At 56.0% G+C, this 139867-nt stretch overlaps 2 protein-coding genes across 8 annotated transcripts; one reads left to right on the top strand and one right to left on the bottom strand.

Moving 5' to 3' along the window:
• The first annotated feature begins 29417 nt into the window (after positions 1-29417).
• On the top strand, positions 29418-82179 carry Pax8 (paired box 8). Of its 6 annotated transcripts, none has more exons than XM_047522618.1 (12): positions 29418-29550; positions 29902-30010; positions 58059-58224; positions 59898-60095; positions 61252-61340; positions 61639-61764; positions 61961-62136; positions 65960-66080; positions 66431-66637; positions 73346-73447; positions 79741-79827; positions 81125-82179. In XM_047522618.1, the coding sequence occupies exons 1-12, from the start codon at positions 29458-29460 to the stop codon at positions 81199-81201; spliced, it is 1551 nt and encodes a 516-aa protein (XP_047378574.1). In that variant the 5' UTR covers positions 29418-29457; the 3' UTR covers positions 81202-82179. The 6 variants fall into 6 exon arrangements, with proteins under 6 accessions (XP_047378574.1, XP_047378573.1, XP_047378577.1 ...); XM_047522617.1 differs by having other exon boundaries at positions 59895-60095; XM_047522621.1 differs by having other exon boundaries at positions 66510-66637; positions 81125-81264.
• Positions 82180-93776: 11597 nt separating this feature from the next.
• Psd4 (pleckstrin and Sec7 domain containing 4) lies at positions 93777-126102 on the bottom strand. 2 transcript variants are annotated; one of them, XM_047522615.1, is made up of 17 exons: positions 125949-126102; positions 106804-107756; positions 105895-106020; positions 105551-105629; positions 104859-105210; positions 102223-102510; positions 101738-101818; positions 101521-101633; positions 101359-101417; positions 101096-101185; positions 100048-100091; positions 99565-99722; positions 98522-98592; positions 98254-98417; positions 97457-97601; positions 97107-97250; positions 93777-95793 (listed from the first exon to the last, which is right to left on the bottom strand). In XM_047522615.1, exons 2-17 carry the CDS (start codon positions 107641-107643, stop codon positions 95536-95538), a joined length of 3012 nt encoding a protein of 1003 aa, XP_047378571.1. In that variant the 5' UTR covers positions 107644-107756; positions 125949-126102; the 3' UTR covers positions 93777-95535. The 2 variants fall into 2 exon arrangements, with proteins under 2 accessions (XP_047378571.1, XP_047378572.1); XM_047522616.1 differs by lacking the exon at positions 125949-126102 and adding an exon at positions 114066-114188.
• Between the last annotated feature and the right edge of the window lie 13765 nt (positions 126103-139867).

Below are 139867 nucleotides of genomic sequence, written 5' to 3'. Positions count from 1 at the left end.
GAGGCCAGTACCTGGAGCCTCTGGGGCTTCACAGAGAGGCTGCCGACGCTCCCAGGGGAACCTCAGACCAAATCACAGGCCACCCTGCAGCCGCAGAGGACACTTGATGAGAAGGAGCTTGGGTGTCAGGGACCCAAACTACAGACCCAGTTTTCTCAAGCCTTAGCTCTGCTTTGCTAAGCCACCTTCCTCTCTGTTCTGGTTTCCTCCTGGTTGATGAGCAGGTTGGATGGAGGTGCCTGGGCGCCCCTTCCATCTCAGGCACCTGGTGAAAGTGCTCTTCCCACCCTGCCCCACGCGGCTCTCCAGCCTGCCCTGCACCCCAGGTAGGAGGACAGGGTGACCGGGAAGGAAAGGAGGAGACTGCCAGGGAACCGGGCTGCCCGGAGTCCCTGGTGCCCTTGAACAACAATAACCCTGTGCTGGCAGCTCCTTCCGGAGGCTGTCCAAATGCAGCTTGTCTGAGTGCCAAGCCCCCAGCCCAGCGGGCCTGAGGGTGCGCCATGCAGCCTGGAAGCACAATGTGCCGGGACAGAGTTGAGTGTACACACACCAAAGCCAGGCAGTCTGCAGTAAGTTCAGAAAGTCCGTTTACAAAGTTAATGACCAACACATTCTGCCCTGGAGAAGCTCCGCCTCGGTCCCTGCACTTTGGCACCTGGGGCAACAGGGGGAGGCAGCTGTCACCCTGACTCCCGCAGCCCCCTGGGAGGTTGGGTGCTCCCTTATTGCAAAAGGCCCCAGCACTTCTCAGAAAAATGTCCTCGGTTTGCAGCTCAGGATGTTTCCACAGCAAAACCTCATCACCCACACGCTGCGGTTCAGAGATCGCTTGGTGGAGAAAGGTTATCTAATGTGACAGGAAGGATTTGGGGACGGAGGCAGAGTGCTGGTAGTGCCGGGAACCAGAAGAGCTGGCATTTCATGCAGTCCACCTTGATTCTTCAGAAGGTGCTAAGTACACGCCACAGCCGTTCACTTGACCGCCAACCCAAAGGGTGGGCATATCCACGCGATTCAAAGTGCCCTTCCGGGAAGTGAAGGAGAAGGGTGTCCATGAGGGACGTTGTCGTCCATTCCGAATGGCCATGTGGGTCTACTATGGGGCAGACCTCCTGCCAACAGGAACAGCAGACGATTCGTGTCGTCCCTGCTGCTCCAGCCCAGCAGCAGAGGGGAGATTGACACATGATTCTGCGCAGTTGCCAGAGGAAACAGGTCATGTACCTAAACCCAAAGTCACTTGCTGGTCAAGGTGCCAGCTCATGTGGCAGTGCTCTGTTGAGACATGTCCCAAGGCCAAAGTGGATCAGTGGGGAAGGGGACCTGGGATCCTGGCTTCTCCATTTTGAAAGATGCATCCCAGCATTCCTCTGGTCTGTGGGTCAGAAGGGCTCCTAGGAATGTACCAGGCAGAGGCTTGGGCTCTTTTTTCCCAGGGAAAGATTTGAAGAGAGGAGAAAAGCCATAGACTGAAGCAAGGTGCCCCAGGGCTGGGACCAGACGTCTCTGCCTCCCTCTTTTCACCAGAGCCAGCCAAGGGAGGGAGCCCTTCCCTCCCCGCAGAGAGCGTATGGTCCCCGTGGGGGAGGTGAGGCAGTGCGGGCCTGGGAGTGGTCCAGGGGCCAAGGCTGGGAGTGGACAAGCCCTTGGCCCCTTGTTCCTGGGACTGGGAAATCCTGTCTCCACATCCAGGCAGGGAGCTAACGGCAGAAGTCGCAGCTCCTTGAGAGTTAACTCTGGGGACAGCTGCGCTCCTCAGCTCCTCAGCCCCTGTCTGTGTAATTAACTAGCAGTTGTTCCTGCTTTGTGGAACATGGACCTGGCAGCCCCTGCAAGGTCCTGTGGGGACGCTGTCCGTCTGACTGGCAGACAGTTGGCAGGCAGGTGCAGCTTCTGTAATGGCTTGCCGAGGGACTCAGGACAACCCTGAGTCACGGTCCCCACTCACCATCCACCTCTACCCACTCCCTCAGGGCCCTCGCAGTGCCACCATGGGTAGCCCTGCTGGCCACTGACCCTACCATTTCCCCGATGTCCAATGCTGTGTGGGAATTTGGATTCGATGCCTAAACCCTTGTCGTTTGAATTCCAGAATAACTGCACTGGAAGACACTATAACTTAAGGACAATCTCATCATCTTGCAGAAGAGAAATTACCCTTGGTACCCAAGGACGCACAACTGGCCAGGACAGGGCTGAGGCCACTCCCAGGGCTGCTCATGGCCAATTTCCACTGGCACTTGATCCTTCCCCAAACCTCACAGGGTGTCCATCCCACAACGATCTGGAGTGGGACGATCTCCCTGCCTCAGTCCTGCTTCGTTGTCTGAACCCCCATTTCTCTCCTTCTATATTAACCTCTTATTTAAATTCCAGGGTTTTTTTTTTTTGTTTTTTTTTTTCCCCGGTACTGAAAGATCCAGCTGCCTGGTAGTGAGGGATGGCCATGGCCATGGTCCATCCGTGGACCCCAGTAAATTCCCAAATCCACAGAGACCTCATCTTCCTGTCTTCTCACTCTGGAGGTTTCCCAAGGACAGCTTGTGCATCCAACAAATCCTGAGTAAGCGCTGTGGACTGGGCACTTCTCTACGCACCTGGGGACACAGCAGAGGGCAAGAGTGACAATTTATCAAGGCCAGGCACTAAGTCACAACGGGGCAGAGGTTGGCATGGTATGTGGAGCCTGGCCTGAGGGGCCAGTGGCCAAGACCCTGTGTCCTCAGCCTGTGCCCTTCCTCAGGAGGTCGAGGCTGGGGATTCAAGGACTTGGGGTCCTCATCCCACTTTTATAGCCTGGTGGAATTCTGTTACCTCCCTCTTTCCTAAACCATACAAGCTGCATACTTGCCTGTATCCTTTAAATCTTGGATGTGGGTCTAATGTGGGCGGCAAATGGAAGCTGTGTCCCAGCCAGATGGCCACAGGGAAAATTGCTGTGGGGGCCACAGCTCAGACATGAAATGAACACAAGGCCACCAAGATGGCTCCCCACGCCCACTCCATGGACTCTCAGCAGGAGGACATGGGAGCTTAGAGGCTTGATAGACTTTGTCCTCACCCAGCCTGGGCTGTCCACTTTCAGGACTGAAATCCCTCCCTCCTGAGGTGGGCTGACCCATTTCCAAGAAAGAGAGGGTGCAGGAGCCTCATTCCTTCTTCTAAGGGTGAAGTCAACCTGCCTCTGCGATCCTCGGTGCTCAGGAAGCCGTCATGTGATTGCCTGTCCCGTGTGTAGACCCGACACCCAGACCCCCAGGCCCCAGACCAGACAGCTCCTCCTCTGTAGCCCAAGCACCTCCAGGTCCCAGTGTGCAAACAGCGAATGCCCAGACCACCCCAGCACTGCCTGCTGACGCCTGCTCGGAGTGGCCCTTGAGAGAGGAAAGCAGAGCGGTCACCTCCGTATTCCACCAGGAACGTCCATCCGGAGCCCACTACCATGCAGCTGTTAAGTCGCCAGGTCCCCAGGATTGCTCCTAATCCTGCAAGGAAATGAGGCCTCAGCAGTGTCTCCTTCCTGCCCAGCCAGGACTCCTGTTCTGCCTACCCGCAGCAGGTCCCTCTCTTGGTGCAGAGGGTCGCTCCTCACCCATGGGGGGAGAGGACTGCTCCTCCTGAACATTATCTATCAGCGAGGGAAATGCACTGGGTGATCAGATACCCCTGACGACGCTGCCCTCGCAGTTGACTTCCGGTGTCTTCCTCTTTCCCGGGGACTCCCTCAGGACAGGCTTGTGCTGCTGCTTCATAAACCCTTGCTCATATGAATGCTGAGGGACGGGCTGGGCCAGGACAAGCAGGTGTCCAAGGGAACAGGCAGACCACTGAGAAACAGGCAGAGGAACACACGCTACCCCAAAAGGGACTGGGGCCAGGGCAGGCCAGGAAAGGAAAGAGGAGTGAGACACTGTGGTTTAGCCTCTTGGTGGGATTCAGGCTTAGGGTGGAGAAAGACTGAAAGGCAAAGGCTCATGATTTTCCAGGCATTTCAACCCAGGTCGTGCGGGTCACTCGCATCCACACCCTGAGCCTCATCTCCTCGTCTGGAAAAGGAGAGAGATGGCCAGAGTGTCAAAGCGTGGTCAGGGCAAAGTCCCGGCCCCACCCTGGGACGGAGGGTGCATTTAGCCACGCTTAAGTGTGAGGAGTGCTGTCCTGGGCAAGCTCTCGGAATCTCCCAAGCTGAGACCAGCGGAGCAGGAGCTCAGCCTGCCGAAGGTGAGTCTCCCAGGACCTTTAAATCCTATGCCCTGGGGGAGTTTTCCGGGCAGAAGATCTATATTCTGTCTCTGTACTGGGGAGGTGGCCTTATGCGTGTGATAACTAAGACTCATGGACTGAGCCCTTCCGGTGGGGGCACCGGAGTAGATGCTGATGGTACCTCAGGCAAGTGGAGCTCAAAAGGAAAGTTTCCTCAACATGAATCGCTGGCTTACAGTAACCCTGTAATAAAGGATACTGTGTTCAAAACATCAAGGTCGCCCTGCAGTGGAGCCCATCTCTCCCTGGAGAGGCTGGTCAGTCATAAATATGACTTGGCATGTTTGCTAAGGATACGAATTGGCATTTCTTTACCCGCATGTTAAAATATCCCCACGTGTCTCCCACGCAGACACAGTCCCAGGGCCACTCTCCATAGCAATCAGGCGCAGTCCTGGGTATTTCTGAAACCTCTGCAGGTAATCCTCCAGACCCCTTCTTACTGGGGTGGCAGTCGATCCGTGGTTTCTCTGGGACTCCCCTGAGAGCTGCTACAGACCAGGCAGAGGACGGCATGAGAGGGCATGGCAACCTGTTGGAGGTCACAGATGCTCAGCTCCAAGGTTGCTTTTGAGGCCTCTCCTCCTGGCTCCCAACCCACTCTTGCTTTCATGGATAAATAAGTAGATAGAGAGGTCAAGTGGCTTCCCCAAGGTCGCACAGCTAGGAAGGTAGGAGGGGGACCTTGAGCCCACATCCCTTGGCTCCAGAGCAGGAACCCTTTTCAAATGCCACATGTGTCCCCTCAGGCAGTGGCTGAGATCTCCCCTCCCTTATCGATTGGCCAGAACCAATTGATTGTCATCCTAGGTACACTCGGGTCACTCAAGCTCCCAGGACGGGAGAGCAGAATCGGGAGCCACAACCACGATGGTGTGTGTTGGTGTGGGGAGTGGGTGGGGGAGGCTCTCGGCGTGACATTCACCCAGCTCAGTCTCAGGGAAACACAGCCGTGGGCCATCAGAGGGCACAGGTGCAGGAGCCGCCTCAGAAAGAAGAGCCCAGTGCGGGGAACGGTCAGCTCCAGGAGGCCATGGCACGCAGCCCCCTTGCGCCTCCTCCTTCGCCAGGGCAACCTGGGATGTCAGACAACACTGTGGCCACCTCATTATTGGGCTGCTTGGCCATTGTCCCCAGGACAATGGTTTCCGGCCCTGGCTTTGTGTGGGGCTGCCAGCCGAAGTTATTAACCCCGGGAGCTGCCTTTGAGGGACATCCAAGGGAGGGGTGAAAGGTCACCGGGAGCAGCGAGGGGAGCGGAAGTGGGAGGGAGAGGCAGCACAAAAGAAAGGGATGAGCCCCTGTCCCCCTCCCCCTCCCCCGGGAGGAACCCCAAACAGAGCTGCGCCCAGAGGGAGGTGGGGGGAGTTGGAGGAAGTTCCTGCTGCTGCTGCTGCTGCTTCTGCAGAACAGAGAGGACCTGGCAAGGGCTGGCCACCCCTCCTGCAGAGGTGTGAGAGGAACTCAGGCCGGGGACTCAGGCTGTGGGGAGAGAGGGCTGAATCTTGGGACAGGAGACAGAAGGAGGTGGCAGAAGTCCAGCTCCCGGCTCTTCAACTTACTCCTAAAACAGGTGTCTGCGGCCTGAGTCCTCCATCAGCCATGCCGCCTGCCTAGGCCCTGGCCTTGGGGAGCAAACTAGAGGGACCAGCACATGCCCATCTGGGAGTGAGGGCCACTGCCCTTTCCCAGTGCTGCCCAGGTGAGCCCACAGGTCTGGGTGCACCTGGTGGAGACCTGCCTGGGCAATTGGCCGTGGGCATGCAGCCTCAGGTAGAGCCCCAGAGGTTGCGTCCATCACCCAGTGACTCTGCCTTTCATAGATGGAGAGACAGGCGCAGGACAGGGAGATGAGACAGGGCAGGAGCCAAGTGAGGGGCAGAACGAGAACTTAGAACATCTCTCTTTCCTGCCCTTGCAAGGAAACAATGGGGCCTCTAGCATTCGTCGGAGCCGCCATCCTGTCCCAGCCTCGCCAGGTACCACGAGTCCCAAGGTGGCTCCAGCCTTGGATAATGCCCCCTCCCTCCCGCGGGGCCAAGGCCTCAGGAAGACAGCTGCCTCTCAAGCAAGACAGGAGCAGGGCGCCTGCTCCCAGGCCCACCACCCTGTGCCCAGCTCTTCTGCCCCGATGCTCTAGCAGAAGACCCCCAAGCCAGAATGTGCCCCAACGGCTGCAAGCCCTGCGGCGGCGGGCTCTGACGCCCGGGAAGGCCCGTGGCTCATTCAAGGCCAGGGGCCCAGGGCTCCCCAGCAGGGCGGCTCCTCCAGCAGCGTAGAAGACCGGCGTGGGGTGGCCGTCAGTGGGACATCAGATGATAGAGGCCTTCATGACTTCCCTGTAAGTCTGGGCATGTGGGGGTTGGGACAAAAATGTGGATGATCCCACCTAATCCTACGTTTAAGGCCATGCGTCTTTATCTCCAGCCTTCCTCCTCCCCAGCACCAGTCCCCACACACCTCGGCCTCAGTCCACACTCCTCCCCGGTGACACTCTCCCTGCACTCAGGGTCCCCTAGGCCTCCAAGGCCGGCAAACAGGGGCCTCACTGCCTCCCCTGCCAGCCCACCCCAGGAAGCCAGCACAGACTGTGCGTGCCAGCCCTCCCCGCTCCCCGCTGCCAAATGCATGTCCCAACGCCTGCCTGAGTGTGGCAGGCCTCTGCCTCCTGTCCCACTGCTGGGGCTTCTGCCTGGCGTGTCTCAGAACCACACCTGGGCAACTGGCACAACCCAGTCCGGGGGCAAAGAGCTGCTGGCAGGGGCTTCGCATGAACGAACTCACAGTGAGCGGATCAAACCAGGGCCAGGAGTCTCTCCTCCTTTCTCTCTCTTCCTCTCTCTCTCCCCCCCTTTCTCTCTCTTCCTCTCTCTCTCTCTCTCTCTCTCTCTCTCTCTCTCTCTCTCTCTCTCTTCTCTCTCTCTCACACACACACACACACACACACACACACAGCTACACCCAACACTAAAATCGTCCACATTACTTTGGTCCTTTGACCATCCTCCTTGTCCGTCCCAAGCTAGGGACACCAAACTCCTGCCGTCTGTGACCTCAACTCTGACCTGAAGCATGCACTTACCCCAAACTGCCCAAGGGGGTCCCAGGGACTTTGCTTTACCCTCAGCCCTCCAAGGCCATGGGTGCTGGGGTCCCATCGGGTGAGCTGCCCCTGGGGACCAGGCTCAGCTTGGGGAGCTGGTCCCACCAGTGCCCCAGGTCCCCTCCAGCCTGCTCCTCACAACACACAAGAGATTCAGACTTTCCAGAGTTTGGCAACAAATTAAAATCCCAAACCAACAAGAACAGGAGAGTGGGTGAGGGAGAGGGGAGCAAATGAAATGGTAGAAAAAAAAAAACAAAAAAACAACTCCAGCAATACGTCCTTGCATTCTCATTAGCAGGAACATGTGAGACGAAGCACATTATGTTATTAGGCATTCTCTCGATTCAGTAAACACAAGCTGAATAAATTTATAAATATCAGCATTAAGTGAGATTTAACGGGGAGCTGTTTATCTTCTGCCTGTCAGGCAGGAGGCGACGCTCTCCATGTGTCACCCGCCAGCCGTGCAGTCTGCACCGACCTGCCCAGGTGAGCCGGGCCGGGGCCTGCTGTGCCCGAGCCCCCAGCCTGACTCCACTGGGGAGCACACTCTGTGCAGTAAGGATCCAGGGGACGCCGAGCTAACACACCTGGACGTGGCTTGAATGTCCCCAACAAAACTCATGTTGAAATTTAATCTGCATTTTCAGGTGTCAAGAGGTGACACCAGGTAGGACCTATAAGAGTTCTTAGGTCCTGAGGGCTTCAGGGCTCGGGAACGGACTAAGCCCCTCAAGGATTATTGGGCTATCTTGAGAGTGGGTCTGTTATAAAAGCCAATTGGACTCTGTCTCTGATATGTCCCCTGGGCCATCTTGGGACTCTTCAGAGAGTCCCCACGAGCAAGAAGGCTGTCATGAGATAAGGCCCTCTAAGGTTCTGGAGCCATGAACTAAATGAACCTTTGTTCTTTGCAAATTACCCAGTCTATGGCAGTCGGTTATAGCCACCGAAAACAGACTGAGCACCTCGACCTAGATGGGAGCAGCCCAAGTACCCAGAAAGGGGGAGAACAAGGCAGCCACAGGGGAGACACGGACTCGAGAAGCCTGAGTGTGCACCGGGCTCTTCGAGGACAGGTGTGTGGCATTTTCTGAAGTAACGCTGACTCTCCGAGTCTCCATTTCTCCTGTCATAGCCGTGAAGTTCCTCTGACCCAGGGCCCATGTCCATGTGCAGGAAGGACCAAGTGTTGGAGAACAAGACCACCAAGGACTGAGGTCTGTTCCAGGTGGGGCCTGGTGTTGGACGTGATACCCCGGGCCAGCAGGTACCTGACCCTGATCCTGACCCTAACGCTCCCCGTTGCTGGACCCCACTCGTGGCTGGATCACACGTGGGCTGGGTAAACCCACAGCTGGGCTCCACGGGCCTTCACAGTCCTCTCAGCAGGTCCCAGAGTGTCGGCTCCCCAGGTCTGGCCTGGACCAAAGGCACGCCTGGCACCCGCTCCCTCCCCACTCCCGCACACACATCACAAGTAAAATCCAGACACGCTCAGAGCTGCACTGCTAGTTTGCTGTGTGTTGACTGCTACGCAAGATAAGGCACAGTGATAGGCCCGATGAAGCGCTGCTGGATACAGGACTAGTGCCGATTTTCAGCCTCTGGGAAGGCGTGGACCCTTGCGAGTTCCCCGCAGAGTCCTTGAGAACAGAACGTGCACTGAGTGGCAAAGAGCACCAAAGACACCCCAAGGCTCCTGTTCCCTCTTCATCTCCCTTCCCCAAGCTGAGACCTATGGACCCCAAGAATTCACCAGGACCGCCTCCCCAAGGGGTTTCTGAGATGCTGTGCACAGGGCAGCATTTCCACGGAACTGTGGGTGGATGCTGCAGGAAAAAAAAATGTGCAACAGGTCTGTAGCACCCCCACCCCAACACACTCCAGGCGGGGGCCCATCCCAGGAACAGCCATCTGCTTCCTGTCCACACCCACAGTACTGGGGATGGAGCCTGGGCCTTGTGCAGGTTAGGCAAGGTCTCTATCACTGAGCTAAATCCTCAGTTCTTTTTGTTTATTTTTATTTTCTCGCTAAGTTATTGAGGCTGGTCTTGAACTTTCAATCCTCCTGTCTCAGCCTCTCAAGCAGATGGAATTACAGGCGTGTGCCATGACTCCTGGTTCAATACTATCCTTTCCAAACAGAAAATGTGTTATTCAGCTTTCTGTCCCTGTGACAAAGAAAGACACCTTAAAGGAATAAAGATGTGTTGGGATCACATTTTCAAAGATTTCAGTCCATAATCACATGACCCCATGGCCTTGGTCTTTTGGTAAACATCATGGTTGGGAGCCAGAAAGCAGAGAGACCTTTGAGGGACATTCCAGATCCAAACTATCATAGAAAGTAAATAAAACAGGTACCATGGGGCATGTTGGGGGATGTCCCTAATGTCTCAGGACACCTGCCCCTCGTGGATGAAATGAAGGGTTGAAGCAGGGGGTCCCTGCAGCCCACTCCAGCCCTGAACCCCACACTGCCCCATTATTATGCTGTCTGACTGTGCAAGGAATGAAGGTTCTGGAAGCTGAGCTGCACAGAAGTAGCATGGCTGCTTATTTACAGGTCCTCGAGGGCAAGCATCTTGGATTTTGTGATTGACATAAGCACCCAGGCAAATTGCATTGTCTACTACAGGCTCCAAAATAAAGAAATAAATAGTGTAAAATCGTCCACTTCAAAGCAAGCCCAGGTGAGAGAAAGAATGTCTGAGGCACTACTGGGCCTCTCTGGTGTGAAGTTTGGCTTAGCGTCATCTTATTGTCTAAGTCCCTTCAAGCTGCTATGACAAAAACCCTACCAACTGGGAAGCTTCAACACCAACATTTATTTCAAGCTCTTCTGAAGACCAGAAGTTCAAATCAGAGTGCCGGCATGGGTGAGAGCTTAGGGGGAACCTCTTTCTGGCTGAATGAGAGAGGTGGCAAAGGGGTGGGGGAGAGAGAGAAGAGGAAGCCCTCTCCTGGGTTTTCTTGCAAAGGCACTGACCCAATCACCACCCAAAGGCCGCGCTCCACACGCCACCCCACCAGGGGCCAGAGCTTCACCCCACACGTTTGGGGTCCACAGACCTGTGGTCCACAGCACTAGTACCTCTACGTCTGCCACATGAGCTTTTGCTAAGGGGTACTTTGAAAATCTCAGCTTGGGGAGTCAAGTACAGATCAGACAGTCCTAGGCCTCTAGAGGCTGCCTGTAAAGACCGAGGGTCACAGTGATGACCATAAGCCACTGTATTAACCTCACCCACTTTCTAGGGAGGCTGTCCACACCCAAAGTGCCATGGGTATCTATGGAAGACTCAGAACAGTTTCACAAATGCTGACATCAGTAGGATAATACAGAATGGGCGAGGGACTGAGATGGAGCTCAAAGGTAGAGCACTTGTCTGGTGTGAGCCAGGTCCTGGGTTCCATCCTCTGCACAAAAAGAGAGAGAGAGTATGGTGGGCATGTGTGTCCACGTGTGTGCACACACTCACGTGGGTGAAGAGGATGTGTGTGCTGGGGGTGGTTTACCTTTGAGGCTCTTTGGTGACTTCCCTGAGCTTGGATGTATCTGCTTCCTACCTGGCAGAGGTGCTGAAGCTGAAGGTTGGGAAGAGGCCAGAGGACAGAGTACTGAAAAAGGACCAAGACCAAGGCCCCGACATCAAAATGCACCTTGAATTGGAGATAGGGAGGGAAGGAAAAGTCCAGAAACAAGAAACATGGGGGGCAGTCTGGAGGGACAAGGGGAGCCCCAGGTGTGCACAGTGACCTGGACACCAGGTTAGCAGAGGTCGCCCTGGACCCTGGGTGGCCAGGAAGGAGGGGAGAGACAGCCATGCCAAACACTGTGGGGCAGCCACAAAGGAAAGGACTTTGAAGAAGCCAGTGAATCTGCAATTGATGGCCTTCTGGGGAACCTGGAGGGGCAGGACATGGAAGGACACCTGCTACAAGAAGCCACAGAACAAGGTCATAAGAACACTTAGGAAATCTCATGGGTTGAATGGAGTCCCCAAAAGACTAATTCCAGTACCTGGGAAGGTGACCCAATTTGGAAATAGGGTCTGTGCAGATGTAATCAAGTGAACATGGGGTCATTTGCATGGGTCCTGAATCCATTACGACTATGTCCTTGTAAGAGAGAGGACCTATGTGAGGACACAGATGTGGAGGGAAGACAGATGTGTGCAGACATGATCAACTGCAGCCCTGCTGTCCAGCTACAGGGACTCCTGCAGCCTCAAGAAGCTGGGGAGACAGGAGGCTTCCTCCCCAGAGCTGTCAGAGGACAAGGCGCTGCCCACACCTGGATTCCTGGCCCCAGAACTGCAAGAGGAAGCAGTTCTGTTGTCCAAAGTCACCTGATGGGTGGTGCATGGTCATGGCAGCCCTTGGTACATGCAGTGACTTTGACTTTATAAGGAGTTTGCTCATAAAGAAATGGAATTAAACACTTTCAGTAAAGGGACTATTTGCTTTTGATGGAAACACTTGTGCATGTTCATAGACTAAGAGAAGGAAATCCACAGAAAAGGGAAGTTCAAGGTTTAAAACAATGGAATGGTTAATGAAGCATGCAGGAGGCAAGTGACTGACATGAGAACCCAAATGATGTAACTGGCATTAGGACAGGGGAACACTTTGTCACCTGAAGTCAGGAGTCTTAGCCTAGATTCTTCAGAAAGCAGAGCCTGAGGCAAGTATTGAAGTGCCGGTACCTCACGTGGGGAAAGAGTGCACGCCCCAGATGGTAGGGTGAGGAGTAAATGGAAGCAAGGCGAGGGAAGAGGCAAGAGTTCCTGTGAGGAAATGTGGTGTATCTAGGAGCACTGTCACAACAAGCTTGGAAGGTGCTCTATTAGAGTTCTCTGGAGAAACAGAACCAGTGCAATAAAGAGACACAGATATATGTCACTCAGAGGTAGGTAGGTGATGGATGGTGGATGGATGGATGGACGGATGGATGGACAGATGGATGGATGGGTGGATGGATGAATGATAGATGGATACATGCATGGATGCATGGGTGGATGGATGGATGGATGGATGCATGGCTGGATGGATAGAGACGGATGATAGATGATAGATAGATAGATAGATAGATAGATAGATAGATAGATAGATAGATAGGTAGATAGAAAAACAGGAAGAGATGTATCATAAATAATTGGTTCAAATGATGTAGAGACTGAGGATCCCCACATTCTGCCATTCGCAAACTGGAGAGCCAGGAAAGCTGGTGGTGCAGGTATAGTTCAAGTCCAAAGTTCTGAGAACCAGGAGCATCAAATGTACCAGCTGCAATTCAAGGGCAGGAGAAGGATGTCCAAGCTCAAGCAGTCAGGCAGAGAGAACATTCTCTCTCCTTACCCTTTTTGTTCTAGTCAAGAATTCAGTGAATTAGAACTCCCTCATTGTGAGGGCAATCTGCTCTACCCAATCTCCCAATTCACATATGAATCTCATCCAGAAACATCCTCACTGATGTGCCCAGAAATAATGTCTAGCCAGATATCTGGGCACCCCACGGTCTAGTCAAGTTGACACATCAGGGATACATAGCAGATCATGCATGAGTCATGACTGCCTACCATGCTGGGCTTCTCTGTAAGATTTTCAAGGAGAAATCATACTTGAAGTATCTCCTGGAAGGAGGAGATCTCCCCTCCAGTCTTCCATTTCCCAACAATCAAGATTTATCAACCAGTAAGAAAGTGCCCCTGAACTTGTTCATTATATCGTCCAGTCACCAAAACATCCCAAAGCTCATGGTAGGCCCAGTCTGGAAATGGAGCAGACCCAGCATGAACTGAGCACTTGACACAGAAGAGAACCTAGGAAGTTGGGGGAATCCAAGAAAGCACATAAAGTGTGTCCCAAAACTCCAGGGAAAAGGAAAAATGGACACATGAAGATATAGAGATATTTTTAAATAAAGAGAATTTCTGGAAATTGACTTCAAGGGTCAGCAATGTCAAAGAAGACAAAACTCAAGCAAACTGTAGGAAAGGAAGGAATGGGGAGTCTGGGGATGACCCCAAGGACAAAGCTACATGAGTAAAAGAAGTTTGTGATAAATGCTATGCTGAGGAATCCAAGGAATCTAGTGGACATTAGAGGTCACTTTCCTCAATGTTTTCACTTTAAAGATGAGGCAGGAAAGACCTGGAGAGAGTTAGCCTAAAGTCTTGGATACATTTACAATGCGTGGCAGTTCCTGGGCAGATCTTCCTTTTTTCTTTCTTTCTGTTCTTGTGGTCATGGTGGTGATGCTGGGGATGGAACCCAGGGCCTCACACGTCAGGCAAGTGCTCTACCACTGAACTACACCCTATCCATTAGTGTTCGGTATTCCGCGATTGTGTGTGTGTGTGTGTGTGTGTGTGTGTGTTTAGGAACAGTTCTATGTATGAAGGTGAAAAGTGACCTTCTCTTGGATGACTTCTGCCCTTGTAATCCAGAACTTCTCCACCTGGTGGCACCTGCATAAATTACAGGCAGAGTCTCTCCAGTGGAAACCAATTTCCAAGGACAGGTTTTGGAATCTCAGGAGGAAATCTGAAGAGCCAAGACCTCTTTCGCAGACCCAGGAGGGCTGCCTCTGGACTTGCTAGGTCTCAGGGACTCAGCATGCCGGAGGCCCCTCCTTACCTCCCCGGATGCCCCTCTGTGGTTCCATTTTCTGTAAAAGGAAACAGGAACTAGTGGGAAAGTAATAAACAGAATGGGTCGGTTTGGGTCAGTGTTGGGCCTGGTCACCCATTGCTGAGAACTCCCAAGATAACAAACGAAAAGAGCAGTCAGATGGTCAAACACCAATAGGAGAGGCCAGGGCCACAGACCTGATCTCCTCTCTCCTTTCCTCTTACTCAGAGGGGAGTCTCACCAACTTCAACCACTGCGCCCCACTGCCATCGACCTGACCTGTCTCTGGGAAAGACCATGCAGCCTCTCCTCCAGGGTAACCCCTGTCTCAGCTGGAAGTCCAGCCAGAGCAGGATAAAGCGTCGACTGGACCCACAGGGGTGCCTCCAGTGTCTCCCACCTGGCATCTGGAGGAACCCCTGGAACCCCTGGGGGGATTTCTGATACCAACAGTCACACCTAAAATGTCGAGAATGGAGTGATATGTGAATTCACCAAATCAGTCAGTGGTAGGGGCCAGGGTTAAAGCTCAAAAGAAGTCAGTTTAGGACAAAAAATATGTATAAGAAAAACAATCTATTTCTTCTCTAAGCAGGACAATATTTTCTAAGCAGTCTTCTGACAGCATACTCCTATGACCAAGAAAAGAATTTCTCGGAGGATGCAGGAAAATGAGAGTCTAGTATGAATTTTTGATTGATGTAAAACAAATTACCCCAAAGTCATCGGCTTAGAGCAACACGAATTTTGAAACTCAAATGCATTTATTTTTGAGGGTCAGGGCTCCAGGAGCTGCATAGCTGGGTGAATCCTGCCCAGGATTTCTCACGGGATTAGAGTCAAGCTGTCAACCGGCCTGCAGTCATATGAAGGCTTGGCTCGGGCTGAGGATCCACTCCAGGACGGCCCCCTTGCAGTGACTGACTGGGGGCCTTGTGTGCTCGGTGGCTGTCGGCAGAAAGACTCAGGTCCTCACCATGTGGGCTCCTCCATGGAGATGCCTGAGCGTCCTCCAACGTGGTGGCTGGCTTCCCCAGGACAGGTGATCTGAGACAGCAGGACAGAAGCTTCGTCTTTCACAGCAGAGCCTCAGGATTCATATGCCATCACTTCTGCTATACTCCAGGGGTCGTGCAGACCAGTCCTGAGAGCATGTGAGAAAGAAGCACTTGAGGGCAGGAGTGGCAGGAGGCAGGGGTCCTGTGCATCTGGGAACTTTGGGGCCATCTTTGAGCCTGACTACCACAAAGTAGGTGGTAAACTCAATGAAACCCATTGCTCAAATACAAACCAAGCTAAACTAAAATAAATAGAGTTAAAATAAAATTTAGTTAGAACTTGTAAATACTGAAGATCAGTGGTTCTCAGATTTGAGCCAGCATCAGAATCACCTGTTTTAATGTATAGAGGCTAAAATCCACCTCTAGAGTTTCCGATTCAGCAGGTCTTAGGTAGGTTCCACTAATTTGCATTGCAAACAAGTTCCAGATGATACTTGTGCTGCTGGTCTGGGGATCATACTTCTTGTAGATAAATTCATCAGAATTTAGAATTTGAAGAGTTCTTTTCTTTTAAATGAGGCCTTAGTATGTTGCCTAGTCTGGCCTCTGATGCCTGGGTTCAAGTGATCCTCCTGCCTCAGCCTCCTGAGTAGCAAGGCTACAGGCATACACCAAGCTGGCGGATTTCTTAAAAGTCTTCTGAGTCACTGGTTCCCGAATCTAGCTGATCACCAGAATCACCTGGGAGAGATTCTAGAGGTTAGAGGCCCCTTCACAGACTTCAGCAAGTCTTAGATGGAGTTCATGATTTTTTTTAAACCCCCCCTCCCCCCCCCCCCCCCCCCCCCGGTTACTGTCAGATTTGGGATCTCATCCCAAAGGTCTACTATTCCCAGCATCCCCAGCATCTAGCTTTCCCTGAAAGAAGACTCAGCTCTCTCCCAAGGTAAAGCTCATTCCAGGGCCAGCCAGATCAGCTGCCCCAAGATCACCACTCAGATTTAAACAAAACTGGTTTAGGAACCACATGCACACATTGCTTACTAAACACGTGGACTCTCTCTCCAGAGCCCCTGTTCCCTCGGTCTTCTCTTTTTAGGAAAAACATTCTCCGTTCTTTAAACCCATCCTCAGTGGGCCTGGTTTAGAAGGCACTCAGGGTCCTCTGGGCCCTTCAGTTTCTTTCTCAGCTGTCTTCTTTATAGGTAGCATTGAACTCATACCCCAGGTGGCATGTGACTCAGGAGAAGGGGGACAGGAATCACCACCTTACCTTGGGTGTGCTATCACTCTTAATACCACCTACTCGCATAAGGAACTCTCAGCCAGTCCCAGCTCACTGGCTAGATGAATTATGACAAAGGGGTACTTAGAAAAATCCCAAGTCTTCTGAAGAAGCATCTATGATGAGTGTTTTGGGGTACCTAAGCCACCCTAAGAGCCTCCGTGAGAGTCACTGGACCGGGTGTCAAGCATCCTTGGCGGGGTCAGGCAGGTTCTCTCTGCTGATGGTCCCTCTCCTCTCAAGTTCTAACAGGTGATCAGGACTTCACATCACAGCTGTGTCACCCCCACCATGTGCAGAACAGAAAAGAGATGTTTCCTGCAGAGTTACAGAAAGAAAAGCCAGTGCTCAGATAGAAGGGAGAAGAGATGGCAGGAGGCCCAGTGGCTTTTCGGGTACTGGTCTGCTCATTGACCGTGGGTGCCGCCACCCATCCCCACAGCTCTGTACCTCTCCCTCTGTATTTCTGCCCCTTGATCTTAATGGGCTCCATTTTTGGCAACTGAAGAGTTTCACAGAGTGGTTATCCAGGACACCCTGGGCACCCTCATGCTGCTCTCTGCAGGGGTGAGGATGAGCCTCCTCCTGCAGGGCAGGTAGTCCTGGGCCCCTGACCTGCCCAGGTCTCTCCTTTCACTCCAGCCTGCAAGGACATGTTTGCATCCTACCAAGTCGGCAACTTCACCATCAGTAGGACAACGTCCACTGGGCCAAGCCCAGCTGGACAGCCACCATCTAAGTCAAGTGAACCTTCTGGTCCCTTTTAGAATATGTCCCTTTTTTTCTTTTCAAGCCAAGAAATGAGAAAGCTAGGACTCCAGTTCACACCAAGAGGTACACACTCTGCTTCTCTTTCACAAATGCCATCTTAAAAGGGAATTCACCTATTCAAACTCTGCCTCTCAGGCCCTATTTCTGCTCCCATACGCTTTCCCTCAATTATTTCTTCTTTGATCACTGAATTACTACTTACTACGTCTCAACAGATACTGAGAACCTGGATGTGCCAAGAGCCATGCCACGTGGTCCCAGGCTCTGGCCTCCTGCATCCCCACCAAATCATACCTGCCTCAGAGGTCTAAACCCTGAGATCATCCCTCTGCACCCTGGGTGACAGCAAGTTTGTTGAGTGGCTCAGAATCTGCTAATAACGCTGTTGGGTCTCTGGGCTCACATTATCACACTATTCCCAGCAAAATGTTTGTGTTTTGATACATCTCAGAGTCATGGTGACTGAATTAGGGAAGAAGCCTACGGATGGCATTTCAAGCAAGATGTTCACCTGGTCCTCCCAAGTGTCCTCAGTGGATGGTTCCATCTTGCCAGGCAGAGCCAAGGATGCAGTCTTCACTCAACTCTAAGTCCCTTCCAAATGGTCTTCCCCACCCCACCCCCAAGTCTCTGGAAGCAGAGGATCCCGGTCCAAGTAGAGATCCAACGCTCAGTTGCAAAGTGACTTTGGCATGTTATCTAGCACATCAGAGCCTCACTCTGCCCATCTGTGAAGTGGATCAACACCAACCCATCCAATGCTCAGGTGCTCATGAGGATGCTGTGAGATCCTCCTCAGAAAGTGTTCTGGGGAAGGCAGTTGCTTCCCCCACCCCTTGGATATTGGTGTCTAGTCTGCATCAGAGGCTCCAGGTAAACCTATCTCCCAGTCCAAGGAAGAAGGATTTGTAGAAAAGGAGGACCTAAACTAGCTCATGGGAGGTGGGTCTGCTGGCCCAATCTGGGGTCAGGGATTAGCTACAAGCAGAGATAAAGTAGCCCTCTCTGTTCCTCCTTTCCGGGTCTGTAAGAACCAGGCCTTCTGCTTGCTCTCCTCCTCTTGGTCCTGAGACCTTGGGCAGCTGGAGGGGCCAAATACTGGCTAGGGAGGAGGGGGACCGGGTAGTGAGTGGGCTGGGGCAGCTCAGAGAAAATCTCAGGTCTCCGGGGAGCCCAGTCAGGAGGCGAGGCGGGCTCTGCAGTCAGAAGCCAACCCCTTGGCCAGGTCTCCAGGACGGTCAGAGCAGTGCTAGCTGCTGGGAGGCACTGAGTCCCACCTCCCCAGGTGTGCTTCCCTGTGGCAGGCCAGCTGGCCTGGGGCAAGGCCAGCACGCCTGGGTGAAACTGCCCGAGTTCTCTAAGCATCCGAATCTTCGTTTAATAAATACATCAAATATGAAGACTAGGGTGTGGCTCAGTGGTGGAGCACTGCCTAGCCTGTGGGAGGCCCTCTGGTTCCATCCCAGCATTGAAAAAATCAAATAAAATAATGCTCTGCAGTGACCGTTCATGGCCTACTTTCCTTCAAATTCCAGTTCTTCAGATGAAAGGTTTCAACTGCCTTTTTGACCATCTTCCACCAGATAGCATAGTTCTTCGTGTGATCTCCAATACGAATTTCTCCTGATTAGCCTCTGGTTCCTTCTGGGCAGGAGCTACGACTTGCCTTCCCCGAAATACCCACCAGAGCTCAGGCTAGGGTCCAGGCACCGGAATCAGGGGGACCCCTGCCTTTCTCAATCATTCTCACACCTCCAGAATCAGACCTGGCTTTAAGAAACCTCAGTCGTCTGAGAACAAGCTTGCAGCACAGCAGGCGGCTGGGGTCCTGCGGGAGGACCCCTCTCCGCCTCTAGGGCAGGCTGTGCTGCCTGCGGAGTCCCGCGACCCGGGGCTGCGTAGCAAGCAGGGCACGCTCGCTGGGCCAGGTGTCCCTGGACACGGCACGATGCTCTGTTAACCTCCTGGCTCGTCCTGATACTGAAGCTGCATAAAGAGAAGGATCCCATGCAAATGAAGGCCAGTGTAGCGGAAGGCTAAATACTTTTAATTAAAGGAAGGCACCTAGAGACAGCCGTGGGAGGAGGAAACTGGAGCAGATCGCGCTCCTGGGCGGGGAGGGGGAAGGAAGGGGGAGGGGCCGGCCCGCCAGCTGCTGGTCCTCACCACCCTCCCTCCTCCCCATCCTCCCTCCTTCCGTAGGCTGGGGGGACAGGAGGACGTGACCTAACCCAGAGTTAAGGGTGAGGCCTGCAGGAAAGGGGCCTTTCTGTTCTTTGGCCCCAGGCAACAAAATGAGGGGGAAATGGAGTCAGGTCTCTGTAAGCTGCTGGCTGGAAATTCCAGGAAGCCATGAAGTTCAGGATAACAGGAAGTCCAGGATAACAGGTCGTGGGGCCTAGAGTCTCCGCTATCTCTCTACCGTCTATTCTTCTCCTTCTTCTTCACACTAAACTTTCAGAACCCTGTGCATGTGTTCTATGGTGTCGCTGACCCTCACAATCTTGGACCTTTGTGTCCTGATTAGCCCTCCTCACAGGTGAGGCAAGCAAGCCCCCAGAAGGGAGATCACTTGATAAGCCCCAGTAGCAAGTGGCATAAGGAGGCTCCAACACGGTCCCGCCCGAGTTCGAGGTCACAGGACCCTTCAGGGGCAAGGGTACCCAGAATGGTGGCAAGGGTGACACAGCACCTTGGACAGCACCTAAAACCAGCAGAGCTCACAAAGCAGGTGACCCCCGCAAAGCCCTGGCTCCACTCCCTTCAAATGCAGGGCACAGGGGTTCCCTTGGAGGATGACTGGAGAGAAGAGCCTGGGAGGCAGTAATCAGTTCAGGTCCCTAGCAGCCAGGCCATCAGAGGTGTCCCTGTCCTGGTCTCTACACAAGTGTCTTCCATCCAGGGGATGAAAGGGGACAGGCTGTTACGGCCCTTTCCGCTCTCCTTGTGGAAAGCTTTGATAAGGATTGGGGACAAGGCAGACCTGAGACTGTGGAATCCGTGACAAGTATCTGGGACCCAGAGTGGGGCCTGCACTCAGATGTGCCCCTCTTTGCACTCACTTCACACCGAGCACTCAAGAATCTGGTGAGGAGCCAAGCAAAGCGAAATTCCTCACTCATCCTGGTGAGATCAAGCTCCATGTGGCCTTGCCGTGTCACCTCCTGTAGGGTTACCCACAGGAGGGGCTGGACACCTGACGGCTCCCTGCCAGCCCCACAGCTGTGCCCTGCAGGGAAGGCAGGGAACCAGGCGAGCTCACTCCGCTGAGGTGTCCAGGGTTAACCTCCTGGCTCGTCCCAATACTGAGGCAGCATAAAAAGAAAGAATACCCTGAGCTGGGTGGGTTTTCCGTAAGGTCATGAAAGGCCCTGTCCAGCAAAGCCCACCATGAGCTTTGTCCTAGCATGAACAGGGGGCAGAGCCCCTGGGACTCCTCACTCCTAGGACAGTGACAAGTGCATTTTCATTGTGCAAGTTGACATTCTACAGCTCTGGCTCCATTTGAGGTCATCTGCCTCTGTGTGAGTGACATCACCTCCCATGAGGAAGCTCAGGCTCAGAGAGGTTAGGTGACCTGCCCAAGGCCGCCTGACTTTCAAGTGGGAAGCCGGGACATGCTCCCTCCCTGCCCAGTCCCCTCTCCAGAAGTTCCCCCACTGACCCTGGCCAGGGTCACCCAGAGCTCAGTAGCCCCAAATCCTTGCCTGCTGAGGACAGTTGTGTGAAGGCAGGTCCTCCTTCCAGAACGGGCAGTGACTTGCTGGGAATTTATGGACCCAGTCGGGACCAGAGGGAAACCTTTGGACTTCTAAACAAGTCCATTAATACTCAGCAGTCTTTGCCACTGGAGCAAACATCGGAGGACCATGGCCAACAGTCGCTGCCAAAGTGTCACCAAGAATCAAACCGGATGGTCCTGTGTCCATGGCTCCTCATAAGGCCTGAAGCCAGATGGCCTTATTTCTCCCTTCTCCCTCTGCTCCCCCCCACGAGTCCCTGAGAAGACACCTCATCCTCCCCCAGGGCCATGTGGGTACCCCGCCCCAGTTTGGGGACCCTGCGGATCAGGGCCTCAGAGGCCTGGAGCACTGGATGAGGCGTGGCTTGGCACAGAGACCTGCGTGTTTAGCACAACGACCCAACTGTGCAGGCTGTTCTAACCCAGTGGTCACATGTTCCCTGGGCAGCAGGTGCTGTGACCTTTGCCCGGAGATCGGGAGCCTTCTGGGGTGGGATGAGTGCCAGGAGGGAGGAGGGAGGTCTGGCTGTCTCCCGTGGGCCCTGGAACGTGGCAAGGGCCACTCCCTGACCCCACCCTGGCCTGTGCCCAGCTCCCACCCAAGTCTCCTCAGCAAGGAAGAGGCGGGTCACATCCCCAGGTAAAAGCTAAGCCCCACTTGGTCCCACTTCACCCACTGGCTGCCGCGCATGGCTTGCCTTGCTGGCTGCTGCAACCCAGTGCCCAGCACCAGGACATCACAGCGCAGTCCTGCATCGCCCTGGCCACTCACAGCCATCCTGTGGAACACACATGCAGTGTGTCCCTCGAGCACTGTTCTCGGCACCGAGGACAGAAAGGCAGAACTGTCAAGAAGCCCCTGCCCTCACGACACTCACCTACTGGGGGGAGAGGCGGCAAAGAGATGAGCAAGTGGAATATGTGTCGGGCGGTAGAGAGAACTAAAGCAGGCGGCAGGCGTAAGGAGGGGGCGGCCGGTGGCCAGAGCCGGTGGGAGGAGCAGTCACGGAGGGGAAATTGGAATGCGGGCTCCGAGGTCAGGGAGGAGGTCGCGGGGGGTCCCAGAGGGGACAGCAGCACAGGGACCAGCAAGAGAGCAAGTCATGTGGTGAAGCAGAATAAGAGAAGCTGCGCACCGAAGGAAATGGCAGGAGGAAGCCGCACAGGCTGTGCGGAGCTTGGGCTGGTGGAGCCGAGTGAGTTTCGGAGCCACTGGACCTGACTTGGAATAGTCAGGAGCTCTTGCCTGCTGCCCGGTACACTTTATATAATATTCATAAATAAGCATCCGGCATGTGTCACATGGTAGACACACAGCAATGCTTAGTGACACACAGAGGTACTGACTAGTGTCCTAAAGGTGGCCACGGGCGTACGATGCTACCTCTTCACTGTGAAGGGCATGCCTGACAACAGCATTAGCACAACTGTGGGTTTCAAAGTGCTTTCTTTTTATTTATTTTTATTTTTTGTACCAGGGGTTGAACCCAGGTGTGCTTAACCACCGAGCTACATCCCCAGCCCCCCTTTTTTTTTGTATTTTATTTAGAAACAGGATTTCACTGAGTTGATTCAGGCCTCGCTAAGTTGCTGAGGTTGTCCTTGAACTCCAAATCCTCCTGCCTCAGCCTCCCAAGCCAATGGAATGACAGGCGTGCACCACTATGCCTGGCTCAAAGTACTTTCATGCACACTGTATCACAGGAGCCAGCCCAATGGGATTAAAGAGGAAGATGTCCCCAGACACTTTTTATTGAAAAGAGAAAACATTGTGTGGAGTTATTGAATGGCTTTGCTCAAGTTAGATGGAAGAAGTGATTCTCTTTCTCCTTCTGTGCAGACCTGGGGCGACTGAGGCCCACGTAGGCTGAGCAGCCTTCCAAGTTCCCACAGCCTGGCAGCCCAATCCTACCAATCTTGTCCTGTGTTGAACACTGAAACCCTGCACAACTTCAAGCTGCCCGGTCACACTGGTGCCCTCAGCGTCCATGACAGGGCAGGATCTGAAACCCAAGACAGCTCTTCCTTCTGGTCTCTACTTAGAGGTCCCTTCTTCTAAATAGCCAAGACTCCATGAGGCACCCTGTCTCTGCTCCCAGGGGTCCTTCTCTCCACTTCCACCCACCACAGCACATGCTGGGCCCCCCTGCAAGACCTGTCAATTTGCTCCATGAGAACATGATTCTTGTTCTGGCTACCATCGTATTCCCAGGTCCTAGCTAAGTGCCCAGCACTTAGTAGACGCTCAGTTATCATTTGCACAGCTAAATACATGGAAAGGGAGGGACGGTAGGAGAAAAAAGAAAAGGCTTTCTGGTAAGAGGACCCTGCCATTCATCCTCCCTCACTTTTCCCTACCAGCGGTCTCCTGATCCTTTTCACACCGCCCTGCTGGTGAATGTGACTATTATATGCATCCGTTTTTACTAAGTATGACGAACCGGAGAAACAAGAGGGGATGAGTGACTCCCCCAAGGCCACACAGCTCATGGCAGGACTGTATCACACATCCAAGTCTCACAGGTGTTCGAACCTAGGTACCTTCAACTCACAACTTCTCGGGCTCTAGAGTGCAGAGTCCTGACGTCTTCTGGTGGCTGCTTCCACTTTCAGTCATTAGCATTGGTCAAGCACCCGCTCAGCACCTGGTCTGACTTAGTCGTCATGATATCGTCCAAGAAAAGCACCCTCAGTCTCACTCTTCAGACCTCAGCACTTCAACTCAGAAGCTGGGACACGGGCAGGAGTGACACAGCCAGTCCAGGTGCTGTCGGAATTCAGTCCTGACCCCTACACCTTCTATTCAAGATGGAAAAGCAAGTGCCGGGACCCAGTGGGAGAGACCTGTCTCTCCGGAGTCTGGCCTCTCTCCACTGGAGTGAGACGGAAGGAAGTGATTTTAGTTGGAAAACTAAATTCTCACAGCTGATGAGATGGAAATCTATGAAATGACAGAAAATGTGGACCGAGTAAAGGGAACACACCAGGCCCACAGCCCTGCCCTAGGACAGGTGTCTCAACACCACGGGGGGCCCAGAAAGGACAGAGACTCTTTTCTAGTTTACTTTCTGCCTGATCCAGTAGTTTCCTTAGAGCTGTTACAGGTGTCTGCCCTGGGACAGCCCCTGGCATGATGGCCCAGGTATCGGATGGATCTGAGACCAGATCTTGATTCTACCGCTCAACCGCTGAGTTACCAGAGCACGGTGATGCCCGGTTGCCCCCACATCTGGCTTCCCAGGCGTGGAAAACAGACAGGGCTCTATGGCAGGCATTTGGTAATACCTGATAGTGGTGGCTGCTGTTTGGGGAGGGAATACCCTGCTTAGCAATCCCTCAAGAGGGTGGTGCGGAACAGCAAAGGTAGCCACTGGGACATAGAGAGAAAAATGGGGGTCCTGAGCCCTAAGCCCCAAGGCTGCTCCTCCAAAAACGGGGAAGGCAGGGGCTGTAGGGTGCACAGCCTGACACACTTGGTGTAACTGGCAGGAGACCGTGTACAAGGGAGCCTTGGCCCACAGGGGAGGGGACAAGGCACTAAGACGGCTCTGCTCAGAAGGTGCCAGGAGCAGAGAAGGCTGGGGCAAAGGGCAGGCTTAATCTACTGAGTCCTCATCCCTCAGCCTCTTCTCCATTCCCTCTGCCTCCCTCCCCAGCCTCCAGGGTCTCTGGTCCTTTCTCCAGGACCCTGGGCACTGCCGGGAGCTGGGGAGGGCACATCCCGCTGGGTGGAGCAGGAACCTCTGGCATTGCAGGGCCACAGAGAGCAAAGCCAGCCCTGAGTCTGGTGAAAAGCCCTGGACCTGGGTGTTTCTCCTGGGCACTTCCCCCAGTGCCCTGGGCCCAGCAGGAGAGAGTTCTTATCCCTGGCTCCTGCTGCTCTGGGCTGGTCCATGAGACCTGATCGAGGGGCGGACATTCCTGTTCAGTGAGCTCTCTGCCCTCCTGTGGCAGGGAAAGTTTCTGGCCACAGGGGTCTGACCTCACCCAGCCACTCCCTGGGTTCCTAATAGAAGGGGTGTATGTGCAAGGGGGAGGAGCCTGGCTGGGGTGAGCAGAATTTCCAGCACCTAAGGTGAAAGCCAGGGTCAGTAGGGTCACCGGTGCCTATCTGGCCACAAGTCAGCCACCTCCCACGGGGACATCCTGGCCATACGAGCTTCCCTGGGCCTCAGTTGTCTCATCTGCCAAAGAGCATGCAAACAGGTGTACTTCAGTACCCACAGCTGTGTAGGAGGTACCATGGCTAGAACAGAAGATGGACCTGTGGTGTCCCCTCTAGACGTTCCCCCAGCTTCTCTGCTGTCACCTTCCTTTCTGCCTCCCCAGTGGGGCTTTTCCTCCCCTGCCCTGGAAGCGCCAGGTTCTCCTCCAGCAACCCAGGCAGCCACTGCCAAGGGGATAGTGGGTGGGCAAGGAGCCCAAGAGCCACGTGCACAGGCCACATCTGCAGCCCTGCCCGACTGGATGAGGGCCAAGGGTGGCTTTTTCCAAACTGCCTTCTGCAGCCGCTGCCCCTTTCCTGTTACCTGCCAGGATCTGTGCTTCTCTTTCTGTGTTTTGGAAGCCTGAGGGATGGGGGACAGAAGTAATTAATGATTGATTCTCAGGTACGGCCACCTGGAGGCCCCTGGGTAGACTATCGCCATTTCCTGAGAATGGGGACAGGGTGGAAATCCCAGGGGGCCGAGGCGGGCACTTCCACACTCTACAGAACATGGACGTCCAGGGCATGAAGCTCTGCTGGTGCCCCTTGCAGGTCCTTCCCTTCTGCCACCAGCAGCTCCTGACTGGGGCCCAGGGATGTTCACCGCTCACCTGGGACGCCTGCCACTGCAGCCCTGCACCCAGCCCTGCGCCCACACGCACCCCCAGCCCCTCCTCTCCAAGGGTTCTCGCGCAGAGGCTCAGGGAGTTTGGGGACAACTTGCCATGCTTCAGGGGAAGGATTAAAAGAACCGATTTGTACAGCAAAACGTTCAAGAAGCTTTAACTCTGCCCTTCTTGGAGTTCTGCCCCTGCCTTTGTTGTCTAATAATAATTAACTTTTGTACAGAGCCTCCACGTCCATCGCACTATTCATCTCACAACAAAGCCATGAGGTAGTTCCTGCCCTCCCAGGCCGCACCTGCACCCACAGGTGCAGAAGAGGCCATCGAGGCCCGGAGAGAAGGCATGGGCCTGTTTCACACAGTCAGCACAGAACGCCCGCCTGCTGATTTCACCCTAGAAGATGCACCTTAGTCCCAGGAAGGATTCACATAGGGAAGGTGGCACCGCAGGTGAGCAGGAAGGATCCTTGGAGTGGGTCTCCTCCAAGACTGGCGCTGAGAAAGTCCACACAGGTCACAGGGGAGGAGGTGACCTCAGGATTCCTCCCGAGTTACCTGGAGGTGAGGTGGACATGATGCTGGAGTAGAAGAGGCCCAGTCACCTAAGCCAGCAGGTGGTCCCACCTGCACCCTCACCTAATAGTCAGTTGAAATTCTGACCCAAAGTCCCCCCTCCCCAGTTGTGATCAACTATGATAACTAGCTCAGCCTAGGAGAGCCCCAGTTTCAGCACTGGAAATCTCACATCTAGTGAAGGCCCTTGGTTTCATACAGGGCAAACCAGAGAGTTCATCGCTGTATCAGCAGGGCAGTGAATTTCAGCTGAACCCTGGAAAGATCATTTTTTGGAAGCCCAGCAGATCAACACATAATTTAAAAGCCACAGAATATTATGCAAACTCAAAAATTGGAGTCAGGCAGTTATGTGGGATTCTCAGAAAGGTAAACCTGAAAGAATATTCATCTCCACAAAGAAACAATCAAATCTGTCACCAGATTATTCTGGCCAGCCGGATTAATTCTTTTTCCTCTACTTTTGCATTTTAACATTAACAACAAATTAAATTTTCTCAGAAAAACACTCAGTTAAAAAACAATTGCAACTGGCTTTAAACCACAGGTCACCAACCAACTGATCATTTTGGCAGGAAGTCCTTGTGGGCATGGAGTCTGAGAGGAGGAGGGATTGTTAGTTTCAAAAAGTGAGTTCTCCATTTTCCACTGAATGGATAGTCATGGTGCAAATGTATTTTGAAATGTCCTATCAAGTCTTGAGAAGGGAGACCTGAGATTTTTTAAAAGTTTGAAGACAAACTCTGGTTAAAGACATTTCTAAAAAATGTATTTCAAACCATTTATTTTCATCAGGAGGGGACTGGTGACAGAGAGACAGAGTTGGGGTACCCAGTTGAGACTCAGGGCATCAGGAAGTACCAGGCAGCCCAGACCTGATTTCCAGCGGCACTCAGGATACAAAGCCGTCGTGTCTGACTCTGCAGCAGGGATCGCTGTGTCCCTCCTGCTCACAGGTTCTGGATGCTCTCTGCTGCCTGTCCTCCCAGTCCTCTGCAATGGCACCTGCATTTTGCAGGAGGGGTACTGGCAAGGTGTGTGGGTGGTGTGCTTTTCCTTGAGCAGTAGCTCTGCACAGTTGCAAGTTGAGTTTTCATTAAAGTGATCTTGTAAAATGAGTTCACAAATGGGACAGGAATGTTTTAATAATAACTTTCTGGTTTTGCTCTTTGAGAACTTTTGCCCAAAAGCAAGGGAGGCCGGGGACTTGCTTTGTTGGCCGTGAAAAGAGCACTCCCTGCCAGTATGGAGGATGAGCTTAGACTCAGGGGTGTCTTCCCATCCTTGGCTTGGGTGCAGTCGCCAAGGTTTGCAGAACTGTTTGGATGAGGACGTGAGACTCTCCCTCGGGCACTGCCTCCCTAGTAGGAAGAGAGCTTGGGTGATGGTGACCAGAGTCTCCGCTGTGGCGTCCACCCCCCGGGCTCCCCCACAGTGGCAGAGCAGGGATCCAAGTGGTAATCGGCCAGTGGGGTCCATGGGACCTACATCAAAAGGCATTTCCATTCTTCTCTCTTCAAGGGGTCTGACCAGAGAAGCTGAGAATCCTAACCTTTAAAAGCCACAGAGAATTTTAAAGAACAATTCGGGAGAAACATTTAAAATAATAAAGCACCAATTACTTTCACTGAGAGCCCTTTACAAATGTGAAGGATCCCATTTAGGGACACACAGATTCTTTTCTTTTTCTTTTCACAAAATGAATTTCTCCTAAATCAAGAAATGAGAAGCTGGGTGCAGGGGCCCACACACCTGTAATCCCAGGGGCCCAGGAGGCTGAGGCAGGAGGATGGAGAGTTCAAAGCCAGCCTCCGCAAAAGTGAGGTACTAAGCAACTCAGGGAGATCCTGTCTCTAAATAAAATATAAAATAGGGCTGGAGATGTGGCTCAGTGGTTGAGTGTCCCTGAGATCAATCCCTGGTACCACCCCCCGCCCAAAAAAAAAAAAGAAATGAGAAAGGCTGGGTGGAAGGAAGTAGTAAATCATCTTTTTTTTAATTAAGAAAAGTTGTGAGTGTTCATACACACACATTCTCTCTCTCTCACACACACACACATGCACACACGCACACATACACACACACGCACACACGCACACATGCAGGTACACACCCCTCAGCTACTCTGCCCCTTCACTTCCTTTCAGTTCGCCCCAGCACCTTAGCCTACATACCCCAGAGCAGCCCCTCAAGGCAGCACAGTGGCTCAGACCCACAGGGCTGTTCTGCAGCTGTGTTGTGGCCAGAGATCCTGCTGAAGGCAGGGAGCACCCAGCTTTACCCTGCGGGCCTGAGGGTGCTCCAGGACACCTGTCCAGACATAGAACTTGCCACGTACCCTGACTCCCTGAGAGAGAGGAGAACTACAAAGAAGGAGGGGCAGCTTTTGCCATTACCAAGCACCTCTCTTCCTAGGCAAGGGACCCCTCTTTGTCTACATCCAGACCCCACGTGGCAGAGGCTGTTGAGTCCTGCAAACAAGGACGGAGTTTGGCTCAGCCCTGTCCCTTTCTAAGGCCCTTCCGGGAGGAGGTGAAATCTAGGCCCTCACTGTTCTTTCTCTAAACTCTTTCCTCAGGTTCAAAATCCTCAAGGATCAGGAAAGGGGGCAGGTGGTTGTGCATGTGTCAGGAGAAAGGAGTCCCTTGGCCTGGGCAATGGGACCATTCCTTAAGCTTCTAACACAGGTGTGGCTCCTGCCTCTGCAGCCCAGAGGCCAGGCTTCAGAGCTGGTCAGGAGCCTGCCCTGGAAGAGGTGCACAGCAGGCTGAGAAGGTGGGGCCTTCTTGCCTGTGGCACCGTGAACAGGCTTCTAGGGAGAGAACTGGGCCCCAAAACAAAAGTTCTCTCCAGACAAGGAAAGGAAGGACTGCTTCCCAGTGAGCAGACTGAGGGGAGAGGAGGGCCACAGGTGTCACGTCTGCCTCTCACGCTGGTGGTCAGCGACCCGGGAGGCCCCCGAGGACCTCGCCCTCTGCGCTGAGGCTTCCATCTCCCACTCCTCCAGCATTTCCAGGCCTGCCGACTTAGGGCTCAGCTGCCTCGCTCTCTTCCCTCCGCTGGAAACAGAAGCTCCAGCGAATGTTTCTAACTCCTGAGTCCACTCAGCCATGTCCCCCTTGCAAAATCCTCCCCTTCCCGCACCCCCCTGCACCCAGCCAGCCAATCCGCGGCCTGCGAGCCTCGCCAGACCCATCTCCCAGAGCCTAGGCGGGATAAAACCGGTTGGCGATGCCGGGTGGATGGGAACAAACTTCAGAACGAGGAGAGACACCGGGCCCAGGGCACCCTCGGGGGCGGACCCAGGCAGTGAGGGCCTGTGGTCAGCCGGCCAGGTACGTGGCTCATGGGCGAGGTGAGGGCTGGCTGAGCGAGAGTGGGGATGCAAGAACGGAGAGGGCCCCAGACCGACTGGCAGCTTTTCCCTCTCAAGTTAAGCGGGATAAGGCTGGGCGGCGGAGGGAGAGGGACCTGGGCTGGGATTTGGGGCTTCTTCAGGGCATCTCCAAACCCGCATCTACCGGACAGGCATGTTAGCTAGGCCAGGCTGAGGTTGGCCCCGCTTCACCCCCAAATCCTCCGACTCCTGGCATTCGATGAAAGTCTAAGGGCCACAGCCTGTTGGGGGGGGGGGGTCTAAGGTTAAGGGCATGGAATCTTACGTCCCTTCCCCTGGGTCTGTGCAGGGCAGCGGCGTGGCGGCGGGTGCGGCTGGGACCTGCGTGAAGGAAGCCCCGAGTGTTCGGCAGGCTGCGAGCGACTCCCCGGCCATGCCTCACAACTCCATCAGATCCGGTAAGGACGCGGCGCGGTAGGACCCCCGAGCCCCCGCGCCGCCGTGCGTCCGTGCGTGCGCTCGGGTCGGTGGGGCTCGGCAGCTTACGCTTGGGGCTTGCGGGACCCACCTGCGTGCGGACGCAACTGGGGATGCCTCGGGCCTGGCTCTCCGCTGGGGTCGCCTCACTGTTCTCGGGTCCCCCTGGGCCCCACTGAGCCGCCCTCCTAGGCCTTGGTTTCTGCGGACAACACAGAGCGGTGAGGGGTTCTCATATGGGGTCATGAGTGTTGTCCTTTGCGTCCCACGACCGTCTTGCACGACCCACTAGGGTGGACATCCTGCGTGTTCTGAGGCCTTGAGCCCCGCGACTGCTGGACTTGAAGCTCCTTGCCCCCGACCTCTAAGTCCCTCTCTCCGGGTGCTCGCAGTCCTCGGCCAGAGACCCCCTAGCAGGATCGGGAGCCCCTGGCATCTCAAGCCAAAGGGAGAGGAGCCTGCGATCGGAGGCCCGGAGCCGGCGGCGCACTCCCGTGCTCTGGGATTCTTTCTTGCCCGGCACGTAGCAGGCGGGGACGGCGCGCGGGGCATTCGCTCGTGAAGACTAAGCTGCCCCCGGATCTGAACCCCCCTCCCCACCTGCGCCCGGGACCCAGGGCCTTCAAAAGCGCCCGAGCTCCTAGGCCACCGTGCCAGCTCTCCCCGCTCCGGGCCGGAGCCAGGCGGGGTCTGTATCGTGAAGGAGCCCCAGGGTCGGGGATCTTGGGTGCGGTGGGCATGGCCACCCAGACGCGTAGCCAGTGCAGACAGCGGAGAAGGCGCGGCTAGACCCTCGGTGATGGATGGAGCCGGGCCAGCGGCCGGGAAGGCGATTTATGGGGCCAGGGCGCATCGCTATCGATTTGGGCCGGCGAAGTGAGAGGAAATCAATATTTCAGATGAATTCTCTGAGAATATGAAGTCCCGCTCGGCAAACGGGACATTTGTTATAATAAGGAGGGTCGGAGAGCGCGCGGCGCGCGGCTGAGATCTCTATTTAGCGGCGAGCGCCGCGGGACCCGGCTGTGCCCGGCAGCCTCTGGTCCCAGCGCTGAGGCTCCACTAGGAGGGGAGCCGGCAACCCCTGCGGCGCCGAAAGGTTTTTCACGCGGGTTCGCTCTGAAAAGGCAGCGGAGTCAGCAGGATGTTCCCTCCCTGTCCCCTACTTCCTTCGGAAAGTGGGGCCAGAACATCACGGCCGCCCCCTGCGGGCGCGGGGCAGCTTCTGGAACCTCGGGGTAGAGACCTGGCTGCCCTTCCCGGGCGCCGCAGGTTTGGCGAGGCTGGGAACCAGGCGGAAGTGCCTGGCACCCCTCATCGGTCTGCTCCTGGGAACCAAGCGCTCTCCTAGACCACTTTCTAAGTGCAGGACATGGTTTTAGCCCCTCAGTCTTTAGCCAAACCCCGGTACTGTGCGACGTCGCCGCTACCTTGGGATCTGGACGATCCTGGAAGGCCAAGCGCGCGGTACCGAGTGCTCGATCCCACGCCCGGCTGGTCCTAGCCACTGGCTCGCCTTTGAGGTTCGGTCTTTCCTCCTCGACCTTCGCTTGACCTTTCGGGGCGGTGATAAGAGGAATGAGTACTCTGGACCTCGAATTTACCGGGCTGAGCGGGACCCTTCCCCTGTGACCCTTGCGGAGAAATAACACGATGTCACAAGCCCTCAGATGGCTTATTGCCCCCCGCACCCACTGCTTAATTTCATCTTGTAGGCTCTCATCAGAATAAATGAGAATAAAAGAAGGAAAAATAAAAGGCACCCTTTACTTTTACTTTATTTTTGATCAATAAAGCTATGTCCCCAAAATGAGAAACTGCTTTCTCATAAGCTCAGATGTAAATTGCCCTTGAGTTTCCGGGAGGAGCTAACTGCCCCTGGCCCTGCCAGCTATTTTTCTCTTGGGGAGTCAAAGGGGCTTCTACTCACTTCCCAAAACAAATGAAGAAATAAAAGCTAGGTGGGAGGGAGAACAGAACTTTCTTCATTAGTTCAATGCTAGAAGAAGAAGAAAATCAACCAAAACAGTCAAATGGTTCGAGTCTGTCCCCTTTTTTCCTGAAGCTTCTCTCTGTGCAAACCTGAGCCCAAGACCTTCCATCTTTCTGATCAGTTTACTTGACACTGTCCTCTATATTTAGAGCTAATTCATAAACTGATCCCTCTTGTTTTTATAAGCCCATTCTCTTTTAGGTTCTAGCAGCTTCCCAATGCCCCTCAGCCACCTCCATTTGTGAGTTCGATGTACGTGGAGAGCTTCCATTTAAATTATCCCCAGAGCGTTGGTTTGTTTGGCTTTTCGCGAGAGCGAGGCCCCGGGTACCTTTTCAATAATCCCAGGAAAGTTTCCTGCGCGGCTTCTGCCTCACAGAGCCCCGCGGCTCACTCCGGTTCATCCTTGGCTACTCTTGCTTTGCGGAGATCGTAGAGTCTTCTGTAACTTTCTGCTAAAGGAATCGTTCGTTCGAGGGAATTATTCTAATGTGCGCAGGTCAGCATCCGTTGGGATTTTTGTTGCATCAGGGAACAAAATCTTCTAGAACAAAAACCTTTTTAACACATTTAGAGATGTATGAGAAATAATAAAGACCTCGTAGATATTAAAATGTAAAATAATACCCTATCAATGAGGCGGAGAGTTTAGTAAAAGCAAGCAAACTGTCATTAAAAGTTAGGTTTGAAATAACTTGCCACAGTCCTCTCCCCCGGGGCCCTGGAAATAGATCATTCAAGCAGTAAAGTGAGAAGTAAGATCAGGGGGACTCATGCCTCCAAATTCCCTGACCAAGATCCAAAGCCCTGGTCCTTCCTCTCTGGGCTTTAGAATGGAGAAAAGGAATAGAAATACATTTGGGGAGATTTTTTTCCCCCAGACTTTCTTACCTGGGTTGGAAGGAAGGTCTTAGGAGGAGAAATAGTGTGGAAGAACTTAGAGGTATTGGGGTTCCTCTATTCATCTTTGTTTCAAGATGCTCTGCCCTCCCACCCTCCACAATTCAAGTTAATTAGGAGATAATTTAGCTACCTTGTGAATTAGTTTAAAGATAAGTATCTTTTCAAGCTTTGTCACTTTAATTGCCCCACTGATTGATAAGAGGTAATTATTTCTAATTGACACTTTTTTGATGTCTATTGGAAGCATTTATTTGGGACTTTTTTGGGTGGAAGGGAAGTTAATTAATTTTATCAGTCTTCACCCTAAAGGGCTCTGCCTGATTTGGCTAAAGAGGACAAAGAAAGTGAAGGAAACAACAAAAAATCAGTCTCATGGGATTTTAATCACTAAGAGACATTTTGGTTCAAAGGCGGGCACACAGTACAATTTATCAAAACTTTCTGTTTACGACTTCGCAACTCCAGTTTTAACAGGGTGGACGTTTTATGGGCATGCACGTTCCCTCGGATAGAGTCACAAGCTCTTTCTATGCCAACTTCATTTTGAAGTTCCTCTGCTTTGTAATTAATTTTTTATGAAAAGCAAAATCAATAGAACTTGGTATGCTCGGAATAAATGAAATCATTTTTCGTTGGAGCTAATTGTAGGAAAGATTGACCCACGGTCACCCTCATTCTCTAATTATTGATGGAGTTGGGTATAAAGGTGAAACTTTACTTATGGTGTCATGCTGCCTCATACCTAAATCTTGGTGTAAACAGTTTAATCATTTACATCCTCCAGAACATTTTCCTGTTCCAGAGAAGGGAAAGAATACAGAGAAAAAGACAGTGAAAGGGACGCAATGGGGGAGGGGGGAGGAGAAGTGGCTGGAGAAAAGGAAGCACTTACTTCAGAAACAAGGTAGCCAGGTGCACAGAAGTAGAAGATTAAAATCCTGCTTCCAAAACATATGCTTTTGAACACAAAATCTCTGCCACAGCCCCTACGCCACCCATAACCAAACCCTACTTTTTCTATATATATATTTAAAAAAAGCAGAATCTTTGGAAGTCAGTTGGTCGGGATATTGGGCATCTGGGCATCAAAGTTTTGATTTAAGGTCTATGGAAAGAAAGCAAGAAAAATACACACTATGCTCCGAGGACTGATTAAAGGACTCGAGTGTTATTATTTTTATTTTATTATTAAAGCCTCAGTGATCCTGGTCTCTAGTTACATGTGTGGTCTTTTCATAGTTAGATGTGTGACTTACTGACATCAGAAAACATTCCCGCATTAATCCAAAGAGGAGGCTCCCAGACTCCAGCGCCCTGTTAGGAGAGGAACACAATCACAGAGGAGACGGGCTCCTGTCAGGTTGAATTCAGCTAGTCCCTGTTTCCATCGTTGATGTATAACATCTTTTCTCCTTTTAATGATGTTTCTCCCAGATTATGTGGAGTTGAAAGAATGAGGAAACATCTTAAATGAAAGAAATGTAAGACGTACAAACAGCCGATAATATCGCATACCAACCTCACTATTAGTGAAACTGAAAAAAAAAATCTATAAATAATGCAAAAAAAAAATCAGCAAGGGAGAGTTTAGTAATGGAAAATTCCCCTGCAATTAAATGAAACAGTAATTTAGTGAAGATATGCCTGAATGAATTAGCATTTATTAATTGGTTCTCATAAAAACAATTTGTGTGTGTGTGTGTGTCCAGGAGGGGTGTGGGGGAAGCATATATTTTTCATAGGAAAAGTTTCTCAAATTTTTCTATCAAATGATGTCATTACCACATTCTATTTTGTGAAAAATCCCAATTCTCTCACTGCCAAGTTTCACCTGCTCACAGAGAGCTTGGGGGCAAAGGGAGGAGTCCCCTCCAGAGAAGAAAGAATGAAGCTGGTCCCTCTCTCCTCTTGGTACGTTTCCAAACACAAAACCCAATCCGTGGGGAACATGCCGGCAGCTTGTGTCATGCTTAAGAACATCCAAATAGGATCCTCAAAGACTCTCGGGCACCTAACTCTTTGACTGGGGGGCACAACTAACTGCAGCAGAGAAGGCTGCTTTGTGGTTCTGGTCCCCCCAGAGTGCAGGAGCATCCTCCCGGCTCAGGCAGGAACTACAGTGTGTAATCTCAGTGAGGCGCTTGCTAGGGTTGACTGACGCATGGATGTGTTTACTCTCTCTCGCCACAGTTGGTCTGTCTTCAGTTCTCAGCATTTTAAAGCTGCTCTATTTATCAATCCAAGAGGTGCCGGAGTTCTCAGTTGAGTTGAGAAGCTTTAAGCTCTGTGATTCTGAGTACAGAAGGAACCAAAAGATAAAAGAAACAGTTTCTCTTAAGAAAAAAAAAAACAAAATTTAAAAGTGCAGGAGGGCAGAGGAGGAACCTTGATTTAAGATCGCAGATTATCTGCTTTTGTTTTATGGGGCAAGGCTGAGGCACTGGCCCCCATCGGCTGCCACCCCCTTCGGAGATGAACCCCCAAGTGAAGTTCTTGGAAGGAAGGATTCTGTCTGGGTTCCCACTGGAACTCCTGAGGCCAGGTTGACTTGAGGAGGGCGCTGGGAGACATTCTGCCTAGGGAAGGTGGACAGTCATTACTGCTTCCAGCAGGGGTCTAGGTGGTTCTCTTTGGGGGAAGAGGTATAGAGAACCACAGCCCAGGGGTCTCCTGGGTCCTGCAGGCTCCATTCTCCCAGGTCGATCTGTCGTCAGCCCCCTGGGATGCAGCCCCTGGGTCAGGGCAGGGTAGGCAAAGGCATCCGCCCTCTTTATTCTTCTGCAGTAATAAAAGCAGATCTTTGGGGCTGATGATTATTTTCTCAGGTCCAGAGTTAGGCTGACAGACCCATCTGGGCTGCCAAAAGCCCCTCCAGACTTGTCCCTTGGCCAGATGGGGACATGATGAGCAATTATCTCTTAGACAAGCCACTGGCCAGAAAAACCTTTCTGTTTTAAACCCATAATTCATGTCACTGAGTCTGGGCTTTACTTCAGTGGGGGAGTCCTTCCCCAGGAATGGTCTCAATAGAAACCAGCATCTCTTTTCTGAGGCATGTCCAAGACTGAGGGTCCCCTGGGTACTTGGGTCCTTTTCCTGTGTTTATTCCCCATAGTCCCAAATGTCACAGGAGATGCCACATATTTCTGGGCTCAGCACAGCCAACTTCCCAGCCCCTCCTGATCTGCTGTGGTATTTTTATATCCAAAGAAAGACAACCGGTCCAGGACGGCGGAGCACGCCTGGCGCTTACTGGCTTTGCAGCAGCTAGAGGCTGTGGTTACGGCTTCCGAGGACCAGCCGTGACCTGGTGGGGACAGCAGGCATATTCACGACGTCCTTCCATTCTCACCCCCTGCCAGGCAGGTACAGCTCTTGACAACCGATCGGACTTGATGCTCAGAGGTCAGTCTGACTCCAATTCCCTCTCCACTGGCTTGGCCCCCTCGGAGCCCAGCTGACCAGAACTCTCTGCAGTGGCGGGCAGGGAGTGGGCTGTACTTGCAACCTCCCTGGAACCTCTGCCAGCACCTGTGGTAGGAGGCCCAGTGCCTATGCCGGCAGCGACCTTCAGGACCTTTGGCTTCCTGCTAGTTTTCCTTGTCAGTGTCCCCACCTTTTCAGATGGCTCTCAGTCTTCCCATCTGTGACAAGGGAGAAGCAGTGGCCACCTGTCAGCTGTCCTGGAAGTCTCCCTGAACCAGAAGGGGCTGGCCAGTCCCTGGAAGGGCAGCAGGAGGAGCCTTCTTTTAGCAGATTGCCCCCAAGGCTACCTTGTCCCCACCTGGACCAGAAAGGAGCCACCCCTGGGGTCACCAGTGGAAGTTCTGAGGGAAACCTGATTCCCTCCCTTGGCATTCAAAGCCACACTTAGCCTCCCTGCCTGGTCCATTGCGGGCACTGATGAACTGTTGGGATGGAATCAGTGCCAGAGTTGCCAGCAAGACCTGCCACTGCCAGGAGCCAGCGCTGAGGGTCCAGCCAGGCATGGGGCAGGAGCTGGGCAGCCTGTCTCCAAGTCCAGGTCCACTTCCTGGGCAGCCTCCTCAGCGCCCCTTTTCCTCAAGAGTGGAAGCCAAGGCCTCTGCTCCTGTGCAGCCTCTGCAGAGCTTCACTTTGTGACCCCAGGTTGACAAGGAGTTCATTTCCATGGAGAGCAGCTGCCCAGCTCCTGGGCCCGCACAGTCCTCAGGGGAAAGCCATCCTTTGGTTTAAGCAGAGTGACAGAAAAGGAAGCTTTTCTTCCTTCCCTCCCTCCAGCTCTTTTCTTTCTCCTCCTTGCTTCAGCAACAGTGGTCACTGGTGCTGTCTTTCCCCTTGTGCTCCTGAGTGGCCTTGGCATGACCTGGGTAGTTAGTGCTAATTAGTCCACTGGGATAAATTGTCACCGTCAGGCCAGTGCAGCAGAAAGGTCCCAGAGCTGGCTGGTGACGCATCCGATGGGGAAACGGCATAATTGTCTGTCCTCATGTGGACAGCGTGTTTGCACACACTGGGGCTGTGTGTGTGAGTTCCTGATCCTTCCAGGAGGACAGCAGAGCTGCCCCTCCCAGACAGGCTTGGGGACTGCTGGGAGGGGTCCAAAGGGTGTGGGGCTTGTGGAACGACTCTCAGCCAGCATCCTGGTGGCCCTGCTCTGCAGGCAGCAGGAGGAGACAAAGCCTGGAGGCTTTGTTGCTGACCCTGGCCTTGTTGTTTTCTCCCTGTGTGACTTTACGCAAGTCAATTGTCTCTCTGGGCCTGATTTCTTCATCTGTGTTAAATACGGAGGTGTTGCAGGGTTTCTAGGAAGTAACGTGAATGAAACCAGTGTCCTCATCTGTCACATAGTGACCACCGGAGGAAATTTTCTGACTCCCTGCAGTGGTCACCAGGGAAGCTGGTCACCAGCAAAGGAGGTCCTCAGGGAAGGTGGTCCCCAGGGCATGCGTCCAAAGGCTCCCTTGTCTTGGTATTTCCCGCAAACTCGACAAGGACGACTTGAAACCCAACACCAAAACGTTCCATTTACAATTTTGGAGAGAATTTCAAACATTCTGCATGTTCCAAATCATAGGCCCAGCGGGTTAAATGAGGGGCGCACTGGGGTGGTGCCAGGCCAAGGTGCCTTGGCCGTGGTCAGCTGGAACCACAGCCCCAGACAGAAGGGGCTTCACCAGGAAACCCAGTCACAGGGAGAGCACTAGGCTTTTGATAGAGTGGGCTGACCATGGGCTTCCTGAGTATTTTAGGGGCTTAGAAAAATCTGCCTTAGAGTAAAAACGAGCTCCCAGGGTTCACAGAGATGCCGTGTGCAGGCAGGCAGGGCTGCAGGACACTATGGAGGCACCCACCACCTCTGTCTTGGATGTTCCTACTTTGTGTAGCCATGATCCAGTTTCATATGACAGCAGACCCTGGGTGTCCGTTCAAAAGTCTCTGAGTAGCTAGACACCAGCCCCTGGCTTGGGCTTTGCTCTCTTGCTCGAACACTGAGATTCATTCCTGAGCAGCATCAAAACGGAGATGGAGGGACTGGGGATGTAGCTCAGCTGGTAGAGTGCTTGCCTCGCAAACACAAGGCTCTGGGTTCAATCCCCAGCACAACAAAAAAAGAAACACGGAGATGGTGGCAATGGGGAGACCCTGGCACTTACTGGACCTATTCCGTGATTAGCCATGACTGAAGTGGGAGGAAGGAGAGGAATGAGACTGGATGGAGCACCATGGTGGGAAGTGACCCCTGAGTCCACCCAGGAAGCAGCGGGAACCTGGGGTCAGCGGTTCGACTTGATCTAACAGGCACATAGGGCGCCATGCCTATGATGGAGGCATTTGTGGCCAGGGAGGCAGAGGTCCATAACCGAGCTTCGCCTACCCTTGGGTCAGGGTGCGGGAGTCTTGGGAGGATTTCCAGTCGTGGAACAACCGTGGAACCAGGAGAGGGGGTCGCCGGATGAGTCAACTCAGGGGCCACACAAGGAAGGGACTCCGAAACCTGGTTGGTGGCAGCACAAAGTGTCATCTGTCTTGGGCACGACCCTGCACAACCACATCATGCCCAGTAGCAGATAAGACTCAGCGACCTGGAGTCCCGTAAATCCCTGGAGCACTCTGTTCCAGAAGGGCAGCCTGGCTCCCTGATGATCTACGCTGGGCTCCACCTGGGGGCAGCTGGCCGGCTCCGGGCAAAACATGGCAGAGCTCTCGGTGCCAGTGCTAGGGAGACACTCTGCCCACTTCCGCTCAATCCAAACACCGGCCGGACACCTCCCAGGCTCACCATGCCTTCCCGGGCTTCCAAACGTCGCGGGACCCCTCTCCCTAGCCCCACCCCCACACCGCCCCCGACAGTGCACAGATGTGGTCCGGAGGCTCCCTTCCTCAGGGCTTGGCTGGGCTCTATCAGCTGGGGACATCTGAGGCCCAGGGGCGCATCGTGTCCCCGCCCACGCCACTCTCCATCCCCCCCCCCCGTGGTCACTCTCTGTACCGTGCAGTGTGACACAATTGTGTGTGCGCACACACACACACACACACATACACACACACACCCATTGCTTGCAGACTAGTTTTTCTGTACTCCTCCTGGTGCCCATATAGACGGTGCCCAGAGAGGCTTCCGCGGAGGAGAAAGGGAGAGATTCAGAGGCTGACCTTAGGGGTCACACCCGCCTGGCTCCGAGTCCCCCGTTCTCCCCTTATGCTGGGTGGCCTGGAGCCCTTTGCTCTTGTCTCATTTGCCCTGTTGGGAAATCTGCCACCAGGTGGGCTGGCATCACGCAGGCCGGGCGAGGCTTGGCATGTCCCAGCCCTCCACGGGCACCCAGCTCCACCACCACCACCAGAGCCTCCAGGAGTCCCCCCGAGTCCTCGCACTGGGTCTGCGGGCACGCTGTGCCACCACTTGTCTGCACAGCAGCATCTACCTCCTCGAGTCTCACCTCCTGGACTTGAGCTGTTAAATGAGCACCTGGCAGTCATGTCCCCACACACCCCAGGAGCTCTGCAGGGCTGGGTCACACCCAATAGTCCTCCTAGTCCCAGAGGCGTTCAAAGTCAGCGGGAACTCAGAATGAGACGTCGTCACATTGTACTGGGGAGGAAACTGAGGGCCAGAGACTCCTTCCCTAAACCGGGTCTCTCTGTCACCCTGTGGCACCTCCCAGAGCATGACAAGGGGCACTGAGGGCTGACCCACACCAAGGGAGTCCTGGCTGAGGCCTGTTCAGAGCAAGGGGGACCCAGGAAGAGAAGGGGCCTCCCTCACCTACTGATGGGGCCTGGGAGGACCAACACACACACACAAACACACACACACACACACCTGCTCACAGGCATGCACACAATACACAACTGTCACACCCAAGTACACAGAGACATGCACGTAGATGCCACCAGGCCTGGACTAGAGAGAGAGGTGCCCAGATACCCAAGGTGCAGCATGTAAGCAGGCTGTCCTCTCAGGCTCCTGCAGGGCAGGGCTGGCCCTGAGAGAGAGTGCCTCGCTAAGTTTTGCGCCTGGAGGTCTGGCTGCCTTCATTCCAGTGCTGCATACCTGATACACACACCACATGCGCTCCCAGACACACACGTATGATGCTTGCCTGCACACACGCAGACGTACTTTACGATGTATGTGCGTGCACATCGAACACTGTCCTGGGTCTAGGGGTGATGAAGTAAAGTGAAGGCCTGAGAAGCCCCCCGTTCTGAGAGACCCCGAGAGACTCAGCTCTGAAATGACAGGTGCGATTGATGAGTCCCGGCAGAATCCGCAGTTGCGAGGAGGAAGTGGTGCCAGATGCGTAAGGGAAAGTGGGAGTCCCCGGTGTTGTGGGTCCACGTAGACATGAGGTGACGGACCTGTGGCCTCCCTGGTCTTGCAGCCTATGGTTGGAGGTCTGAATAAAGGAATGCCAGTGTCTAGTCATGCCCACCACGCCCACCCTGCCCATCTAGTCCCTCGTTGCTGTTATAGGACACAGGTGGTCACTGGCCCCGTCGAGAACTTGGGGTTCAGATTCTGGTTTTCAGACGAGGCTCAAGGGCAGTTAATCACTGGCCAGTGTCAGCCCCTACCATTACTCTGGGGTGCATCCTGGCTCTTCCTCCCGGGGGAGACAGTGGCAATAGCAGCAGGGTCCATTCTCTCCAGAATCTGGCCTCTCGAGGCCCTGAGGAGGTGGCTGAGGGCTGTCTTGAACTGGCTCTTCTGCCCGGGACAGGAGAACATCCTCCCTGCCCTTCTGCCTTACCCAGAATTCCCAGCAGCTCTGTCCTGGGGGACCCTCGGCTTTTGCCCCACCACCTCACACACAGCCCTGTTCACTAACACCTGAAGAGGAGACGTGGAAGCAAACGTCAGCACCCTGGACGCACGGCATCAGATTGTTACCTGCATGAACGTGTTCACAGCCGCTGCACCAACATGCTGTCACCCTCTATCTCACACATTCGAGCAGGCAGTGTCTGTGTAACTTCCATGAACCATCGATTGTCAAGCAATATTCTCTTGCAGGGTGAGCAGAGGTACTCACTGATACAATGAAACCTAAAACGGTAGCAGGAAAAAGTGCATTTATGGGCAAAATACCTTCAAGTTTAAGGTGCACATTTTTCTATTTAGGAGCCACTACCCGTCTTTCCCTTAGGACCTGGGATCTGATTTAGCTGCACATTATGATCTTGCCATGTTTAGCTTCCTGTTCTGACCTTCCAGGTGCCGTGTGTCCTGACAGGTGTTGGAATAGCAGGTGTCAGCTTGAGGCTGGGCTTGTCTGATGGCCGCGTAGTGATCATGCCCCTAATTATGTGAAACAGGCAGATGGACATGCCTCTGTCCTTCAGAAGGCATCTCCAGGACCCCTCACTCATCTTTGCTTTTCCTAACCAGAGCCCCCTTCTTTCCAGGCACCTGGTAGAGCAGGTGGTGGTGATCTTTGAAGGAACTCGGGTGCTTTGTAGCAGAGTGAAGATATTTGCAGGAAAGGTGGGCTACTGGAGCAGAGCCCACCTCGGGGGTACCCTGTGCAAATTCTCACCTTGACCCCTACTTTGCTCCTTTCTCTGTTCCTCAGACACACTCTCACCAACCCTGCATCCCCCTCGGCCCTGCGAACCCTGAGTTCTAACTCCGAATTGCTTCCAAGAGCATCCTTATTTGGCTGTTCAGTTCCATAAGTCAATGTCTACTGAGCCCTCAGTGTGGCAGGCGTGGGGTTGGGTTTTGGGGTTACAGAGCTCAAGATCCGTGCTCTCTGCCTTCACGCTGACAGACAAGAGGAAAACAACGGGACTTTTATCCAGAGTTGGAGAGAGCAGAAGGACCTCAGTCTAGACAGACATAAAACGCTGAGCCAGGATAGAGAAGTGCCGGGCGGGGAGCCGTCCCGTGGGGGCCGTAGAGCCATGCCCTGCCAGGGCCGGGGGCCCAGCCGAGATGTTGGGGTCTCAGGAGTGCACGCCCCTGTGAAGGACAGCACTGGGGAGACAGGCAGGGCCCTGGACACGAGAAGCCAGTCTGGGCTGCTGTTATAAAGTCTCAGGCCTTTTACCGACTTGTGTGAGAAACTTCCCTCCGTCCTGGCTTGACCTCAGGCGATGGGGGTTAGCAGTTTTCCTGTTCCTTTTAGCTTTTTGCCAGAGCCACCCACCTCCTGCCTGGGCCCCATGGGCTTGACGGTGTTTTTTGTTAAGCAGAACGGCTGTGGCAGTATCCCTGATAGCTGGATTATTTGCACTCTCAAAACGTTCTGATTTTTGTCCTCTCTGGCCCTGTTCCAGAGACACTTTGCCTGGTGATTTTCCAAAATCATCTTAGATTCCTGCTTGGGCTTCCTTTCAGTCCAATCATTAACAAGTCTTTTGGGGCCGACTCCTGATGTCCCATCTGAGAAGACTGTCCCACCTCCCGGCCCCATTTCCCACTATTTCTGCGTGCAGACTCAGGTTCAAGCCAACTGGTCCTTGTTTCCAAAACACCCTGTGTACGCTCCCGCCGCTGGGCCTTTGCCCGTCTGATGCCGGCCGCCATCCCTACCGGTGCCCCTTCCCCAAATGCTGCTCCAGCTCCTCAACAGACCCGCTCAGACCCCTCAGCCTCAGTGGCCATCCCATCTGACTAGCCGTGCCCTGGCACTCAGCCCTGGCACTCAGTACCCGTAACAAACCAGGCTTGCCACCGGCTTCTTCCAGTGACACCCTGCCTCTAAGCCTAAGTAAAACAACTCGTTCAGACCTCTGCAGCCCCAGCACCTTACACGAGATCCAATATGGAATGAGGCCCGTGAATGTCTGTGTTGTTGATTTCCACCTGATTCTCTAATAACCAGTTATATTGTTTTACTAGTTGACCTAATTCGCACATTTGCGTTTTGCCTCTCGTTTTCTCAATATGAAGCACACCTGATTTGCTGTAATTACTCTTCTATTTTCTTTATCATGAACAAAAAGCAAGGGGCTGAGGAAACGAGGAATGCAGCTCTCTAGAGATGTGGACACGGCCACCAGGGCTGGAGCAGCCCACCGCGTCGCCTCCCTGGTCCTGGGGCATCTCTCTGGCACAAGAGCCAGATCGCACACAAGCCTTCGTGCAGGGTAGCCAGGTTAGGCAGTGGTGGTCATCACAAGCTGCAAACACAGACACACCTGGGCAGCTGGCCCTCTGGGGGACCTGCCTGGTGGACACCCGTGTCAACTTGGCAAGGTAGCTGGTTAGCCTTCGGGAGAGAGGCCTGCGAGGACCGAGGATTGCAAGGTTCCTGTGCTTCTTGTGGAGTGGGGCTAAAACTCCAGACATTTGGTGCACAGTAGAAAAATATTCAGTACTTATAAAATATTTGTTATGTGAAAGAATCTCCCTTCCTCCTCTCTCTCCCTCCCCTCCCTCCTCTTTTTTCTTGGCTATCGAGAAGGACTTGGAAGTTAGCTTCTCCTCTAGCATCCGAAACTCCTGAGACCCTGTTAGTGAAGGTAGGACCCTGGAAGTTTGCATCCTTCGGGAGCTCCCAGGGATTCTTCTGCAGGCTCTGTGACTTGACTATTTCGGATTTGGATAAAAGTTCATGTGATAGAAGGTCCCCAACATAAGGGCATTGAGAGGTGGTAGAACCTGTAAGAGGTGGGGCCCTCCCACCAGGAGAGGGTTAGTCCTCCCACAACCAGATTAGTTCCCTTGAAAGTGGGTTTTTATGAAGTAAGACCCCATGATGGGGTGAGATGATACAGCATGAGGACCTCGGTGGATATGGTAGCCTGACTTGCAGTTTTCAGTCTCCAAAGTCTTGAGCAAGCCTCTCTTCTTATTAGGTGCCCAGTTTTGACTATTTTGTTATAGTGACAAAAAAACAGACTAAGACAATCAGCCTTTGAGAAACTGATCTAGAATCAGCCCAGTGGAGGCCCAGCCGGAGGCTGCTCCTCTGTAGAGACTCTCATGACAGTCCTCTAAGAACATAGCTTTTCTCCTTGGATGGGGTCACCTCCTTCCAGAGGCTTCCATCTGGTCATGAGCAGGTGAGACTCTACTTGGGTGTAATCTGAGATTTGCTTTTAACTGGCTGTGTACAATCTAATCAACCCTCCTAGATGATCCCTTGTCTGTAAAATGGGGCTCATGGTGCCAGCCCCACCTGCCTCGTAGGGTTGTTGTGAATCCCACCCCTGCTGCAACCAAGGCCCAGTGAGTGTTTGCTAAATTGAATCAAACTGAGGAATCGCTTACCTGACAGCATATCCACAGGGCCTGTGGATGTGAGGCCAGTGCATAGCCACCCTGTAGACTGGACCCAGCGTGGGGAAGTTCTTGAAAGAGGAGAAGCTGGAAGTCCTGGTAGACTAGCAGAACCCAGCCCAGCAGGCCATGGGTAATGGGTGCCTGCCTGGGGGCTTTGTTACGCTGCCTCGTTGACATTCTTCCACTAGAGAAAACACTGGCCACAGGATGGAAGGGTCAGGAATGGAGACCGAGAGGTGACTCTGTAGGGAAGTTAGTGATGTCAAGAGGGTCTGGTGCTAGAAAGCCTTCGTCCTTTCCCTCTGACTGAACCTGACTGTTGGACAGCCACTTGGAGGGAAGCAGCAGGAAGCCAAACATCCCAGGAAAGAAGTCCAGCGAGGCTTCCCGTGCTCGCTGGGGCCAGAGCCAGGTTAGGACCTGTCCGTCGCTACCTTGGTTTGCCAGGGCTGCCATGACCAAGTACCACCAACTGGGGAGTTTAAGCAGTAGAAATTCATTGTCCCATAGTCCTGGGGGCCAGAAGTGTCCAATCCAGGTGTCAGCATGAGGCGTTGGTTCTGAGATCTGTGGGGGAATGTTTCCTCAGCCCTCTCCCAGCTTCCAGTGGTGATCCTTGGTGTCTACTGGCTCCCAAGAACATGACTCCAGTCTTCTCCCTGTCTCTCTATCTCTGGGTCTAGTTCCTCCTTTGGTCATGCTGGACTAGGACCCAGACTAATGGCCTCATCTAACTCAATCATCTGCTAAGACCCTGTTTCCAAACAGGGCCACACTCCGAGGTTGGGACTTCAACCTAAGAGTGGGAAGGGACACAATTCAATGATACCAGTCTGAGTGTGGCATGTCACTGGCATAGCCCAGCAACCCCTAGTCCTAACCTGACCCTCAGCTGCTCTGGATCCTGGTTTGGGACTGGCAGAGAGAGGAGGGGAAGCCAGTACCTGTCCTCCAGAATCTTCCCCGTGGCCCCCACAGAGAAGAGTATTCTACCTCACAAACCCAGAACCCCAAACGAGAGCCCCAAGTCTGGATTCTACACTTAAGAAGATAAAAAAGACAAGCCAACGCACTAACAAGAGAACCCAGGGTGGACCTTGGTTCAGAACACAGCCCACTCCATCTTGCCATCCCTCCCTTCCCTGCCGAGGTGGCCCCAGCCAAGATGGTGCCAAGGGCCTCCTGGGTGGTAGAATGGACAAGGGCTCAGGCCAGAAGATGGAAGTTCTGTCCTAGCTCTGCCAGAAAGTGACTCTGAAGCACCAAACAGGCAAGTCAACTTCTCTTCCCTGCTGGGGACTTTCTCAGAAGTGTCCTGTGTAGACACTGGGCAAGTCCTGGATACTCTGCTGGCCACAGCAGCCCAGGAGGTCCACCGTGTGTGGCCGTCCCTCCTCTGCTTGCTGCAAGCCTCGGGCCACTCCTGGTAGACTGCTGCTTGGGGCGTCTGCACGGCACGTCCCCACAGAGCTCCCCGCACCCCTTCTGGGGGAGTGGCCTCCGTTCCCAGCCTGAGGGCAGTCCTGGGTTGTAGGTATCAGGACAGGTGGGACTGTCTGCTCCCCAGAGCCGAGGTGCAGACCCGCATGGTCACAGGGGGCAGAGTGGGTAGACCCCAGGCCTCCCAATTCTCGGCACCCTGGGCTCCTCCCCGGAAACCACAGCCTCCGGTGCGTCTGTCCCTGCCCGTTCCCTCTGAGCAGTGAGTGTGGCTTTGGAGTGGACAACTCTCTTTGCTATGGGGCCAGGTTCTGGGGCAGAGACTGTCAGCAGGCACGGAAACCACAGATGTGCAGCTGGGTCACAGATCTTACTCAGCTTATTGCCCTCAAAAAAGCTGATCTTAAACCTTCAACCTGCTCTGCTCCCCAGGACAGGTGGGCTGAGCTCCCCAGAGCATCTGACCTGAACCGAGTGGTGCACGGGAACAGGTCTCTTACACACGTGCACACGCGCAGCTGGTCACGCACACGCCCTCGCTGTCTCTAACGCAGGTGACTCCGCCCCTTCCTCCTTCCTGGGCTAGTCAGTCCCATCGTGACCTAGTGACGCTCATAGAAGCCAAGAGCCCCAGAGGTAGCGCACAGCTCAGGTTATTCAGTTCCACCCCTTGACGAAGGCAGAGTCCCCTTTCCTCTGCTGCAGGTGACGTCACGATCCCCCACTGCTCGGTCTCAGCCTCCACAGTCACCTGACTACAGCTGTCATTCCTTCCTGTCCTGCTCCCCCCTTCCCTCCTGCCCCTCTCCTCCTCTCCACTCTGGTGTTTCTGTGTCCCCACTCAGGCTCTTCGAGCCACAGTCAGTTGCCCTCCTTGTCCCCTTCTGGGTGACATTTAAAGCAGTGCTCACTAAACTCACATTTATGACATGGGAACTCTGAGCCAGCAGTTCACAGGAACATATTTGTGACCCTAGCAGTTCGCGATCACGCGCATCATGGGGACCTGGCGCCCCCGTCCCCACACCCACTCCTGCTGTCACTCCCAGCCCTGGGGTGGTATTCCTCAGGGCTCGAGGAAGCAAGGAGGCAGTGCGTGGGATGGACTGAGCAGGGTAGGTTCCTAATGTCGAGGTCATTGACTAAGTTTCTCAAGGGCAAGGACGAGCTTCCACTCAGAAACCGTCCCCCACCACACACCACTGGAATACTATTAGAGTGGTACTCGTTGCACTGAAATCTAATGAACTGAAAATCACTTTATATCCACCCATTTCCCAGCCCCAGGCCACTGACCTGCGGGGAGTCAGGGGCACACAGAACAGTGATGTGGCAGACACTGGGCGTGAGGGCTTGTGTTCGGCAGGTGTCCCCACTCGCTCCCCAGTGCAGAGCCCCTCTGGCCACACATCCCCCAGGCCCATGGTGATGGTCGCCTGAAGTCCTCCAGGAAGCTCAGTGAGAAGTCAAAAAATGATCTCCAGCAAATCTCCAAGGGACCCCCGCCTACAAGTTCATGACTGAGTCATTAATTAATGCTCCCAGTGCAGAGTCACCAACATCTACAGCGTGGCTGTAAACGCGGGGCGAGCAGCACAGGAACTTTTTTAAAAGTACATTTTTGGTGACACTACTCCAAAAGGCCGGGTCAGCTGACCCAGGGGGAAAGTTCTGGAACTCTGCCAGAGATTCCAGTGGGCAGCAGGGGAAGCGGTGGTCTGTGCCCTGTGAGGTGAGTCACACACAGAAGTAAGGTGCTGCCCTGCCCCCAGGACCAGCCTGTCCAGAGGAGACCTGAGTGGGAGCACAGGTGGAGGGCAGTGGGTGGCCCCCCTCAGGGAGCAAGCAGGTGTGTCTCCAGCTTGGGAGATGGTGGCAGGTCTTACCACACGGAGATGGTGGCCAGTCTTGCCACAAGGAGACGGTGCCCAGTCTTGCCACAAGGTGCCCAGTCTTGCCACAGGAGATGGTGACTAGTCTTGCCACAAGGTGCCCAGTCTTGCCACAGGAGATGGTGCCCAGTCTTGCCACACAGAGATGGTGGCCAGTCTTAGCACAAGGAGACGGTGCCCAGTCGTGCCACACTGAGACAGTGCCCAGTCTTGCCACAAGGTGCCCAGTCTTGCCACACTGAGATGATGCCCAGTCTTGCCATAAGGAGACAGTGCCCAGTCTTGCCACACGGAGACAGTGGCCTGTCCGCTGTTTGGCCCACCACCAAAGATTCAAGAGAGCTAACTGAGGCCTCCAGAGATCCTTGGGAGAGCCCCAAAGGCCCACCTCCCCAGGGAAACCTCCTGGACTCAGCGTGGCCTGGGGTGTCCTTTGTACCTCCAGGTCTTTGGCCCCTGTATGCCTGAGGCTTGCCAAATGGCTTCAGGACCAGGCGGGGCCTCAGGTCGAGCAGTACTTCTCCTAGGGAGCTTAGGCGGCTGGTGACATTTGCAGCAGCTCCATCTCTGGAAACCCACACACTGGGGTCCTTCCTGGGAGGGAGGTGACAGGGTTAATCTCAGGGCTGTGGGAGGCGGAGAGAAAGGCCTTGAAACCATACAGTGAAGCCAACCAGATTAATAGGGGAAGAGAGAGGGGGGTAGACCATTAGGAAGACAAAGAGAAAATCATGCTGGAGCAATAGAAAGGGAGATCTAATATCAACTAGGGAAAAATAAATGGAGATTAGGGCAAACAAATTAGCTTTAATGGGTTCAATGCTAATACAAGAATAACAGAAGAGCTGTGGATGCCTTTGAGGGGAAGATGGGATAAAGAACCTGAGCAGCCATGCAGGCAATCAAGATTCTGCAGGGAAGGGGGTGGCCAACCAGCCAAGGGAGGGAGGGACCAGAGACTCAGGGTGAGTGGGCAGGGGAGAGGGGCAACCTGACTCCGCCATCTTTGACAGGGAGGGGCTGAGAGCCGTTGAGAATGGGGAGGAGCAGTCAGCTGGGGCAGGGATGAGAGGAAGCCAGGACAGCCAGGACGGAGGAGGCACGAAAAACCCAGAGCTGCAAGGCGTGGGGAGACAGGAAGCGGAGATGGATGTGAACAAAGGGAGTGGCGAGAGCTACCCAACGTGGAAGAGGGGGGATCCAGGGAAAGTCACGCAGGGGAAAAAGCAGGCGCCACCAAATGGACACCTGGGGATTTCAAAGTCGGAAAGTGCCCTCACGTTCCATAGGGAAGGTCTGGAGGGGCCTGGGAGTCCCGCGCTGCTGCCAGGGGCAGGGGCCAAGAGGAGGGGAGGAGGAGCCGCCTCTGAGAGCTTTGGCCTGAAGCTGAGTTCTGGCCCTTCACAGTGACACAACCTTGGGCACATTCCATGAGGTCTCTGCTCCTCATCTTCTGATCTGTAAAGAGGATGGTGGTCTTCCTCCTCCCAGGTCTTCCTGCCCTGAGAACTTACTGGAAGGCTGGATTTATAGTGCTCCACTGGGCTCAAGTGCAAACACAGTCTGTGAGGCTGCCCAAGATTATGACTGCTACTAAGCACTGGGGTCAGGGGCTGAACACCAAGACAGCCCTTCCTCTTCCCCTACCTCCTTCTTCTTTTAGGTCCAACATGGGTGCAATACCAGTCAAGTCTGGTTCTTTCCCAGCTGTAGCCTAATCCAAGGGAAACCTTTGGATCCAGCCTTTGTCTCGCTCCCTCTGCACACCACCCACCTTCCTCTCTGTCAGAGGAAGGGGTGAAAGAACCTTCCCATCTCAGCCACACTCTGCGATGACCCAAAGCAAGGACATCCCGGGAAACCAGACTTCTTCTTTAAGAGACTGAGAATTGCCTGAGCTTAAGCCATAGGAGACTCAGAGCAAGTTGTCTTTGTGGCTGCTGTACGTGGCACCAAGGGCCTGCCAGAGGAGGAGAGCCCCCCACACTCTCAGTATCAGCGAGAACAACCCGAAGTCAATGAATAACCACCCAGTCATGCGTTGCAGGAGGGGAAGGAGGAGCTGGTGTTATTTCCTGCCCCTCCAGGCATCCAGAACTATGCCTTGTCTCATCACTAAGGATTTTGGAAAAGGGAGAACAGAAAACAAGAAGAGGGGCAGATGGGGTGGGAGAGCTTTGTCACTTGAAAAGACACCAAAAAATATCAAATTGAAACCACTACAGAAAGAACCTTCCATAAAACACTCACCTCCAAGAGGGTGAACACCCATGTGTCTTGACCTGCCTACAGCGCTGTGCCTGGCCCGGAACCGGGGTGGCGGAGGTGGTCAAGCAATGATGACACATGTGGAGGCCCACTGGGCCCAGGCCGTGCCTAGTGTCACACCCAGGGTCAGAGTGCCAGCAGTCAGAGAGGCCAAGTCCATGCCGCGGTCATAAGTCCAGGTGGAACAGGGGCTTCCTAAACTCTGCCTGCACAGCTTCAGAGGAGGGAAGTAAGCAGCCGTATCCATGCCCACACGTCCACGCCGGGGGACCTCAGAGAGCTGCCTATCAGTTGGGCTGCTACGAGGGACTGATAAAGGAGCCACCTGCAGGTAGTGGAAGGGGAGGCCGTGGAAGGACCCCCTCCTGTTCCCAGGGTTTCATCAGCGCTGTACCAGCTCTGCCAGGGCCAGCCTCCCACGTCCTCCCTGGACACTCCCTCCAAGCATCTCTGTCCCCAAACTCCAGCCCTGCCCTTTGCTTCCTGCAGCCGAGGGCAGCGGCACAGCCCGCACATCCCCTAGGCCCCATGCTTCGGGCCAGAAGAGCGTTGGACTCTGGACTCTTTTGGATCTTGTAACATTTGCATCCTATTTATTTGCGTGTGCTTACTGAGATAAACGACACTCCCTTGTGTTCCACATGCACCTTACGCACATAACTTGGAGGTTATTTTATACCGTGTTCGTATGCACCCGTGTTGTGACTACCACTGCCGCAGAAGCCAGGGCTGGAACTTTTCATTTGTGGTATCATGTTGGTGCTCAAAAGATCTTGGATTCCGGGACACTTCAGCTGGGGGATTGTCTCAGCTCGTATGGGATGCGCAGTTTGTAGCTCGGAATCACTCAGGTCCTCCTTAGCGCTCGTTTTTCTCCAACACCCAGGGAAGTGATTCCTTGCGTTAAAGCCCTTCTGTTGAAATACCCAGGAATACATTTCTGTTTCCTGACGACACTGTCAACGGACGGACGCAGACTTGACACCTGAGGAGTCTGAGGATTCTAGGCCTGGGCTGATCATACCCTTGACCTTGACCATAGAGTGGAACTTCTTGGCAAGAGAACTAGGAGGCAGGTTCTCTCATACTGACCGGGCGGTGGCAGACTGGAGGGGCAGCATCGCCACCCTGAGCTGCCAGAAGCTCCCCCTGAGTGGGCTCCCTGGTCCTCAGGAGGGACAGTTTCCACTGCTAGCCACTGTCCCCCCGCATGGCCTCTCCCCATGGTCCTTCCCTGAATGCAGGCTGAAGTCTCCCCAGCGCTGCTGTGACCCATGGGGACAGTCCGTTAGGTCGCCCTGCCGTTCTCCATAGAGCCTCTACCGCCAGCGTTAGAAGGAAAGGACTCCTGGGCTCAGAATTCAACGAACTACATGAATGACAGTCTCCCCTGGTGTAAGATGGAGAGAAGACTTCTTATCTCAGAGAACACGCCCCTGAGGACACGCTGCCACATCAGACCACGGAGCTCTGCGGGAAAGCGCAAGGCCGGCAAGTGCGCCCACATTCAGCGTTGACATCCAGGGGGACCCAGAAGCCATCGAGGTCCCCGAGGGCCCCGCACACACCCGAGCTCCTTCAGCAGCAAGGCCAACCTCTCCTTTCCTGGGCTGTGATATCTGCACCTGTAAACACTCAGGCCTAAGAGTGCGTGTCAGAGCAAGCAAGCTATTCAAGGAAGAGCGTGTGGGCTCCGCTGCCTGTGGATCTGCCCGCCTCCCTCCTCCCTCCCTCCCTCCTCCTCCCCTCCTCACTCCCCTTCCTGCCTCCTCCCTTCTCCCCTCCTTCCTCCCCTCCTCCCTCCTCCACTCCTCACTCCTCTCCTCCCCTCCCTACCTCCCTTCTCCCCTCCTCTTTACTCTCCTACCCTCTTCACTCCCCTCCCCACCTCCTCCCCTCCTCCCTCCCTCCTCCTCTCTACTCTCCTCCCCTCCTCTGTCCCCTCCTCCGTCCCCTCCTCCTCCTCCCTCCTCCTCCTATCTTGGATCCCTTCAGGTCCTCCTTAGTGCTCTTATTCTCCTCCAACACCCAGAAAACCAATTCCCTGAGGTAAAGCCCTCTCTCCTCCTCCTGGACCTACCAAGACAATTAGATTAGCTGGTGAGACCCCCACAAACCACCTTTCTCCCCACCCCCAATTTCCCTTGACTGTAAAACTCTTTTCTCTTGTTCTCAACCAAATTTATCAAAAAGCAGTCATACCTGATTCTGCATTTTGATGGATGCTGTGCAAGACAGGTAAAGGGCATTCTGAAAATACCTGGACAGCAGCCCTGACCTACTGTGCAGGATGAAGCAAAGCCACTGGAGGAAGTGGCCTGGCACTGAGCTCTGCAGGATGCACAGGAGTCGACAGATAAGAAAGAAGACAGGAGGTCCAGGTGGAGGAGCAGCATGTGCAAGGGCCCTGAGGCAGGGGATCCACCCATAATCCCAAGGATACGCGGACGCCAAACCCAGAGAGTGCAGTGAAGGTGGCGGGCTCCATGCTTGCATGGCACTACTGGCACCAGCCACCACAAGAGAAGCAGCCTCTTTATCACCTAAGTGGAGATTTCCAACAGCAAGCTGAACGTGAAAGTGGAAGGAAGACTTGGCTAGGGACACCTGGGATGCCTGCCATGCCTTAGGAGACTGGTAGTAGGTAAAAGAGTGAGAGGGAGCCACCAAGGAGAGCTGCAGAGGGAGAGGGGACCGGAGGAAAACCGGGGACGAGACAGACTTGATGGAAAAGAGAAAGAAAAGCCTAGGTGGAATGTGGAAGGAGCCGGTGGATGGCCTTGTACAGAAACCCCTGGGAGCCGGAGGACACAGCCCCCCCGGCCCCTCTCCCCCATCCACCACCACCACCACCTAGCAGGGGGCCGGGGGAGGGAATGGGAGGCCAGGAGCAGCACATCTGGCCGCTGCTTAAGACACAGAAAGACCCGCACGCCTGGAATCCCTGTGGCTCAGGAGGCTGAGGCAGGAGGATCCCAGGTTCAAGGCCAGCCTGGGCAACTTAGTGAGGCCCTGTCTCAAAACAAAAATAAACACAAACCAGAAAACTCTGGGGGATAATTTATGGAGCTGGGTTCTCAAACAGGTAGGAGGAGAAGAAATCAGTGAGAAGTGAGGAGACCCTGCAGCAGCTTTACCTCAGACTTCTCCCAGGCCCCCAAGGAAGACATAAGGGAGGCACAGAGATCCCAAGGCCACACAGCACATTGGGTGCAGCAGACGCAGGGGCCGCTTTCCCACACCCCTGGCCTTTCCATCCTAGTCCCAGGGTCTGTGTGGAGATGACCCCCTGGGTGGCAGGTGATCTGCTGTGCAGAGTGGGACCTGGGGTTCCGTGCTGCTGGGACACTTTCTTCAGGAGCACATTGAAGCAGAGGCCTGGACTTTATTCTGGAAGGTCACCAAGGCAAAGGGAGGAACTGGGAGGGTGTGGGGACCACGGACCTGCAGGCGCGCATGCTGGGACTGCAGGCAAGGCCAGCCAGGCTGAGATGGAAAACAGAAGGTGCTATAGTATGGGATTTGGGGGTCACAATAGGGGGTCCCCGAATCACTGCCACCACCCCCACAACACAGAGCACATTTTTGTCCCACATTTACACGAAGCATCGTTGAACCTGGTGTCAGGCATCAGGGAAGCAAAACCAGGACCCACAAGGAGTCTACGCTAGATGGAACTTCTGTTCACGCAGCCCGTTCCAGGACAGGGACGTGGGCAGCACGTGGGCATGGGAGAAGTCTCCCGCATCTCAAGGGCCTGACGTCGTGCCTGTAGTGAGACTCTTAGGCAATGAGCCCCCTTTCCCTTCCCGTCCCTGCGCCTCAGACTTCTAAGTGGCGAAAAAATCACAAAAGATGCCCTTATACCTCTCTGAATGTCACTTTCCCGAAGGAGATAGCAAGCCCCACAGAGAGCTTGGCTGAGCCTCAGATCCCTTTCCTGCAGGACAAGTCCCCCCTGACCCAAGAAGCTCTGGACTCCCAGTCTGATGACCGTCACAGGCAGAGACCCACTTGCATCCGGCCCGGCCGCTGGCCTTCCTCCTCCACACCCACCCTCCCACCCACACCCCTCTAGACAGCCAAGGGTCTTTGCTTAAGCCTCGAGTCTCTTCCTGGCTCACACCTTCCTCCACTGCCTCGAGCCAACCAGGGGCTCCTACTCATTGCCGGCTTCCGGCCTCAAGGCCCACCCGCCCGCAGAGCAGCATGGAAAGGGGGTCAACACGGCGGGCGCCAGGCCTCTCCCCAGGGCAGGAAGGAAGCCTGCACCCACCTCTGGGTGTTCGGTGGTGACTCACCCAGAAAAGTCCACTCCCCCACACCGGACACAGGAAAGACAAAGGTGCTTCCATTGCAGGGACTCGGTTGAAAGCTCAGGCCATCGCGCCCCTTCATCCACAGCCAGCCAGCCCTCTCCAGTGCTGCTTCCTGCCTGTCTGTGTCTTTCAACTTCTCCAAATCCCCAGGCCTCACACGTGGGACTGGTTCCTACTTGCTGTGGAAATGTCGGCCTTGGTCACCACCTAGCCTCCACTCTCTGCAGCTGCCTTCTGACCACTTGATAGCTGACCTGACCTCTCTTGGGACGTCTCCCTTGACATGGCAATTCCCGATTTATCTGGCTGTATCCACTGAAAAGGCGTAAGGTCCCCAGGGACAGCATGCTTGTCTCATTCAAGGTTGGATCCTCAGCACTTTGTATCTCAGTCATGATTGGCACTTGGCCGATATGTAATTGAGTTAAAAAGAAATGAAAACCAAAGTACAAGCCCAGCATGGTGGTGCACGCCAGTAATCCCATTGGCTCAGGAGGCTGACACTGGAGGATCGCAAGTTCAAGGCCAGCCTCAGCAATTTCTCGAGGCCCTAAGCAACTTAGTGAGACCCTGTATTAAAATTTTAAAAATGAAAAAAAAAAAAGGGCTAGGGATGTGGCTCAGGGGTTAAGCACCCCTGGGTTCAATCCCTAGCAGAGTTATTCTCTTAAATGATCTCTACCAGCCATTACCTGGCCTAAACCAGGGGTCTTTCATGTGTGTGTGCTCTCAACCTAGCAACATCTGCACCTTCTGGAAACTTCTTAGAAACACAAATTCTTGGTTCATCCCAGACCTACTGATTCAGAAACTCAAGGCATTGAGTCCATCTTTTTTTTTTTTTTTTTTTTTTTTTTTTTGTCGACCTCCCAAGTGATTCTAATGCACATTGAAGTTTGAAAGTAAGTCCTAGGGTCAAACTTGGGTCATTGCATTCAACCTGTGAACAAAAAACAAAATCAGAAAAACGTCACATTTATGTCAGGATTTTCAGCCAACTAAAACCTTCTCCATGCTTATCCCGTCTCCTGTGGCAGTTGTCACAGGACAGCAGCAGATATAAGAAGTCATGTTAAGCTTTGTGCAGTAGAAACTCAAGGTCGAAAACAAATAAACCCTAAGCTCCGCTTTCTCAAAGGCTGAGACTGGATCAGGTAGTCAAGGCAGGAATCGGACCCCAAGGTTCTTTCCACAGTAACACAAAATCATTCAGAAGTCAGAAAAATTCAGTAAAGCCTCAGAAAACTCACACCTCAGGGGCCAGCGCGTGGCTGCATCTTTCTGGGCCGGATGATGCTGGCCAATGTGTGAGGAGCCTCCTGGCGTTCCTGAGGGTCTGGGTTTCCGAGGATACTGAATCAGCCCGTCAGGACAGTGAGATGGTACCTGCATGACTCACACTGGGGAAATGCCGTCGATATTTTTAAATAGGCAAAATACAGGCCCTTGGCTTTCAGACACACTGCCTCAGAGGAAGGGACCCGCACCTGCGGAAGCCTGGCATCCGGACACAGAGCTCTTAGCACAAACACCTAAGCCCCTCGCTGCACGTGCAGCAGAAGTTCTGGAAAACGGGGACACAGCTGGACTCTGCAGGCCTTGTCTGTTTGGGCGACTGCCCGGCGCCCCCTTGTGTCCAGCCTCTGGACCCAACAGAACCAAAGGGCAGTCATGATGGCGGCTGGGACAGATGCTTGGTCAGCGGGCCAGCGTGAGGGCCACGCGGTCCACCGTCTGGGCTGTGCTGAAGGCCCCCTGGGCTTTGCTCCAGACCTAGTGGGAAGCCCTTGCTGGACAGGCTGCCGAGAACAGGCGAGGTAGCAGCCACGCCCAAGCTTGCCCAGTGGCCTCCACTGGAAGAGGGGTGGTTGCGTTCCTCACGCTGGGGTTTGGCCAGCGGGCTCTTCTTCCTGATGTACTGCCCAGGGAAGAGGCTTATAGCCTTTTGTTTCGTTCTAAGGGGAATGAACTGTTCTGCTAAAGACCCCTGGGGCCCCTGAGGAGAGGTAGAGAGGTGATTCGGAATGTGCTATGTCCGTGGGTGACGAGGGACCCTCTGTGCCCTGCAAAGGCACTTCCCGTCCACAGTCCCAAATAGGTTTCGCTGGCTCACTCAGGAGGCCTGGCCTCCCCTCCTCCTCTCCCGCCTGTTCCCCCGACTCATACCCCCTGGGTTCTGATCACCTGCAGGTGCATCACCAAATCATGCCCCTGGTATGAAAAGATCTCTCCTACCTAGGCCACAGTCCCTTCAGCAAAGGACTGCACACCAATCCCATACCTTCCTGGTCAGCTCAGGCCACTGAGCAGCTGGGTACCCAGGGAGCAGCTCCAGTCTGAGCCTCAAACTTGGGGTGCATCCTGGCTCTTTCTGGTGTAATCTGGGTCTGGAATGAGTCATCTGAATCACGTCACTAAAGCTCTCTCTTGCCTCAAAGCCCACACTCATGCTGTTACCCCGCCTGGAACGGCTTCCTCCCTTTCTCCTCTCTAGCACCTCTTCACCTTCAGTCTCGGCTTCGACTTTCCAGGAGCCCTCCTGGGATCCCCTGACCAGGACCTGGCCCCCTCCTCTGGTTGCAGAAGTGACCATGATAGATGTCAACTGACTGCTACTTTGGGATCCTGCTATAACAAAACCCATGAGGCAAGAGCAGGCGCTGGGTCTGCCTGATTTACCTCAGCCACTCTGGGGCCTCCTACAGTGGCTGGTACATAGTAGGCACTCAATAAAAGGGGTTTGATTTGATAAATGGGCTCGGAATGAAATAAAGACAGAGGCCCGAGCAGGAAGGCGGCGTAGGCTGGCCGTCCACACACTGCTGGGTGGCTTCGGCCTGGCATGGCAGTCCCGGAGCCCATGAGGATGCCCTGGTGAGGCCTCTGTCCACCATTTTGGGGCTCTGGTCAGTCAGGGAGAGAAGAAACCCTGAGGGTCTTTCAAGCAGGACACCCATAGTCAGGGCTGGAACCTGCTCTGCCCCAGCTCAACCAGAGATGCTCTGGATTTATTCTTCGGTGTTTGTGATTAGGTTTAAAAACCTGCTTCTGTGGTTTAAGAGGAGAAAGAGAAATGGGAAAACCACTGCTTTCATCCTGAGCCTCATTTCACAGAAAAGGAAAGGAAACCCGGGAGGAGAGGGGTCTTCCCCAGGGACACCCAGCTCAGTGCCAGGCTGGGAGACCTGAATCTTTCTCCTTTCATGCATTCAGAGAGGTGGAAATGAGGGATTGGTGTCTGCAGTGAAGGGCTTGGGGTGGGAAGGAGATAGGACAGGCCCCAAGTGTCCCCAGATCATGATGTGCCCCTCTGGAACCATCACGTCGCATGGGGCATGGGGTCTGAGCGTCAGGAACCACTGGTGCCCCCGTCCTGGGAGGTGGGAGGGGGAGCGCCGGAGGGCCTGAGGGGGTTCGTGTGGCAGGGTGCCCGGGGGCCAGTTCTTCCCCACCTGCTGCCTGGTCCTGACCACTGTCCCCGGGGTGTTGTGTTTTTAGGCCACGGCGGGCTGAACCAGCTGGGAGGGGCCTTTGTGAATGGCAGGCCCCTGCCAGAAGTGGTCCGCCAGCGCATCGTAGACCTGGCCCACCAGGGCGTGAGGCCCTGCGACATCTCCCGCCAGCTCCGCGTCAGCCACGGCTGCGTCAGCAAGATCCTTGGCAGGTAAGCACGAAGTTCACCATGCCCCACCTCGGGGCAGGGCGGCCTCCCGAGGGCCCAGGGCCCAGCCTCAGTGCTGGGACTGGAACCAGGCATAGTGGCACCTCGGGGCCTCGCCTACCACAGGCTCCTGTTGTTCCCCGTCCTCACTCCCTTCTTCGCCCATTCCTCCTTCCTTTGGTCTCTCTCCTTTTATTCTTTACCCCAAGTCTTGTTTTCGGTAACCGCCTTTCCTTCAGGACGGGAGAATCATTCCCAGTCCCTTCTCCTGCTGAGACTTCCGGAAAGGGCGCCCGGGGAGGGTCGCACGGTGGAGCGGCTCCTGAGGGCTAACTGCTGAAGGGAGAGTCTGAGTTTGTGCCCCGCGACAGGACAAGGGACTGGTCTGGCGGGATGCAGATGTCCAGGCCCCAGCTTAGGCTCTGAGTCAGCCCCTCTGGGAGCCAGGCCGGGATGTGGGATTCTGTGGAGGTGACCAGGCCACACTCGGGACCTCAGGACCCATTAACCTGTAAGACCAATGTGGTGGTCCTCAGCCCTAGCTGCCCCCAAAGAAACTAAAACAATGGCGAGAAAAGGATGAGAGTCTACCCTCCAGCCCTGACCCATCTCGGGGACTGGGTACATAAGTAGCTGCCTTGGTGCAACCAGGGTTGGGAACTACTGACCCGGAGGTCCAGGAGGGGCCGGGGCAGCGCAGCCTCCCATATGGTTCACCCTGGAGAGCCCCTTCCACCAGAAATACCCCTGTTCCATGCACCTGTCGCCTCCTCCACCCCATGTGGATTCAGGGGGATTCCAATGCCAGGAGGCAAGGGGGTGGCTGGAAATGAACCATGGAAACCCTGACGCCCTGCCCTGGGCTGTCAGGGAAGAGTGTGGCCTTTGGCTGAGGTCAAGGAGAGGGGATTCCCGAGATGGGCTGGCGAGTCCCAGAAAGGAGATGCTCTCTGGACAGCAGCGACCAGCACGGGGGGTTTTGAAGAGACAGATTCTCCTCCATGGCAGGGGAGGGTTTCTGTAATTTGGAGGGGAAGATGTCCTGACCCAGGCCACCCATCTGCCAAAGCAGAGAGGGGAGCAGAGCCTGACAAGAAGGTTCAGCTTGAGGCATGGGACCTGACCGGGGATCTGGACTTCAGAGTCCAGGGGGAGCAGCTTCGAATTGAACCATGTAACCTGACCGATAGTCAGTGGGCAGGGGTGAGAGACGTGGCTCAGACTTGGACGGGAGCAAAGGTGAACCAGCAAGACAGGGCAGGGGCCCCAAGAGCCCGCTGGCTTCCCAGGGAGATGGACCCCAGATGGCCAAGAACATCAGTCAGGCTTCAGCCAGAGAAACCGCCACTGTGAAAATGCAGCTCACACCAGACCCATGCCAAGATGCCCCTCCTTACTAGGGAAGCCTCTGGTGCCCCACCAAGGAGCCATGCAGGTGCAGGCGCAGGAGCTGGCCGGAGGCAAGGGAAGGAGAGAGCCGGGAGCCGTCCCTCGCAGAGGGCAGCACAAGCCTCCCCAAGCCAGGGAGGCAGGCTCCGGTGCCGAGGCAGCCTCGGGGCATGCCTCCCTCCCACACCCTCCCCAGAGGCCCGACAGGAGTAAGGCTCTGGCTAAGTCCCTGCCCAAAGACCCCACCTGCTTATTGGGTAATTCTTTGGGGTTCTCTATTGGAGTAGGTACTACGAGACTGGAAGCATCCGGCCTGGAGTGATAGGGGGCTCCAAGCCCAAGGTGGCCACCCCCAAGGTGGTGGAGAAGATCGGGGACTACAAACGGCAGAACCCCACCATGTTTGCCTGGGAGATCCGAGACCGGCTCCTGGCGGAGGGCGTCTGTGACAATGACACTGTGCCCAGTGTCAGCTCCATCAACAGGTGAGAGACCACAGCCTCTGGCCGGGGATCTGCGATGGTTGAGGGGAGCTAGCAGGGGCCCCACCCAGAGGGCCTTGCGCTGCGGTCAGGCAGCAACCCTCCACCCGGCAGGTGCCCTCCCAGCTCCTCTCTCCATGCTGGGGGCGCCCTCCCCCTGCCAGGGTGACCTATCTGCAGCTGCCTTCCTCAAACACCACATCCTCTTTCATTCGACAGAAGAATCTGCTCGAATGGGTCATTCCCTGACCTGCCCCCGGTCCCCCTTCAAGCATTGGGTCATTGGTTCAGCCCTTCAGATAGCGACCACCTCAGTCCCGCACTTACCCTTCATCCGTTCATTCACCCATGGCTTATGACCAGCAGGCCCTGGAGACACAGCTGTGCAGCTTACAGTCCAGTGGGAGCTTGGACACACATCCAGCACCCACACAAACATCGTGAAAATGCAGCTCCGAGTCCTCTAAGGACGGGAACCTGAGGGCTCATGGACTAGCACAGGGTGACTTACGGGGGTTATGAAAGGCTTCCCCTGAGCAAGAGGCAAGCAACAGAGGACAGCTGCCGGCTGAGCATCGACTTTCAAACCCCAAAAGCTCTGAGACGGCACAGGCAAAGGCCCATGGCGAACAGGGTCTTGTACAAGAAGCTAAAGAAGAGCCAGTAGGCAGAAGGGAAGGGAGTCTGAGGTGTGCTGAGGGGCTGGTGCTAAGCTCAGACTCTGCTTTTGACCTCTGAGCAACGAGGAGCCCTTGGCAGATTTTATGCAGGAGGTTGGCTTGCATTTCAAAAAATCTCACTCTGGCTACAATAGGGAGAATCACTTGGTAAGGGTCAAGAGTGGGTGGGGTGGGCCAGGAGCGACCCTGGAGGGAGACAACCCCTGGCTGGAGAGGTTAACAGGTCAAACCCACAGAACTCGGGGACAAGCTTGCAGATGTTAAGCCCCATCTGCATTTTCCTTGAGTGACATGAAGTGGGGGGAGGGGTTGGGGTAGGTACTGGTGTGAGGAGTGAGGTCATGGGTTTGCATGTGGACTAGCTGAGTTGAAAATGCCACTGAGATAGTGAGTGGCATGTCCAAAGGCCACCGATGTGGGGCGGCCCGGGGTCCTGTTTCCTCCCCTTTCTCCAACAACGTTGTCCTTTTACCTCCCAGAATCATCCGGACCAAAGTGCAGCAACCCTTCAACCTCCCCATGGAGAGCTGCGTGGCTACCAAGTCCCTGAGTCCAGGACACACACTGAGTGAGTGCTGGTCTGGACACTCACCTGAGCCCTGGCACACACCCCCACCGCATCCCCCCAGGAGCCCAGAGATGCTTGCCCACACGGTGGGCACCCCGCGCCGGCGTGGGTAGAGCTGTGGTTGGCACAAGCCTGTCTTGGTTCCCAGGGAGGGTTCCTGAATATGGAGAGTGGGAAACCGCAGGCCCCCCAGTGAACTCCAACCGCCACCAGGGCTGGGGTCACAGCAAGGAGGGCCGGTCCCTCCAGGGTGGCAGCAGGGGCAAGCCCTGACCCTCTCCCTCTCACCCCACTGCAGTCCCCAGCTCAGCCGTCACGCCCCCCGAGTCCCCCCAGTCGGACTCCCTGGGCTCCACCTACTCCATCAACGGGCTCCTGGGAATCGCCCAGCCTGGCAGTGACAGCAAGAGGAAAATGGATGACAGTGAGTGCCCTGGGGACGGGCGGGAGGGCAGCGTGCCGGGCGCGGTGGGGCAGGCTGGCCTTACAGCCCCGACGTGCGGGCTCAGCACGGCCGCCTGCAGGGTCACAGGCCCCAGACCTGGGAGCCTGGCTCTTCACCTCCCGCGGGAGAGGTGGCCGGGTCCCCTGAAAGCCTTCTTCCCGCCCGGGGCCACCAGGTGACCAGGACAGCTGCCGGCTAAGCATCGACTCTCAGAGCAGCAGCAGTGGGCCCCGGAAGCACCTCCGCACGGACGCCTTCAGCCAGCACCACCTGGAGCCCCTGGAGTGCCCATTTGAGCGGCAGCATTACCCCGACGCCTACGCCTCCCCAAGCCACACCAAAGGCGAGCAGGTGAGACGCTGGGCCCAGCCCGCAGGGCTCCTGGGAGTTGCTGTGGAGGCTCAGGGCGCCTGGACTTCCCTGGTGCTCCGGCATCTTCCTCTCCCGAGCCTCTCGCCTGCCCTCACTGTAGCTTTGAGCCTGGCCCTTTAAGAGAGGGGGCACAACGGGGGGGGGGGGGCGGGGTGCCACCCCCCCACCCCCAGCTGTGAGGGCCAGATCCCATCTCTGTCACTGGCAGGTGGCCTTCCCTGATGACCTCAGCGCACTCTGGCCCCACCTCCCCTTGCACACCCATGCTCCGGCATTACTCATGTCCCCAAGCATGCCACCCTCGTCCACACCTCTGCCCTGGCACACCATGTGCCCTCCGCGGAGAATGCCTTTCCTCCTACTTCTCCACCTGGAAAAACACCCCTTGGCCGTTATGACTCAGCTCCACGGCCCGCTGCATGAGTCCACCCGCCCCTCGGATGTGTCTGTCCCCCCTGTGGCTCCTAGGGGCTTCTCAGGGTGCATGGAAATGATCTAGTGGACACGGCTAGGCTCAGTGGGTTTCTGGAGCTGTGGGTTTCGTCCCCAGCACCTAAGATTGTGCGCCTCTTTGAAGAGCTACTCGGTAAAGGCTGTTGAAGGAGAGAACGGGCGCACATGGAGAAATAGGGAACCGTGAATCTCGAGCTGCTGGGGGCTTTTCTTTCCAGTACCCAGGACAGGTTGGCTTCTGGGAAAAGCTGACAGAGATGTGAGAGGGCCCTCCCGAGGCCAGCAGAGCCTCCGCCTTGCTGGCAACCACCGCGCTCTGGCTTCATTATTGTCTGTGGAGCCTGGAGTCTCTTTCTCCCCTCACCCAAGTCCGCCAGCTGAGGAGCATCTCTGGGGTGTAGGCTGTTACCCCTGTGCTCGCACAGATCCAGCAGGGAGGCGAGCCCATACGTGTGTACATACGCCTTTAAGATCTGAGTAGGACAGTAGGGGTGATGCCAGCGATCAGCTGAACAGTTGCCAGTGGCCGGATGGGCTGCTGGCCCCCTGCCAGCCCCACAGCTGGGCAGGCAATCTGCGTCAGCGATTTTATCAGCCTTGGCTGTGACAGTGACGAGGGGTGCAGAGTAAGCTGGCCACCAGCAGTCCTGGGAGAGAGCCTGGGTGCACATACGAGGGTCAGCACGGCTCCAGGAGGGGACAGGGCATCCATGGTGGCCTGCAGGTGCCCTCTCTGTGAGAGTAAGCCTGCAGAAACCAGAGCGTCAGCTCCGGCTGCCCTCGGAGAGCAAAGGACCACCCAATGACACCTGGCACCTGCTGGGTCCCAGAACCATTTCCTGGCTCCAGCCTCAGCCCCCAAAGGACCCTGCTTGGTTACAGAGAGCCCCCGAGCCCTGCTGGAGAACGTACCTGGGAACGAGAGGCTCTCAGAACTAGAGGGACCTCAGAGACCACCTGGTCGTCCTTCCCCATTTGTGTGGAGATAGCCCCAGCCGGGGGAGCAGGGAAAGGCTTAGGGAAACAGATGGCTGCGGAGCTCAGGCCTGTCAGCCCCGATCTGTTCAGATGGTGCCACTTTACCTGCTTGGCGATGGTGCTTCCATATATATCCTGACTTAAAGGAAGACTGAGCAAAAGCATTTGAAAACCTTCAAGTTGCTGCCACCATGCAGCCTACAGAGGAGGAAACCCAGCCCTTCACAGTGCCTGTCAATCACTCCTTCCCTCAGTCACTCACCTGGCTGGGTGGGGAGGGGCACAGAGAACCCAGCCTGTGCCCAAGGCTCCCTGGGTCTGAGCCCCTGCCTTCCCAGCCTTCGGTGACTGATTGTGCTGCCAGAGTGACACTGTGTTCTCTCCTATGGGCACAGAGAGGCCCTGTGGCTTGGGGATCCAAGAGCAAAGCACAGATTCTCACACTTGACCTTAGCATGGGGCAATGACACCAGCCTGGAAAACCAGTAAGGGGGAAAAGTTCAACAGAAACTTCTGGTGGCCTCAGTCCTGGTTGTTATTTCACTCCAGACCACCAGCAGGAGCCCAGAGCTCTTCCGCTATTTTACAAGCCCACCAAGAAGCAGACCAACAAAGCATGAATATCATGATGCCAGAGACCAAGAATCTGGCAGCTTCTGACTTTTCCCCAAACCTCCAAATAATATCTATCATAACTACTTATTGAGCATCTGTTGTCAGCAAGCATTCTGTGATGAATGTCTTATGTAAATACGTATACAATACCTCATTTAATCTCCACATCAGTGAAGTAGATTCTAGGGTCCCTACTAACACAGGGGAGGAGATCAAGGCTGCAGGAGGTCAGGCAGACTAAACTCCTTGGCTTGCCTGAGTTCTGAATCATGGTGCTGCCCTGCCCCCATCCAAGTTCAATCCCAGAAAACAATCCAGTCATTCCTGGCGTGCCTAAGCCATTCAAAATGTTTGACTATTTTTTTTTTTCTTTTGTCTTCATTCATTGAATAGTCTGTGCTGGAGACAAGAAATATTTTGAGTAAATATCTTGATATCAACTCAACTCAACCATAAGGCATTTTAAACTTTTCTTGTACCATCTAGAAATTGGGTATTCTGTTCAATTTCATGAAGCCAGGCCAGGCTCTACGCCCATGCCACCCTGCATCTGGGTGGCCCCCTCAGAAGGCACGGAACCAGAGCACCATTTAGTCAGTAATTGCTGCTACATGCTAATGGTGCCCTGGTGGCCTCCAGAATCGCCTGCAGCTTCCAAAAGTGCCAGGCATGCGCAGCGGCTCCTTGGGGAGCCCCGCTTGATGGAAATCACTGAGCGAGAGCCTTCAGTCGAGTTCTTATGTAAGGCGGAGCACATCTCGATTTTGGTTCCAGTGTCTCCTGCAGGGTGTGTGCAGGGTGTGTGTCCCTCCCTGGTGGAAGGTAATCTCCTGCCTTTGGTTGAACAAGTTCTCTTTGGAAGGAGCACCTTAGGCCATCCTGTGTTTCTGCCTGGGGAGGTCAGTAGGAATCTTAGAGTGAGGTCTTTGGAAGAAAATCCCCAAGCACCTGATACAGAGATTTTTCAAACAAAATTAACACCAGAGTATCTTTCAAGCTGAACATGTATGCTTCTCTTTGCTTGGCTTTGGAGAGACCAGAGCACCTAGGTCAGCCTCTGATGTCCTAGGTTTAGTCCTGATTTCAATAAGCAAAACTGGGATATTTACCCTCTGTGGTTCAGCCTCTACATGTACCAAACAGACTGGCTCTTGTCAAGGCACTGGGGAGGAGGACTCCCTGTGATTGACAGGCAAACCCCCATGTCAGCTCCTGCAAGTGTAAGAAGAGGTCACTGATGTATCCAGTTTAGGGCAGCAGCTGGCAGCAGGTGCACTGGAATCTGAATCCTACCTCCACCCCACCTGGGAGGGTGTGGAGTTTCTAAACCTCTCTGCGCCTGCATTTTTTATTTGGAGGTGGATAAATTAATAGTGGAGTGCAGGACTCTGAACTACCTGTTCCAGGCCCTTGGCATGGACCACGCCCAAACCATGTGAGAAGACAAGGGGAGTCAAGTGTCCCGTTAGGACACAGTTCCCTAAAGGACACTGGCCATCCTGTACCTGGACTTTTATGCCACCAGCCAACCTTGAACTCTGGGGCCTGGAAGGGGCAGCCCTCACTGTGGGCTTTGAGTTGCAGAATAGGAATTCATTAAACAGGTCACTCGGAGCGGGGCATGGCAGGAGCCAATGCGGAAAGGGGCCTTTCCTGGGGAGATGGGAACCGCCACCTCCAGAGAACGGTTGCAGGCTCTGGAGAAGCTGGCTTGCCAGGGCCTCTCCGTGCCCTGCTGATTTCTTTCCTCCCCCAGGGCCTCTACCCGCTGCCCCTGCTCAACAGCGCCCTGGAGGACGGGAAGGCCACCTTGACCCCTTCCAATACGCCCCTGGGGCGCAACCTGTCGACTCACCAGAGCTACCCCGTGGTGGCAGGTAGGATGCCGAGGCTCCTGGGCCACTAGGGCCCAGCTGCGAGGGCGGCTGGAGGGCAGGGGAGGGCAGATGTGGCTGGCTGTCAGGAGGAAGGCGTCTGCGGCCGGCCGGGGGCGGCGAGGGGGCTGCCAGCCGGGCCTCCAGGGGCCAGAGGGCGTGCCTCCGCCTGCCCCGCCGGGCCTCCCGGCGCCCGCTGGGGACGAACGGCTGCGCGCCCGCGGCCCGGCGCCCCTGCCCGCGCCCGCCCGCCGCGCCGCGCCCGCCGCAGTCCGCATCCATGGCTTGTCGTGCATGTGCCCGCCCCGCCATCTCACACCCCTCTCTCCTTGTTGTCTCCCTCCCTCCGGCAGATCCTCATTCACCCTTCGCCATAAAGCAGGAAACCCCCGAGCTGTCCAGTTCTAGCTCCACCCCTTCCTCTTTATCTAGCTCCGCCTTTTTGGATCTGCAGCAAGTCGGCGCCGGGGGCCCCGCGGGCGCCTCGGTCCCGCCCTTCAATGCCTTTCCCCATGCTGCCTCCGTGTACGGGCAGTTCACGGGCCAGGCCCTCCTCTCAGGTACGACAGGGAGGTCCCCGTGCAGGTACGCGGGGGGAGGGAGGGCCTCGGGCCGGCCCAGGTCCCCGGCCACTCCTGGGCCAGCGCCGTCCCTTCGGAGGTGGCGCGCGCGGGCGCGCGGCCTGGACAGGCTCCGAAGGGACAGGCGCTCTGGGGGTGCCAGGAAGCGGTGCAGTCCCCCCAGGACCCCGTGGAAGAGCAGGGACCCGAAGGCGAGGAGCCAGGTGCTGAAACTGGGGACATTTGGTCTTGGTCTTAAAAAAGCAAAAAATAAAAAGAAGGGGAAGAGGAAAACCACTTAGGGCAAAAGGCAGTGCCCTCGAGGCCATTTCTGGATCAAAGTCTTGGAAAGGAATGGGACCAGCCCCAGCTGGGCTCCCTCCATAGTGTGCCATCCCGTTCGCTCAAGGCAGGGCTCCCTGAGGATGCTCCAGCATCTATCAGCAGGGCAACCTGGCGCAGATTGACAGGTAGAGAGGTGGAGGCCTGGTGGCCGCCTGTCGGAGCTTCATCTGCTGTGGACCATTGAAAGCGAGATGCACTTTAGAGTCACTTGGAGCAAACCTCACCTTGCACTGAGGACCACAGGGCCCAGGAGGAGGCCTGGGCCCTTCTGCAGATGGGAGCATCCCAGGGCCAGACCTCAGGTTCTCTGTCTCGCTGACAGAAGGACACCCACCTGGCCAGCCAGGGCCTGTGCAGTGCCTAAAAGAGTCCAGGCTTGTCTTGGGCACAGACAGCTCCCCCAGTGAATTCTGAAGGGCATCTGCAGAAATGAACCTGTTTCAGGCGTGGACCAACCAGGGAGAAAGCCAGCCAGCCAACATTCAGCTCAGCACAGGACACGTCTCCCTTATGTCTCCAACATTTAGCTGTCTCCAAGGTGTACAGGCATTAGGGACAGAGAGAATGCCTCTCTGCCCTCTGTGCCCAATTGGACCACCCTGAGATGCTAGAGCAGAAACCAGGGCGGGAGGACAAGGGGACCTGGAAGAGAGAAAACCCAGAGTCAGGCCATCGGGACCAAGGTTTTCAAACATGTTGGACCTCTCAGGTTGCCTTGAAATGAAGTCTTTTTTGGAAACCGGGTATCCCAACTAGATCAGTGAAGAGCTGGGCTGTTTGAAGTAGGCCCTGCCCCTAGAGACCCTTGGACTTGAAACAGCCCTACTGGAGGGCCATGACCTCTACCAGCCCAGAGAGACCTCTGACTCAAGTCTGTGGATCCTTTCTTATAACCGATCCTAGGTTTTCTCTCTAGCACCTGGACTTTTTTCCCTTCCCTGTGCATTCCTACTTTAAGTCGGGAAGTCCTCTTGGTGAGGTGGACATCTGGAGTGGGGCAGAGAAGCAGTGTTGAAGCATCCCAGGGCCAGACCTCAGGTTCTCTGTCTCGCTGAAGCGAGGGGAAAACTGTTGACTCAGTTTGCAACTTCGGGAGAATGAAGTCAGCAGAGAGGGGTCATTTGTCTTGACCGAATGACTAAAGGAAAAAAACTGTGATCTGAGTGAAATTGTGTCAGACAGAAAGTGGAGGAGGAAGGGGAGGACAAGTAGAGGAGGCTCGTGTCTGCTGTGGGGTGGATGGGGTCAGTCACCGGGCCAACTCCTGAGCCCTGTGGGAATGGCAGGCCGGGGGTGGGGCAGTGAAGAAGCAGGTACAGACCAGGTTTGCTGATGGGGAGCAGTTCTTCCCTGCAGAGACGCATAACAGGGCCAGCTGAGAGGGAAGGACAGATGGCAGCTGGACACTTGTACATTCAGAGCATGCACAACAGCCCAGAGCCAGTTCCCTGACCCCAAGGCCCCCACACTCTCTCCCCTCCCCAGCACCCTTTTAAGGCTGCAAGCAGTCAACCAATGTCCCTCAGCTACAGGACAGGCAGCTTTTCCAGCCCCTGGGATAAGGCAGCTGGCAACAGATACCAGGTAGTCCCCAGCCAGCAGGCAGCCAGATATGCAGCATTGTCCTGTCCTGGCAGGTGACCACAAGGCCAGGCCCAGATGCTGCTGAAGTCCAGGTGTGAGCGCCCATTGGACCAATGGCTGACTCCAGGGCTGGAGATTAAGCACAGAGGCAAGGGCCCCAAGAAGAGCAAGTGTCTAGGCTCAGAGGGACTGGGGTCCAGGTAGGTGGCTGAGAGCAGGAAGCAAGTCACAACTGTAATTCACAGAACCATGCTAGTCCTGCAGCTCAGGGACAAGGCAGATGATGGGGGCCACTGTGCCAGCTCAGGGCAGTGACCTGGAGCTGCCACGCTGTCCAGCTGAGGCCCTGATCAAGGTTGGACCCAGACCCCTAATGCGAGGCTGAATCCTGGTGGATGGGGAGGGGAGGACAGGAAGGGAATGAGCTCGAGTCAGGCAGGCTGCAGACCTAGAAGAAGTGAAATTTGGAAGAAAGGAAAGGAATCTGGGACCGAAATCCTCTTAAGAAGTACTGCAGAAAAACTGCAGGGTGAGGAGCAGCCGCCTGCGAGCAGCGTGACCTGCATGAACCTTCCAGGGCCCCCTCTGCTCTGTGACCCCGAGGGCCTCCTGCCTTCTCCTGCAACCCTTTACCTGCTTCCCCTGAGCAGCATTCCAAAGCCGGTGGCTGTTAGTGTGACGTCCAGGGTGACTTCCCTTCTGAGTCCCAGCTTCCAAGAAAGAGGAAGCACTGGGGAATAGATGGCCCCTGAGAAGCCCGGCGGGCCCCTTCTGATGGCCCAGCACGTGCCAGTGCCAGTCCCCACACTTGCCCTGCCAGCCACATCAAGGCCATTCTGGTCCTGCTGCTCCAAGGCTGATGGCAGCTCAGCTGATCAGAAAGCTTGAAGCTAGGTTTTATCATCAAAGAGCTCATTACCCTCCTCCATTCTTTTGTGCAAAATTATATTTAGTCCTGCCAAAGAGATTTCTGGGTTGCCATAATTCTCCATGCTATCAGAACAAGATAAGGAATTGAAAAGGGGTCACGCAGAGGGCAGACATCAAAGGGGGCAAATGAAATAGTCTCAGGTCACCTCTACCCTCTGCATTCCTCCGGCTAAGGTCTTTCCCACCCTGCTCTGCCTCTCCTGGGGTGCTGGAGATGTCTTAGAGGACCCCGTCTCACAGCCAGCCGACACGGGCCTGGGCCTACGTCAGCTTCTTAAAAATAAGGGCACACTAGAAGTGAGTTGAGTGCAGAGGAGGTGGAATCACACAAATTAATGATGAAGAGTCTTAAAAAAGAAGGTGTGCTAGGCCACGATGGAGCGTCTCAAGCTCATGGCGTCTGTTGCTTGGTTTCTAAGAAGGAAGCAAGGTTCTTAGCTTTCTGGAAGGAATATTATTATTATTTACCAGTGCTAGGGGTGGAACCCAGGAACCAAGGGCTTGCTAGGCAAGCACTCTATCCCTTTTTTTTTTTTTTTTTTTTTTTGTGGAGGGGACCAAGGACTGAACTCAGGGGCCCTCAACCACTGAGCCACATCCCCAGCCCTATTCTGTATTTTATTTAGAGACAGGGTATCACTGAGCTGCTTAGTGCCTCACTTGTGCTGAGGCTGGCTTTGAACTCGCTATCCTCCTGCCTCAGCCTCCTGAACCCCTGGGATGACAGGCACCCGGCAACTTTGTTTTTTAAGGAGTTGGGGCAGAGTGTTGTGGGCTGTTATGACAGGTCAGGGCAGCAGAGTTTGTGTGAGGGCCTCCTGGAGAAAGTTTTCCAGAAGGGCCAGGTTTCATGGAGGAATGCTTGAGGAGTCTGTTCTGGAATGTGATCCAGAAGTCTCTACCATGCTAGGAGGAAATTAGGGGACTACCTGGAGAGGAACGTTAAGATATCAGAACATAGGGGAGGGAGGACAAGGAGTTCCATTCTCCAGGGCAGTGTGGGGGCGGCAGTGTGGGGGCACGTGCTCATGGGGTGGAGGTGCTTGTGGGTTCGACTGTGGCCTAATGCAGTCTGTGCCTGGGTTCTGCCCACTACACAGCACAGCTCCAGAAACCAGAATCTAGGGATGGAAAGCCACAGGGTGAGGTCTGGAGGTGGGGAGTGTGGGACCTCAGGCCACCAGGGCCAAAGGAGCACTAGCAGACAGGTGGCCTGTGAGCCAAGACTGGTCCCCACCACCCGTCTCCAGTCATGGCAGATACAGAGGCTCTCTCAGCATCTTTCTTAACCCAGTGAGCTGGGAAGCCCCTGCCAACCAATCTTAGATAAGGCGAACCCAAGTTATAAGCTCTCACCAGGTTAGCTCCTGTGTGACAGGCTGGGAGGTGTGGTTTGCAGGGATTAAGTGCCTTTTTCCCCCGTCCACATCTGGATCTAGAGGACTCTCCCCCACCGTCCCCCTCGGTGGGGGAGGAAGAGGGAGGTGTCAGTCCTGGTGGGCCACACCATCCTCTTCCATCTCTCCCCAACGCCACCCCTCTACCTTCACACCTTTCCTCCCTCTCTCGGTCCCTGCGCCTGCCGGGCGCTTCACCCGGGGCCACCGGGCATGGCAGGCTCCTGCACGGGAAGCTCAGCCTGTCTCTCCTTCCCTTTCTAAGTCTGCTATGATTCCCTCTCCTTCCCTCTCTTTCCAACCCTCCTTTGAGCCTGTCATGTCAGGTGAACAGAGCCCACCTCGAGAATGCCAGTGAGTTCCACCCTGTTGGGTCAGACACGGCCAGACACTGCAGCGAAAGTCAGACAAACTCGAGGGCGGCGAGCAGGCAGAACCTTCACACGGCTGAACGGCAGACGCTGGCAGCTCATTTCAAGGAGGGCTATTCTAGGTCCACGCACACGTGGCCCTTTCTAGGATGAGCCCCCTGCCCCACCCAGAGTCCCTCTGGAGCCTAAAGCCTGGGCGTGAGCTCAGTGATGGCCTCAGGGTAATGGTAATCTCGTGCCTGAGGCTTATCTTTCCCATTCCGCATGAGATAAACAGGATCAGGGCACACACGTGGCTGGCCCAGGGGCACAGAAGATTAGCTGCAGAAGTGGGGATGAGGACCCCAAGTCCTCTGATCCCCAGCCTCGACCTCCTGAGGAAGGGCACAGGCTGAGGACGCAGCGTCTTGGCCACTGACCCCTTGGGCCAGGCAACACACGCCATGCCAGCCTCTTCCCCGTCGTGACTTAGTGCCTGGCCTTGATAAATTGTCATCCTTGCTCTCTGCTCTGTCCCCAAGTGCAGAGAGAAGTGCCCGGTTCACAGCACTTACTCAGGATTTGTTGGGTGCACGAGCTGTCCTTGGGGGACCTCCAGAGTGAGAAGACAGGGAGAAGAGGTCACTCCCTTGTCCATGGTGTGGACAATTTACTGGGGTCCATGGACGAACCTCCCGTCCCTCATTACCAGGCACCCCTTCAAGGGGCTGCTACATGAAGCCCTCGGGCACCCGTGGGTAGAAACCTGGACTAGCAGTGCCACTGAGGAGGTGGACCTGGTAAGTTGGTGGACAGGGCTCACGCGAAGCCTGTGGACGTCCTGGGAGGAGAAACAGCCCCCATGAGGGAGGCAGAAGGCACTTGGGTCAAGCCGTCATGACCTAATGCAGAGGTCTGGACCAGGGGTGACGTTACCCACCTGTGACGCATGGCATTCTCAGGAGACACTTGGTTGTGTCACACAGGACGGGAACTGCTACTGACTCTGAATGTCTACAGTGCACAGGACAATCTCACAACAAATAATTAGCCAGTCTAAAATACTGATGTTATGAGATTGAGACCCTGTAGGCATCATGAAGAATCGGAGGACCAAATAATTCATCATACGATGGCAGCTCAGTGAGAGTGAAATGGACGTTAGTAATAAATACGCTGGGACGCGGTCAGCACCTGGGCCCACCTGGGCAAACCAGGATGTATTGTCTCTTTCACAAGAACCTTGGGGTGAGGCAGATGCTGGCTGGACCTGCAGAACCTAGGGGTGATGGAAGAGGGGAGCAGGTGAGGGATCCTGGTTGTTGGGCAGGGGGTAGGTGGGAAGAAGGTCACCAGGTCACCTGAGACTCCTAAATGGAAAGCTTTCACTTCCTGATACAGAGGAGAGACTGAGCCAGGGAGGGGGGTCTTCACAGCTCCCCTCCTGTCACCAAGGTGTGGGTCAGCCTCACAAGTTACAGTAACATCTGTGTCACTGAAAATGTTTTCATTTTGTTCAGAACTGCAGTTTGCAGGTGGAAACTCATGGTCACACATGAAAGCTGACCGTCTGTCAGCCACCTCTCCTGTCAGGTTAGGGGTGGGCAGCGGGTTTCAGATCCCTTGCATCTCTGATAGATCATATTCACCTGGAAGGCCAAGTCAAGGGGTGGACTCCCCGTCTCTGGTTCAGTGGAAGAGAGGGTGATGGTTGATGGTTAATGTCTACTCTGAGTCCTCCAAGCGGAAGCTGAAGGTGATGCAGTCAGTGGTCCCTGTGCATTTACTCGGTTGTGCCGAGTGCTGTCCTGGACGTGGGGCTGATGAAGACTCATGAACCTAGCCCCTGGCCTCCAGGACCGTGACATTTTTGTGGATGAATAAAATCACATTCATGGAGATAAAACCACTGGAGAAGAGGGTCCAGAACTGTGCTGTTCAAGTGCTTGCTGTGTGGTGAGCCTCTGTCTGTCAGAGGCAAGAGCTTGGGCACAGGGGAGGAGTGGGAATGGCGTCAGGGCCTTGCTGAGCTCAAGGAGAGAGGAGCCGTGGAGCCCAGGCGCCTCCCTAGACCAGCTGATGACTCTGCTGTGTTTTTCCAGGGCGAGAGATGGTGGGGCCCACGCTGCCTGGATACCCGCCCCACATCCCCACCAGTGGACAGGGCAGCTATGCCTCTTCTGCCATCGCGGGCATGGTGGCAGGTAAGGGGAGGGGCTGCGTGGTGGGGCCACCGCAGAGGGGACAGGAGACAGACCGAGTCCCACGCGTAGGCTTGCCAAAGGGCACTGAAGGATGGTGGACCCGAGGGGCACCTTGTACACACCTGGAGAAGAACCCAGTGCCCTCGGGCTCCTTCACCATCCCCAGCTCGGCCGCTCGTTCCCAGATCTCCCATAGCCCACCCTGATGAAAAGGGTGGGGCTGAGACAGGCCCATGTTCACATCCAAGCCTCTCACTAATTCCGTGGGTGCTGATGGAGCACACTGGACACAGCTGGTTGAACTTTGACGCGTCTCAGTCTCATCCCTTCTGAGATCTGAGCATGGTTGTTGATGACGATGATGGTGGTAGTGATAATGATGAAGAAATGGTTGACATACATCCTTCCCATCCCACACTCAGGCAGCCTGCATGAGCAGGACCCAGGTTCCCAGGTTCTAGGTCTCAGGAGCCAAAGGGCAGAGCTTTCGTCCTCGGTTAGACTGGCTTAGAATCTTCATACCAGCCATTTGGGGTTCTTTGCCAGTTCTCATCCAGCGTGACCCATAGTGTCAAGGTCTGGACAACTGAGGACAAGGGGGTTTCTTTGAGAAAGTCTCATCTGGGAGCCATGTGCGACAGACCCTGGGAGGGATGGGCTAGAGACAGTTCTGCCCAGAGAGGTCCAGGAGACTTTAGATGGCGGAGTTCGGAGCATGAGCAAAGCCCACGCCAGCTCTGGGCCCGCTTCCCGGCTCTGCACCCAGAGACTCGGCGCGTCCTCCCGAGCCTACTTCCCTCTGCTGACCACCCTCCCGGGCACCCTGTGCAAGGCAGGTGGGCTGGGCTCTCCTGGGCAGAGGAGGGGCAGGGGAGGGAGGAGGGAGGGAGGCCCAGTGCTCCCTGGGAACCTGCTGAGCTGGCACTTGTTGCCGCCTGGTTACCGTGGCGATGTGCTTAATGCAGCGTTGAAAATACAGAATACTGACTCCTCTCTCCCTCCTGGCTCCGGACTCCCTCCCTCCCTCCCTCCCTTCCTCTTCTGGAGCGTGAAATGAGATTGGTCAAGATAAAAAAGGAAAAGATTCGGTTATTTTTTTAAGAGTGTGGATAATGGGGCCTCTCAATCAAAATCCCAGGCTCCAGCCTGCTCCCCCATCCCCCTTCCCACCCCTCCACCTTGCCCTGCCGCCTGCTCCGAGGAGGAGGACACCGAAGAACGAGGTTTTCCTCTTAATTATGAATCATTCCTTGAGGGCAGCCCAGGGCAAGGGTTCCTGGGGCCCAGCATCTGACCTGGGAGGTAGTTGGAAGGTTTGAGCTTCTCATCAAAGGCCCCAGGTCTTTTCCAGAAAGGCCTCATCCAGAGCCAGGCTGTACGCGTGTGCATGCACACACACACACACACACACACACACACACACACACACACACAGGACCACACTGACTACAAGTGGATTTTGAGTGGAGGGGACCCGCCTTGCACATGAAGGGCCTCCCAGTCTGTGCTGCATGCAAATCAGTTTTCAGAAAATGCAGCACTATTTAAATAAATCAGCTGCTGTGTAGGGTGTGCTTCTATACACACCCTTGTGTGAATGAATTCTTAAAAGAATTTTGCTTTTGTAGAAAAAATATGTGTCCATCTCTTACCCCTGCTTGTGACCTCCCAGTCGACAGAAGGGGGATGCCTTCAGTTAGAGTCAGTAAACTCATCAAGCACCTACTGCGTGAACGTAAGTCCATCGTAAACGTTGAAGTAGGGCGTGCCTCTGCCATTCTCCAGTCCACGTGGAGAGGAGGACGTGGTCACTGGTCACACACCTGTGCATGCTTGGACCTCCACACGCCTTCATGTCCCAGAAGTCTTTACCGTAGACTAGGAGGCCGATGGTTCCCCTACTTTACAGGCGAGCAGACTGAGGCTTAGAAAAGCCAGTGGCATGCTCAGGGTCCTTACAACTCTAAGCAGCTGAGTTGCTGAAACCCAGATCTTGTGATTCCAAATCTAGGGCTCCTTCCACTTCAACACACTGCCTCCAACCACCCCAGAAATCAACGTAAGCTTGGGAAAGTAGCATGGGAAAAGGGTCAGAACGCCATCCCTTGTGTCCACTCACTTTCCATTGTGTCTTCTCTCTCTCTCCCTCTCTCTGTATCTTTCCCCGTCCTCTCCCTTCTCATTTATTTTTATTTTTTGGTTCCAGCCCCACTAACACAATGGCCCTCATATCAGTTCTAGAGCAGAACCAACATCTCCAGATGGATGGGTCCATCCAGCAAACTATTATCTTTCCATCCATCCTGCTACCTGTCTGTCTAGGCATCCTTCCATTTTTGAGCCATCTTTCCATCCATATATCTTTCTGTCTATTCATCCACCCATTCTCCCACCCCTCTATTCCTCCATCTACTCATCCTTCCATTTTTTATCCATCTTTCCATCCATATATCTTCCCATCTATCCATCCCTCCACCTATTCTTCCACCCATCCATCTATCCACCCATTTACCTTTCCATGTATCTAATTTTCCATCCATCCACTCACTCATCCATCTATCCATCCCTCCATCTGTTCAACTACCCATCTTTCCATTCATCCATCCATTCTTCCATCAGTCCATCTGGCCATTTCCCACATATCCCTCCTTTCATCTGTCCATCTTTCCACCTGTCCTTCAGCACCTTTCCGTCTCCATGCTTTTGTCCATCCATCTAGCCTTTCCTACATCCATCTTCACATTGATCCGCCCATGCATCTGTCTCTCTGTGTATTCACTCCTTCCTGCCTCCATCTTTCCACCTGTCCATCTTTTTGTCTCAGTATTTCCGTCATCCACATACCACCCATCCTTGTATCTTTCCATCTGTTCACTACTTTTTCACTTAACGAATACTAGTGAGATTCTGCTGTATGGGATGGTAGGGATACAGGAGTGCTAGTGAGATTCTGCTGCATGGGATGGTAGGCATACAGGAGTGCTAGTGAGATTCTGCTGCATGGGATGGTAGGGATACAGGAGTGCACAAAGCATATTCCTCTGTTCATGGAGCCTACAACCTCACAGTGGAGAGAAATGAACAGTGAACAAGTCAATGAGTGAATGAGCCTATACCAGAAAACGTGATGGTTCATAAAGAGCCACAGGGAGAAGAGATAACTGCTTTAGATTGGATGATCAGGGAAGGCCTCTCTGAGAAGGTGTTCAAAGTGGTCAGCCAAGTGATAAACTGGGGCTGACCATCCCTGGTCCCAGAAGAACAGCAAGTGCAAAGGCCCTAAGGCAGGAAGGAACTGGCTTAGCATGACGGCACCCAGAAGGAAGGAAACCATATCAAAGAACAGTGAGCAACTGGGGAAAGCACTGCAGGATGAGGAGATGTCAGTAACAGCAGGGCCAGGTTTTAAAGGACCACTCCTCAGACCTCTGGGAAAACAGACTGTAGACAGTCAGGAGGGAAAGCGCAGAGGCCAGTTAGGGTGGAGTTGCGGTCGTTCTTGCAGGGGATGCCAGTGGCTTGGACGGTGAAGGAGGGGAAGAGACACCGATGATGTTTTGGTGGTAGAGCCAACACAAGCTGCTGGGGAGCTGGCAGGAGGGATCAGAAAACAGAGGCATCATGGAACACTCAGACTGTGGTCATGGCAGACTCCGTTGGTGATAGCGGGAGACTCGGGAGGAGGAACTAGTGGGTCTAATGTTAGGATTGCCACACCTACGACACGCCCAGCAGGCAGGAGACCTGCCTCTGAAGGCAGAGGAGGGTCCTGGTGAGCCTGATGTCAGCCACTGTGCGGCCCTCTTGTTTCACATCAAGGAATTAGATGAGTGCACGTGAAAGAATAGGAATGGAAGTTCACCGAAGGCTCCCACACCCTCAGGGGGCTTCTCCAGCATAATTTAGAGTTCTGACAGAGAAAGGACCAGCAAAGAGAGTGAGAGGCAGTGACCAGCAAGGAGCAGACCAGGAGTTTGGGCAGTGTGGAACCCAGAGACATGGAGGGAGTGCTGAGCTGAGAGCTGGAGGACATAAGCAGAGGCCATGGGGCAGAGAGGGGCTGATAGCTTGGGTGGACTCTGGGGTTGGAAGAAGTTGGACTTTTTGTTTATTATTTTTTTGGGGGGAACTGGGGATTTAGCCCAAGGGCTTTTTATCCCTGAGCCAAATCCCCAGCCCCACCCTTTTTTTTTTTCATTTTGAGACAGAGTCTTGCTAAGTTGCTTAGGGCCTTGCTAAGTTGCCGAGGCTGGCCTAGAACGTGTGATCCTCCTGCCTCAGCCTCCCCAGCCACTGGGTGGGCACGTGCCACCACCCTGGCAAATTTTTTCCAGGTAGAAAATAGCAGAGCATGATCCTAGGCCAAAGGGAGCGATGAGTTAGGAAGGGAGAGGCCGCTAAAGCAGGAAAGGGGGGCATGTGCAGGAGCCAGGTGGAAAGGTGAGTGGGTGGGATGCAGAGGAAGGAGGACAGTTTGGCCTTCAGAGGCGCAGGACGTTTTGTCCTCCCTGGCTGCAGCAGGTGGGCAGATCTGGTGGTGGGAAGAGGCCACACCCAGGAGTGTTCGTCCCAGCCCATCCTCCACCCGGACTCCCCTGGGGCTGAGGCACAGGTGCACAGTGAGTGCGTTAAATGAATGAGTAAGTGCGCGGGTGAGTGGATGCATGAATGAGTGACAAAATGAGGGCAAACACAATGTGTTTTCCGTCTCTCTTCCGTGTCCTTTGGAGCCTGCAGTGCTCAGCTTTGGTAGGGTGGGGTGAAGGCCAGGGCAGGGCCATGCTGTGAAGCCAGTGTGGAAGGACCTGAGACCAGGGAGAAGGAGGGTGCCCGCAGTAAAGGGAGCAGCTCAAGGGCCGGTGCACGCCTCCATTCCTCCTGACAAGGCTTCTCTGCAAGGAACAGCCCCCGCTGGCCCCAACCCAGCTCTCAGACCGGTTGCATGACTGATTTGAGCCTCTGTGGAACTTTATTTAACACTTGTTTCTTGGGAGACTAATTAAAAAGCTAACATTTATTGAGTGCTTCTTATATGCCAAGCGTGATTATATATTATGTATCGTCTTGTTTAACCCCAAGAGACAGGGGCAATAATTTGCCCCATTTGACAAGAGGGAAACAAGGCTCAGAGAGCCTAAGTGACTTATCCAAGTTTTTAGAGCCAGGAAGTGAGAGATGGGGATTTGACTTCAGACAGCCTGGGAAGAAGATGAGGAGCTGCAGAAAGCACTTAGCTCACAATCGCAGATGAGTTTCCAAAAGGCTATGTGGACACCCACTGGATCTCAGGGTTGGCAAGAACCTGACTTTGTAAATGACATTATCTCATAAGTGATAAAGTAACTATATGGAATTAGGGTCAGGAGTTCTAAGGTCAAGTCCTGCCTTGCCATTATCAGCAGTGTAATTTGAGGCAAATTACTTAATCCTGCTGCAATCCAGGGTCCGAGTCTATGCACTGGCTGTGTGGGTGCGTGCCACATGGGGCGGTTGTGGAAACAGGAGGGCTTCAGTCCCCCCAGTGCCAGCGATTGTCGTCCTGGGGGCAGCCCGACCTTGCTGTGCCAGAGATTTCTGAAGTAATTCCTCTGGGAAATGATTCCTGTGGGGAAGCATGGATCTACTCACAGCAGGAGGTGATCGGATCTACTTTGTGCAAATAAACTCATGCCCTGGGTTGGCTGAAAGTGGTGACAAATTCTCAGAGTAAGTTCCAGAACACAGTGTCCCCAAGAGCTGGATGCCCTCCAGGCTCCTCCCTCTTCTCCTGCCTCAGTCCCCAGCACCTCCTGTACATAGAGGGACACACCCTCCACAGACCCCCTCCTGGGGAGGCTAGCGAGAGGGTTCTCAGTGTTCCGCTGCTGGCGCCTCTTCCCTGCCCCTGCCGTGGGCCCCTCTGCAAGGCCCCTTGTGCAGAAGGTCCAGGCAGCCGTGGAAGCAGGGCTAGAATCTGGGCCCTCCACCCCCAGCACAGCTTCCACACTCCACCAGGCCCTCCAGCTGTGTGAGCTTCTGCAGGTCCCACAGCCTCAGTTTCCTTATCTCTAAAATGGGGCTAGTAACAGTGTCTGCCTCCCGGGGCTCTTTTGAGGGCTGCGGTGTCCTGGTGGGTCAGGGCAGTACCTCTGGTTCCTGGAGAATAGGGCACTGCCCCCGAAGACCCCAGACCATGCAGTTCCCCTCGGGCTGCTGGAGGGGCCTCCCCACGCCGCCGCTCACCCACTGCAGCCCCAGGCCCAGCCCCGACTGGGAGCCTCGTCCTCACAGGCCTCTCTCCTGTGCCTCCACAGGAAGTGAATACTCTGGCAACACCTACGGCCACACCCCCTACTCCTCCTACAGTGAGGCCTGGCGCTTCCCCAACTCCAGCTTGCTGAGTAAGTCACGGGCCAGGCGGGCCCTCTGCTGGGCAGGGCAGGTGAGGGGCACAGCTAGGCCTGGAGCGCTGGGAGGCCCCAGGTTGGACCAGGGCCTGGGGAGACCTGTGTCCTTGTGGCAGAAGACAGTACAGGAGGGCAGTCTTTGTGGGGAGAAGGCAGAAGCCAGGGCCTTCCCGGCTTTGATCTCTCTCCTGCTCCCCAAGGCCCTGAATCTTTTACCTAAGATTCAGAGTTGAGGCCTGGAGGGGAGGGCAAGGGTGGACCCAGGAAAGCCTGAGAGGTCTGCTGGCCACCATGGCCACGCCGATTCAGCCCCGCCAGCCCACTCGGCTGCCCGTCTTCCTTGGAGCTGATTTCAGAACAGTCCTGTCCCTCATCAACCACCTAAGTGGGTCACAGATATTCCTGACTCAGCACCAAAGCCCTCAGCAGGAATCCTCGTCCCTCCAGGTTCGCCACATTCGGTTGGAGAACTGGACAGCGTGCAGGGTTGAGGCCCAGAGACTGGCTACAGCGAGCTTCAAGGCCGCTGTCCACACCTCTCTGGCCACAGGACCCTGGGCTGGGGAAAAAAGCAGGCCCATGGTGGGGAACTTGAGGGTTCCCCCTGGGGCTTCCCCGAGTGCTGGCCTTGAGGGCGTCCGAGCAGACCTGAGCCAGAGAGAAGCAGTGGCCGGCCTCGCAGGCACCACGGTCCCCAAGACCTCTGCTGCTGTTACCTCTGGGCACTCCAGAAACCACAGGAAGGGTGCTGCCCGGGGCTCTGTTTGCAGATGTCTGCGACTCCAGGCCACCGCTTCGTTCCCCTTGGCCAGGAAGGACAAGGGCAGTGGGATGTGTGGGGGCTGCGGGTCGGGGTACCCTCCTGCTGAGCCCCCCCAGGCTGCCAGCCAGCAGGTGCACAGAGGCCACTGCAGGCCCCCAAGCCCAGGCCTCCTTGGCCACTGGGACTCTCACCCTCTGGGCATTTAGAGGAAGATCCTGTGACCTGCAACTGTTGGGCAAGGCTGGTGCTCGACTCTGGGGCTCCCATGGGCCCCTGCTCCCTCTCCCTGCCGCCAGGGTGTTGAAGGTCAAGCTGGGGAGGGGACCAGCGACAGACGGCTCTCACTCTGGCCAGCAGCTCAAAGGCGGGGCGGGAGAAGGAGGAAGCAGGCTGCAGAGGAGTTAATCTTTGATGATCAGATCGCGGGGTGAATGATTAACCGCGCTGTCTTAGAGCTCAGCAGATGCGGGGAAGGCCCGCCGCACCTCCCTCTGACCGTCAGTGTTGTTGTTTCTTCAACGTGTCCAGGTTCCCCCTATTATTACAGTTCCACATCAAGGCCGAGCGTGCCGCCCACCACTGCCACGGCCTTTGACCATCTGTAATTGCCATGGGGACAGTGGGAGCGACCAGGCAGCAGGAGGACTTGACCTGGGACAGGCCCCAGAGAGTCACACAAAGGAATCTTTATTTATTACATGAAAAATAACCACAAGTCCAGCGCGGCGGCCACTCCCTGTGTGGTTAATGTAATCAACCGCGAAAGACAGGATGACCTTGGAGACAGCCAGACTGTCCTCCAGGACCCCTTAATGGGGGCAGGAGTTCAAGGGAAAGAGGACCATCCCGTTCCGAAAGACAGAACTAGAGAAGAAACCTTCCCTGGCTGGTAGACACCAAAGAAGAGACGAGAGAGCCCCGAGGAGCCGGAGGGGGCCCAGGTGGGACCCGCGTGGCTGTGCATCAACTCGGTCCAGCAGACGTGGACTGTAAGCAAGTCCTCCCGCCCACAGGTCCAGCCCGCGCCACGGCGGCCCCCCAACGGGCGCCCCATCCCCTCCCTCAGCCTCCGCGGTGGCCGCCTCTTCCTGCTGGTCTCCCGGGCATGGGCTGCTCCTCGGCCACCCCCCACCCGTCGCCGACTGACCCCCGTTCCACCTGCTGCTTTGCAAGTGCCAGCCTCTCCTCCGGCGGCTCATCTCTGTGGCAGCCGCCATCCGCCAGACCAGCCAGAAGCCCGGGCCCTGGGAGGTGAGGTGTGGCCCTGCCCAGGGCAGAACCAGGCCGAATGGCGGGAAAGGCCAAAAGAGGACACTCCCCTTCCCGGCTGCTCCTGCCAAGCCCCGCGAGCTACCTGCAGCCCTCCTGCGGCAGCCAGAGGACACCTGAGGCAGCCCGAGGCCCAACTGTAAATACTGTAAAGGAAGCTCTGGTGGCCAGGCTTCCCTCCTCCCACCCCTAGACTGTGGCCTCTGAGCGAATTGTCTCCCAGCACCTTGGGCTTCTCTCCTTGATGCTTCTTTCTTTTTTAAAGAAACCCGCCATTACCACATGACTCAATAAAACATTGCTCTTCGCCTCAGGCTTTGGGGTTGGCTGGGACTGGGGCTGGGCTTCCTCCCAAGGACCTCAGCACTCACTCTGGGGCTGTGGGTTGGGAAGGACGGTCTAAGGCTCATGGCCCTGACTTAGCATCTCCCTCTGCTCCTAACAGAGTCCAAGGCCGGGGAGAGCAGTGGCCCTAAGCTTTGAGTTCTTCCACTCTAAGTAAATATGAGGACGAAACAAGCCTGGGTGTGGGGCGGGGTCGTCATGCACTTCCCATGAACACTTGCAGGTGGTGTCAAGAAGCCCGGGGGTCCGTGCGCCCAGAGAGGAAGGATCTGGGGATTGCTCCAAAGTGGGAGCCATGATCAGCTCTCGTGAGCCCTGCGGTGCCGGAGAAGGAGGGGAAGACTGAGCGTCGTGTACGTGCGTTGGGGTCACGCAGGAGAAACCAAGGCCTGGGGAAGGATGCGGTGCCCAGGATGGAGGGTGGGGGATTCAGGCGAGTCCTCCCCCTGCGTCCAGCACGTTCACCCAGCACCGCAGGCCCCTGCCAGGGATGCCCGAGTCTTTGCACCCAGCAGAGGGTATAGGGCCCTCACGGAGGGCCTGGTTTCTTCTCGTCCAGTTCTAAAGATTTGGCTGGGCAAAGGCAAGGTACAGGGGCGGTGGGCTCAGGAGTGGGTGTGGAAGGCTGCAGGGCCTTAGCACAGTCCCCTCTGGGAAATTTAGGAGACCGGAGGGAGGGCCAAGGAGGGGCCCTGCCCTCAGCAGGGGTGTGGCCCACTGGGTGCTGTCCGCATGGTCCTCTTCTCCACGTGGGAACCAGCTGGAGCCAGGGTGCTCGGCTGGGCGGCAGCTGGGCTTGAGTGGATGGAAGCGGGAGTCCTCACCCCACCCAGGAGGACAGAGGTGGAGGGCAGGGCTGTCACCTCCTCAGTCCCCCTCAGGGAGAGGCCAGGGAGGCTGCAGGGCAGGGGCCACGAGAACGGGCCTCGAGGAGGGGACCCTCCCTTGAAGAGCACCTATCCCCGTGCTTTAGAATCCCAAGGGAGACTCCGTTCTCAACGGCAGGGCTCCCAGCCAGCTGCGAGCATGGCGGCAGGACCCGGGAGCCCCGATGTCTGAGGCTCTTCATGACCCTGGACCACGGGTTCCTGAGGGCCCTAAGAGAGCCCTCGCCCAAATCACTCTGAGATATGTCATGTCCCCAGCAGCCGACCCATCAGTCCTTGGGATCCACCCCTTGGAGAGGCTTCACGCCCCCGACAGCCCCTCTTCAGATCCCAGGTGACGGAGGGACCGAAGCAGTTCCGCTGCCGTGATCTTGGAGCAAAGCTCTCCTTCCTTTCTCTGGTCTGAGCTGGTCATCCCAGGACGCCTGGCTCAGAGCCATGTTTGTGGCTGTGCTGTGACCCAAGGGCACGGATCCTGGCCAGGGTCTACACAGATATTCCACCCCGGCTCAAATCACGGGTTCCCTTCAGAAAATAGAGTCAAGCCCTAGTCGCGTGAGAGGCGGTTTGGGGTATCTTGGCACTGGAGTGGTGTTGGGAGAGGTCCAGTTGGGAGGAAGGCCCTGGGGATGAGGCCTCGGCGGGGGCACATGCAGGAGGCTGCTGGGGCTGGGCGGGAAGGCCACATTTCGACCTCAAGTGCAGGAGCCTGGCTGGCCGTCGTCGGGGGCCTTGGTTTCCATGGGGCCTGGGGAAGGTGCTGGCAGAACCAGGAAGAGCCGGGCCTGGACATTCCCAAGGCATCTTGCCCCCGCCCGCGGCACCTGGAACCGTCGCTTCCCCCGCCCAGTTTTCCAGGCTGTCCCCCGGCTCTGGCATTCCTCCCTCCTCCCCTCTGGGCCTCCCTGCTCCTAGCCTGGCCAGGCCAGCCCCGGGCGCCAGGAGGTGGCAGAAAGTCCGTGTGATGGGGGCGACCCCGAAGGGCAGGCCGTGGGCTTCTTGCTGGAGGACAGAGCTGCTGTGACCCTCTGGCCCCGCCCGAAGCCCCATGAGGGTGTGGAGAAGGGGGACCCCGGAGTCCCCACTCCAAGGCCAGCCCCAGGCTAGATCTGAGCCCTCCCCTGCCCCACCTTCTCTCACTCTTCCGAAGTTCTCGCCAGGGGTTGTTTTACTTAGGCCCGGGTATTTTCTACCAGGCAAGAGCAATGACAGCCACAGACCACACAAGCCGACGGAGGACACCAGACCAGAGAGCGCCAGGACCTTGCTCAGGGGTTTAAGGCGGACCCTTGGAGGGTGGCACAGGAACCCCATGCCCTACGTCCGTGGGCCTGTGTCCCAGCATCGGTGTCCGTCAGAGGCAGGGACAGCCGGTGAGCACCTGGGCTCCCTCCTGGGTCCCTCCTTCCCACCAGTGAGCAGCCCTGCCCTCTCAGCCTCAGAGGTGACAGTACCCTTCCCCTAGGCCTCGTTTCTTTCTGTGCATGAAGCTCAGGCACGTGCCCTGCTGTCTTTGATTCTGATCTTGGGCCCTGTTTTGCTCTTGGAAATGGAAACAGAGAGCGATGACTTGGTCACGGTCCTTCAGCCAGTCACCAGAGGAGCGGAGACCACAGCCCGACTGACCCCTGCCGGGGGCCAGATCTCCATCCTCTTCTGAGGTCTCGGGGCCTGGATGTGGCCAGGCAGGCCTGAGACCCCCGTCTTTAGGGCCAGAAAGCCTTCCCGCCTGCGTGGGGCTGGTGGCCCCTGGGCACCTGCACCCTGACCTCAGAGTCGTGGGTCGGGAGGCAGGAAACCTTGTCCCACAAAGACCGACTCCCTCTCTCTTCTCTCTGCTTCCGCTTTAGTTCCTTATCCCACCCCTTCTGCTGACTTGGAAGTAATTACTGTTTTCCTCCCCTTGTGGCAGACCTTTGTGACCCCAGGCCTCGGGGTGCCTGGAAGAGACACTAAGTGTTTGGGAAGAGCTTGGAGGCGGGGAAATGGCAGGACACCCTCCCTCTCCCCCTCCCTCTCTTTGGCCTCTTGTCTTTTCCTTGCTTTCTTCTCTTCCTTTGGCTCTTTGGAGGCAGTACCTTCTGGAAGGCAGACCCCTGTCCCCAGGGCTCCCCGCCTTGCTCACGCACACACGCCATGTCATCAGCCTCTCCTCCGCATCTCTGTCCCCCAGCACGGCCGGGGTGCAGGCCTGGCTCTTCCTCCTGGAAGAGGCCATTGGAGGCAGCTGGACGGGTCTCTCCTCCCTTCCGGGCAGGCTTACCCCTGGACGACCCCTCGCTCCCGCTCTTGAGAAGCAGCACAGGCTAAGACCAGGCCGCCCCGAGGTTGGGGTGAGGGTGCAGCCAGGCGGGGAGGGGAGGAGCCCCTCCCCCCTGCCCTGTGGCAGCGGGCCAGGCTGGGGGCGAGGCGCAGCCCGCAGCTCTCCCAGGGAAATGTGATTTCCCTTGAGTGAAGCGGACTGTGCAGTGTGGAAATTGGCTCTTTTCTGAGCGACTGGCGGCTGTTGCTGCAGAGTCGGGCGGGCTGAGGCCGCGGGAGGCCGCGCTGGCCCCTGGAGTGAGCCGGGAGCAGCCATGTGCTGAGAACTCATTAGGGATAAATCAAACTAGTAACAGCACGAAGCCAGCACCCGCCCCTCCTCACGCCTCCCGTCACCCCCTCCAGGTCCCCACGTCCCCTCCTCCACGGTGGTCCTCTCCCACCCGACTGCCTCCTCCTCCTCCCCAGCCAGGGCACCCTCCCCACTCCCACCCAAAGCCCACCCCAGCCAGGGCACCCTCCCCTAACCAGAGACCCTCCCCTCCAGCCAGGGCACCCTCCCCCATCAGGGCACCCTCCCCTCCAGCCAGGGCACCCTCCCCTAACCAGAGACCCTCCCCTCCAGCCAGGGCACCCTCCCCCAGCCAGCACACCCTCCCCTCCAGCCAGCACACCCTCCCCCATCAGGGCACCCTCCCCTCCAGCCAGCGCACCCTCCCTCATCCAGGGCACCCTCCCCTCCATCCAGGGCACCCTCCCCTCCAGCCAGGGCACCCTCCCCTCCAGCCAGCACACCCTCCCCTCCAGCCAGGGCACCCTCCCCCAGCCAGGGCACCCTCCCCCAGGTCCAGGAGCCAGAGCTCACACAGGTGTGCACACCCACCTGGGCATAGGCACACCCACACCCACCTGCTGCCCAAACTCCAGGACAGGTCCTTGAATGTGCCAATCCAGCTTTTTCTAGTTTGTATTTCTTTGCTCTCGGGGAGGCGTTGGGAGCAAGCCTCACTGCACCAGGCCTTGCCCGGAGCACAGGCTGAGGGGCCATCTTCCCAACCTGGGGCATCCTCATCTCCACCCCGCCTTTTCCTCCCCTGCATGGGCTTCCTGGGGGCACAAAGGGGGAGGCTCCCCACATATGTCCCCCTGGGGGTCCGAGAACATCCCAAAGCTTCACAGCAGCAGGAAAGAAAAGGTTCTCAGGATGGATGAGCTTGGTCAGAATGGAAGCTCGTGTTGCACTGAAGGAGAAGGCCGTGAAAGAGACAGGGAACAGTGTCCGCCTGTTGTCCCGGGTGCCCCTGGGTGCCTGTTGGTTGCTGTCACCATAAGGCCCTGGTCACCGCCTTTATCTCCCCCAGGTCCCTAGCAGGAGTGGCAAGGGTCGTCATCCCTGCCCCTCCTGCTGGGGACCCAGAGGGTCCTTCTCGGTGTCCTCAACTGTAGAATGCATGGCTTGCCCCACACGACCTCCCTGTACTTCGGGTCAGTGAAAAGCCTGAGGGCGTCCTCTGGCCGGCCCTGGGATCGTATGAAGCTCTTGCTCCCAGATTCCCCAGGTAGTTTTCCATCAGGCAAACACCATGCTTCCATATTTGGAATCTGGTTTCTGTTTGGAGCGTGGCCAGAAGCCACCTCACCCACCCAGGTGGACACTGGAACTCTGACTCAGTTTGGAAAACTGTAGCCAGGCTTCTTAGAAATTCCAGAACGGGGCAGAACGAGTCCCGTCCCTACATTAACAGGTGGACGCACACCTTCCGATGTCCTCAAGGACCACCTACTAGGGCCATCCCCTGTGGGGGGCACCTGGGAAAAAACAGGAATCTGGCAGGAGCTGCTTCTCCCCTCCGCCAGGAAGGACACCGCAGTACTCAGGAGCGAGACCTGTAGGAGGGGCTGGGGGCTGGCTCAGGGGTGGAGCACTGGCCTGGCATATGTGAGGCACTGGGTTCGATTCTCAGCACCGCATACAAATAAACAAATTAAATAAAGGTCCATCGACAACTAAAACATATTAATAAAAATAAATACAAAGACCCGTACAGAGCCCGAGAGCGCGTGGGGTGAGCGGAGGACGCAGGCTTCTGAGAACCCGGCACACTCCGCACGCCCCTACCAGGCCCTGCCCTGTCCCCACGCAGAGCACGGCTGCGGGCAGGCCTCAAGCCTCCGGTCCGGCGGTCCCACCTCTTCCTGGAAAGGGCTGCTGCCCTGGCCTGCGTGTCCCTGTCCCAAGGAAGACCCCAGAATGTCAGTGTCCTCCCCAGACAGCCTCCCGCCCGCTCCCGCAGGCTCGCTGGGCAGGAAGCCTGGCGCCCCCACCTGCACTTGCTAGAGCTGCTTCCTTTGCTCCTGGGTAGCGGGGGCGGCGGGCGCTCAGACCCGAGCCCTCCTTCCCTCTGACATACCCGACTCCACCCAGGGTGGCCGACCAAAGTGCACGGCCCAGAGGGGAGAAGGAGCGAGAGGGCCGCTGGGGGAGGTGGCCTGACAGGCAGGGAAGGCCAGTGGGGCTGCCCAGGATGGCACCTGCTGAGAGCCTAGGACCCCGGGGACAGGCTCCCTCCTGGTCCCTCCCCAGGTGCATCTCCTCAGGGCTCCACTTGAAGGAGGGGGAGGGGTTTAGGGGCTGGGATACAGAAATGGCAGGGGGGTTACAGCCCCCAAATGCCCCAAGGAAGGGAGAGGGAGCCAGAGGAGCGGGAGCAGGTGCCATCCCCGGCAGCCAGTCTGGGGGGGCGCATGGGGGTGCCCGGACCCCGGCCAAGGCTCAGGGCCCATCTGAGCATGTCGCCTGCTAAGGAGGAGCAGGGGCGGGGGAGGGGAGGGCGGGGAGGTGAATAAATAATAGGAAATAAAACTTCATGAAGCAGAAAATAAAAGGCAGATTATACAGATGTGGCAATTTGAAGGATCATTGCCTCTGTCCTCTTTTTAACTGCTGCATCTGGAGTTTTGAAGCGGCTTAGCCTCTCCCTCCCTCTGCCAGGTCCCTGCCTGGCTGGAGGCCCCCACAGGCCAAGGCGGGAGTGGGGACGGCACTCCATGTCCGCCAGTGGCTCTTGCTGGCTCCACGCCCAGCCGCCCAGCTTAGGCCTGGGTGGGCGAGGGGCGCCATGCAGGACGAAGCTCTGAGCCAGGTGAGGGTGTGGCCCTGGCCGGGACAGGAAGGGCAGACCTGTTGGGGCGTTGGTGTGCGGGTGAGCACAAGGGCCTGTGGTGAGTGTGGTCCAGTGGGGACAAGAGCACAGACCCAGGTCACGACCCGGGGGACAGTCAGTCTCAGAAAGGAACCAGCGCCAGAGAGGGTCTGGAGGCCCTGCGGCTTCTCCCCTCCTGGTCAGAACTCATTTGTCAGGCACTGTGCCAGGTGCCATAGAAGCAGCCATGGTCCCTGCCCCTAAGGAATGCCCAGCCTAAGACACAGACACACGGACATTTTGTTGATTTTATTTTAAATATTAATGGACTCCCACCTTGATCCTGGGGGGAGTTCACGCAGTTCATAGGAAGTGCACCCAGTAAGTTAGCAAGATTCAATTCACAGAGGAAGCATCAGGACCCCGCATGGCGGGGGTGGGTGGCGAGCAGCAGCGCGTCAAGCCGCAGATTGGCCTTGCTCCCCAGAGTCGAGGGAGAGGCCTGCGCGGTCGCAGAGGGCTCTGCTTCAGGAGGAGATGGTGTTCCAGACCTCGGGAGCAGCGCTTTGGCTCACACTTCCCGCTAAACGAGAGAATACACCCTGGTCCTGGTATAGGGACTAGGCACAGATGACCCCTCAGATCCCCAAGCTGGCCCTTCCCCAAGGCCACCCTGCACACCATTCAGCAGGGAGAGCCCCTGCGGTCACTCTCCAGGTCTGCCCAAGTGAAAGCATTGAAGTCCAGAATGTCCTGAGCAAAGAGGGACTTGGATCCTTCAGCCCTGCCTTCCACCCTGGACTCCTTTCCAGTGGGTTGGGTGGTTTCAGACAAGGTCTCACTACGTTGCTGAAGTTCTTACTGAGTTGCTGAGGCTGACCTCGAACTGGCAAGCTTACCTTTCAGTCTCAGCAGGGATTACGGGCATGCACCGCTGGGCCTGGCTTTCCGGTGGATTTGGACCACAGATTTGGCACCTGATCGTGACCTGAATCTCAGAGGAAAGACTAATAGCTGACGTCAAGTTGGCAAGTCTGGTCCAACCCAGGCTGAGAACAGTGCCTGCTAGGGGGACGGGGGAGACATGGCAAGACTGTTCTACAGACCCAGAACCAGGGAGCCGTCCCTTCTCTGTGCATGTACCTCCTACCAACCCTGTGTCACAGGGACAAAGAGATCAGAAAGCCAGAAGTCTCTATCCTGATAGCAAAAGCGAGGCAAAAGCCCACCTGGGTCAAATCTCCTTGTGGGTCCTGGTGAGTTGTCTTTCCAAGCAATGGATGAACCATCACAGAATCAGACATAGGGACAGGAGAGTCAGGATGTTACTGCTGGGCTGTCCAGTTGAAGTCCAGGTCCTTGGTGTCCCGAAGAAAGCATTGAGCAGGACACACAGAAGTAACAGGATTTTAGAAGGTGATGGTAGCACTTCAAGAGGTAGACCAGAGTGGGCCAAGTAAGAGAGAGAGAGGCTAAAGACCCCAGTGTCTGGAAAACTAGGGTCTTATATCCTAACCTGTGCAGCATTCTCCTCTCCATACGGACCTGATTAAAGATCTTACCCTATTTTCTCCCTTTGGTCTTCTTATGATACCTGATTAGAATATTTTCCAATTTTCTCTCCACTGATTACTGTAGAAAACCTAATTAGAATACTATCCACTTTACCGCCATTGGCCATTTTAAAATTTGCTCCTGGGTTGCAAGTTGGACATGCAAGTTGCAAGGTCATGAGTGCTCAGTGGTGGGAGGTGTCCTGGTGACGCCCTCGGAGGTGGGAGTTTTTGAGGTGATGGGATTTATTGTAAACAGGGACAGGACTCCTGGTCTCCTTGTCTTGTCCCCCGGTGGCTTCTTTCTTATACCCCGTCTCCACCATCTTGCTGTCCTGAACTCCTACTGAGCAAGGAGAGGAAGGGCCTGGGGGAGAAGACACTAAGCACAGTCCTAAGAGTAATAAGTAGCACCTGTGCACACTCACACCTGCCAGGAGGATTGACTGAGGAGCCATGACTGGCAGACAGAGCTCGAGGTCCAACACTCAGAACAGAGATCAGGGCTGAAGGCTCTGATCTGGACACTTCTCCATGAGCTATCCCAGAAGCCCTGAAGTTGGCCAGGTAGGACCTCTTGTGTGGAAAGACCAAGTTTAGGGGATGGAAGAGGAAAAAAAAGGAAGGCAGGAAAGACAGAAAAAGAACATGCAAGAAAACCTGAGGAGAATAGGGTGCTGAGGCCCAGAGAGGATGACGCTTGGAGACGTGCATCCTCTCCTCTCTAGACGTCAGGCCCTGAAACAGCCTTGAGGGTGCCATGGAAACCACCATCCCCATTTCCCAAAGGTTATGTTCTCCTGGAAGCAGAGGAACAAAATAGAGAAGAGAGGGGAGGGAGCTCCACGTGGCAGGGAATACCTGGAGGAGGACATCAAGGAAGGCTTCCTGGAGGAAGTGGCGTCTGAATATTAGTTGGGTTTTCTCCCCATCTCTCCTCACCTGTCCTTTGGCTATCAGAATTTCTCAGCAGATGGTGCCAGTCCCTGTCCCACCGTCCCCAGGTGGGCTTTGGTTATTCAGTCCCTGACTCTATTTCTGGACTGGAGCTGAAATGTCCAGAGTGCGACTCGTCTCTATCTCTAGATTTGCCCCAAGAAGAGGGATGTTGGGAGCCACTGAGGCCATCTTGGTACCCTGAGGGTTGCTCCTGCCTCCTAGGCCTGGGAAATGAAGCCCCAGAAGAGAGAGAGAAACAGGGTACTGGCCCACATGCAGCCCGGATTGAACTTCGCCAGACACAGACTGTCCAGTTGCTGGATCCACTGGACGTCCCCTTCTGCTGAGCTCATCTGGGCCAGATTCACCCCTTGCAACCTCCGGGCTGGGGAGAGCCCGGGGCAGAGGCCCAGCGTGGAACAGAGTGGTATGGTGGCAGGCAGGCCCTACGCTGGGGCCCAGAGGAGTGGGAGGGTGCCCGGGTGAGTCTGGTGGGGCCTGACTAATAGCTGAGCTACCAGGCTCTCCTGGGCCAGGCACTGTCCCCGGGGTTTACGTGCATGATCCCATGAGGCACCTGCGAGGTAGGTGGTGCACTGTCCCCATTTTATAGAAAAGCAAACCAGAGCAGAGTCCAGGGGACCAGCCCGTGGTCAGTCAGCTGGATCACGTGCAGCTGGGACTCAACCCCAGGCAGCCTGGCTCCAAGCCCGACCCCCGAGGCCAGGTCACCTAGGCCTTGGGCAGGGTTGGGCAGGTCTTGTGGCCACAAGGCCAAAAGTTGCTAGGAGGTGCGGAGGGATGAAGGCTCAGAAGACATTGAATTTGAAGGCCATGGGTGGCCCCTGAGGGTGGCGTTTCAGAGAGGGGTGAGGTGGAAGCCATCGGTAAGTGTGAGTGACAGCCACTGGGAACAGGAACCAGGTGAGGGACAAGGCTGGCAAGGACCAGTGCCCGGGTAGCTAGGTCGCACAGCAATGAGGAGAGCAGGGAGCAGCGGACTCTGACTCAGGCTGTGTGTTTGCTTCCTCGTGTTGGCGATGCCCGGTGTCTGCAAGGCCAGACGATGCGGTGGGCAGAGCCCCGAGGAGAGGGGCCACACAGGCAGGGCAGGGACAGTGCTGGCTCACGGGTGGTCCACTCAGCACCTCCCTCTCCTGAGGAGAAAGGAGAGGAGGCAAAGGGGCGGGAGTGTACACAGGAACCAGGAAAGCTGGAGGTGGGGGACAGAGAGCGGCCATGCAGGAAACCCTGACGCCCCTGCGGACACCTGCTCAGGTGAGGTGGGCGGGCGGGGAGGAGCAAGGGCAGGTGCACCCAGAGGCGACCCAGACCCAGACTGTCCTCCTTACTTTTTCCTTTTTAAGAACCCTGGAACAATTTTAGATCTACGTGAAAGTTGCACAAATAGTCCCGCCATATGCAGACCTACCACTGGCTTCACGTTATTCCTCTTAAAGCGAAACTCCTAGGCCATGACAGGCTCCTGGGTACTAATCGCCCATGGCTTAGGAGCCTGTCACTCATCTGCTTTAAAATTGCACTGCGTGTGTGCACACACACACCTCTCTCCCTCTCTCCCTCTTTCTGCCTCTCTCTCTCTCTCTCTCTGCCTCTCTCTCTGCCTCTCTCTCCCTCTCTCTCTGCCTCTCTCTCTCTCTGCCTCTCTCTCTCTCTCTCTCTGCCTCTCTCTCCCTCTCTCTGCCTCTCTCTCTCTCTCTCTGCCTCTCTCTCTCTCTCTCTCTGCCTCTCTCTCTCCCTCTCTCTCTGCCTCTTTCTGCCTCTCTCTCTCTGTCTCTCTCTCTCTCTGACCCCCTGCCTCTCTCTCTCTCTCTCCCTCTCTCTCCCTCTCCCTCTCTCTCTCCCTCTCTCTCTGCCTCTCTCTCTCTGCCCCTCTCTCCCCGCTTGGTGGCACTGGAGACCTTCCCATTGGACTCTGCTCCTGCAGGCTCTGCTTCCTTAGCCTCTCATCCTGACCCCCCAACCCAGCCCCTTTCAGCCCACACAGCCCCTTGTTTCCCTCTTCTGGGGACTCTGAGCCCCCAGGGAGCGGCCCAAGGCCTCAGGCCATCAGCAGCCAGCCCGCTGAGCAGCCATCAGGACACCAGATATTAGCCTGGGTCACAGCGGTTCCAGGCTCAGAGGCTGAGCGTCCATAGATGGGACAGAAAGGGCTGGAGCCCAACCTCAACCCCCTTGCCACCCGGGCTCATCACCATGGACCTCTGCTCACGCCCTTCTGTAAAGGGACAGACCCCCCCCCCCATAGACGGGAGAGGAGGGCAGGGTGGAGACAAGGTCGGACGGGACCTGTGGTGGCCAGGTCTGTTCCGCACCTGGGACTGGGACTGGAGGTCCCTGCTTCACTTGCTCTCCTGTGGGGAGCTCCAGGCTGCCTCCACAGGCTGCAGAACTTCCTCCTCTCCATCTGCAGAAAGCCACCCGTGTTCCCGTCCTTGGCTTGGAAGAGCCTACCCCATTGGCCACTGTGCGCTTGGGGAGTGGAAGGTTCTGGTTATGAAGAGGGCCCCAGGGCCACAGCCTCACTTCCTGCCCCTCAGTGATACAGTACTGGCCAAGCGCCTGAGCAACCAGAGCCAGGGAGATGCAAGCGCGCCCTCCAGTGGCCACAAGTTACAACTGCATCCCCACCCAGCCTCCACCCGCGCCCGGGCCTGGCCCAATTGATCCTGAGGCCAGGCAGCCAGCCACCCGGTCCTGAAGGTGTCACTTGCCCCAGTGAAAGGGAGCAAAGAAGCATCAGAGCAAAGCTTCACACACGTGCAGACGAACCTCCACCTTTTATTCTGGTGTCAAAAATAAGGATACATGTTCCATGAGGTCAAAGAAATCACATTAGGTCCCTCAGTTTGAGAACATGAGTCCAGGGCTAAGTCATGTCCACCTGATGCTATGTTTCCACCTGAGTAACTGAACTGTCGAGTGGCTGTTAACGGCTACTTTGCCTCAGTTACATAAGGAGCTTTAGACGCATGTACCCATTGCACTGACCAGCCTCCTGAGCCAGACTCCCTGGGTGAGGCAGGACTGTGGCTTTTCTAGCATGCTTCTCCAGCAAGGTAAACTTTGTCTATGCTGATAGCTGGGAACCAGTGGGCAGGACTGTCAGCTCACGGGGTCAGCGACATGTTTCACTCGGGTTTGGATTCCCCTAGTACTGGCCTATATTGAGTGTCCGAGGGCATCTGAAATGAACAGAGAATGAAGGGGTGCACAGAAATGATCCTGAGGTCCCCTCGGCTTTGACAGCTTGTTAAGTATGGTTCCAACAGACACAGCAACACACGGGGACACACACACACACACACACACACACACAGTGCACGCGGGGGGCTGCGGCCCGCCACCCGACAGGTGGGCCTGATGCCCACCCTCCTCCTCGGCCCCAAGGACAACCCCACCTTGTGCAGCTCCAGGCCCAGGGCCAATTACAAGCCTCACCAGAAGGGAGGAGGGTGGCTCAGCAGGAAGGCGGGAGTGGCAGTGCCTCACGCAGGTGGCGCGCGGGCAGCCGACTCACGCTTGGCTGGACAGAGACAATGGCGGCTGCCCCCTCCAGCCAGCTCCTTCCCACAGGCAGAGCCCCAAGTCCCTGAATCTCCTGGAGCCTCCCCTAGAGAACAGTCCCAGCTGGGAGGCAGCCAGAGGGCAGGACAAGGGGATTTCCCAGGGGAGGGTAGCAAGGCCCCAGGGAGCTGGCCGGGAGCAGAGGGGGCGTCCCGGCAGCCCCCAGGAATGCAGCTGTTGGGGGTGCACAGGAACAGGTGCACCCCTGTCAGGAGGTGCAGGGAGCCTCCCTCCTGACCCCCACCCTACTCTGCTGGGGTAGTACTCAGCACTCCAGGGCTCTCCAGAGCTGCGGCCCCGCCCCACCAGCCCTTACTCAGGCCATCAGAGCCTCTGCTGGCCATTAAGTGGACAGGAAGCTCTCATGTGTCCCAGAGCACGGACAACTATAATAGGGGAGAGGAGCCACAGGAGACAAAGGCCTTGCAGCCCCCTGGATGCTTGAAACCTGCCCAGGTCCCCACCAGAAGGCTGTCTCCTCAGCAGGCAGGGCCTGAGGAACCTGAGTCATAAGCTGGGACCTGCGTCTGCCAAGAGTCCCTGCTCTGTCCTGGGGCCTCCCTAACAGGTTACCCAATTCCCACAGCCAGGGCGTCCCGGGCCGTGGCTCCTTGGCTGGAGGGCTCCCAAGCTCATTCCCAGAAGCCCAGGCCCACATGGGGCGGTCCTGGATTCTGGGGACGGAGGTGGGATGGGTCCCTGAGACTGGAGCCCAAGCCCCGCTTGACCTTCCTCTTCGCTTGGGAGTGGTGAGGAGCAGGGGCAGCAGAGGGCCTGCAGGGGCCAGGAGCAGGCACAGCGTATCAGGAAGGGCCACCAGGAAAAGAGCTTTGTCCTCCAGCAGAGGGTGGGGCAGGCCCGTCCCTCACCAAGAACCCAGTGAAATAAAGGTCCTACGCAGGTTCATTGCAGGTCCACCCAGAGCAGGGCCAGCGTCAGAAGCGGCCCCAACTTCACAGCTGATTGCGGGTCCGCTTGGGGATGATCTTCCGGTAGGTTCTGCGCTCTGAGACGTTGCGCTTCACCTTGGCTGTGGTGGGGGCCTCGTCCTGGTGCAGGGACGGGCTGGAGTGGGATTTCTTCAGGCTGGGCTTGGGCTCCCGCAGGCCTCCGGCTTCCCTCCCTAGCCGCTCCTCCCACAGGGCCAGGTCCCCGGAGGGACAGCGCAGCCGGGCCACCAGCAGCTGCACATATGTCTCATAGCGGGTTTTCTGCAACACAGAGGCAAGGGCCTCAGGCCGGGGAGGCTGGATTCACGAGGGCAGCTCGCGCTTGGGTGCACGAAGCCATGGCAACAGAGGCCTCTGCCGTGCCCAGGGGGCTGCCCGGGCCTGAGCAGCCAGGCTGCAGAGACGTCTCCAAGTCCGGCTGTAACCACGGAGGTGCCGCAGTGCCGCGAGGCCCGTCTCCAGGCCACGCTACAACTGAGACCCTGAAAGATGCGTCCCACTGCGCCTGGGGTCTGTTACACTACAAGCGCCCTCACATCTGCACGGAGCCCCCGTGGAGTCTGAACAGCATTTTAACAACTGGCATCCGCGGCTCAATGCCACGTATCCAGCCCTCGTCTGAACTGGCATCCCATCTCCGGTTCCCGGGTTACAAAGCACTTTCCTGACCCCACCCCACGGCATCCTCACCCTTGCCTGGGAGGTCGGATGGTACCGATCGCCGACTCTGGTCAGAAAAAGGAGGACTGAGGCCAAGCAAGGGCTGAAGGGCCCAGCCAGCAGGCCGTGGTGGGAGAGGCTGGGTCCTTTCAGCCACACCCTGAGGCCTCTGGGAAGCAGGAGCTCACAGCCATGGGGATGACGGCCCAGCAGTGATATGCACACCCCACCTGACTTCCTTGATTTCTCACATTGCACCTGGCCTGCCCTTGCTGCCCAGCGGGCCCACAACCTAAGCAGGACAGCCAGGACCTCTGAAGAGGACCCTCAGCATTAGCGTCCCAGAATGTGCACTGATGTGAAGCCAAAGAACTGGGGTGGGGGGGGTCAGGTGAAAACACATTTTGGAATCAATCGTGGGCTAATGAAGGTCTTGCCTTAGTTAGGACCCTATGTGGGGCACCCCCAGGAGTGACTGGAGCAACAGTAGTCTTGGGGGTGGGGACACATTGTTTACTCTCTGTGCCTCAGTTTCCCCACCTATAAAAAGGATGAGTGTACACTGCCCAGAGGCCATTAGATAATCATATGACATAATTCATGTGAGTAATGCAAGACCACACACACTACCTGTTATGGGTAGGTACTGGAGGAATAATTCCGCTAAAATAAAGTTTATCCTTACACTTGGAAAAAGTCAAACTCAGGAGGAAAAAACAATAGAAAGAGTCCTCTATCCGTTTTGGGACAAGCGTTGCTATGCACCTCCAGGATGCGAGGTGAAGGGGCCACAAATTGTACACTCCTGCGGGCGGGTGCACAGCAGCGCGCACCTCCGCCTCCAGGCGGCGGCAGCGACGGCTGCAGGGACCGAGGCAGCCAGGAGGGGGCGGCAGCGCGCCGCGGCGCCTCACCTCGTACTCCAGGTACTCCTTCCGCAGGCGGTACTCCTCCAGCTCCCGGCTGCGGCCCCGTCGCTCAGGTAAGTTCCTCTGCAGATCTAGCAGGTCGTCAGAAGCCGCGTCTAGGCAGTTCTCGTGGGATCGATGCTGCTCCTCCTTGGAGCGGGAGGCGGTGGGTAAGTTGGACCCCGTCGTGGCCTCACACCCTACCGGTGCTCCCGAGGCCCAGGTGTGCAGCTTCCCGCCCCTTCTCCCTCCCAGGCCCAGGTGTGCAGCCCTTCCCGCTCTCGTTCCCTGGCCAGGCAGGTGCGCGGCCCTGCCCCCCACGCCCTCCTCGGCGCCCCACCGGGCAGGGAGCCTACCAGGGAGCTCTGAGCAGGGCCCACCGGCAGGATGGGTCGCACGAATCGGCGCTGGGAGCCCACGGCAGCGGGGAAGGGCGGCGCCGAGTGCGTGGCGGCAGCCAGGTTGATGCGCGCGATCCAGGAGGTCATCTCCTTGGCGGTGCTGCAGGAGGAAAGGTCGTGGGTCGCGAGTCTGCCCTGGCACCCGCTCCCCATCCCACAACGTGTGTGCTGCACACCCTCCCAGCCGCTCAGGGCTCCACCTCCAAAAACCAGAAGCCCTGCACCACAAGGTGGCTGCCCTCTGCCTGAGGTTTTTGATCTATTAAAGAGGAAAATCCAGAGCCATCTGAAGCCACCTGTAAGCCCAGACAGCTTGGGAGGCTGAGGCAGCAGGAGCCATCGCCGGAAGCCAGCCTCAGCAACTTAGTGAGATCCTGTCTCAAAATAGGTTAAAGGGAGCTGAGGTGTAGTCACTGCTGTGTGCTTCCCCAGCATGCCCGACCCTGGGTTCAATCCCCAGAACGGAGGGGGCCGGGATCCAGTGTCAAAAACTGAGTGACCTCCTAGAATCCTGTATCCAATACCGGCAGACTTGACCCCGAACGAGAAGGCAAGGTGATGCCCCAGGGAAGCTGGTCACGCCTGGGACCGGCCACTCCTGGCTTCATCTGCATTCCCAGCACCTGTGCTGGCCACAGCCCCCTACAGTTCCTGGTCAGGAGGGTTGGGCCAGCAGATGTCGGAGGTGTCAGGGGCAGGGGAGAGGAGACCTAGGGCCCGAGCCGGGCCACTGTCTCCACCCCAGGACTCACGGAGCCTGGAAGAGGTAGAGGCGCCAGTCGGCAGTCCGCAGCTGGAAGACGTGGGGCTTCTTGGTGTAATGGGTGGCAGGGGTGGCCAGCGAGTGGTGCACCCCCACGGGCTCGTCCACCATGTGCCCAACCAAGCTGTCCCCTTCTAGGCAGCGGTCCTCTCCCTGCCAGCAGGCGCGGGGCTCAGAGAGGGGTTGGTCCCCAGCTGTGACCCTCCAATAGCCCGGACCCCCACCCCGTCCACCCCCCAGGGTTGACGTCCTCCTACCTTCAGGAAGTAGAGGACCATTCCTCGCAGCAGGGTGTGGAACATCTTCCAGCCTCGCTTGCCCCACGGCGCTGTCCCAGGGGGACACAAAGGCAAGTGGTCGCCTGGGTCCAGACGCAGGGGTGCACGGGCTCGCCCCACCCTCAGCCCGTCCACTCCCCACCAGGACGCGCAGAAGCACACTGAGCACCAGAAACCCCAGAAGGCGTAGGTCTAGGATCTCCACGCCCCACTCCTGCTCCAAACGGCACCGGAGAACTATTTGCATACAAACGTGGGTAGTCATGCCGACCATCTCTTGCACCCCAACACCCACAACCCCAGGTAGGAACACATCCATTCCAACCGGTCCACTCACATCTTCCTGCAAAGCATGGTGCTCAGGGGGCCCTGGGCCCTCACGCTGTGCCCCCCACCCCCTGAGCACCAGCCTCTCCCTTGCCCCATCCTCCCAACCTCCCCGCGGGTCCTGGTCCTGCATGACCAGAAGTCACCTCCCTGGGGCCCTGCTCAGGTTGCTGTGGCTTCACACGGCCAAAGCTGTGCCCCTTGCTGGTGGCCACGCCCCCTTCAATTGCAGTTCCAGAGGAGTCTGTGGTCATGGCTGCTGCCTGGGGCGCCTGGGGCATGAGCCCGAGCCCAGTGCACCCTCCACCATCCCTCCAGGGGTGACTCTGCCTGCTCTGTCCAGGGCAGGGACGTCCCCTGCCCAACTGCGAAACTCCAGCTCCTCTTATCCCCAAGGTTCCACTCAGATCCACCATTCGCCTGCCCTTTCGCCACGTCCAGTCCCCAGAACAAACACAGAACCATTTCTTCCTCCATCTCCCACGCTCCACCCAGCCTCCCTTCCGCCACTTACCCACACGCTGATGCTCTGCCTAGTCTGCCTCACCACAGGCACCCCACTGTGATCTGGGCACAGTTCAGGAGGAGGGGCACAGGCCTACGGAGCTCCACACGGGCCATCCTGCACGCTGTGCCCACAGCGTGGCCCTGGGCAGCGCGTCCCCACCCCGCCCTGCTCGCGGCGGGACACTCACTCTTCTTGCCATCCGCATCATGATGCATCTTCCGAGCCAGGATGCCCTGCTTGTAGGTGGGCACGGTGGGGTCCTGAGCCAGCTGGAGGAAGGGACTGCCCATCTTGCCAGGCGGAGATGGCAGGGCCTTCTCAGGTCTGTCTGTGTCTTCGGCATCCCTGGCAGGCAGAGAAGCAGGCTGGAAGAGCTGACCAGGCAGAGCCCACCAGGAATACCCGCTGCCCCCAGGGCCTCAGCACCCTCTCTTTTGCTGGGGAGATACATAGGATCCTCGTTCAAAGCCAACCATCAATTCCTGGAAGTAGTGCCACGGTCAGCCCTCCTTGCCTCTGGCTTCTCCGAGACCAGGGTCTCCTCTGCCCTCCCGGAGACTGGCCCAACACTGTGCCTCTGGCTCCACCCCTCCTCCAAAGACAAAAGAAGGACAGACCCAAAGGCAGGAGCCAGGGACAAGCAGGGGAGGGGAAGGGGACTCTCACTTACAGAGCCCACTCGAGCTTCTCACTCCGAATAGACCAGTAGAGGGCCTGGAACGGAAGCAGAGGGACCTCAGGGCTACCGGGCCTCACTCCATCCGGCTCACAGCTAGGGGCAGGCGTGCTGCCTGTCCCCGGCACCCATCACAGCTGCCCTTCTTTGATTGCACAAGGACCCACCCACCTGTCCATCCATCCACCTGTCCACCCATCTACCCATCCGCCCATCCGTCCATCCATGCAACAAGTTATTTATGGAGCTTTTCCTGGGTGCCAGACCCCATGCTGGGTACTAGAGGCATAGAGATGACCAAGGCAGCAAGTCCCTGACCTACCCAAGCTTGGTAAGGCCTGAACTAGTTTCCTTGAAGGGGACATGCATCACGCAGGTACCAGCCTGCAGAGGGATCTGACAGAGAAGGAAGCAGGCTGAATTGTGAATGATGGGCTAGGATTTTGAAACAACATAATGAGTAGTACTGATAAAGATGTATCTCACTAGCTTTGGTAGTCCTCCAAATGCCTGGCGAGGTGTGTAGCACACAGTAAGCACTCAACAAATGTTCACTCATCAGATGAACGGGCCAGAGATCTGTCTGGGAAGCAGGTACTGCACTAGGTGCTACGCTAAGCACTGGGTGAAAGTGATTTCATCTTGAGAAGGACTCTGTGAGGCAAGGAGCCTGGGAGGCCCAGGGTGCGTTGTCCCACTCCCAAGCCTGAGCTCGAGACTTTCGCTACATGAAACTTTGCCTTTCATCCACTCAGACAGCTAGTATACCAGTGCTTCTCAGATTCATAGGGGCAAAAATCACCCGGACCCTCGATAACGCATTCAAAGGGCCCCAGCACAGGCACAGTTCAGTAGGTCCAGGGCCGTGAATTTGCACAGTTAACCAATTCCAAGATGTCACTGATGCTGCCATGGCGCCAAAGCATCCTCTAGAGACTGCGTAGAGCTAGGCTGGAGCTCTGCATCCGCCTTGGGACAAGGAACCAAGGCCCAGGCCCCACGGGGTGGGGAGGGGAGCCCCAGGAGGGGGCCCCTGCCACACCTTCAGCAGCTCCTTGGGGAAGTTCCCGCCGTCCCGCAGGCCGTTCAGGTTGGTGATGAAGTCCTGGCAGCTCATGCTCTTGCCGATGTTCTGTGGTGGTGGAGAGAAGCGCAGCACCTGAGCACCCCACCCTGACAGAGTAAGCCCCGTCGTCACGGGCGTGCTCCCAGCTCCCAGACCCACCTGCCCAGCAGGCCGCCCGATTCCCATCCCCTCACCCTCCCCACCGCCCGAGGACCCCCAGGCCCGGGGCTCCCCCTCACCTGCCCATGCAGGTCTGTGTTCAGGAGCATGACTGCGCAGGTCAAGGTGTGCACGGAATCTGCCCCGGAGGAGAGGAGAGGGCGGTGGAGACCTGACTTCCTCCTGCGCCCACCGGGGGCGCCCACGTCTGCGACCCCCATGGCACCCCGCAGCCGCCCTACCTACTGAGGGGAAGGCCCCGGGGTTGCAGTGATGGAAGCGCCTGGAGAACTGGTAGAGGATCCGCTCCCGCTCCTGGGTCTCCCCGCTGAGCACCAGGGCCTGGAGGAAGCCCCTGCAGGAGGGCCGGGGTCAAGGAGAGGCGGGCGGGGTGGCCGCAGACCCCCTGTCCCGACAGCCCCTCCTCCACAGCCTCCCAGAGAGGCCCGCAGGCAGTACCGGAGGGCTCGGTCCAGGCTCTGGCCTCCAAACTGGAAGAAGGACAGGTACTCCTCAGCCACAGCCCTGCTGAAGTCGTCGCTGCAGAGGGAAAGCGCGTGAGGGCAGCCTGGGCAGGCGGGCTGCAGATGCCCAGGGGCCAGGCCCAGCCGGGCTGGACCGCAGATCACAAGATGGCAAGGGGCGGCCGGGCTGGCCTCTCCCCGGCACCCCACCCACGTTGTAAGTTCTGGGGTGGGCAAGGGGCTGGGGGCTCTGAGAAAGTCGGAGGGTGTGCAGCAGAAATGATCCAGTCAGGACGAGAGGCCGCCAGGGACTGGGGCAAGGCCGAGGGTGGGGTGGGGCAGAGCAGGACAGGGGTCATGGGAGGAGAGGCAGAGGAAGGGGGCACCGCACGGGGAAGGAGGGGAGAGCCATAGAGGGGCCCGTGGGCAGCTCCCCGTCCTGCCTCCCCCTCCAGCCTTGCCCAGGCCCAGAGCCCTTACGTCTTCTGCAGGTGGGCAGCCACCTCGGACTTGCGGAAACCCTCCAGATGGAAGAGGCGGGAGGCCAAGTTCCAGGCCGCCTTGTCAGCAGTCCCAACACCATTAGCCAGCTTGCTCCCGGCCAGCGTCTTCTGGCCTTCCTCTGGGGAGTGTGCTTGGGGCATAGGGCTCTCAGGAAGCAGGCAGGAGTCCTGGGCCAGGTGTCCATGCAGGCCAGTCATGGGAGGAGCCCAGAGCTCAGGGTTAGAGCTGGACCCAAGGTCAGCCAGGGAGAGAGGGAGCCACGGCCTGCGGGGCAGGAAGTGTTCGTGGATTCCACAGGGCTGGGTGCCCGCTGGGTGCCCCACACTTCCCAAGCTTTCTCACCTGGAGCAGCAGGTGCAGCCCTTCCAGGTACCCAGGATCTGTCCACCAAGGTGGGTGGAGCGTTTCACCTGAGCCATGCCCGTCCCCAGCCCCAGCCCCCACCCCAGCCAAGAAAGGCCATGACTGGGCTGAGAACAGGGAGCTAGGCTGGCTCTGGGATGGTGACAAAAGGAGTCAATGCAGAGCTTCCAGTCTCCCCTTCCCATGCCTGGCCGCCCTCACCACAGGGAGACGGGCGAGTGAGCTAGCCAAGTGGCACCAAGCCCACCGCCAAGACTCTGAGAAGTCACTCAGTCCCATCTCTACCTGGCTCTCCCACGCGCCCTGCAAAGTCACTACCAGGTGTGGGCGTCTGGGTCATGTACATTTGCATGAGCAAGTCAGCAGAGTCACTGAGATGCACAGAAGGAAAATGTCATCACAATGTGCAAACGGTCACCCGCAACCTGAGCACTGATTAGACTCCCCTGATGGCCCTCTGCACCTCTCACAGACAGGTTGACTCTTTGCTGATAACTTTTCTGCTTCTTGAAGCCCCTAAACATCCCATAATGCAGGATAAACATAACAGAAACTGAAAAGTGAAAAGGCAAATCTTGCAAAAACATGTAGGATTTCACAAAGTCCATGAAGGTGATCCTGGAAGACTCCAGAAAGTCACTGACAGATGGGGACTGCAAGAGTTAGTCCCCCAGAAAACTGAAGAGGAGGAAATAGAAATAATGACACAATTTTCCAAGTAAAGAGAACTACATGAATAACCAGCTAATAAACAGCCGGGCGCAGAGGCGAACACCTGTAATCCCAGCGGCTTAGGAGGCTGAGGCAGGAGGATCGCAAGTGTGAGCCCAGTCTCAGCAACTTAGCAAGGCCTCGAGCAACTCAGTGAGGCCCTGTCTCAAGATAAGAATAAAAAGGCTGGGGATGTGGCTAGTGGGTAAGTAGCCCTGGGTTCAATCCCTGGTATCTGCCACCAAAAAAAAAAAAAAAAAAAAAGTGATCTTTAATCTTTGTGATCTTACTATGACAGTGGCATAAATGAGAGAGGCCACCAAAGCTGTGTCAAGGAAACTGAGCTTCCTGCACTGAGTCCGACACAAGACTAAATAAATTTACTCATACGATGCTTAGCCAAGATGGAGCCATGCACCAAGTGAAAGCCCAGCTCAATTTTTTTCACTATCTATTTGCTATGAAGTTACAGTTGTCATTTCAGCCCGACCTTCTTTTGCTTTGGGTTGGATTAACTCATCTTTGGTAGTTCCAGCCTCCCTTTTTGGAGGCTGAGATTTCTCCGGTCACCGGGCCTCTGAACAGCCCCACGGCCGGGCAATTACCAGAAGCATAAGGAAAACCATTGTGTTCTTTGTGCTTTTGGTTTCTGGCACTGCAGACATCTGTCAGCCTAATCCAAGCACAGAGATGGGAATGGGGCTGACCGGCCACGTCTGCCCCTTCTGGTCCAATAAGCCCCTCTTCAGCCAACTCCCCTGCTGAGTTCCCAGGAGCCAGGAGTCTTGATGCAGCCTCGGGGGCTGGTAGACAGCCAGGTCCGCTCCCCAGGTGGCCTACGCCCACCTCTGACCACAGTCTTGAGGTCACCATCCCGCGACTGAGCCCTTCACTCAGTCCGCAGCGGAGTTCCGCCGCGAGAGCCAAGCCAGCAGCCCGGCCTCGCCTCCCAGGTGACTCTCCCAACACTGCTCAGGCCCGCGCCATCTCCAATCCCTGCGAACTGCCCTCCCCAAGCCCGCCCTGCCTGGTCAGCTTCCCTCCACACCTCCCCGCCTTCTGCCCCCCGGCGCCCAGCTGTGGACACTCCCCACGGCCAGGCCTCTGCACACTTCCGCCTCCCCCTGTGGCCATGAGTTCCTTGTGCTTTTAAGCCGCAGTCTCCATCAGATCTCTACTAACGCCCACTCCGACACCTGACGCGACTCGCACAGCGCAGGTGAAGACGGTAGTAAGGATCAGTGTGCTAAGTATTCTCCAGGCTCCATCCAGAGTAGGGTTTGGGGGTTTTGTGGCTTTTCTTTTCTGTTTTTCTTGCCTTTTCCCCCCTGGTGCTGGGGATGGAGCACAAGCGCTCTCACCGCTGAGCTGCTTTACTTATTTTATTTTGAGACTCACTAAACCGCCCCAGCTGGCCTTGAACTTGCCGTCTGCCCACCTCAGCCTCCCGAGTAGCTGGGATCGCACGCCCAGCTGTGCCCTAGGGTCCTCTTAATGCAACAACACCGGGAGCCCGAGCCGGTTCACCTGAGACTCACCCCTCTGCAGAAGCGGGGTCCTCGCCGGGCTCAGCCCCCGCAGCCGCTGGGGTCCTGGCGGCACCTTCACACTGGGCCTCCTGCCCCGGGTGTGGAGCCTCCCCCACCACCTCTCTCTCCAGGGAGCTCGGCTCTGCCCCATCCGACTCCAGAAGAGGAGAGTGTGGAGCATCTAGTGACCACTTGGGAAAAGGGCCAGGGCTGTGGCGCTGGGGCGACGGGCTGCCCTCCGGGGAGCTGGAGGGGCTGGGCCTGGGGCCGAGGCCTCTGCGCTCAGACTCTGGGCTCCCCCAGGGGCCAGGGGCCAGGATGCAGGGGGCAGGCTCCTGGGGACGCCTGGCATCCCTTCCACCTGAGGAAGAGCAAGGAATGAGCAAGCGTGGGACAGGCGGCCCAGCCCAGCTGCCTCCCTCCCTGGGTGACTCTGCTAGAGCCGGGCAGCCTCGTCCTCCCTCGGCTGTGGCCTCTCCCACGCAGGGAGCAGCCACCAGGACTCCAGCCCCATGGCGACTGAGGGCCCCAGACTTTGCTGAACCAGTGAGACCCAGGCATCGGGAACGTGGGCCTTGAAAACCCCTTTACGGATGATCCAAGTCTGCTTGGCTCCCACGCAATACGATGAATCCAGGAACCACCGTCCGCACTCGGAATCACAAAGCCTCCCACCACCAGACCCCTGCCTGCGGTCTCACCTCTGTCCTGGGAGATAGGGGGCTCCGGGGACCAGGGAAGACCCTCCTCTGCCTCCCAGGCCTCAGGGGTGGGTGGCGCCTGTGGAGAGACACACAGCTTTCCCATGGGCCCCGGAGACAGCGAGTGGGAAGGAGGGGAGAGGAGAACGCTGGGTACACGGAAACCCCTCCCTCCATGCAGACTCCCACCCGGAAGGAAGACACAGGCACCAATCTGGGCCCTCAGCTCCAAGGAGGATTCCTGGATGGCAGAAGACCCCCTCCTAGGAGTGTGGAGATCAGTAGGTCCACATTCCTCCTTCACAGGTGGAGAAGGTGAGGCCCAGAGAGGGGAAGTGACTTGCCCAAGGCTGCACAGGAGGTGTGGCAGGGCTAAGGTCAGATCCAGGGTGTGCTGTCTCCCAGCTCAGTACCCTGTCTTCAGCTGGTGTGGCAGGTGAGGCCAGACCCCACTGGTCTTCCAGAGAAGCCTAAGAGAGATGAGGGGAGCAGAGGAGAAGTTTGGCAGAAGGACGCTGTTCCCAGGACCCCATGAGCCTCCTCACTTCACAAGATGGCCCCGCTCAGACAGCACCTGCCCTAGAGGGGCTGAGGCAGGGGAGGGTGGGCTGCCAGGGGAGGCAGGCCCCAGCTCCGCATGCAGTTCCCAGGCTGCCTCCAGGTCCCAGGGCGCACCTGCCCCAGGACACAGACTGCCCGCCCAGGGCCCGCCTGCCCAGGGCTCCTCGGACCCCATTGTTCTCTAAGAATGGAGGATTAGGAAGTCAGCCTCCTCTGCCACCTGGAGCCTCCTTATCTCTGAAGTGAGGCCTGGGTGACATCAGGGTCCCCTGCCATTGTCATAGGAGCCTGATCCACTGAGGATGGTCAGTGGAAGATGGTGCTACAAGTAACAAAACCTGAAATTCCTCAAGCTGCCCCTCTGTTAGGGGCAGAGGTCGCTGGCTGGCCTCTGGGAGCCTCGGCGTGGGGGCAGCCTCGGCGTGGGGGCAGCCTCGGCCTGGCCTGGAACCGGGCGTGGAGGAGCTGTCTGTTCTCCAGATGTATCTAGACACAGCCCCGGGGGTGAGATGGAGACTTTGTGGACTAATTACCATCGTGTCCAGCTGACATCAGGGCACTGATAAAACTTCCCATGACTCTGAAGGCCACGCTGGTGCTGGTGGTCAGCAGAATGCCTCAGATAACCAAAGGGCCCTGCATCGTAAGAGCGCTCTGGGCCTGGCGGCCCCTGGGGCAGCCCTGGGACTCACCTGGCCCTCCTGAGTGGCAGGCACCGAGGCCCAGCAGGAGGGGTGTGGCTTGTAGGAAGGCACAGGGAATGGAGGCGTGGCGTGCCCACTGGTCGCCGTGGCGCTGTCCCCCACGTCTGGCTCCCTCCCCAGCTGCCAGGACCCTGTGCCTCCTGGCAGCAGAGGCTCCGGGGTCTGCGGGCTGTCGGGCCTGGTCCTCGCATCCACACAGGAGTCGGGGAGCCCCCAGGAAAAGCATTCCCCGGAGGCGCCGGCGTCCGAGCAGGGGCTCTCCAGGAACAGGGGGTTGTCGAAGAACACGCTCTGCTCCTCGTCGCCCCACTCCGGGGAGGAGTCTGCTGCTCCCTCCCTGGGCCAGGCCCGGTTCTCCCCTTCGGGCCCGCTGCTGTCTTCCCCAGAGTCCTCCTCCGCTGCCTGGCTGGGACACAGGCCCCCGTGGCCAGGGAGGCCTGGTGGGGACGAGGGGAGGCAGCTCCTCAGCCCAGCCCGGAGCCCCTCCGCCTTCTCCAGCTCCTCTTCCAGGTCCAGGACGCACATCTGGGCCTGCAAGATGCCAGCCCAGAACACCACCTGGGCCGACGAGCTCTGGTTCTGTCGCGGGCTCCCCCTGGGACAGCTGCCCGCGTGTGCGGGCTCCACGCCAGAGACCCCAGCAGGAGCAGCAGGCCCGGTGGACTCAGGAGAGCCCGAGGCCCAGGCGTGTCCCCTGCACGGTTCAGGAGGGCCTGGCTGGCCGCGCGTCTCCCTCTGGCGCGCTCCGGGGGGCTGCAGGCCGTCTCCCAGACAGAGGCCGAGCAACCCCACAGGCGGCGGGTGGTCTGGGAGTCCGCTGTCACCCATCACGCACGGAGCTCAGGCCACGCGGGCGCCTCCAGGAGAGTCGAGGTTCACCATCCCCTGGCGCGGAACAGGGGCTGTGCTGGCCACGGGGGCCGCCGGGGTCCACCTCTGCCCTGGAAATGCCCAAAGGAGCCCATGTGAGAGGAGCACCAGGTCCCGAGGGCCTGCGTGTCTGAGGTGCCGGGAGGGAGCACAGCCCTGAGCCTGCCAGCGAGACAGTCCTGCAAATGCTCTCTGATGCGCTGTCCCCAGTGGGCACCGGGCAGCACCTGCCCCATGTGGGTCAGCCAAGGACAAACTGGCTGGGGGCACTGTGACAGCAGCGGCCAGTTGGAAGAAAGTGCAAACCAAGTGCACAGGAGACACGGAGGCCGGGGAAGGGAGTGGCCTGGCAGGAGAGCGGGCACCGCCAGAGGCCCCAGCCTGCCTGACCCTGACTGCCCAGGGGCCTGTCCTTGGGGCTGCACCATGCCCAAGGCTGCCCCCAGGGCCGCGCCCAGGGTCTCTGTTCCTTGTGTTCTGTGAACAGCTGTGCGGTGGTGGCGGCAGGAGCCAGGAGCTCCCCACTACGCGCAGCCCCAGCTCCTGGAGGGAGAGGTCCTTCTGCTCACAGGGCTGGCCACCTGTGGCCTGGGGAGGAGATGCTGGCCTTCTGGGGGGAGGTTGGGGAAGCGTCCTGGCCACGTCCACCGGGAGCCGTGTCCACCCACTCAGGGCGCGTCCTTCCTTACCAGATGCAGCCACGACTTCACTGGCGTACCCCAGGAGCACGCGTTCACGTGTGCGCCACACTTACAGCCAGGAGTGCGTCAGATACCCAAGAAGACAGCCCCTTCCACCTGTCCAGTTAGCCAAGCCCATCCCCAGCCTCCGCACCGACCCGGACACCTGGAAGGCCAGCAGGCACCTGCTGTGCCCTGTTTCACAGGTGAGGGAGCCCGAGGCTGGCTCAATGTCCCAGCTGAGAATGGAGGCCAGGGCTGACCACCCGCCCTCCAGTCCATGGCTCCCCGGGCCCTCCCCTGCTGCAGGAGCCTCCTTCTAACACAGAGCGGGTACTGCCAGATAGCCTCCCCAGCCCAGCCTCCCATAGCACCATGGGAGGCTGTAAGAGGGTAGGGCCAGACCTGTGAGTGGGCCCTCAACAAACCAGGGGTGACTTCTCTGTGCCTGGTGGTAGACAGCAAGGGCCTGGCCTCTCAGTCCCCTCCCTGCTGATTAGAGCTGAATGACGGCCAGGAAGCACCTCGGCCTTGTGGGGCCGACTCGGAGGGGAGCTGGGGGAGTCAGCCTTCAGCCCAGGCCAGCACACCACTGGCCACCAAGAAATGCAAACCCTCAGACCTCGCATACGAAGGCCAGGCAGGGCCCACCTACATTTAAGGCCACCTGAGCCAGGGGCAGTGGCACAGACCTAAAATCCCGGCGCCTAGGGAGGCTGAGGCAGGAGGATCTCAAGTACGAGGTCAGCCTCGGTAACTTAGTGAGACCCTGTCTCAAAATAAAATTTAAGGAAGGCTGGGAGGGAAGCTCAGTGCATAAAGGCCCTGGCTCAATCCCCAGTGCTAGGAAAAAAAGAAAGCAAGCCCAGCCTCAGAGAAATGAGGTAGTATTAACAAGCATGTCAGTTTCTTAATCATCTTCCAAGTATTCTAAAACTTCCTCAAAGACAGAGTCCCCGCTGGCTGTCTGTCCACCTCTGTTCCAGCCAGGTACCTCGCTTTGAGCAGAACACAAATCTGGGCTTGCTGAGAAAGGCCCTGGCCAGCGGGGTGTCCTTTCATCCGCTGCCAGCGCCCTCCCTCCCGGCTCCAGACTCCACAGCCCCGGCATCTCCCTTCTGACCCACTGGAAAGGCAGAGCCAGTTCTCACACTGCTCTCGCATCCGATGCTCTGAACCAGACTGAAGGACGCGGCCTTGCCCACCACGCTTCTGTTCAGCGAGGCCTCCACCGACTCTCCATCGCCCTGTCTCCGCCCCACCACCGCCCCAGGTCTGAGGGGCATTCCTGCAGCCTTCCTCCACCCGCCCCCAAGAGCGGCCGTTCTCCACCTCACTGCTCCCGGGTAAGAGGCTGGGGCAGTCCTAATTCCAATGGGAAGGGTCATGTGGGCCTTGGGCCCTGCCAGAGTTCAGATCTGCAATGTCCCCAAAGTCCCCAGCTTGGTGCTACTGGGAGATGGTAGAAATTTTAAGAAGTGGGGCCTGCGGGAGGTCGTTGGGTGACTAGGGGTGGGGTTGTTGATCCCCAGCCAGGAGGGTAACAGTGTAGACCCCATGTGCTCCTGCCCTGCCCCAGGCCCAAAGCACAGGCGCGGACTGAACTGCCCAAGGCAAAGGCGCCGATCAATCGCGGGCTGAACTTCGAGCCAAGTTAAAGCTTTTCTCTTCTCTTCTCAAGTTGATAGTTCTGGGCATTCGCTCCAGTGATGGGAAGTGACCAGCATGGACCCCTGGGCACCCCTGGGGCACAAACCTCCCTCCCCAGGCCTGCTGGGGGACAGTGACCATATGACAGCCAGAGGAGAAACAGTGGCCTGCTGTCCTTCCCTCGGGCTGAAAGCCCCTCGGGTACAGGACAGGTCCTGGAGCTAGAGGGTGGGAAGGCCCTGGACTTGGAGAACCCAGCCCCACCGCCTCCGGGCCAACCCCAGGCTGCCTCCCATGCACCCCCTCCTGGCTGAGACCCGCGGATCTGTGTCCCGGGCTCTCCGCACACCATCCCTGCCCTCCTCCCACCGTCCTCTCCAGCCCTGAGCGTGTGCCAGGCTCCTGTCTCCGGGGGCATCATGGCACTGACATCAAGTCACGCAGAACAGTTTCACGAGCCAGTGACGGGACTGGGGACAGGGGCAGGGCAGGCAGACAGGCGCCCTGGATTTCTACAAGGTCAGAGAGCCCCACTCGGCTCCTTTGGTGAACGTGCACGTTGGCACACGGTGTGGGAACGAGGGGCGCTCAGGGTCGCGTCAGTGGCCGTGCGGACGTCGGTGAGTGGTGGACTTGCCTTCCTCAGAGAAACCCAGTTTTCAGAGGGGGAAGTAAATCAGAGAAGTGTGAGTACTTCTCAGAGACCAGAGAGAACAGAGATCTCTGGGGCCTGGAGAGTCTGAAGAGCCGGCAGAGGAAGGGGGCTGGGAAAGGAGGGGACCCCCCCCAACGGGAAGGAGTGGCAGGTGAGAGGAAGATGGCGGACGGCGTGCCTGGGGGAAGGCAAGGCTGGACTGCGCCAGGCGGGGTTCCAGCCTCGCTGAGACCAGGGCTGGCCTCCCCGTCGGGCTCCTCGGGCCACCAAGGCAGGTCTTGTCTCCCAGCTCCCTGCCGTCTCACCCGTGTGGCTGTCTGTCACCCCCACTCCCACCCACAAAGCTCCGGGGACCCACCTTCACCCTGTGGGTCAGTGGATCTGAAAGTTACGGGCGAATGCTAACTTGGGAAGTTCAGGTCCACCCATGAGAGCGCTGGGGTTCCACAGTCCACTGGGAGCTGGTCCTCCTTCCACAGAGACCACCCCACCTGGGCAGCACACCCTCAAGGTTGGGTTGCCAAGGGGTAGCCATATCAGGAAGCCCAACATCGGGGAAAGCCTGTGCTAACAATTTACTCACTATCAGAAATTCAGAGTAACTGGGTAACCCAGCCCCACAGGGAAGGTACAAATAACGTCATGAAGCCCCTGCCGTGTGCTAGCTTTGCAGCCGCCTCTTCTCTCTTCCTAACGACCCCGCGATGAGACACGCAGTGACATCCCTTCCTAACGAAGAAGCTAAGGCCCAGAGAGGTTCTGAAATTTGCCCCAGGTAACTCAGCCAGTAAGCAGGGGAGCAGAGGTCTGAACCCAGGTCCGCAGCTCTCCTAACCAGCATCCTCTTCCCACCCACAAATCGACCCCCTTGGACGCTCATGAGGTTTGTGAAGGGAAAAGGGCTTCCTCCTTCTTTTCTTTTTAAATTCGTCCCTCCGTTCTGGAGGGTGTGATCACCTCTGATGGCACTGAGGTGCCCCACTGGTCACCTGGGTGAGGACGGAGATCAGCCTTTGCTTCCTGGAGGTGGAATGGCCCCTCTTCGGCAGAGGCAGGCCAGGAACCCATGGCTTACGCCTGCATCTAGGATTTTGCTATTTGACATGTTTTTCCCAGGTCCAGTGTTTAGTAAAAACCTCTTTTGAGATTTCCTGTGTCCAGTACTTAACAAAACGGGCAGGCAGGGTTCAGCAATAGAAGAATCTGGCACCTGCCTTGTCCAGTGGGTTCTGTCTTCTAACATAAAGTGGCCCTTTGCTTTGCTGAGCACTGAGATGGCGCAAGAGGTTCCAGGATACATTCTGGGAGGTGTGGCCTGTCTCTGCAGAATCCAGGACAGAGACCTGGTGCAGTGGGCAGCGGGCAGCCAGGGGGCTGAGGTGGAAGAGGGGACAGCCCCACTCTTGAGCTCACAGAGGACCTCCAGGGGAGTCGCCCTGGGAGAAGGGTGTTTCTCCTGAAAACACAGCAGGGCCAAGGAAAGGATGCCAGGGACCAGAGACAGAGTCCCTCCACTCCCACCCGGGGCTGGGACACAGTGTCCTTTTGATCTTATAGGACAGGAGGGAGCCCAGGGGACACTGGATGGTACTTCTTATCAGTGGTTCTGTTCTTCACCCTTGGCTTGGGGGATAAGCCTAGGACTCTGGCTGAAGAATGGGGAGGCCCAGGGCAGGATGCAGCTCCATGGTGGAGCACCTGCCTAGCACCTAGCATGCCCAGGCCCTGGGGACCGTCCCCTGCACACAAAATCAAAAGGAATGGGAAGGCCAGGCACAGAGGCAGGCAGACAGCCTCCCCCGCTTGGACCTTGGCCCACCTGCTGCCCTTTGCCCACCTCGGGGTCATGGCGCCTGGAGGCTCACAGTGAGACTCACAGCCGAGCTCCACGCCACCTGCCCAGCCAGGTGACTGAGAGGCAAATGTCACCTGGTTCCTTAGCTGTAAGTAAGGGACGACGAGGGAGTGCAGCACCCTGCAGCTCTGCTACCTGTGGGAAGGCCTCCCAGCGAGGACGCCAGGCCTGGCCCCTCGGAGGAACCCGGTCCTGCCCTGCTGAACCCCGAAGCCAGAATGCCCCAAACAGCAACCCGCTCCTGGTCGGCCTCAGCCTGTCCCACAGTCTGCCTTCCGCCTCCGGGAGGAGTCGCTTCCTCCGCCAGGAATGCATCTGCCTCTCTTTCTAAGCTTCCCGACCCAGCCAGCCATCTTCCTTCCCCCACCCGGAAGTGTTCTCAGGCCCGTCCAGGGCTTGGGAGGTGGGCGGCCCTGTCCTGCATGGCCCTGTCCTGCGCACCTGCCAGGGTCGGGGAAGGCGCCTCTGCTGGAGTCCCTGCTCTGGAACGCAGGACGGAGCCCCTGCCTGAGTGGGACCGGAGAGCTGATCTGGGAGGCCCCACATCCTGCCTGTGAAAGGAGCCTTCATGCAAATGTGCACAGGAGGGCGGAGGGACAGAGATGGGGCACCTGGGCGGAACCAGCCGGCTCGGGAAGGGAGCAAAACAGGTGGGGGAGGAGGGGGTGGGTGGGTGTGAACCAGAGAGCCCCAGGACACCTAGCGCTGTCCCCTCGCCAGAACTCTGGTGCTCCCACGCTGGGTGGCTTCTCAGCCATAGGAGGGGCCATGAGCAGCCCCGGAGGCTGGGGGACGGGCCCAGTGGGGCCCAGTCTTTCACGCCTGGCTGAGGCCCCACTCTCCTGAGGGGGACTTATGGTCAGCTGAGGACAGGTCGTCTTCCCAGCCTCCTAGCAGCGGGACTTCAGCCTCTGGAGTAAGGGGCAGAGGCTGGGGCCTTCCCTCCATGAGATTCCATTGACCTTCAGGGTCACAAGTGGCCTTAGACTGTCTCGGAGGGGACACTGAGAGCGTTCCTCTTGCACATCAGGACAGTGGCCTAAAACAGAGAAACCAGGCAGAGCGCTCTGCCCTACCCTGAGCCTCTGGGTGGGGCCCGAGACGCAAGGCGAAGTGTCCCCTAATGTCGGAGTCGCATCTCCAACCCTACAGCATCTCCAGTCCTACAGCAACCGCACCCAGAGCCGCCCCAGGCTCAAGGCCAGGGCTTCCCTCTCTGGGCGTCTACCATCAGGGCTTGCTTGGGGCCTCAGCCACAGAAGTCCCTGGGGCTTTGGGAAGGCTCCCTCAGCCCCTGCGCCCCTCACCACTGCACACCTCTGGGGGCTCAGGGAAGGGCCATTGTGGGTGGGGGGGGGGGATGGCAAGGAGGGAGGGGCGGGAGGTCCAGGCGCAGGCCAGGTGCACGCAGTGTGTGCACGCAGTGTGTGCACACAGCGGGCCCAGGCCCTGCCCACCTGTCACCAGCCCCCATCACAAGGGCCCCACATTCTAGCCCCCTATCCCTCTCAGCTCCTCCCCAGGTGGGTCCCTAGCTCACCTCCGAAGGCCCAGCAGTGGGGAGCCGTCCTGGGCCCCCGAGTCCTGGGAACACTTCCCGTCCAACAGCCGTCGGCCCCACAAATGTGGCGGCTGGCACTTCCGACTTCCGCTCTCCTCATCGCGGTGACAACACCCCTCCTGCTCCCCAGGGCTCCCCCGGGCTCCGCACCTCACACTTCCTGCCACAGGCCAGGCCTAGGCACCCGGCCGCAGTGCCTGGGCCTCACCCTCCACCCGCTCGCTGGAGGCCCTTCCCACCATGGAAGGCCTGGAGAGGGAAGGGGAAGGTACAAGTCCCTCCGCCTCCTCCCCACAGGTCGGCCAGCTCCCCAACCCCAGCGCAGCCACCTGCAGGGCACCCGTGGAGACAGGAAGGTTCCAAGACAGGCCACTCTCTTTTCAGCTTTTAACATGACATTTCAATGTTTGCATGGCTGCTGCTCAAATCACTGGTGAAGATGACACCTGACACAATTGCCTTCTAGTTACAAAGTGTCCCCAACCACTCCTCCAGGGGTTCTCCCACCTGCTTATGAAGCTTCACTCTAAAACAGATCTGGAGACAAGCTCAGAGAAGTTAAGCCACCACCCAGGGTTGCACAGCTGGGGAGTCACAGAGCTGGGTTTGAACTCAGAGCCTCTGAGCACAGAAGCCAACCCCTGTCCTGTCCTTTCCCTGCAGATTCTTGACATAGAGGCTGAGGGGGAGCCACAGCCACGGTCCCATTCTCTTCTCCGGCTACTCTGTCCACTTCTCCAGCTTCAGCCCCCACTAACCCCTCTGGGCCAGAGACCCCACCGCACCCTCAGCTCTAGACCTCAGAGTCCACCTGGCTGCCCAGGAGCCTCTTCCTCCAGCAGGTCCACAGGGGGCTGCCTTCAGCCCCAGGCCACCTTGTCCACTGTTGAGGGGCCCCATTCTGGCCACGCCCTTCCTCGGGGCCCTGGAGCCACGCGCCTGCTCCTCCACCGCTGTCTGCAGCCCTGACCGGGACGAAGGAGGCCAGCAGGGGCCAGCGGGTGGACAGGACTTGAGGCCGTGGCCAGGTCTCCACCCTGGTGAACTTGCAATAGGGGAGGGGGGAAGAGGCGGAGGTGAGGCCGCAGGAGAGGCCATGTTCACTGGAGGCCCAGGTTCTAGCTGAGGCCTGGCCTCTGGGCTGCCGTGAAGGGAGGCGGAGATCAGGGGGCACAGGACAGGCCTCCCCTCCAGGACAGGTCTTCGGGCCTCACCCTGGCTCCGAGCCCCCGGGGCAGGCCTGTCTCACAAGCCCCTCAAGCTCCGTGAGGCAGGCCTGGCTGCAGCTCCTCACAGCCCTCCTCCCGGGCCCAGGCCCGCTCCTGCCTGAGCACCCCTTCGTTAGGAGCCGCTCATCAGTGGGGAATGAAAGCCCAGGAGTCTGTCCGCAGGAAGCTTCCAGCCCGGTGACAGTAAGCGAGAAGCTGAGGTGAAGGGCGATGCGGCTGGGGACAATGACAGAGGTCGGGCAGGCTGTCCAGCAGGAGGGGCAGCCAAGGGGGCGGAGGGAGCTGCAGGTCTCGCTCTTGCCTGGGATGGGAAAGGTCTCCACACGTTCAGAGAACAGGAAGCAGGCCCAGTGGGAGAAGAGGGGCCTGGGTCCACAGGGCCGCGCCCGCCACGCCCCACCAGGTCTACAAAGTGAGCCCAGGCGCCCGCCCAGGTGGGCAGATGCCAGGGCAGGAGGCAGCCATGTGTCTGTGGATCCGTTTCTAAGAGCATCTGCCTGTGGTGTGGAGGATGGCCAGCCGGTAAGAGCAAGGAGACTGTCTCACCAGCAGAGGGGGCCTGCCCGGCAGGGCCAGCGGAGGAGGACAGGCCTGGGACTCGGGATGCACACACAGGACGCTGTACAGACGTCCTGCTAGAGGGAGGCGTCAAGGCAACTCCCAGGATCCAGCTGAGCCGCCCCACGTGTTAACGGAGACATTTGCAGAAATAGGAAGAACAGGGGAGGGAGGCCCAGGGCTGGCCCAGCGACCTACTGGCTTTGAGCTAGTTGACATCTTCAAGGCAGAACCCGAAATCACACCTGGAGCGAATAGAGTGTGCGTGACCAGCAGAAAGGTCATCGCAGCCAGGGGTGGCAGAGCCCACCAGGGCGGAGGGGACCGTGAAGACGTGAGCGAGGGAGCGCACGTCGCTGGGACTCTGCCACGGGGGAGCTGCTGCAGGAAGGGGCTGGCTTCGTGGAAAGCTACTGCACAGCAGAGGGACGAGAGGCGGACCTGAAGGATTGGGAGGGGTCACACCAGGCTGGAGGGGCCACGGGGCAGGAGCCGGCCGTGAGCGGAGGACAGGCCACTCCTCGCCCAGGCTGCGTCCCTCAGGTCCAGCCGCCCCGGCCATCCACAGCACCCTGCTCCTCAAAGCTAGGCAGGGTCACCAGGCAGGATCCGCGCCCTGACCCAGGCCCACTGGGTCCTGGGTCCACGGCTCCCCTTGACCGTGCATCTCAAGGGTGAGGACTGGGCCGTCCTGGCACCAGAGGGCCTGCCCGACCCATGTCCGATGAGCCACCTGGAGACAGACCACGAGCAACAGAACCGCCTGCCCTTGCCCTCCAGGCCGCAGTCGGCGTGCCCAGTGCGCGGGCGGTGGACTGAGGCTGCTGCTCACTCCAGACTCCGGGTGACCCTCAGCGCTGCAGCACCCAGGCTCCCTCCTGTCTGACAGGTCTCCACCTCCTTCCCAGGACCGCAGCGAGCAGCACGTGGCAGAGGATCCCCGGGGGAGACCAACAGGGCCCACAGTGCCAGGCACGAGCGGGCGGCTTCGGTGCCGGGTCCTCCCGCCCAGCTCCCGGGCTCCCTCCTCAGCACTCCTGGACCTCCCACCAGGACCAGAGGACGCGTGGCCCCCTGCCCCGCCACACAGACGGTGCCCGCAGCCCTGGTGAGCCACTTCCTGTTTGCCTACAGAGGAAGCTGCTCAGCAAGGTGGTGACAAGGTGGCTTCTCACCCGCTGAGCCAGGAGGGGGAGCAGCCGACTTCTGAGAGGAGCCCTGGGGACTTCAGCACAGACGGCCCCTCTGGGAGGCAGAGGGAAAAGAGCAGGGGCAGCAGAGGAAGGGGAACGGGCCCTAGACTTACACAGGACCCTTTCCTGTGGCCCCTGCCTGCTGACCCTCACCAGGCCCTCTGCAGCCTGACCAGGCTCTCGGGGCGCATGGGGGAGGGGCGTCTGAACCCACACCACAGACAGATGAGGAGACTGAGGGTCACAGCAGTCACACAAGCTCACACAGGCAGTAGGTGGAAAAGCTGGGATTTGAACCTAGGAACCTGACCCCAGTGAGGACACCGTCTGCTCTTCCCATTACCACCCACATGCTACAGATGAGTAAACCGAGGCAGCCCTTCTCTCCAAGTCAGCAGAGCTGCTACGGTGGTGTAAGCCTGAAGCTGTTTCCTCTCAACTCATCAGCTGACTACAGCTCTCAAGCTGATGGAGCTTAAATACTGACCTTCCAGGGGTACCAGCCACCTGGCAGGGGAGGAGGAGGCCTGAAGCAATTCAGAGGGTTCCGGAACCCCTGAACTTGACACAGCCAAAGTTCTTTCCCTTCGGAAAGCCTGGGTGTAAGGCAGCCAGGGCTTCCTTCTCCAGCTCTCCAGCCTCTGCAAGCCCAGGCCCCCAGCTGGCCACCCGCCTCCCTGCGTGTCCCTCTGCTGAGTTAGATGTTTACACCCCAGGGACCTCTGATGGTGGACTCCCAGGAGCCACGGCAGGGAGCCAGGGGTAGGCCTGAGGGGACAAAGCCACCCTCTGGAGGAGAGGTTGTTGGGGGCTGTGCCATGCTCACATCGGCAGTGAGGAGGTTAATTAGCATAAGCACACTCAGGTGATTTATCACTGGCCGTATTCAGTTAAGTCCACGCGCACAACACGTGCACAGGTGTTCCTGAGCACGCCTGCTCGGGCCTGCTTGTTTTAACCCTTGCTGTGATGGGGCAGCTGGCTCCTCGCCTGATTGCAACTGGCATGGTCCCGCCCTCCACCTCCTGGAGGGAATATAAGCGGGCAGTGGGCAGGGCCGCAACAGTAAGGAGCAGCAGCAGGCAGAGAAAAGTGGCAAGAAGAAAAGAAGCAGCGAGTAGGGGCAGCAGCAAGCAGAGAGAAGCAGTGCGCCTTTAGCACATACTCCTAGCACGCACCTTTAGTTCACAGGATGCAGGATGCACCTTCAAGAAGCAGCAGAACTTTAAGAAGAAATAGATCTCTGATAAGCGTAGAAGCCTCTCTTTCTCTAAAACTTTCTCTCTAAGCAAAGTCTCTCTTCCTCTAAGCAAAGCCTATCTTTCTCTCAAAGTCTCTCTTCCTCTATAAATTAATGAATATAGGAAAAATAGTTTATTTCCAGGCCCCTACGATAAATACCTGTGCAATTGTTGCCACAGGCGGCAACAAGAGGTCTCTTAGAGGCAGGACAGGGAGGAAGGGGAACAGTCCAGGGGCAAATCACTGCCCACCTCCCAACACGCAGGAGCACACAGGCTGGAGAAGGGCAGGAAGCACCAGCCTCCATCGCCGCACCTGGCTGCCCCACCCTAACTAGGAGGCTGTCTCCACCCTGCCACGCAAGCAGAAGAGCTGTGTCCGCAGGCGGGCGCCTGGGGGCAGAGCACCTGGACAGCCCTGGGCTCACTGCCAGCATGGAGGTCTGCTCTCCGGCCTCCCCTCTGGGCCTCGCCTCTGGGCCTCTCCCAGCTCAATGAGTTTTAAAGATGGGCACTTGCCCTGCGGCCACTAGTTGTGGGTCCACCCCTCTCACATGGGCAGTGGGCTGGGCTCAAGTTATTCACCCTCCACCAGAAGTCACCCACAAAACAGTTCCTGAAGTGCATGTGCGCGTGGTTACGCTCAGGCCTTCGATATCCAAAACCAGGAATCAGATAAACGGTTGGGGGTGGGGTGGTCACAAGGCCACGTGCAGACTCAGGCCCCCTCTAGAACCTTGTTTTTGAAGAGTATTTAGTGAGGTGGAAAGACACTTATAGCATATGAAGTAAGACAACTATTTGGCTATTCATATTTTCTCTATTTTTTAAAAGCTTGTTTATTTAGGCAATAAAAGAGGAAAACAGCCAATTGATAATCTGCATGGTGACCAAATAGGAAGTTTTAATTTCTTTATGCTTGTCTGAAATTTACCTAATTTTAAAAAATCATTATGTGTTTATCTTCAGCGAAATAATAAAGGTATTAGCCAATTAAATTCATTTAATTAACTAGTGATTGGATTCCTCCGTCCACACGAAGGCTGGCAGATCCTTTCACAGTCTCTTCCCCCAGTTGCTGTGGAGCCTGAGAATTACAGAGAGACAGGCGACCGGGTCCGGAGGGTGTGCACAGGTGGGGTTGGTTTGTTTTTGTGGCACTGGGGGTTGAACCCAGAGGTGCTGACCACTGAGCCACATCCCCCATCCTTCTGATTTTATTTTGAGACAGGGTCTCACTAAGCTGCCTGGGATGGCCTTGAACTCGCAACCCTCCTGCTCAGCCTCCAGAGTAGCTGGGCTTACGGGCGTGGGCCAGCAGGGCTTGATCCACTTGACCTTACCTGCCACCCGCTCTCGGGCATCTGCCATTGTGACCTCTCTGATGTTGGTGTGGGAACTGGCTTGGAAGCCGAGTTGGCATAAAAACTATTGAAAGGTGAGGACCTCGAGATTTGCCAGCTGCAGAAAGGAGCTTCCCGGAGCTTCCCTTACGTGGCTCCAAGCAGCAAGCTCTGGAGCACGGGCTGCCGCGAGTTCCTTCTTCAGAGAGTACCTATTCCCAGAAGGGAGGGCAGAAGTAAAGCCCACCCGCATCCCTTCCCAGGAGAGCTTTGGAGCCCTGCACAAACGTCACCAACGACGTGCTCTCGTCTGCTCTCCTGAAAACCCATCCGTTTTTCCTACAGAAACCTGTCTTCCCACAGAAGGCTCTGGCTGGCCCGGTGATGTGTCTTTTGCCAGTTTCATTCACAGGTCCTGCTACTAAGTCTAAGAGGGTAGAGGAAAGGGTACCTCCCGCCCCGTCTGGGAGCTCTCCTCAGAAGGAACGCTCTGAGCTTATCTAACATGGGCTGGACAAACTGCAAGAGGGACAGCAAACCTCCCATTCCACAGACGCCCACTGGATGTGAATTCAGAGGAAAATATTTAATGACATGAAGGAGAAAAGCTCTAGTATCCAGTGTCATGAGCAGGACGGGTAAATGAGCAACGCCTGGTAGAGCGCGATCTGACGTCTCCATCACTGGGAGACGCAATGGAAGTGTCCCCCATGAAGGTCTCAGCCCTGACAGGCCATCCGTCGTGGGGCAGGAGCCCAGTGTGCCCGAGGGGCAGGCGGGAGTTATCAAAAGGAACAGGTGTGCTTGGACGAGGCCCAGCAGGCAGGATCCGAGCAGGGCGACTCCCGGGTCACGCATTCTCCTGGGGTGACCCCGCTCAAGCTGGCCCCCAGCAACAAAGCCCCGAGTTCTCCAGAGCCCTCTCCACGGTCACCCTTGGGGGACAAAGGGGCAGCCTGACTGGGCAGCTCTCAGCAGGGACAGTGCTGGAGCCTCTGAGCTCCTGCCCAGGGACCTGAGCCTGCACACCTGAGCTTCCCCAGGCTGCCTGCGTCCTCTGCCTCTGCACGTCCCCAGGGCGTACCCCGGGGCTGCCCTCTGGCCTCTTGGAAGGCCGATGGCTCCTTGGGCCTCGCAGTTTGTAACACCCACGACTCTGCCCAAGACCCAGAACACTAGCAAACTGGTTTCGGGAGGGTGCTTTCCTGACCCCTCACCAGGGGTCAGGCCTGCTTGGAATGCTCGGGTCTCCCGGGCCGTCCGCCTGTCCACCCACTCCTCTCTGCCGGCCCCGGCTCCCTCTGACCTTTCGCACTCTTCCGGGGCGACTGTACTCCCACGTGTCCACCTCCCCCAGCTCAGTGAAGAGCCACAAACCGCTCTCCAGGCCAGAGAATCTCCAGCAGGACTCAGGCCTCACCGCCTGTGCAAGTGTCCTGAGCACCCCCAGCCCTGCCCCAGGCTGGCCCCTCCGGGCCCTCACATCTTCACCCTTCCTGAGGGCAGAGCCACTGCAGCCTCCCGGCAGGCCCACCCCACCCTGGCACGGCCTCTGACCTGGAGGACTGGGGGGACGCCCCTGGAGTTCATGTCCAGTCCCCCCCAATTCCCCACTGCAGGGAGATGGCTCCTGCCGAAAATCCTATGGCCAGAGACCCTCCACCCCATGCCACTTCAACGCCACCCCACGCCCCTCTGAGACCCTCTGAGACCCTCTGAGATCACCCACCTCCTCCCCTAGGATGACCCTCGCCCCCCACACCCTGAGCCCCAGCAGTCCATGGCCCGTCGCTTCATGTCCCAGCATGTCTTTTCACGCTGTCCATCCAACCCTCTCCACCACTCAAGGCTCCCCGGAACACCACTTCTCCAAACAACCTTTCTAGAACAATCCAACGAGAGCTGGCTGTTGCCCTAATTCCATGAGCTCCAGCTCCAGCAGTCCGACCATCAGAAGCCACAGGCGCAGTAGACACCTCACAGTCAAATACGTCTTTAAAAGCACTGTCTTGAACCGGGCGTGGTGGCCCACGCCCGTAATCCCAGCGACTCGGGAGGCTGAGGCAGGAGGATCACGAGTTCAAAGCCAGCCTCAGCAACTTAACGAGGCCCTGTCTCTAAATAAAATATAAAAAGGGCTGGGGATGGTACTCAGTGGTTAAGTGCCCCTGGGTTCAATCCCCAGTTCCAAAGATGAAAACCATTGACTTTAAAAAGTAGGAAAAAGTGTTGCTCTGTGGCACAATGCAAGTCGTGTAAGTTTAAAATGCATGCAACTAATTAGAACAAATAAAAAATACATGTATATAAATCAACACCGTATATTCTTCTAAAACATGACCAGTTCCAAGGATAGACCAATCAGAAAAAAACAGAATTCATGGGTACGAGAGTCGCGGGTGTGGACGTGAGGACTTTGTGAGGACCAGGGACCTGGGAGGAAAGACCTCTTATTCAATAATCAATAATGGAGACTAAAGTCTGATTTAACACATAGGCCAAGTGCTACAGTCACCCAAGTCCCCTGTGTAAAGGCTTAGTCCACCATCCATGGTGCTATTGGGAGGTGGTGTGGCCTCTAAGAGGGAGGAGGCCTTGTGGGAGGATTTAGGTCACAGGTGTACCTAAAGAAGATAATGGCACCGTAGCCCCTTTCTCTCTCCCTCACTTCCCCACCATGAGCTGTGCAGCTTTGCTCAACCACTTACTCCTGCTATAATGTGCTGCCTCACCACAGGCCCAAAACAACAGAGCCAACTGACCTGGGACAGAGACCTCCAAAACTGCGAGCCAGAATAAACCTTTCTTCTTTACAAGTTGGTTGTCTAAGGTATTTTGTTACAGTAACAGAAAACTAACATACGAAGGATATGAATAGTACATAGAAAGACAAATAGCTTAAAACTTATGTAAGACTCGCTAGAAAGAAATGCCCATTAAAACTACAATGTGGTAACATTTCTTATCCATCACACTGGCAAGACAAGAAGGTTGGTGATACAGTGAATTGGTAGTACTGTGGGGAATCAGCACTCTCACAAGTACAGAGTCATGTGCATCTTTGGAAAGCAGACTGGCAGCATCAGCCACAATCTAGAACACACATAACTTGCATTTATGTATAAACCACATTTATGAACAGCCACATTATGGAACAGTAACAGAAGTGAGAAAGGTTAGGTACAAGCAGGCTTAATGCATTTTGTCTATCATAGCAAACAAATAAAAATAGGGAAAAAAAAACTGTAAATCCACATGACTGGCTCCATAAACATGGTACATCCCTTCAATGAGATATTCAATGAGATACCCTTCCTGAAAAAGGATGAAATCCATCTGCATATTTTGAAGATGGATTGTTGAGAATGATTTAGCTACTTGAGTATTAAGTCCTGCTATTTATGCACCAGGACATAGCTCTTGGACTTCCCTACCTCCAGAACTAAGAGGAGCTAAGAGAACATTCAGTCTTTATAAATTTCCCACTCTCAGGTATTTTGTTATAGCAACAGAAAACAGACTAAGACACCAACTGCCTCCAGAACACTGCCCCCCGCCCTTAGCTAACTGCAATGGTGTGTGTCCCTGATCCAGGTGTCACAGGGTAGACTGGGGGAGAAAGAGTGGTGGGAACAGGGCTGACATCTAAGGCAGGCATGAGATGACAGCTGAGGGTTGCAACAGCCACAAGGAAACTGAGCCCTGGGTGCCAGGCTGGGCCCAGCCTGGGGCAGAACTGAACAGAACCTACCACTGACTCAGTGTGCACTGTGTACCCATGTCCTCGCCCGGGCCTGTGACCAGCCGTCAGAGGAATAAGCCACGAGGCCACAACTACTTTATAAAGGGATCTGCTGCATTTGTCAACTCTGTACCTCTCTAAAAGCTGGGCCAGCAGAAGGAACTGCCCTTGCTAGAAGCTCTCCAGGGAGACTCTTGCGCAGCCCAAGGTTGGCTCTCTGACGTTAAAACAGCATGGCGGCCAAGAGCCTGGCTCAAAAGCTGTGCCACCCAATGGCGAGTTTGGATTCTACACTTACCTGCCCTGCAAGCTTGGGCACTTCTCAGCACCCCTGGGTCCCTTTTCTCATCTGTGAAATGGGAGAGCAGGAGAATATACCTCACAGACCTGCTGGGAGAATTATTTGCTTTCCTGCACATAAGGTGTTTAAAGGCAGGTCTGGCAGTCACCATATGCTCTCCAGCCAGAATTTTCGCCTAATAAGATCACATAATTAGCTTTAAGACAAAAGGCAGGTTATTAGAATTGTTCCAGAAGAAAATCTCCAATTCCCAGGGTCTTTCTGGTCCCCAAACCTCAGGCTCTGCCTCCTACTGTGGTTCTGTGTGAACCCAGGAGGCATGCTGTCCACCTCTGGTGGCAACCCTGCTGCCTGGTGTGAACTAGCAGGCTGGACTGGGGTCTGCAGGGGGACTGGGACTCTGCACAGCCCCCGGGGGCGCCGTCTGCTTTGTGCAGGGGCTGAGCTGGCTTCTGCCTCCTTCCGGAGCTCTCAGATCCTGCTGGCCTCCCAGAGCCCACGGCCTTCACCCTGTCCTCCAGACATCCAGCTGGCTCAGGCCTCCCTGTTCCCTCCGGGTGCAATCTCCTCCCCCAGAGTCACATGGCTGCGTCCTGCCCTCATTCAGGTCTCTGCTCGAATTCCACCTCCTCTGCTCAGCCTGGGCTGACCACCCCCTTGACCACAGCAGCCCGGAACCCTCAAACCCTTATGCTGCTTTGCTCCTCATACCATTCATCTGACCCAGCATGAAAACCGTTGGGTTTTTTTGTCCATTTCTCCCCAAAAGAAAATAAGGTCCCAGCGGCCGGGGCGGCGGGGAGGCGGGGGCAGGTCTTGTTCACTAACGCACCTTTAAAACCTGGGCGAGCTCCTGGTGCATACAGGCCAGCGGTAAACACGGTGAGTGAATGAGGAAATGACTGACCAAAGGAGCCTGCAGAGCCGTCCCGAGGACCCCCAGGCCTCCGCCCCCGCTGCAGCCTTCCAAGCAGACACACTCTCAGGACTTCCAGAGGGCTCTCGCCACTCGCCCACCGCTGCCCCATCCCCTGTGGCAGCCTCCAAGTCCCCACAGAGGACGTGTCCTCTGCCTCCAGAGCTGTAGGGCCTGAGAATGGGCCCACTTCCCCAGCTCATCCAGAAGGGCCGCTGGCTGCCCTTCCTCGCTCTGTTTCACGGTCTTGTTTGCTTTCCTTTTGCTTTTGCAGCATTTATCACTCTCTGAAATAATGTGCTTATCTGCTCGCTTGCTCCTTTCTCTCTCCTGCACCCGCCTGCCAGTGACAGCAGTCCCCGGCGCCTACGTGCCTGGGGCCTGCAGCTGCCAGTGGAGGAGATGAACAAGGAATGATGCAGACTCTCCACCAGGAGGACATGCCACGTGGGCAGGGCAGAGTGAATCACGGCGCTGCAGCTCTCCACACTTGACCTCCCGTGTTTCTCAAGTAGACAGGTTCACAGACATCCAATTAATGGCTAATTACATTCAATCAGCTCTGGGCCTGGGGAGGAGCAAGCTAATGAGATTCAAGGGCAGGTGGAGCCCGGACTTGTCCAGGACTTCACTCCTGACCTGGATCGGCAGGCCGAGGACACTGGGATCAGGTGCGCACATTGGCCAGGCAGCAAAATCCACCCTGTGCCCTGGGTAAAGCCCAGAGGAGAACTCACATCCCTGCTTCCACCATCCTCCCACCGAAAGGTCGGCAGTGAGCATCAGTTCTAGGGCCAGAAAGGGATCCCAGAGAGGATGGGAGCTTATCAGCGGAGCTGACACTGGCTACCTCCCCAGGTCTCTGCTGCCTTCTGGCCAGACATACCAAGTGAGGCAGGGACAAGGGGACTGCCAGGGCACCCAGGGCGTGGGGAGAGCACACAGCTCACCCCGAGCACAGCCCTGCAACTCCCACCCAGCAGCACCAAGCCTGGTCCTGGCACAGGGACCGCTGTGGAGATTAGGCGCAAAGCCCTCTGGGGCGCTGGCTGGGATACTGAGCTCTGAAGGCTCCCTGCTCCCCAGCCGGGCTTGGAGCTCCCGAGCCAGGCCCAGACGACTCTCCCAGGGAGCACAGCAAGCCTTCCTTGTATCCCAGTACCCGCCATCCGGCTAGGCTGGCTTCTCACGGTCCCCTGCGCTCTTGACCCTCCTGCAACCTCTTTCCAGCTCCAGGCCCCAGGTTCGGCAGGGCAGGTGCTCCCTGTGCAAGGCACTGTCACTGTGGAGGGCGGCGGGGACACCCGATCGGCGGCCAGCCCTCCCCACGTGCCCTTACCCCTGTCCCGCCGGGCTCCTGCTCCCGCCTCCCGCCGGCCGGGCGCACCATGGCTTTGCGCCCAGGCGCGGGCGGACCCGGAGCGCTGCGGGCTGCTGTGCGGCGGGGCCGGTGCGCTCGGGCGCTGGCGGCAGGGACGCGCTTCCGGGAGGCCGGGCAATCCGGGCGGCGCCCGGCGAAGCCGTCGGACTGGTCTGGGCGGCAGCGCAGGGTCGGGCCGGCCCGGCAGGGCAGGGCCTCCCGCAGCGCCTGCCTGCGGCCTGCCCTGCGCCGCTGCCCCGCGAGCTGCTGGCATTCCTGGGCGCTCTCTGCTTTGTTTTTCCAGCACATACACCGGAAACTGAGGCCAGACCCAGATACGTGCAGGCCTGGGCCAGGGCGATAACTGAGAGTTCCTACAAATCCATTATCTGCTACCGATTTGGAACACACACACACACACACACACACACACACACACAAAGAAATGCTTTATTTGGGTTCGGAGTCTCAGCCTGTAACTGTTGACACAAGGCCAACTTTTCCTAATTGACTTGGGAATTGCTGGCATGCTGGCAAATTGTTGGGACTTGAAAGTTGAACATATTCTTGCAAACATATCCTCAGACAGATCGACCATGGCGAGAAGGACTTATTTTACAATATCCCACTTGATGGCACTGTTGGCTTCTATATCTGCTACTACCAAAGGCACCGTGTGTGAAAATCTGAGTTAAGTGATTGCATATTTTCTGTATACCTAGTGATACTTCAGCTCCCCCGCAAATTTGCAACCAGGAAAAGCCCATCTTTTATTTGGAGGCTGCCTAACACGGAGCTGACCAGACCCTGGGTAGGCAACAGTAGCCACCAGGACATCTAGTGTTCACTGAGGGCCAAGTGCTAGGTTGTAAGCACTCTGTCTTAACAGGTTTAATCCTCCCAGCAACACCGTGAGGTGGGATGCTTTTCACATAATGAGGAAACCGAGGTGTCAGAGGGTGAGTCAGCGTCACACCGTGAGACCCTGGGACAGAGACGAGACGCTCTGCATCACAGCATGACGCCTGCCTTGTTGCAGATGGGGCCGTGAAACCAGGCCCCTAGTCCTGGGTGGATATTCACTGTGCACCTGCTACACACAGGCCAGGCATTAGAAAGGCTGAAGCAAACGCTCCGAAGGCTGCAGGGGTAAGATGCAGACTTGCTGGGGTGGGCAGCCAGGAAACTCCCTAGGAGGGTAGCCCTGGAAAGGAGGGAGCCAGAGGGGGAGGCCAACACTTGCACCCAGACTCTTTTCAAATCCACAGCAGGCCCTGAATGAACAGGCATGAGGCAGGAATCCAAATAACCCAGAGGAAACAGCCTTGGGCAGAGCCGGCAGCAGTTAGCTCCCTGCCCCCAGGAGATGGACTTCAAGGCTGGCCCTTCTAGAGGGGTTTCCACTGAAATTCCAGAACAGCCACACCCAAGAAAAAAAGACTGCAGCTCAGGATTAGGAGCTACAGCCCAGGATTCACCATAAAACTAACAGAAATCCACCAGGAGCATGAATCCAAGCCTCTGTGAAACCAAGGTGAGCTTGCGGGTACTTGATTCCCCATGAGAGTAAGACCTGACGCTCTTCGAGGACAGCGCAACAGGGAATGGCTGCCATGTTCACCAACCAGCGTGGGCTTTTGTTTGTTTGTTGTTGTTGTTGTTTTTCTTTTGCGGTGCTGGGGATTGAACGCAGGGCCTTGTGCTTGTGAGGCAAGCATGCTACCAACTGAGCTATATCCCCAGCCCCAGCGTGTTTTTTGAATAAAATATTAAACAACCAATGAAACTAAAAAATGCAGATCATCATCAAGAGGAAAAGCAACAGCTGTCAATCAAGAACAATGCCCAGACAGCCGGGATGCTGGAATTCAAAACTGTGATAAATATAATAAACCAAGTGAGATCTAAATAAATCTGCTGCGAGAGGATGCTATCTCTAACCTTATTACCTTGGAATGAAGAGGTGTTTCGAGTTTTGCCCTCCCCAGGGAAGACTGAGCAGGTCTTCCCGTGGCCCCTAAATAAGACCAGGGCTTCCTGCTGCCGGGGTTCCTCCCCTATGGCTGTGCCGCTGTGGGTTCAGATGACACATGACCCATGACACCTGGCGTTGGCTGGCTTTCCATCTGCAGCAAAGTCCCTGTGAACAACCTCAGAGGAGGAAGGCTTGTTTTGGCTCTCGGTTTCAGAGGTTGTAGTCTGTGCTGCCTTGGCCCTGCCGCCTTGGACGGCACGCAGTACCCGTGGCAGGGAGGCTGCCCACCTCATGGCGACTACTCAACAGTAGAGAGAGAAGAAGATGCTGGGGCCCCAGTATTCCCTTCAATGACACCGCCCACCATGACCTAACTTCCCTCCTCTAGGCCCCGCCTCCCGAGGGCCCAGCCACCTCCAGCAGCACCACAGGCCAGCAACGGAGCCTGGGAACATGGGCCTCTGGGTGACGTTTAGGATCCAGACCCTGGAAGCACCACTGTGGAAATCGGCGCTCAGGGAATCCGCAGGGGCGTTTCTCTGATGTCGCCCTGAGCGACTGCCCTCTGCTGCCTCCTGTCAGAACCTGGGACTGGGACAGGTTGACTGGTCACTTTACCAGCAGAGTGAAGGCGTGGACCTTTTCATGGTCCCCGACTGGATAGAGATAAAGAGGAAACTCTTTAAAGCATCCAGAGGTCAGTCGGGGTGGCTCATGCTTCTCATTCCATTTGCTCGGGAGGCTGAGGCAGGAGGATCAGGAATCCAAGGCCAGCCTCAGCAACTTAGTGAGGCCCTAAGAACTTAGAAAGACCCTGTTAAAAATAAGAGATAAAAAAGGGCTGGGGATGTGGCTCAGTGGTAGAGTGACCCTGGGTTCAAGGTTCAATCCCTGGTGCAAAAAAAAAATCCAGAGAAAATACATAATTACACTCGGTAATTATGGCTAACTTCTCACTGACGCCATGCTGGTCAGTCCGCACTGGAATTCCCTCTTCAGAGGTTGGAAGAGAAAGTAGTCTGCTGACGTATTGTTCTGTATCTGTGTGTGTTTGTTTGTAATAGGAAGCAAGATGTTGTCAAATAAACGAAATCAAGAATATCGTAAGAAAATGAAACAAGTAATTCAAGATGAAAGGAATGATATCAAATAAAAATTAGAATCTACACGGAGCAGCAAATGTGTGGGTAAATATGAAACTGCCTTATTTGTGTTGTTATTGAAAGTTCACTGACTAAAGCGAAAACAGCCACATGTTGTAAGAGTTATTAACATAGTAGAAACAAAACACATAAAGCAAGAAGCACCCAGCACAGAAGGGAAAGATAAATGCAAGTTCTTACACTTATGTGAAGTTTTATGATATTAATTCAGAGTAAAATCCAATAGAGGACATAAAACCATCAAAGAATAACTAACCCAAAGAGATTGAGAAAGTAAGTGGAAAAAAAAAAAAAGAATAGAGGTTCATATAAGACAAATAGAAAAATTTAACAATAGTGACATTAGCAAGACGAAGATAATTGATAGTGACATTAAGGTCGTGCTATTAAAGGAGCCAACTGTGTAGTGTTTACAGGAGGTGGCCTTTAAATATAAGCATGCAGCAGGGTGGGAAGTAAGAGGAAGGGGAAAATGTTCTGTGCAAAATTCCTTTTAGACCAAGCAGACTCCACTGTGTGAGCATTATCAGAAACCAAAGGAGTCACTTTAAAATGATACAGGGATCAATGTACCGAGAAGACAATCCCAAATGTACATGAACCTAACAACAGAATTTCTAAATACCTTAGGTACAAATGGAAAGAACCAAGACAGAAATAGAAAAGCCACCATCAGAGTCGACAATGTAAACCCCCAAGCGGTAATTAATGAACAAGTACCCAAATCCACTAAGGATGCAGAGAGTTTGAACAACACTAAGGTTCAACTTGACCCGATCGCCATTCGAATACTACACCACCAAGAGCAAGATACGTATTTTTTCAAGTGCACAGGGCACATTGGCCAATACAGACGCACACTGACTATCAGAGGCTCTCTAAACCAAATGGATAAAATCATAGGATTGCGTTTTCTGAGCTAGGTCTATACTCCCAGCTGAGGCTGAGACAGGAGGAGGGCAAGTTCAAGGCCAGTCTCAGCAACTTAGTGAAAGCCTGTCTCAAAATCAAATAAAAAGAGCCGGGGATACAGTTCTGTAGCAGATCACCCCTGGGTACAAGACAGTGCTGGAAAAAGTTGTTTTCTGATCACAATTGAATTAATTGAACAATCAACAATGATACCTTATCTAGAAAAATCCACAAGTATTTGAAAATCAAGTGAAACACTTCCAAGTAACCCAGGGGTCAAAGACTAAATCATAGGAAATGTGAGAAATGCTGCAAACTGAAGTCACCTAAGTTGCAAAAACCAGATCAAAGTCACAGAATTAGAATGTCCCAGAGTAGCTTCACATATCCTTTGACAAAGGTGTCAAGGTACTTCATGGAGAAAAGAAGACCTTTTCAACAAACGGTGCTGGAACAACTAGAAATCTAGATGGTGGGGGAAAACGGCCCCTGGGTGTGGAGCTTGTATGTAAAATCAACTTCTATAACCCAATATAAAGAGAAGGATGATCCAGTGTTAAAAAGAAGCTGAGGCCATGAACTGAGGTTCCTCTAAGGAAGACGGACAGTGGCAAAGGCACACCTGAAAAGGTGTTCAGCATCCTCAGCCGGGGGAAACACACATCAAAGACACACACCGAACAGCCATGTCACAATAACCAAAATACAGATCACCACCGGGGATAATCGGGAAGACGGCGAGAAGCCTCAGCCAGGCGGAGGGAACACAGTCTGGCACGGTTTGGCACGGCGTGTCCACGACTCGGGAATCGCGCTCTCAGGAGTAGACCAGGAGAATGAGAATATGTCCTCACGAAACCTTGTGCATGAATGTTTATGGCGTGTTCTGCATGGCAGCCGAAAGGGGGGGACAACACGGTGTGTGCCAGCCAGGGAGCAGGTTGTAAGCACAGGAGCACGGGCGCAGGCCCCCACAGACTCCAAGAAGCCGTTCACACTCGCCGACCCCGGCACCGTGGGGACTCATTTTCCAGATGCGAAAGTGGCCGTCAGGTTCAGAGGGGACGTTGGTCTTACAGGGTACAAGGAGGACGGCCTAATCATTGGGGACTGTGCACGTGCAGGTTGGGCAGTCGGGCTGGTTGTACAGGTGAGAACTTTAACTTAGGAGAATGGTTGTGAAAAGGTTGAGACGCGTTGTTGTCTGGGAGACTGGAGTCCAGATCCCAGGGATGAGTACGCAAGTCTTGCTTTTCTTTCTCTGGGATCCCAGAGTTTCAGTATGTGCTGTGCCTCCATTGAGGACTAATTTGCAGTGGGGAAGGTCAAAGTCCAGAGTCCAGCATTCAGTATGGACCCCTTTCCTTCAGGGCCCATTGTTATTAGGAAAGGATTTACTGGTAGGTTAATGCTTGGCTAGTTCCCCCTTCCTCCTTCCAAGCTGCATGTCTCTGCTTTTCTCTGGGGGCTCTCTTGTAGGAATATTATTTTCTACAGCCCTTCACAGATGAACAAGACACAGTGTGTCCATACAGTGGAATATTATTCAGTCATAAAAAATGAAATATGCATACAGCCTATAATATAGATGAATCTTGAAAGCATTATGCTAAGTGAATGGACTCAGTCACAAAATATTTGTATGATGGCATTTATATAAAATGTGCAGAATAGGCAAATGCAGAGATGGGATGTGGATCAGGAGTTGCCTAGGCTGTGGAGGATGGAAGACGGGTGACTGGTAATGGAGACAAGGTTTATTTTTGGAGGGATGCAGTTTTTACAAAACTGACTGTGGTTATGATTGCACAGCTCCAGAGATAGACTAAACACCAGTGACCTGTTCACTACATGGTGAATCACATATTATACGGTGAATAAATATGTTACCCAGCAGATGAACCTGGGTTCTTTCCTCATGCCATGTATAAAGTTGAACTAAACAATGGCTAATAAATCTAAATATAAGAGCTGAAACTGCAGAACATCTAGACAAAAGCAGGAGGAAATCTTTGCAACATTGGGGAAGGCAAAGATTTTTTAGTAGAAAAAAAGAATTGGAAAACTGGACTTCTTAAGGATGTTTTCAAATTCTGCTCATCAAGTGGCCATGAAAAATTTGAGTGAGTCACAGATTTGAAAAAGTATATATTTTAACATAGGTGACGAAAAGCACATCTAGAGCACATAAAATTCTTATAAACCAGTAAGAAAAAGACAAACGGTAGGGGACAGACAGACAGATGTGAGTGGTGGGAACAGGGGGCTAGGGGACTCACTGGGCTGACCCCCACATGCTTTCTTTTCCAACAAGCAATGTCCCTGCAGCCCTGACTGGCTTAAATGGGCAGGATCTGTCACATTCCTCAGCGATCTGCCTGGTATCTGCAGGAGGAATGCAGGCCCCAAAATGTCGGAGAGAAGAACAGAGGTTACCCTGAGGAGGGGGCTTTGGTTGCCCTGATACCAAACAGATCCCAGAACTCAGGGAGATAAGGATGATTCCCCCTAATCAAAAAAATCTGTAAGAACACATTCCACATGGAACCAGTCAGCATGGGTCAAAGTGACCTAGAGAGGTCCTGGCCAGCGGGGACTTGAAAGTTTGATGTTATCCTGCTGTCAGCCAAAAGTCAAGAGGTGGACCTGGGTGGGACTCTGGAAAATTCCCCAGGACCGACAAAGAAACTAGAGGGCAGGAGAGGCCTGCTGACCCTCTCCTCCCTGAGAGGACCCGCTCTCTCTGAGCGTGTCCCCTCCCCCCCTTTCCTATCCCTTCTGATAAACTCAGGCCTGTTACTCTGAGTGACGTGTCTGAAATTTCTGACATGCTCACAAAAATCAGGGTCCGAAGGGGGAACCTTTGCACTGCCTCGGTTTCCCAGAAGCCCCAGCCCCGTAACGAAACCACTTGACTAAAATCATGTCTGAAAGACTTTAATAAACACTTTACAATAAAAGAAACAGTCGAGAGAACGTCAAACAATCGAAAAGATGCTCAGTAGTCACGGCGCATATTCAAACCCCATGAGATATTTTCGTCATGAAATGGACTTGTTCGGCCAAAGCTACCTCCTGTGCGTTTGCGGTTCGCTAAGGTTTTCCCTTTACCTTCCGGGATGTGTAACCAGACTGTAACCGACTCTTGTAACAAGTAGTGAGTCTCAGCCAGTCACAGTAGCCAATCGTTCAAACTGTCCAAACGGGACCCGGCTGTGTGCCATGAGCTCTCTCTGACATCACTGGGTCTTCCGCACGTCACCTCCTCTTCTCTGGTTCTGATTATGACCTGCCTGGGGTGGCCAGGACACTCCGCAGTCATTCTGGTCAGGAATGCTCTCCAGTCCTAGGACCCAAATAAAGCTAATTAAGAGAGGCTGACGTTTTTCCTTTCGACAGTCCCCCACAAGATTTAAAACACCGGTAATGCCAAATGTGGACAGGGACGGGAGGGCTCGCATTTGGCTATGGGAGTGGAAGACACCGACCGCTTTGGAAAAGAGCTTGACAGTTTTGTAAAATGAAACATGCACCCACTGTTTGAGGCAGACGTTCCACTCCAGGCGTTTACTCAGGAGAACTGAAAACTGGCGTCCATAGGAAGAGTCGTATGGAATAACTGCTTTATCTGTCACAGAGGAAAACCATGGAAACAACCCCAAGTCCACGAGCAACCTGTTGTGATCAGTGCGTAAGCTGGTAGAGTACTACTCAGCAGTAGAGAGAAAGGATCTGCTGAATCCCCGCATTGTGGACGGATCTCAGAAGCATAGTGTTGAAAGGAAGAGCCACATAAAAGATACTGTGATTCCACTTATACGAGGGCATGACTGGTCTTTGGGGACAGAAATCAGAACAGAGGTTATGTCTTGGGTGGGGAGATTTGAAAGAGGAAAGAATTTTCAGGAGTTACAAAAATGCCCTACTTTGGGGTGGTGGTCAAATGAATGTAAACAGGAGGTAAACATTTAAGATCTATTGTATGTAAAGTATGCTTCAATTAAAAGTGCCATTCAGCAGCTGGGGAGGCTGAGGCGGGAGGAGTAGAAGTTCAAAGCCAGCCTCAGCAACTTGGAGAGACCCTAAGCAAATCAGCGAGACATTGTCTCTAAATAAAATAACAAAAGGGCTGTGGATGTGGCTCAGTGGTTATGTACCTCTGGGTTCAATTCCACGTACCCCCCAAAATAAACAAACAAACAAAAAACAATCAAATCCTTTTACCTGTTAGCTTAAAATGCTTCAATATCTCTTGATCACTGAACTTCTGAACTCCTTCCTCCAACTCACCAGCCCTGAGCCATCATCTGTGGTCTGTGTGGTCTGCACTGGTCTAACTAAATGAATTTATGTTAAGAGACAAAACAGAGATCTCACTTAATCTTAATGTCACAGCCTGCGTCTGACACCATGGTGGGAAGGCCGCAGGAATCCTTCTACTCTGTTGCTCCTGAGTTCCCTGGGGCAGGTGTTGGGGATTTTGCTGGAAGGTGAAGCTGCTGCATAGACCGTATTGCCAGGCCAAGGGGAGCCTGCCTTGCTGGGACTGCTGGAGGAGCATAAAGCTGAAAGGAAGAGCCACAGTAAAGGATGCTTACCGGGATTCCATTTCTTTGAGGTTCACAGAGGGCATGGCTGGTCTCTGGGGAGGGAGGCAGGCAGTGGGAGGGCAGAGCTTGGACTAACCCTTGCTCCTAACCTGAGAAACTTAAGTGGATGACTGAATTGGAAGACTGTCATCTTAAACAATTTTGTCTTAAAGATAAATGGAGCCGGGCAGTGAGAAACCAGGAATCCTAGCAACTCGGGAGGCTGAGGCAGGAGGATCCCAAGTTCAGACCAGCCTCAGCAACTCAGAGAGGCCTTTATGTAATTATTGAGACCCTGTCTCAATAAAAATTAAAAGGGCCAGGATGTGGCTCAGTAGTAAAGTGTCCCTGGGTTCAATTCCTTATGCAAAAAAAAAAAAAAAAAAATTAATAAGAAAGATAAATGGAGGTAAACCGACACATCTGGGACAGGTGGTTTCTTTGTTCTGGACAAAGAATGGGTCTTCAACTAAGCGTCTGCACCGAAAACTCATTCTCAAAGAAATGAGAGCTACTCTACAGCTAGAACAGGAGCCACTGCCGGGCCACTGCCGCCACCGCCCCCCGCTTTCCTCTCTAAATGACCCCAGACTCCAGGTGCCTGAAAATGCTGCTCGGCCTGGGGAACTTGGCCTCAGGAGCCCAATGGATCTCTGGCCATGCTTCTCACCAGGGATGCCAGCAGCTGGAGTGCGCCGGGTGGAGGCACAAGCGCCACCTGCTGGTGGCAGGTCAGAGATGCGGGTGTTCTTTCTGGACCCACTTGGCCCCTGGAGACCTGGAGGCTCCAGGGTTGCCTGTGGACATGGCCCTTGGCAGAGATGTTGGCGGATAAGAGGGAGAAGAGGGAAGTGGCAGGCTGAGGTCACTGAGAGCCGCGATGAGGGGCCCTACCTGGGTCATCTCAGAAAACAGTGTTGGGGACATGTCAGGGAGCAGCGAGAGCTTCGCGGGAGCTGAGTCAGGACCAGGAATTCGGATAAGCCACGGAGGGAGACATCTGTGACTCTGTGGAACCGTTTTTGTGGCGGCTTTTACACAAAACACGCTTGCATGTTACTCGGTTTTCACAACTACCCTGGGAGGTATTAGGATCTTGATTTTCCAAATGCATAGAAAGAGCCTCAGGAAGCTTAAGTCACTTGTTCAAAATCACCCAGCGGGGACAGTAACGGGGAGCCGGACCCCATTCCTGTGGGCGCTGACTTCCACCTGGAGACCCTCCTGTGCCTCTCCGGTGCGTCCCGTGGAGACACAGCTCTGGCTGCAGCAGGCTTCCCTCCCCTCCGCAGCTCTGGTCTTCCTGAGGGAATTACTCGGAAATGTGGGGCAGAGGGACCCACGGACTTTCACGGGGGCCTGAAAGGGGTGGAAGCTCTGCCCAAAAGAACTTGATAGTGACGATCACCATAATGTGGAAGTTCTGCTCTCCTGTGGTAGGTGGCCAGGCGTGGAGCAGAGCACGCTGGTCTGTGTTTGGAGAGCCGGTTACACCAGGAACCCACCTGGCGACCAGGCGGGTCGCTGAGAACCGTGAGCTTCCTCACAGAAGACAGTCACAGAAATGTGCACGGCGGGGGCTGGAGCCGGAGAGGGAGGAGAAGCCGCAGCGGGCAGCGGGCAGCGGGCAGCCTCAGGAGCCTGCCCTGCAGGCCACCAGGCAGCCGGTGCACAGGACAGCACTTCTCGGATCCTGGTGATCACGTGGCTATCTCTGCTGTGGTCTTTGTTTGCTTTTTCTAAATTTTTCATCCTCTTCAGTTTATTCTACCACGTCCTCTGTGATATCTCTGTGGCTCTCAAAAGAGGTCAGGAGTGGGGGGCCCAAGGCTTTCTCTGCACACTGTGGACAGACACAGAGACACCAGATCACAAGATCAGGATCCTAATTAGAGTAAGTCGTACTCCACGTAAGTATAAAACACTCTACCGTCATGTACAGCTAAAAAGAACAAATTAAAAAACCACAGAGGACATTACTCTAAGTGAACTAGGCCAGTCACAGAAGGACAAGTAGGCACGATTCCATTTACAGGAGGTGTCTACAGTCGTAAAACTGATGACAGCCCAGAGCAGAATCCTGGCAACCGTGGGGAGTGGCAGGCGGGGAGACGCTCCTTCATGGATAGAGAGCGTCCATCGGGCAGAGTGAAAGGTTTTGGAGAGCAGCTGGGCTGCCTGGCACTTCCGGTTAGCAGTGCTGTCTTATAGACTTAATGTTGTGTTTAGAAAACAAAAAACGGAGTAAATTCTTCATTCCTGGAAATCTTGATGGTCCAGAGACCAACATGCACAAAAGGCATGAAACCAGCCTGAAGTTCAGGGGGATCCGCTATGAAGGTGGAGTCATTTTAGAAGTAATTTAACCAACTTATTGAGTTATATTTTTCTTCTTAGGAATGTAAATGAAAGTTCTGAGAGAGAGAGAGGGAGAGAAAGAGAGAGCCAGAGAGAGAGTGGGCGTTGATTCACTTGAGCGTCCATCTCCCACCTCAGGGGAAGAAATTGTGATGTTTCCCAGTTCACCCCGCGACACACACAAAGAAGACAACTGGAAACACACGTTGACGGTGTGCAGATCTTACTGATCCCACTCATCTGTTGGAGCTGGTTTCCCTCCAGGACTAAGCCCTGCAGAGAGCATTCTGGACTGTCCGCAGCGCCAGGGACAGAAATGGAGCAGGTGCTAGACAGAGACCAGGAGCTGACCCTCGGGCACCGGCGTCAGAAGGTCCTTGCCCTGATGGAGCTTGAAATCTAGTTGGAAAGTCAACGTAAGCCAACAAACAGGACTTGCCAGAAGGGAATCATTTTTAGGAAGAAAAATAACAGGTGTTGATTCTGCAAGGGAAGGAGATACTGGGGACTTCCCCGAGGAGAAGGCATTCCAGACGGCTGGTCAAGGAAGACCTCTCGGTCAAGGAGCCAGGTGTGCAGAGACCTGATGCGGAGAGGGACACAAGCCAGGCGGATCTCGGAGTGGAGTATTCTAGAAAAGCAGAGTGTGGCCGGGAAGCACGTGAGCCCCTGATGCACTTCAGGAACACCTGCCACACATTCGACCAGTGCCAGGTAAGTGTCTGGTGCTCTGGAGGGGCAGAGTTCAAATCATCTCGTCCCTGCCTTAAGGCACTCGGGAAAAACTGCTCACATCAGGGGAAAGGCCCGACGGCGCCTGCACACCAGGGGCTGCGCCTCAGGTCCGGGGTTTAGAAGTGAGCCAGCCACTGAGGGCTGGGGTGGATGGTCCTCAGGGTCACCACTGAAAGGGTCCCCAAGAGCCTGGCTCCTAGGAGGATTTTAGGCTTTAGGTGGTGCACACAGAAGAGAGGCCACACCAGAACAGAGCCTGGGGCCGGGAAGCGGGGACTTCAGAGTTCCCAAGGCTGGTTCACGCTACCAAAGAGCTGGGCTTCCCTACAGTCACCTGCCAGGCCTTCGCCTGCCAAGCCCCTCCCTCTGCTCCAGTCACAGGTGTGCCCTGGAAGGGAAGTGACCTGTAGGACATAGAAGACAACTGCCATGGAGAGGAGGTGACGGCAGGACCCCACCATGGCCCCGGAAGACGGCCGTGTCTGCAGGGCTCAGACGTCCATCTCTGGCAGGAGCCGCCCAGAGTGCAGGTGGAGTGTGGAAATGCAGTGGCCGAGGTCACTGGCACTAAGATAGCGCCTCTGCTCGACTCCACGTCAGGATGTGAGCTGCTTGTCCCCGAACAGATCCGTTCTTCACGGTAATGAATGTCTACGTTCTGTGTCTGTCTTTTGAGGTCTCCATCCACCATCCGCCCACCCAAAAGGCCTTTGGAGAGAGAAAGACTGTTGACCTGTCCATGCCCCCAGCCCTCAGTGTCCTGAGCCTCACAGGGCCACGGACACAGCAAAGCAGGCCTTCCCAAACTAGACCGTAACAAGCGCCGAGGCCACAGGGTGTAAGAAGCTCTCCACCAACGCACACAGCTCCTGTTCACCAAGGGCCAGGCTCCGTCCCGTGGGAGCTGAGACACACACAGGCCCCCTCCCTGCTCTGAGAGGCCCGCGGCCTGGAGGGGAGCCAGGCGGAGGCATGGCCAGTCTTCACTAAGTCTCCAGGTCAGAAGCGCCGGGACGGTCAGTGGCAATGCCTGGCTCCTCCCTCCTGGCAGAGCAGGCAGGACCTGGGGAGCCGCATCTGCACTTTTGCCTCGCAGGCCTGCCGGGGTCCTGTGTTAGGTCCAGCAGGTGGGTGTGCGTTCCAGGGCTGAGGAGTTAGGATCAGTTCCACACTTGAGTTGGTCATTCAGGGACGAGGCCTGCAGCAGGAAACAGGACCCTGGAGGTGGGCTTTAAAGCAGGTTCAGAAGGCCCTTGGAATTTCTTCCGTCTGACCCTTTGGAGAATAGACCTCAGATACTGTCAGGGGTCAGGTCCCACAGGTACACTATGAAAGAATTGCCCCAAATTAGCTTGATTGGAAATGTTTGAATGAAAAAAAAATGAAATTTTAAATTTTCCTTGGAGAGAAATTCAGCTTTTTTTTAGGGAGTCTTTAAAACTATAAAGACTCAACCTTCTACAACTCTGAGGTCTGCAAAGTCAGCATTCCACAACTAAACCAATCCCAGTTTTTGTCTTCCTGGGGATCTTTCCACAAGTGTCAGGCCCCTTTGAAAGGCTGCCCCCTGGTGGATATTTCCTGAGCTTCTTTTCTTGCCCCTCCATGCTTGAGGCAATTGGCGACCTCTGGGTCATTCTGGCACATTCTTTGGAAAGTCCCTAATACCTCTATTTAAATGTTCTCAGGTAGAGGTGAAGAACTCCCCAATCTATTTCACAATCCCCGAAGTTTCCTCAGGGAACAAAGTTTAACATTAATTTGTTGAGATTTGCTGCTGTGTTTTAGGGATTTCATGTGACACAAAGAGGAAACACAGAATTATTTGGTTTCTCCAAGTTCCACAGAAAGTATACCCCAATTTAGCACCTACTACTATAGCACAGTTTGTGCAAAAAAGAAAATGAACCTCGAAGAGTCTTAACCAGCCTTGAGAATGAGACAGTGGAAAACCTTCTACCTTCAGCCCAATTTAAGCAGTAGTTAAACTGTACCGCTGACTTGGAAAGGAGCCCTTGCCAGAGTGAGACCATCTGCCTCCTTTTCCTTGACAGACACTGCCAGGCAGGGGCAGCTGGGAGGACTTGGCCTCAAGGCCCCAGAGGGTCTCAGCCATGGTTGAAATGTCCTATGCCACTCAGGCCACCAGAGCAAGTGAACCAGAAT

Source organism: Sciurus carolinensis, chromosome 13 (assembly GCF_902686445.1).
Source record: "Sciurus carolinensis chromosome 13, mSciCar1.2, whole genome shotgun sequence".
NCBI classification, from domain to species: Eukaryota; Metazoa; Chordata; class Mammalia; order Rodentia; family Sciuridae; genus Sciurus; species Sciurus carolinensis.
This window is presented reverse-complemented; position numbering and strand designations above follow the sequence as displayed.

What these genes read in the sequence shown, in the direction of transcription:
- Pax8 (XM_047522617.1), top strand. Translation starts at nt 29,458, where the DNA reads ATGGGAACAAACTTCAGAACGAGGAGAGACACCGGGCCCAGGGCACCC. An exon ending in AGTGTCAGCTCCATCAACAG is followed by an intron (nt 60,096 to 61,251) that starts GTGAGAGACCAC and finishes TTTACCTCCCAG; the next exon opens with AATCATCCGGACCAAAGTGC. An exon ending in GAGTCCAGGACACACACTGA is followed by an intron (nt 61,341 to 61,638) that starts GTGAGTGCTGGT and finishes ACCCCACTGCAG; the next exon opens with TCCCCAGCTCAGCCGTCACG.
- Psd4 (XM_047522615.1), bottom strand. Translation starts at nt 107,643, where the DNA reads ATGGGTGACAGCGGACTCCCAGACCACCCGCCGCCTGTGGGGTTGCTC. An exon ending in AGCCTGGACCGAGCCCTCCG is followed by an intron (nt 101,634 to 101,737) that starts GTACTGCCTGCG and finishes GCCCTCCTGCAG; the next exon opens with GGGCTTCCTCCAGGCCCTGG. An exon ending in ACACAGACCTGCATGGGCAG is followed by an intron (nt 101,186 to 101,358) that starts GTGAGGGGGAGC and finishes CCACCACCACAG; the next exon opens with AACATCGGCAAGAGCATGAG.